Raw genomic sequence first — 105,670 nt, forward strand, 5'->3', positions numbered from 1 at the left:
CTGCAGTGCTACAGTTAAACCCCACTTTACAAATGACCGCTTAATACGGACACCTTGAGCCTTATGGAAATTGATTTTAGTTCCCAGCTCCAACATTTTCTGTTAGCTTGACCAGCTTAAGACAGACACCTGGATTATAGCAACACTTAGTGTGCTTCTGACGGTGTTTGAGAAAACGGGGTTCGACTGTATCTGTAGGTTAAAATATATGTTTTTAAACTTTGTATTTTTAGCTTTAGTTTATTGGAACTTTAAAGTTAACTGCTTTAATGATGAAAGGTTTTGTAGAAAGAGCTGTTTGCAGTGATTAAGAGCAGTAAATAGCTTGATATGAAATAATTGTAAAATCGTCATTTTCTTTGATAATGTAAATAAACAAAGTGTGAGTTCAAGAAAGTTGCTCTTTGCTTTGAGTTTACTTTTTAGTTTCTTATGTGAAAAAAGAAATTGCTAGAGATCGTAAAGAGAGGTTCATAAATTCTCCAGTACAATGGGCCGAATAAGCTTGTTTAATAAGGTTTTATCGTATTTAACTCTGTTCTTTTGTGACTACGTTATAAATTGAAAAAACTTGAGTTTGTTTTGGAGCCATGAAAACGAAATACATGATAAGTTACGTGGTTATTTGATACATGATTAAGTTTCAGCTTCCTGTTAACACGAGCCCAGGTCGAACCATATCTTTATCTCTTTGTTGCGTTCAGATACAGAAGATACACTTGAAAGCGGTTACGTTAACTTTTCCCTCCCTACAGAGCTCTTGCACACTACTCTTAGCTAGCGGGTCGGCTAGGCGACTAAGCGAGCACTATTTTCATATTCTGCAGGGTTTCTTTTTTCCTGGTAGCGCTAAATTCATACGTATAGAACTGAGCTCACAAAAGTGGCAATAGGTTAGATAAACAAGCGCCGTTTTTAAAGCGTTTTATGTTTCTTTCTCTGTAGCTGGGTATTGTGCTTCGCCAAGTTTTCTTTTTGGAAGCAATGCTACAATACAATATTGTGCCGGAATACAACGTCCGTAGATACTTTTTAGATAAAAGTTAGTTAACAGTTTTTAATATTCCATTGTATTAATTTTATTCATTAGAGTTTTTATTTTTTATTTTTTATTTTTTTTTTTGCTATTTCATTGTATTATTTTTATTTAGATTGTTTTATTTTTCACTTTTTTTTTTATATTCCATTGTATTATTTTTATTTAGATTTTTACAGTTGGTGTGATATCTCACGGTTTTTACCGACTTACTTAACTAAGTATAGATGTAGATGTAACATGCGTTCTCCAGCTTTCGGCTTGTCTGTTCTCTCTTCAGTGTTTCGATCAGAATGTACACAGTTAAACTTTGCCCTTGTTTTCCCGCCGAAGAATAGAATCGCTTGAACAGTGACGTACGACATTTTACTGTTGTAGTGCCTCTCGCCACACAGGAGTGTACCATCATGTTAGAAGAACCTAATAAAAGGTTAAGAGGGAAGTAATCTGTGTTGGAGTAGCATCCAATCCGAGGGGAGCCACAATGCTCTTGGCTGTTTTATACCACGCAAGCCAGGATAATTTCCAGCAGTGTTGGTCAGTTTGGCTAAAGTGTGAGCAGTGAGGTCAGCTGTTACAAATCACAGCAGCTCTTAGTTCAAACTTGCCAGTGATTTTCACCGTCTAAAGAAAAAGATCCATATCAAATTTCTCCTTACTTAGTCACAATATTTTTGTAAATAATTTTGAGAGAATTTGGGTTTTAGTCAAACGTTTTCAACTATGATGGTTGCGTCTTGCATTTTCATAACGTGTCTTCTTACATTTGTCATAAGATGGTAAGGAGAAATGAGGCTTTCATCACAGGAGCAGGTGAAAGAGAAAGATTTTAGAGGATGGATAAGATGCCATTGCCATATGAAAATTACAGTCCACCACGTTGCTCGCAGATAATCGCGAGTCTTCGCGAGTCCGTAGAGATTGTAAGTTCAGACCATTGCTTGGAGTTTTGCCTGACCAACGCACCCCAACAAAATGAGCTGTCCATCTTTTGCGCGAGAACAAAGCAAATGAAGTCAACTCAGACAGAAAGGAATCGAAATACAGACTCCAAAACAGTAATGTTTTAGTGACATCTGATCAACGAGCCCTAATGGTCACATTAAGAATCAGTATCCAAAACAAAATGACAAAGGCTCTTAAAGCAACGTTCAATGATTGGTTTCAACAAGGGAAAAGATTAGCATAATTCGGTTTCAAGAAAGGAAACGATTAGCATAATAAACAGCCACGATTCAGAGAAGAGTGAAAAGAAAGTCACAAGACTTCATTGTTTCGAGTTGAGTTCCGTCGAAACCTTGCTTTACTCGCTTGTTTCTGAACACGACATGGATATCAAAACGTTGCTCCATAATCTCCGCGAAGAAGTGTCTTGCTCGGTGTGTTCCGACATATTTACCGATCCAAAACATCTGCCATGCTTACACAGTTTCTGTCTGCACTGCTTGAAACAATGGCCTAGGACGAGCCATGGCTGCGACACCATCAGATGCCCAAATTGTCAAGCCGTTAGCAGAGTACCTGAAAGTGGCGATCTGAAAGATCTTCCAACCAGTTTTTATCTCAATGGCTTGATTGATGTGTGGCAATAAGAGAGTGCAGAAGTAGTCAAGTAAGATGTGGGAACTGCGAGAAGAAAAGCTCTGAGACTTCTTATTGTTTCCAGTGTTGCATATTTCACTGTCAAGAGCGCGTCACTGCACACAACATCATGCGAAGCAATAAAGATCACCGTGTTCTGGCGCTGAAAGACTTTCAAGAGAAGGACTATGAGGATCTGCTCAAGCGACCTGTGTTCTGTACAAAGCAACGGCACGAGAAAGAAGAGTTAAAGTACTTTTGTAAGAACTGTGAAGCGGCCGTTTGCCAATCTTGTGTTTTGATGGATCATCCTGGTCATTCTTTGGAGCCATAGAAGACGAAGCTGAAAGACAAAAGATTGAAATGAAATCAATGATTGAAACACAGAAGCGTAATTTACAAGCAAAGCTGACTGCTGTTAGTAAACTTGATGAAGACTACGCGAAGATCATACAACGAGGCGAAGAGGTGAAGAGAGACGTTCAGAGGACTGTTGACAATTTAATTGCTAATATTGAAGCGAAGAAGCAAACTATTTTTGCAGCGGTGGAAGACCAAAAAGAGAAATCACTCGAAAGTCTAACAACGCAAAAGACTGAGATCGAGCATCAAATAGAGATGATCAAATCATCGTTGGATAAAGCTGATAAAGTTTTGACTCGAAGTGCAAACGCTGAAGTCGTTCAAGTGAAAAAGTCATTACAAACAATCTTGGAGGGAGTTGATCAAACTACTAAGCCAAGTGAACGTGACCTGAAAGATCTTCCCGCGTTGGTTTTCGTGCCAAATCAAAAGATGTTGAAAACTGTCAACACCGAAGAAATCGGAACACTGAAAATACTGCAGCAAACTGAAGCTAGTCAATCTGTCGCTGAGGGCAAAGGACTCCAAGAAGGAACTGTTGGAGTTGAAGCACAGTTTGTTCTGGCCACAAGAAACGTAGAGGGAGAGCAGTGTTACAATAAACATGACCGTGTATCGGCAGAGATCAGGGATGAACAAGAACGAGAATGCGCGACGGAAGTGCGAATAAATGACAATAACGATGGAAGCTACAAAATCTGCTATTCACCGAAAGATCAAGGCAAATACAAAGTGACAGTAAAGGTAAACGGCAAACAGGTTTTTAATAGTCCTTTTTCTATTGATGTGAAATTATTTCAGGCCAGACCTGTTTTTTCTTTTGGAAAACAAGGTTCCTCTGTTGGAATGTTTAACCATCCCAGGGGGGTGGCAGTGAATGCCAGGGACGAGATAGTTTTAACTGATTGCTGGAACCACAGAGTTCAAATCTTCACGAGTGATGGAAAGTACTTAAGATCTTTTGGTCGGGAAGGTAACAAAGCGGGCGAATTTAAGTATCCAACTGGAATAACTTGTCATACAAACAGAAATATTTTCGTAGCAGACAACATGTACAATAACTATAGGATCAAGATTTTCAGTGGGGAGGGTGAGTACGTGGGTATGTTTGGTATGGAAGGAAGCCTTGACAATCAGCTCTCTAATTTTTCTGGTTTATCTGTAGACAGTGATGGTAATATCATTGTTGCTGATGCAGGAAACAAATTGATTAAGATCTTTTCTCCTGATGGCAAGTTTTTAATGAAGATGGGTGGGCAGGGTTCTTTTATTTATCCTATCCACTGTGTTCAGTGTGACAGATATCTCATAGTGTCAGACTGTTTTGAACACTGTCTGAAAGTTTGCGACAGGAATGGAAACTTTCAGTACAAGTTTGGAAAGTAGGGTGGGGGAACGGGGAGTTTTTTTTTATCCCCATTGCTTGTCAGTGAGCAAGTGAGGACATCTGATGGTCTGTGATTCAGGTAATAATAGAACACAATTGTTTGAACTTAATGGAAAGTTTGTTGGCAAGTTTGGAACAAAGGGCTGTAATTCAGGAGAATTCAATTATCCACGGTCTGTAGCAAATCTCAGTAATGGCCGAATTGTTCTTTGTGACGAGTATAACCATCGCATCCAAATATTGGAGTGAACATTGTCATTTACAAACAAAACGAAAACCGGTAATTATCGAGTTATTTTTCAGGGATTCAAAATCCATTTTAGTTTTCAGTTAGTTTAATTTGTGGAATTCTTTTCTGTGGTAAAACGTTAGAGATGCAGTATTCACGTAATTGCTGGTGGTTTGGTTCTGTATCGGTTGAACTGTTCAATAATTGTTCTGGGAGTAGGGCGGACGGGTGGGTGGGTGGGTGACAAAAACAAATTTGTGTCTCTGGCATGTGGATGGGATAAATAGCCACATCTCTTGAGTTGTATTGTATGAATTATTTTGAAGGAAAAAAAAACATTTGTTTGTTTGCTGCACCAGTGGTTATATTGATTAATAGAGCGGTGACTAGCAATACTAAATAAGAAAGTAATAAAACCACTTAATGGATTAATTGCTGAAATAAGAACCTCAACTATAGAAGAAAAGGCTGTTTAGAGGATTTACGTTTTCTTAATTTAGAGAAGAAACGTATTGTTTCTAAAATGATTACTATACTCTTTGACATTTCATTATCTTTATGATGTTTTCATAGCAAGTTTGTTTTAGGGATTAGCAGGTTATTGACAGTCAGTTATGTACTGGAAAATATGTAGTACAATGAACATTGCTTCAATGAACTTACTTGACCAGCTTAAGATTATATCAACACTGGTGTCTGAGAAAACGGGGTTCGACTGTATCTGTAGGTTAATATATATGTTTTTAAAGTTTGTATTTCAAGCTTTATTTTATTGGACCTTTAAAGTTAGCTACTTTAATGATGAAACGTTTTGTAGAAAGAGCTGTTAGCAATGATGACTAGTAGTGAATAGCTTTTGATATGAAATAATTGTAAAATCTTCATTTACTTTGATAATGCAAATAAACAAAGTGTGAGTTAAGCAAAGTTGCTTTTTTCTTTGAGTTTACTTTTGAGTTTCTTACGTGAAAAAAAAAAAAGAAAAAATGTTAGAGATCGAAAAGAGAGGTTCATAAATTCAGAATAAAAAGGTTGAGATTATTATTTGCCCAGTACGGGCCGAATAAGCTTGCTTAATAAGGTTTTATCCGTTTCCAAGTCTGTTCTTTTGTGACTTGGCGTTATAAATCGAACAAAGCCGTGTCTTGAAAGTTCCAATTTAAATTTGTGACAGTTTATCCTATTTTTAAGTTGCGTGATTCAGGGAATCTAGGAATAGAAATCGGAAGCACGAGCCTGACAGTCTCAATTATTGCAGTTGATGATTACCAGTTAATTAGTACCAGATGGTAAACGTGTTTCATCTTATCAACAAAACAAGCTTGCGAGTCAGGTAATATTCCGTCATCAATCAAACTGTTTTCTTTTTTAGGGGGGGGGGAGGGGGGTCAAAGGCTGGTAAAAGGTCCCGGTGAGAGCTACTGTTGCCACTAGGTAGCTCTTGTAAGTGCCGAGAAATGCCTACCGTCTCAAAAAGGCTCTGCCAGCAAGTCATATGTCACACCTCCACGTTTGGTGACCCTGGTAATACGATGTAGCTGAGTGACAATGGCGAAAGGCGAGCTTCCAGCGCCTTTAAATATCTGGTACCCGTGGCTAGGGGAAGGACACCCCGACAGAAAATCCCTGGTCCTCCAGGTTGGGGGTTGGGCATGGGGCCAATCAACCCATCCCGTAAAAGCAAGGTGATTACGGAAACCGGAAATTGATGTCAAGGCCACTCTTTTGAGTGTACCGATAACCACCAAGGAGCGAGATCAGCGGCCTGCTATCTTACGGGAGACGACTCCGTCATCCTGATGGACAGCAGTATGAGGAATGCAGGTGAAAGCCGAAAGGAAACTTGCATGCGGATAAGGGCGTTGACTCACCCTAAGAAGACAATGAGAGTGGGATGTTGGAACGTGCGTACCATGTACAGCACCGGAAAGACTGCTCAGGTTTGTAGAGAGATGGCAAAGTACAAGGTGGAGATCCTAGGGATCAGCGAGTGTCGATGGACAGGGTCTGGGCAGGTTAGGACACAAAGAGGAGTGAATATAATATTCGCTGCAGAAACGATAACCAACACCAAAGCGGTGTGGCCATTATGATGAGCAAGGAGGCATCTAGGGCTCTGGAGAGCTGGAACCCTGTGAGCGACAGAATAATAACAGCTAGGTTCAAATCCAAGCACATAAAAACAACCATTATTCAAGTCTATGCACCGACCAATGACGCTGACACCAATGAAAAAGACGGGTTCTATGAACTACTGCAACAGGTGTATGACAGGACACCTCGACATGACATCATAATAACTATGGGCGACTGGAATGCAAAGTTAGGGCACCAAATGGAGGGCGAAAACGGAGTGGTTGGTAAGCATTGTTTAGGAAGCGACAGATCTGATAATGGTGAAAGGTTCATAGAGTTCTGTGCGGCCAACAACATGGCCATCATAACGACCATGTTCCCCCACAAAGACATCCATAAGTACACCTGGACCTCTCCAGATGGAAGAACAAGGAATCAAATCGACCACATAGCTGGTAATGGAATATTTAAGAGATCGGTACAGGACGCCAGGGCTTTCAGGGGAGCCGACGTTGGAAGTGATTACAACCTGGTTGTTGGAAATATTCGATTGAAGCTAAGTGGGGTGGTTAGAAAGCAAGGCGAAACGACTGCACGGAAATATGAGCTGAGCAAGCTAAAGGTGCCTGAGATTAAACAAAGATTTGTCTTAGAGCTTAAGACCAGATTTAGCTGCTTGACAGAAACTGAGTCTGATGAAACAGGAAATGATGACACCCAGAATGCCGAAAGCGTCGAGGAGAAATGGTCGAACATCAAGAAGGCCTACTGCGAAACGGCAAAGTCAGTTCTTGGTCATAGACAAAGGAAGAGCAAGACTTCCATAAGTACAACAAGTTGGAGAAAAATTGACGAAAGAAGGAAATTGAAGAAGAAGATGGAAGAGACAAGATCAGAAAGGATAAGAGAAAGAAGGAGAATAGAATAGGCAGCAAAACGGAATAGATGTCAGCGACGAATGTATCACCCGACAGGAAATAAAGCAGGCTCTGAAGAACATGAAGAATGGCAAAGCAGCTGGAATGGATTCAATCACAACAGAGCTACTGAAGGCTGACATAGAGGCAACTGCGTGCCTGCTAGAAGACCTATTTCGCACGGTGTGGGAGACAGAGGAAATCCCGGAGGACTGGAATTGTGGTCTGATCGTTAAGCTTCCCAAGAAGGGGAACCTTACTGACTGTGGCAACTGGCGTGGAATAACGTTGTTATCAGTACCAGCGAAAGTTATGGGAAGAGTAATTATTACTAGACTGCATGATGCAGTGGATGGGATGCTAAGGGAAGAACAGGCAGGTTTCAGAACTGGGCGAAGCACGACTGAGCACATCTTTGTGCTGCGAAATGTCATCGAACAATCGCTGGAATGGAATGCAAGTCTGTATACTTGTTTTGTAGATTACGAGAAAGCATTTGATAGTGTCCACCGTAAAACACTGTGGAGGATAATGCAGTCTTATGGAATACCATCAAAATTCATAAGAATTGTCAAATTGTTTTACAGTAACACCAAGTGTGCAGCGATCGATGGAGCAGGCAAATCGGATTGGTTTACCGTGAAATCAGGAGTGAAACAAGGTTGTGTAATGTCAGGGTTTCTCTTCCTGCTGATAATAGATTGGATTATGTGTAGGACTACAGAGCAAGGTAATACAGGGATTCGATGGAAGATGATGAGACAGCTTGAAGACCTAGACTATGCCGATGACATTGCGCTCATTTCCAGCACATGGACGCAAGCACAAACGAAGTTAGAAAGACTGGGGAGCAACAGTGAAGGTACGGGTTTGAAGATAAACGTCAACAAAACGAAGATGCTCAGACTCAATGCTAGGAGACAAGATCCTATAAAGATAAACGGCACTGATGTAGAGGATACAGACAGCTTTGTCTATCTAGGGCCACTGTTAACAACTTGGGTGGTGCCGAACAGGACATTCGGAGTAGGTTATTTAAAGCTAGGAGTGTTTTTCATCGACTTTCAAAGGTGTGGAGAAAAGGTGAATTCCGCCGAGAAACTAAGATGAGGATCTTCAAGTCAAACATCATTGCTGTCCTGTTGTATGGATGCGAGACTTGGAGAATGACAAAAGCGGATGAAAAAAGGCTTGACACCTTTCTTCACAAATGCCTAAGGAGAATCTTGAAAGTCCATTGGCCCATGCGTGTGCCCTATGATGAAATTCGGAGAAGAGCGGGAATCGAAAAGATCAGTACACAAGTGCGACGCAGGCGATTTAAGTGGATAGGTCATGTTCTGCGTATGGCACCAAACCGAAACCCACACGTGGCATTATCCTGGGCACCAAGTGGAAAAAGTAGTAGAGGACGGCCAAGGGAAACATGGCGGAGAACTGTGGAGAAGGAACGCGCTGAGCTGGGACTTACATCGTGGGCCGCAGCAGCAGCTGTGGCCAAGAATAGGGACAGATGGCGAGAATTGATCTCCGGCCCTATCCCCCACTCGGGGGCAAGGAACTAAGCAATCAAACTGTTTAGAAGAGGTTGTAAGCCAATCAAATTAGGTTTCGCTAAGCTTTAAGGACCGCCGTGCGATGATGCATTTTTAGTATAAGTACACAGTCAAAGCGAGAGAGAAAAACAAACCTTGTGATCTTAAATGAACTTGTGAAGTTTGCGAAAAACGGCCTGTTGAGTCTTGGCATTCCCAACACTTGAGTTTGAAAAACGGAATACAGTCGAACCACTTGTAACCGACCGCCTAAAATGTCAAGCCCAGGTGGTCGCTTACGCGGAGAGCTTAGACCATACTTGGTCAAAAGTTTGCCTTAGTAGCATATTTGGTAACTGTTTAGACCCCATGTTTTAAATGTTTTATTCAGGTGAAAAGTCAATATCGAGAACAAATCCTGTACTTCCCATCGAGAAAATTCCGTGTCATGTGCTACCCAGGAATGCATGCGATGATGTTACAACACCTTGTTATCAAATCTCCACTCTATTATCTGTCCAGTGGTCGCTTACGGGAGGTTAAAGAGAAAAGAAAATTTCAAACTTTTCGTTCCAGAAGTTTTCGCGGTCGCTTACGAGAGGTGGTCGTTTACAAGAGGTCCTAAATATAATGAGTTGACTTGAAAACTTTTAGTATTTTAGAAAACTGGTCGCTTACGAGAGATGGTCGCAACCGGAGGTTCGAGTTTATCTGATAAGTCACTTGATCATTTGATTCATGATTACTTTTCAGCTTCCTGTTAACTACACAAGACACACTTCAAAGCAGTTACGTTTCCATCCAAATAAGATTTCTACAGATCTCTTGAACGCTACTCTTAGCTGGGTCTTCCAGGCGAGCGCGCCAAATTTTCATATTCTGCAGGGTTTCTGTTTTTCAGGTTGCGTTAAATTTATCTGTGGAGAACTAGACTCGCAAATGGGTCAAATGGAAATTACCAATTGGTCAGATGAACTGGCGTAGTTCTTGAAGCGTTTTATGTTCCTCTCTTTGTGGCTGGGTGAGGTGCTCTGCTAGCTTTTCTTTTAGCTGGTAATGTCATTGGTCGAGGACCATAGATGATGAGGGTCCGTGAGAGTATGAGGCCCTTTAAAATAACGTAACTCCCAACCCATGCTAAGGTAATAGGTCACTTTCGATATATTAAATTTCAGTTTGATAGTGAGGCCTAGAAAACACAAACAAAAGAAATGAATAAACATTGTCATTCAATTTCCTTTTTTGTGTCCTTTAAGCCTCACTGCCAAGCTGAATTTTAATCTAAGAAGTAGTTCCTCTCGAACTCATCAACTCAAATAGGGATGATGCTATTCGCATGGCAAGAGAAGCATTTCTGATCTTCAAGGGCAAAACCCCTGAACCTTCTGGATTAAACAGGCGTGACGAAATTTAATGTATTTATTTTTTTATGTATTCGCTTTAGTGCACGTTTCATTTTCCCCCATTTTTGTCAACCTATCATGTCACATATTTCCTTGAGGCGGGGGTAAACGTGAAAATAGACACTTTTTTTCAAACACTGAAGTGTTACTTCATAACCATGGTTCAGAACCATATGAACCTATATATCCGAAGAAAGCGTAGGAACTAAACTAATTTTTAATTACATGGAATCAAGTGATTTTAACGTCAAAACAAAGTACTAAGTTCACTCTGTTGGAGGAGCAAAGGAAATTTGGGAACCACTAAAATTATGGACACAGTGCTGGTTCAAACTTCAACAAGATTTTATATGGGAGATACTGTATTTGTTAATAACTTGGCTAAAATTCAACTTATGGAGAAACTGTCAGCTCATTCTACTCAATTCAATGAGAGGAAACAGCCCTGAAAATTTCAGATTAATTGAACTTATACATCCTGATATCTCCTTTCTCAAAGGTATAAAATGTGTGTTTTCGGAAATTCACACATAAATTTCCAAGAGAGTTTCTTAACTCAGTCACACAGAAACAAGAGGATAATAGTCCATCATTTGACCAAATGCAACATTAAAATTTTGTAACCGTGTTATTTATATCTACTTAGCTTCAGTGTAGCCCCTGAAGAAGGTTAGTCTTGCCTAACCGAAGTATTGGGCATTAAATTTACCCTTCTCAGCCGTCCGGTCAGACTTTCAATTAGCTTTATGCTATATTTTAAGGAATCCTGACAAATTGTCTCGAACTTTCAATAAAACAGAAATCTAAGAGTTCTGAAATGTTAATCAGAAAAACTGAAGCAAAATTCCCGACTAACTCATCGTCTTTAACAACTGATCTCAAGAGCTGTCACCCGTCAGAGTAAAAAAAAAACAAAAAAAAAAAAACAAATCGACCACAGCTTTCCATGATCTAAACTGTTATATCTAAGCTTTCTCCAGGTTATACCTTCTGGGTCTTGCTCACTTGAGCAGAAAGCCCGTGAAAAGTGCAAAGATACACGACGAAAATTACGGTGGGACAAACTGTAAGCCAAAAGAGAGGGGATGAGGCTATCAGGGGAAGGAGTGGCTGAGGGAATGGGGGCGAGACAGTAAAAAAGCCAAGAGAATGGGACGAGACTATAAGGAGGAAGAGAGGGCGAGGGAATTGAGGCGACACAGAAAGGAAGCCAGGAGAATGGGGCGAGACTATAATCTGACGAGAGGGCGAGGGAATTGGGGCGAGACAAAAAGGAAGCAAAAAGTATGATGCGAGACTACAATGGGACGAAAGGGCGAGAGAATTGGGACGAGGAAAAAAGGAAGCCAATAGAATTAAGTAACAAAAGAAGGGGGAGCAGAAGGTGGGAAGGGAAGTGGGACGAGACAAACAGTAAGCTAAGAGAATGGGACGAGACTACACCGGAGGAAGGGCGAGCGAACCTAGGGCGAGACAATTCGACTTGGCGAAGAGCTGGGGTGAGACAAGAAGAAACCCAGGGGAATTGGGTAGGTGCTGTTAAGAGAGGAGGGGGTGAGGGCAATACTGTACCAGTGAGACAAAAAAGAAACCAAGGGAGTAGGAGTTAAGCTAACAGAGGGAGGGGAAGGTGAGGGCTGTAAGAGTGAGACATTAAGAAAGCGGTGGGACTGGAAATGAAGCTAACTGAGAGAGAGGAACAGAGTAAATCGCGTATTAATCGCCTGAAAATAGACTTTTGCAAAGTCCTTTCTATATTAGTGTTTCTAGGGTTCTTTTCGTTGCCCACCGTCGCTGAAGTAGCTCGACTTTACAACTTCTTCCCTTAGTAGCAAGTCTCGTGACTCAGCGACTAAATATTAACGGTCGACTGGCTTGTGCACAGTTATCACAAGACTGCATTTTCGATTAAAAATTTAAACTGATCTAGATATTGATGTCCTTTACTGACTGAAGGTGGAGTTTTGTTTATCTTGATCATTAAAAACAACTCAAAAGCGCGTATGATACCAAACGAATGTATTAAAGGACTTTAACATTGAAATAATTACTGTTGAATTAGTAAACGACAAGGAAATGATCGAGTGCAGTAAACTAACTTCATTGTTAACCGTTGGCTGGATTTATACTAGAGACGGATCATCCGTTTGGGATGAACTTGGGCAAAGAAGGATAGCACTAGCTCATCCAATAATTCGTCTGTGTATAAATACGGGCAAACAGACGGACCATCCATCTAGACGGTTATCCACGAAAGTTCGTGGGTCAAGACGAACTATCACGATAATGCGTCTGGACGGATGATCCGTCTGTTTGCGCGTATTTATACACAGACGAATTATCGACGAACTATCGTTCTTTGCCCAAGTTCATCCCAGACGGATGATCCGTCTGTAGTATAAATCCGGCCATTGAATCAGTAATTTTGATTTGAACATAACTTGACGTTTAGAGTTGAGAAAACACATAGAAACGAAACCAACCTATTTCATTGGATATAAAGAGGAACTTTCATAGACATAATTGGCAGAAATGTCAGTAACGAACTGTTAAAAACAATGGACAATGGTAAATGACGAACTGGAAGGAACATGAACGTTGCGTCATAAAAATTTTGCAAACCGAACAATTTTTAGGGCAACATTTTCCTCCTTTTTTTTCAAAAATTATAACTGATTTTTCACTGCGTTATACTTAATGAATCTTTCCATGTTAACGTTGGCAATCGACCAAGAAGACATCCGGAAAGAGAAGGAAAAGTTGTTATGGCGCGTGGACTGTATTTGCTTTTCTAGGAATGAGAAATGAACCTGACAAAGATTTGGTTCGCGAACGACAAGTTTTAAAACCAACCAAAATGAAACAACCCAGAGGATCACTAATGAACCAATCGCTAGCAGTTCTTGTCAGGATATGACCCCAAGCCGATCGAACGTTTATTTTGCAGGTAAGAACATCTGCTTATACAACATTCACGAAGCGCCTGTTCATCGATGGAAACAAAAATTGAACCAGCAGGAAGAAGAATGAATTTAGATCGAACTCTAAAGTTGGCCCGCCTAAATTTCTCCAATCCAAACAGATTGTGTGTATGTTCTTGATATTCAGCAGCAAGTCAACCTACTGATGTGAGCGTTAGATAAAACATAGTAGAGCAATGAAATCTTCTGTTGAGTCCGTAAAATTTTAATATCAAACACATCATGATGCAGTTTTTAATCCCGCACTTTCTAGACGTGTAGACAAGCTTTATTTTAGTGCTGTCGCTAGACACTCTTCAATTATTTCGATATCTTTGACGAAATTGCACATTTGAAAACTGTAATTGAAAATATTCAGGGTCATACGCTTTCATGTTAAATTTGCTTTTTCCTTTTCAGTAGGTCCTCATACAGGTTTTAGCGTTCTTTCTTTAGATTCAGTCGCGTCTTGTTTGTTTCAGTAAGTGAAATGTGACTTAAGAAAAAAATCTGACCAATATTATTAATAAGTAGTGAATAATTATGCACAATCAAAGTTTTAATCTTTATTACTGTTTTCTGCTTGATACTGGTGATTAACCTGCAGCCCTCTTAAGAATTTATCACGTTGCTTATCACTGGAAAAACCTTTCATCTGAAAAACATTTTTATCGTAAAATTAATTTTTGTAAGTCAAAGATAGAAAGTTGTAGCCGGTAGAATTTGTTCTGTGGACAATAAATTAAATATTCAGATTTTTGCACACAAGGTGGTGACCTTTCCTTATTTTGATAACAATAATTTCGATTTAAAAATCAAGCTTTCTTTTAGAAAGAGGTCTTATTTTTCACGAGAGTTTGTTTCCGCCTTTACTAGAAAAAGTCGCTGTGTGGCTGTATTAAGTAGACTGTCCATTCTCCGTAATTCTGCTCTGGCGTTTTAGCAAATCTAAATTAAACAATGCAAACAGTAACGCGAACTGTTTACCATTTACATGGCCTCAAAACACCAATATAAATCGAAACAATCACGCTGACTTGAAAGAATTTACTCAGTGACTAGTGAGGTCGAAAACGTTGAAGTTATTCCATTCCACATTACGAAGCAGCTGACGAAGTGATCAGGCTATAGCTACACTTGATCGAGATTTGCATGAAAATGACATTTTCGCAATTGAAAAACAAAGAAGTTTGCTAGGTTTGCTGCCACAAATAGATAAATCAATATATAATGATCCAAGGCTTGGCGATTTCGATTTACATGCACTGATTGGCCGCCATTACCATTATATCATTAAGAAATATTCCTGCTATTTGGTAAGAGATGTAAGAGTTTGAAAAGCATAACATTACATATAGTTTTTTATCTTTAAGTCAAACGTCTGCCGTCATGGTGTATTTTATATTTGTATATTGAAGTATAATTACTTATAACTTACTCATTACTGACGTATAATACTAACTCAAGCAACAGTGTTTTAGTTACTGAATACCATTTCTAAGTTCAAGTTTTGAAGACAAATTTTTTTTTAAATCGTCTAAACTCGAGGGCAATGATTTGCACTGTTTTTCGCCCCAGGAAAACAGAACATTGCACGTGGACCTTCGCTAACAAAGCAAAATGTCATCAAAAAATATCAAAAATAGACGGCATCATCCCATTGGAGCTTATAAAACTAAACATGATGTTTCAACGAATAACACTGCGCGTAAGAAGAAACCTTGAATTTTTAAATATTTTCTACATTGCGTCACAAACTTGTTCTAACGAGAACTTCTTTAAATAAAGAAGAGAGAAAGAGTTTTGCATTTAGCTCCACTTTTGGAGAGAGACATAGTTCAAGAAGCTGACGATGTAAGCTTTCATTCGGTTCTGGTTATCTTTTTCAGACCTTAATTTGCTCGTTTTGTTGTTAAACTTCACTTTATCTATTCTCTACATTTCAGTTTTTTGCTGTTTCTGCCCATACAACCAAGTGAAACGTTGTGTTACTTCAGAGGTAATTGATTTAGATATGTTTACATGCGTTTAATGTTCAAATGCTGCGATTTAAATGCCTCTTTAGTTTTAGTGAAGATAGGAATTGTTTAAAACTGTTCCGCTGGTCTAAAACCAATGGAAAGAAACTAAATAATTGGTCATTTGTTCACATTAAATAAATTCTTGTTATAAAGAATGAAATGTTTTCACGAACATGAAAACTAGATCACTTAAAATACAAGACTACATTATTTAATTCAAGATGGGAAACTGTCGAAAATGAACTGCTCAGTTGTTTGGTGCCCTGAGAATTAATTTACGCCCAAAATGTAGCTTTATTTTGAGTATTTTGAATAACAAACTGAATAAACTAAATTCGAAACTCGAAAAATAAAAGAACACAACCCTCTCGGCTTAGTTTTCCTTTCTTTACAAAACAGTAAAATCCACTGGGAATGATTTCTACAGAATGAGATCATGCAGTGGATAGATAATGGCTCCGTTTCCTGAGTCATGACATTCTTTAATTTTGTTATGCTTTTGCTCTTGATAGTTCTAGTTTTACAATCATTTCTCTTTGGTTATATCAAAAATCTTAAAAAAAATGCCCGAAGCATATTGTAAGGAATTGAACGAAGGCTGAACCTTGTTTTTTTAGCTGGGTCTTATTCTCAACTAGTTTTCAGGCCTAGTTTTTATAGACTGACCCCTTTTTTTTGAACAAAAGAGGCAGTGATATATTTTATTGCAAGGGACCTAAAGACCACGACTTTGTTTCGCGTATGATATTATCATGTCATCAGCAGTAAGGAAACTAAAGGTGAAAAAATACAAGAACGGAAGGCTTCATTCTATTCAACAAATCCGTGTCTAAACAAAAAACAAAGCGTCCTGACTAATAGCATTATACGTGTCAGAATTTACCTTGTCTCAAAAAACTTGTTCTGACGAGTAACTCATTAAACAAACATAGAAAAACGAGTCTGCAGCTTAGTCTGAAATAAGACGATACAAGAAACTGCGGCAATGTAAGTTTTCATTTGAGTTCGACATATTTTTATTAATTGTTTCCTCATTTTTAAATTACATCTTACAAACTCTTTTCTTTTCGTTTCTTCCTTTTAGTCTTTGCTGTTACGCTTTGTTACTTCAGAGGTAAAAAGTTCAGTTTTTTCATTTGACTGAGTTCAGAGTTTAGTAGTTTGATCGCTAAAAATGCGTCTGCAGTTCAATTAATCAACGAAATACTTTTCTCAATTTTGAAAAACACTTAAGAACGGTAACTTAAATCCATTTTACAGTAAAAGTTCCTTGTGTGTAAATCACTTTTGGTGTATAGTTTAACAACTTAGGTTTTAACCATTTCAAGAACATTTAAGCGTACTGTATTTCTTTTCTGAGTCAAGCTAAGAACTTCTCGTTTCCATGAAGATACTATTTTTAAAATGAAAAGTTCCTCTTGTGTGTTAATGATTTGTCACCAACATAAGTTTCAATTGCTAAAGTCCAATTTTCGTCTAGCCATGGGAACCTGAGACATGAAACAATTAAGTCCAAAAGTTTTCTATCTATACTTATTAAATTAAGAGTTTCATTAAATTGAACGTCTGGCATTGAACGTAGTTTCGAAAATTTGTTTTTATTTTCAGTAGATTGTATCCAAAAACTGTGGCGAAATATTGCTGAATTCGTTAGGATAGAATTAAATTAAATAGAGAAAAATTAAGATGATAAGCGTGAACTTCCAGGAAAATCGAACGATAAATTCAGGATGTTAAAGGGAGGCCCAACAAAACTACGAGAATTCGAAATTTATGAAAACTTAAGATATTTGCAAGAACGTCGATAAAAAACGAAAAAGACTTTGTCCACACTAATTAACATTGTTGTTTTACAAGGAGTGTTTTTCCATCGAAGTATGTTTGAAAGTGGATTCCAACGAGTAAATTGTCTTTCCTTCCTTTTCTTGCTAATGCTAAATTTGCAAATTATCATACCACGTGCTTAACTACCTCAAAGGAAAGTAAATTTAAAATAAGAATCCATTTCATTGGTCGATTGAGAATAAATATAACCAATGAGACAGCACGTCTTTTTAATTATACTTCGAACGTGTATCAACCCGTTTATGATGATAACAAAGAAAAGAGTCCACGCCATTGGTCGATTTAAACTTTATCCAGCCAATAAGGCTGTTGGTCTTATTTTTGCATTTTACAAGTAAACATAGGCAAACATGTTTTCACGTGAAACTCGCTCACTGTATAGAGATAAAAAGTTCTGTTACATCGCTGATGCGTCATCATCCTTCAGTTGACAGCAACGGGAATAAGGTAGGAACTGTATCAAATATGCTTATTTAACCTTAAGAGGATTCCATTTAACAGGCAACAATGTTCAAAACGTGTTCTCAAACGTTTTACTGGAAACTCGTTTACTAGAGAGAGAACTAGAGAGAACGTTTTGTTACATTTTCGGAGTGTCATTTTCCTTTAAATGATACCATCTGGAACAACGTAGGAACGTTTATTTATAAAAAAGCTTATTTAACTGTGCAAGTAAATTTTGTTATCAAGAGAAAATGATCTCGATCTTTCTCAGTTTATACATTAACTTGCAAAATGTCAAGCAAAAAATTGAGCTGAGAATTGTAACCTATCTTTTGATATCGCACTGGGCAAGAAATCATCAAAATTATCTCATCCTGCCGGTTTCTATCGTCAATATTTATTGCCTTGATGTTCATATTCCTTACAGATCACAAAATATCTAACGATGTCACAATCCCATACGAAAATTTCGCCGATCATCATGTTGTGTTTACTGATTTTAACTCTGAGCGCCTTGTGCTATGCAGCTAACAACAACAGCAGTGGTAAAACAACTCCAAACATGGTAAGTTCATTTGCGCCTTCTTCTCTATTTTTCCCCGTCAATAAATGTTTATGGCAAAATGCAAATAAGAACATGAAATTAGAGGAAAGTTTGATGAATTAAATCGCCCGACAACTACTATAGAATTGTCGGTTAAGTCAACATATCAATAGATCAGGATAAAATAAAAGCTTTGTTTCCTCTGCACATGTAGGGCACTCACCAGTTTCCACCTCATGGACCTTGTGGTTATGGTGCCTGTTTTTGCGCGCCGGGAATCCCAGGTATGTCGGGAAACCCTGGACCCTCAGGACCAGCAGGCATTGCTGGTTCACCCGGTCCACAAGGATCCACGGGACCACGTGGAGACAAAGGCGACGCAGGGAAACCAGGAAGTGAAGGCCTCCAGGGCCTCAAGGGACCACGAGGAACCAAAGGTGACGCAGGCAATAAAGGAAGTCAGGGCCCTCCAGGCCCGAAGGGCCTTCCAGGCACGTTGGGAAGTAACTGGAAACAATGCGTTTGGAAAAATATAAACGACGGCAAGGATACTGGATTGATCAAGGTAAATATTGCAGAAGAATAATCGGAATTTTACTCCTAGGCGTCTCATTAGACATGGTTAGTAGGTTAACCCAGTAGCTATCCAAAGCAAAAAAAAGACGTTGTTGCAACTTGATTAATCCTGCGACAAAACAAGAGAAACCAACGAATGGAATTTTAAAGCAATAACCTACGTAATCTGTAACATTGAAGTCTAAAATAGTAATGCCGTACAATTTGAGTGATCATCTAGTTTCTAGGCTCACATCTTTACATTTCTAGTTGACCTTGTTTTTTATTTTATTTCTGTAGGAATGCGTTTTCAAGAAAAAGTCAGACAACTCAGGCCTGAGGGTGTTTTGGAATGGCAATCTTCGCCTCTATAACTGCCATGGTTGCTGCAGACGATGGTACTTCACTTTCAACGGTACCGAGTGCTCTGCTCCAGCAGCGATTGATGGTGTGGTCTACATGGTACATGGAAATGGCGCCAAAAAGAACTTGCACCGTCCACGACAAATCGAAGGAGTATGTGAAAAAGTCCACAAGGGTGTTGTGCGCGTGGGATTCTGGGTCGGTAACTGTGCTGGTTACGGATCTGCTGACGCCTACACAGGATGGAATTCAGTGTCCCGGATCTATGTGGAAGAAGTACCACCCCCACAGGCCTGAAAAACCAGATTCTGAAGCTTTGTTCGTGGGAGGGTTAGAACGTAGATTGAGGCGCGTCAGAGTTAAGAGTAATAAGTGTGAAGTCTAAGAAACAGATTTAAAAAACAGTTTTGTGGTTGAAATTGATAAACGATCAAGTCAATCAAAGTTTTAATGAATTGTGATAATCTAAAGAGATAAGGGCATTTTTAAATACTAAGCAACCTTCTTGAGCCATGTAGAGCACAAAGCTTGTGTTTCAGTTTGTTGGTGAAGGGATATGGAAATAAACAAGAGGTAGTTGAATACCCAAGAGCCGAAGTTGCAGTCACCAGTTTTGTTTGTTTTGTTATTAAATTATCTACATTTTAAAGGAACAGAAAATAAATCTCCTTTATAGCGGTGCTCAGTTACATTGACGAAAGAAGGAAAGTCGCTCAAATTAGGAACCTTAGCTTTCGTGTTTCATGATAAAAACCAAGAACCTATCTCTTAGCAAAAGAGCCCTAGTCAGCCACACCTTTGTTTTTTGTTGACTATTATATTTTATTCAGAGTATGTCGAAAAGAGGGAAATGACAAGGAAACTACTGAAGATAATTAAACATACTTTCAGGAACTCAACTTACTATAAAGCATTAAACCTTAAGAGCATTGTAACGGTTACAGTGCTTTTCGTCATCACTATACTCTCCCATTAGATGCATACGCTAAAGAGAGCCATATCAGTATGGGAAAGGCTAGATGATGTATACAGCAAGCGAGCAAGAAGCTTGTGGCGCTTGGATTTTCAGCCGAAGCACAAAATAACAAAAAGCGAGCTAGAACGCTTTCCCCGGCTTCAGGTTGAAACATTTGCTTTAGACTAAGGTATTTATGATATGTTGTTGAGAATTGTTCTTGAATTCAAATTTTGAGTTGGATCGCCGTTTTTCCGCAACATTCTCCATTTTATGTGCTACTTATGTGGTCTATGTATTCAATACATGGTACATGCACTCCAGTCTCTCCAACACTCTGTAGTCTTACAGTTGTTACTTTCTCTCCTTTCTACCAATAGCACCTGTTATTTTTACCAGTAAAATAGGGGTTGACATCGTGTTTCCTTTGACTGGTTCTTCTAGCCAGGGAGGGGAGGTTGTTACACCAAAACTGAGTGGCAACTTAGCTTGTTGTGCTGGGAGTTGTTTGTCGCAATGTCCTTGGTGTCTAAGCACTCAAGTAAGCAGGTAATCAAATTACAGTTTATTACCGTACGAGGAGCCATGTCTGTTTCGGTTTTCTCTGTCTTCTATTTAGTGTTTCAATCAGAATGTATACAGGTAGACATTTCCCTTGTTTTCCCGCCAAAGAATAGAATCGCTTGAACAGTGACGTATGACGGCGCTAGTGTCCCTGCTTTAGTAAGGTATTGTTGGGACGCCCCCTAAGTTGTGTTTATGAGATACAGCGCTCTCGTTTGAACGCCTTCGAATGAAGGATTAATAAAGCTAACCGGATCGTTTGATGCGAGGCTGTTTAATTTTTCGCGAAATAAGTTTACTTTTTTTCTAAATATCCTGGGAGAGTATTTGTCCTCTCATCATAGCAACAAGAGGGAAAAAGAAACGGTTGAACGTATCTAGATAATTGCTAGAAGGAGGCAGTGAGAAACACTCCATTGAAAACATTTGTTTCTTCCTCGATCTTTAACTGAAAAGTTCTTCACTGTTGATCAGTTGACCGGTACACAAGATCCTTGTCAGACCAAAAAACACTTTCATCCTACCAATAGAGTAACTACACGTCACATGTATATAACCACGAGCCACAGACGGCCAGATGTCCCCGGTACAAAGGACCGGGGGGGGGGGGTAGTTAGAGGAGTCCCAAACAAAAATGTCGAGGATGCTCGTCGGAAAATTTGAATTCAACTCCTAGAGGAGACCAATCTGGGTGCAACTCTAGCTTTATTTTCAATCCCTACAAGATACCACTTAAAACGAAAATGACAGCGTTAACGTCATCAGCGTCTTCAAATGCACACTTTGACAGCTAAAAATAGTGGTGTCTTTGTCCTGAACACTCTGTAAGTGAGACCAGAATCATGGATTTACAACTGGCCCTTAGCGAGACCACGAACATCCATCCCCGACTATTTCATTTGGGCAAGTCCCCCTCCCCTACCCCTCTTACATTTTACTGTTGTAGTTCCCCTCGTCACACAGGAGTGTATCACTATGCACCAAACTATTAGAACAAACTAAGAAAATGTTAGGGGGGAAGTAACCTGTGTCGAACTAGCATCCAATCCGGGAGGAGCCGCAATGCTATTGACTGCTTTATAACACGCAAGTCAGGATAAGTTCCAGCAGTGTTGGTCAGTTTGGCTAAAGTGTGACATCACTTCATTATTAACTAAAAATAGTTCACTATTTCAATGAAGTCAGCTGTTACAAATCACAACAGCTCTTAATTCAAACTAGACTACGAGTAGTCCCTCTTTCGCTTAGTCCGTCGTGCGTGACGCGAAAGAAAACCGCGAGAAAAAAATGGTCGCGCGATCGCAAAATCCACGAGGCGAGGAGCGCACGAAAGGAGGGACTACCGCCTAAGCCCAAGAGTTTGAATTATGCGTTGCTCTCACAACGAAAAAATATGATTGGCTTATGTTAGGAGCGTTGACAACGTCTTGTCAACATTCGAGATACCTGAGACGTCTTGCAGGAATGTTTTGGAACCGGAGCAAATCGAAGCGGTACCAGAGCAAATCGAAGCGTTGGAATCGAGCTTCGCAAGCCGTGATGTTCTTGCGAATCTGCCAACAGGCTTTGGAAAGATTTAAATTCATCTAGTGTTTTGTTTGTTAAAGCTTTCTGCCTCCAACCCGACTGCGAGCGTGTTAGTGATTTCGCTGCTCAACAACATCGTCTAAGTCAGGGACTATAAATTCACTGAGCTTGGCCTTTTTCTGCCGTCCATTTGAAAGATTGAACCGGACTCTCACTTGAAACCGGACATTTACCTGAAATTTTCCGCTGCTATCGGGAAACATTTCACCGCAGTTGGATGATCTCCTATGTGTAATGTATAATGTATCATGTAAATTCTAGGTTGAAACTCTGTTGAAATTTTCGCAATAACTTTTAGACGCAGGGAAAATCGTTACAAAAGGCCTCTTTCGCCGTCATCTTTTTAAAACTTCTTTGGCAGTTTCGCTGAACGAACACTGACGGCATATGTTTTTGCCTGGCTACTTGAAGAGTAGAGTAGAGCAATTTTATTCAGATCTCCTGGGGCTATTGATAACAGGCGATGATAAAAGGACGTCAAGATGAGAAATCCCACACCGAGAAATCACTCGGCCGTGCAAGGGCAAACTCTTGGGCTTAGGCGGTAGTCCCTCCTTTCGAGCGCTCCTAGCCCCCAGGATTTCGCGCGGCCATTTTTTTCTAGCGAATTTCTTTCGCGTCACGCACGACGGACTAAGCGAAAGAGGGACTACTCGTAGTCTAAATTCAAACTGGCCAGTGATTTTCACCGTTCAAAGAAAAAAATCGATATCAAATTTCTTCTTAATGAGTCACAATATTTCATTAAGTACTTTTGAGATAATTTGGGTTTTAGTCAAACGTTTTCAACTGTCATGATTGCGTCTTGTATTCCCATTACGTGTCTTCTTACATTTGCCATAAGTTGGTAAGGAGAAATGAGGCTTTCATCACAGGCGCAGATAAAAAGGAAAGATTTTAGAGGATGGATAAGATGTCATTGCCATGTAAAAATTACAGTCCATAATGACATAAGTAGTTTTGATCATAACAGACTGCCAAGAAGCATTTTTCCTGCCGTGGGAGATCGACACGTGGCGCGCGAACTGGCTCACGAGGGACGCGCTACTCGCAGATAATCGCGAGTCTTCGCGAGTCCGTAAGTTGAAACCATCGCTTGAAGTTCTGACCAACACACCCTAACAAAATGAGCTGTCCATCGTTTGCGCGTGAACAAAACAAATGAAGTCTATTCAGAGAGAAAGGAATTGATATACAAACTCCAAAGCAGAAGTCTTTATTTCTGATCAATGTTTTACCGACATCTGATCAACAAGCTTAAGGCGGAGTGCCTCAGGGTCACCTTCTTAGGAATCAGTATGCAAGACAAAATGACAAAGGCTCTTAAAGAAACGTTCCATGATTGGTTTGAACAAGCGAAAAGATTAGCATAATAAACAGCCACGATTCCAAGAAGAGCTAAAAAAAGACAGTAACAAGACTTCATTGTTTCGAGTTGCGTTTCGCGGAAACCTTGCTTTACTCGCTTGTTTCTGAACACGACATGGATATCAAAACGTTGCTCCATAATCTCCGTGAAGAAGTGTCTTGCTCGGTGTGTTCCGACATATTTACCGATCCAAAAAATTTGCCATGCTTACACAGTTTCTGTCTGCACTGCTCGAAACAACGGCATAGCACGAGCCATGGCCGCGACACCATCAGATGCCCGAATTGTCGAGCCGTTAGCAGAGTACCTGAAAGTGGCGATCTGAAAGATCTTCCAACCAGTCTTTATCTGAATGGCTTGATTGATGTGCTGGCAATCAAAGAGTGCAGAAGTAGTCAAGTAAGATGTGGGAACTGCGAGAAGAAAAGCTTCGAGACTTCTTATTTCACTGTCAAGAGTGCGTAACTGCACACAACATCATGCGAAGCAATAAAGATCACCGTGTTCTGGCGCTGAAAGACTCTCAAGACAAGGACTATGAGGATGTGCTAAAGCGACCTGTGTTCTGTACAAAGCAACGGCACGAGAACGAAGAGCTAAAGTACTTTTGTAAGAACTGTGAAATGGCAGTTTGCCAATCTTGTGTTTTGATAGATCATCCTGGTCATGCTTTGGAGCTCATAGAAGACGAAGCTCAAAGACGGAAGATTGAAATCAAATCAATGATTGAAACACAGAAGCGTAATTTACAAGCAAAGCTGACTGCTGTTGGTAAACTTGATGAAGACTATGCGAAGATCATATAACGAGGCTAAGAGGTGAAGAGGGACGTGTAGAGAACTGGAACTAGTTATTATAGAACGATAGGGGACTGGCACTAGAAAAAGAAGAATGTAATCCAAGATGGCGTGAAACGCTACGAGTGCGTATTAAAAAGTTAGATGCTCTGTTGTAATTTGTCGTTTGTTGGGCGTGTGGACTAACAAAATTGGCGACCCTGCCAGGACCTAAAACTCAAGGACAATGAAGGACAGTAGGAACCGCTCGTTTCGAACGATTTTGGTATGTTTTTGAGCTTATCTGTGTTTTCTTGGCGACCACGTGCTTTGTAAGTTGCCCGCCATATTTGTCAACCCGTGTGGAGAAGAGCGAAGGACACACTATGGCCGAAGACCTTCAACTTGAAATACAGTCTAACATTTATGCCGCGGATTGGAGTTCACTCGAGCGAATTGCAGAGTTCTTAAAAGTCGGAATTGAAGGGAAAAGCAAACTATTCGTGGCGAAACTTATCGTTCAGCAACTCGAGGAAGGAATTGGCAAGTTAAAAGAAGCCGAAGTTGTTCCTTACCTTGAAAGTGTGAAAAAGTTGTTGACAGAAAAACCATCTTCTGGCATCAAGGAAGAAGGTAAGAGTGGAAAGATTGTTCAAAGTGATTCCAAACCTCCCACTGTAGCGAAGGAAGACTCGGTCCAAAAACTCTTGGCAGCCAGCGCTTTACGTAGACAATTTAAGATCAGTGGTCAAATCGGGGAGCCTGAGCAGAAAGATAAAATTAGCTTCTCCTCACTGGCGCGTCAAATTCAAACGGGGTTGGCCCAGGGTTATGCTGAAAATGAAATTGTTGATGGTGTTATTCGTTCGATCACACCTGGTATGGTGTTTAGAAGTTACCTGGAAACTTACAAAGACCTAACATTGGATCGGTTAAAGAAAATTCTCCGTAGCCACTATGGTGCGAAGAATACATCAGAACTCTATCAAACACTAGCATCATTATGTCAGAGCCCAAAAGAATCACCTCAGGTGTTTTTGATGAATGCCCTAGATCTGAGGCAGCAGAGATCTGTTTGCATGTAGTGAAGAAGATGATGACACATCCCTACATTATGATTCTGGGCACATACAGCGTCTGTTTCTTCGACCAGTAGAAACTGGTTTGCAGGATGAAAGTATTCGTGGTAAGATTCACCCATTCCTGAAGGACCCCAATGTATCAGATGAAGTGTTAATGCAACAGATGAGTATGGCAGCCTCAGCAGAAAAGGAGAGGGACAAAAAGCTAAGGAACAATAGCAAGACCAAACCACCAGCGTTATCAGTATCTGCAGTATCTTCTGATGACTCACCTAACGGAAAGGAAGAAAACAAGAAAAACACCCCTCAGAATGATCTTCTAACAGCTATCAGTGCAATCAGGTCAGAAGTTGAGGCATTGAAAAGTGAGGTCAGAAAGAAGAGCACCGACCAAAGTGTACCCCATGGGAAGTGGCCGGAGAGAAGAAGACCACCTTTGTGTTCAAGCTGCCTTGAAAACAAGAAGGAGTATTGCAATCACTGTTTTAAGTGTGGGAGCGACTCTCATTTTGCAACAGGGTGTAGGAAGCAGTTAAACAGGAATCGACTGCTTCCGCGAGACGGGAAACAGTCGTAAATCCACCCAAGTCTCACCAATGTAACAACTGCTGTAAAACTGGAGTTGAGCATGGACAGTTTAAGAGATGTAGTCAGTGTCGAAGTGTATGGTATTGTTCCGCAGAATGTCAGAAAGGACACTGGTCTGAACACAAGGTGTTGTGCCAAGCAATAAGTCATCTCTCTGAGGCAAGTACGAGTAAGTCTAAAGATTTTGTAGACCCAGCCTGTGTTAGCCATTTAACTCCAAGTGAACATGCCAAAGTTATTGGCCTTGTTGGTAAGAAGTGTATGGTAAAGTGCTTCCTCAATGACTGTGAATGTGACTTGCTATGGGACACTGGTGCCCAGGTATCCATAATATCAGTCGAATTGCTTCAGCAACACCTAGGACAAGTAGCTATTAGACAGTTGTCAGAGCTCCTGGATGCGAATCTAAATTTAACAGCAGTAAATGGGACTAAGGTACCCTACGTTGGGTGGGTGGAAGTCAGAGTGAAGTTAACCTCTCTCAGCAGTGATAGTAGTCAAGAAGAAATGTTAGTGCCTTTCCTTGTAACATCAGAAATGTTAGACTGTCCTATTCTGGGATACAATGTCATTGAACAGCTGGTAAGCCAGGACCAGAATCCCAGGCCAATTATTTACAAGAGTTTCCCTGGAAAAGATAAGGCAAAATTAGATGCCTTGGTAAACTTTATTCAGAGTTCAAGTTCAGATGCCATTTGTAAACTGAGAACTGGAAGAAAAAATGTGGTCATACCTAAGGATAGCACAGTTGCTGTCAGTTGTCGTGCAAATGCAGGACCTGTGTACAAGCAAACACCAGTGTTGTTTGAGCCAGACAAACTAGTACAGTTATTGCCAGAGGGCTTGGAAGTTAATGAGACTTTGTTGAACATCAAACCAGGAAAATCATCCCGTGTACAAGTTGCTGTGTACAATGGTACAGATCATGTCATCATGCTTAAGAGCCGCACCTCGTTAGGAGTTCTTCAGACAGTGAAATCAGTGACTGCGGCAGACGTGAGGCCGAGTGAATGCAGTATCCGGACCGACCAACAACATCTAAGGGAGCACGAGCCTCAAGGGCCGACAAGACCAACTCCTTCTGGGCAACAAGATGGAGAAAGCAAAAACCATCTCCCGGCAGTTAACCTTAGTGGCTTAAACCAAGATCAGGGAATTGTAGCTGAGACAATGCTGAGGGAAGAGTATGAGTCATTCTCATCCAGTGAAGAAGATATTGGTTGCATCCCTGATCTGGAAATGGAGATTAACTTGAAGGATAGCCAGCCAGTGCAGAGAGGTGAAACAGTACATTGAAGACCTTCTGAACCAGAATTTCGTCACTGAATCTAAGTCTCCATATTCCTCTCCAGTTGTCTGTGTCCGAAAGAAAGATGGGTCTCTGAGACTATGCATCGACTACCGAGAACTTAACCGCAGGACTATTGCTGACAGACATATTATCCCTAGAGTCCAAGAAACCCTGGATAGTCTTGATGGAAATAGTTGGTTCAGTGTTCTCGATCAGGGTAAGGCATACCACCAGGGTTTTGTAAGCAAGGAGAGCAGAGCAGCCACAGCATTCATTACACCATGGGGGCTGTACGAATGGATAAGGATCCCATTTGGATTGATGAATGCGCCTGCCAATTTCCAGTGGTGTATGGAACGGTGCTTGGGTGAACTGAGGGACAAAGTGGCCATACCATACCTTGATGACATCATAGTATTTAGCAGGACATTTGAAGAACATGTCGAGCACCTGCGAACCGTGTTAAGAAAGTTGCGTGAACATGGAGTGAAGTTGAAGCCGCGTAAATGTAGTTTGTTTGAACCTGAGGTCCAGTTTCTAGGAAGAGTTGTGTCAGGTGATGGTTACCGGATGGACCCAGGGTGTGTTAAGGCTATCGAGAAGTTAAAGGAAGTGTCACCTAGAACTGTTGGTGAAGTCAGACAGCTTGCCGGAATATTAAGTTACTACCGAAGGTACATTAAGAACTTTGCCAGAATTGCAAAACCAATTTATGATCTCTTAACTAGCACTGGGTAGGATGGTCAACCACCCTCAAAGAGACCAACCTGTTGGGGTAGGGAACAGCAACTCGCCCTTCAAGAGTTAGTGAGACACCTCAGTCATTCACCTGTTATGGCTTACCCAGATTTCTCAAAACCATTCACTCTACACACTGATGCAAGTAAAGACGGTCTTGGGGCAGTGTTGTACCAAAACCATGATGGGGTCATGAGAGTAATTGCTTATGGTTCACGAGCACTGTCACCAGCTGAAAAGAAGTACCACCTTCATGCAGGCAAGCTTGAGTTTCTGGCTCTAAAATGGGCAGTGGCTGACCATTTCCGTGATTACCTTTATTACTCTCCAAAGTTTACTGTTTTCACGGATAACAACCCCTTTACATACATTCTAACATCAGCAAAGCTCAATGCCACAGGTTTGCGGTGGATTAATGAATTGGCCGATTTCCTGTTTGAAATCAAGTATCGACCAGGAAAAGCCAATGCGGATGCTGACACCCCGTCCCGAATGCCAGTCAGCTTTGAGAACTATATGGAAAGTTGTTCAGAAGTAGCTAGTCAAGATGTTCTGGATGCTGTCACTTCCTCAATCCATGAAACTAACACTGTTCAGACCGCTTGGTTGTCATCACTTACAGCAGTGCCTGATATCTTAAAGGAAGAGTGTGTTAACATTCCAACTATGCTACCTAGTGAACTTATCGCAGCTCAACAAGAAGATCCCACAATCGGTCGTGTTTTGCACTTTATGCAAGTCGGAAGCCGTCCGACCTATCAGGAGAGACAGGAAGAGTCAGCTATTGTACGACAGCTCTTACATGAATGGAACAAACTGCTCATTGCTGAAGATGGAATTCTTTGCCACAAATCTGGATCTAGAGACCGAATGGTCTTACCCAAGAAATACCACAGAAGGGTGTATGAAGAACTACACGAAAACATGGGGCACCTGGGTGCAGACAGAGTAGTGGAACTAGCTAGAGAACGTTTCTATTGGCCGTTTATGAGGGCAGACATTACCCATTATGTCACGAAAGTGCGCCATTGCCTAAAGCGACGAAAACCTGCGACTCACGTTAATGCACCACTTCAACCTATTGTTTCTACAGCACCTTTCCAATTTGTTTCCATGGATTTTGTTCATCTCGAACCAAGCTCGGGCGGAAACCAGTACATATTGGTGATCATGGATCACTACACCAGATTTGCTCAAGCGTATGCTACCCGTGATAAGTCTGCGAAGACTGCTGCTGATAAATTATATAATGACTTTATCATGAGATTTGGATTCCCAGAAACCATCCATCATGACCAGGGTGGAGAATTCGAAAACAAGCTCTTCTACAACCTTGAGAAACTCAGTGAGATTAAACATTCACGGACAACACCGTATCACCCGCAGGGTAATGGGCAGGTCGAAAGGTTCAACCGGACGCTTTTATCCATGCTGAGAGCCTTACCGGAGAAACAGAAATCCCGCTGGCGTGACCATCTCAATAAGGTAGTTCATGCATACAACTGTACCCGGCATGACTCTACTGGATTTTCACCTTTCTATCTACTGTTTGGAAGAAACCCGAGACTACCTATTGACTTAATGTTTGGCTTGAAACCTCCAGAGGGATTTTCTACATATCCTGAATATGTCAGAAATTGGCGACGAGCAATGAAGGAAGCTTATGATTTGGCCTCTGCCCATGCAAAGAAAAGTGCAGACGTGGGGAAACAACGGTATGACAAGAAAGTCAGACACACTGTGCTGTGTGAAGGAGATCGTGTTCTTGTACGAAACATGACTGAGCGTGGTGGCCCGGGAAAGTTACGACCTTACTGGGAGCAAGAAATCTATCTGGTAACTCAGAAGTGGAAGGATATGCCAGTTTATGATGTAAAGCCAGAGAGTGGAAATGGAAGGTCAAAAGTTCTCCATCGCAACATGCTATTACCATGTTCTTACTTGCCAGTTGAGACCCCACTTAAGTCATCAAAGAGTCGCCGTACAGTATCTAGGAGGGCCAACAGACAGCAGGCTTCACAAGAGGAGACAACCGGAACTACTGATGAGGACATTCTTAGCCTCACACCTGATAAGCTCCAAGAACTTTACCAGTCTACAAGAAATCAATGTAAGGATCATTGTGGCATTGTTCCAGAGTCACATGTAGTTGAAGAGGACATTGACCCTTGTCAGGTTGATAGCCCAGACTAAGAGGGAGAAGAAGAAGACCCAGAGCAACCAGTTGGTACAGTAGATGATGAGGCTGCAGATAGCTTACCCCTTAGACAGTCACAACGTATGAGCAGACCACCTCTTAGGATGACCCTCCTTTCAAACCAGTTCTACAGCAGGAGTTCAAGGCGTCAGAGTATCGTACCCACAGCAGTTGTGGCAACCTGCCACAGTATCATGGATGCTACAACCTGTTCTGCAGCCCTATAGATATTTTGCACCTTTTCCAGTATCATCACAGCCGATGTACCCTGTGCATATGTGGTGTTATTAGCAGACCCTTAGAAATTAACATGAGAAGAAAGGAACTGATTTGCACCTATTGAAGCTACGTTCATCCTAGATAAGACTGTTAAATGTTTCCTTTTGGTATTGTATAATTTCGTACAATGTTTTGTTTGTGTGTAGAGGTTCAATCTCCTTTCATTAACAGAATTTTTTTTTTCTCTATCTTGGAATATTCTTTGTATAAGGAAGTCAAATCGTGTTATAGATAAAGGCGTTAGGCATTGGAAAGTAATATTGCCGCAAAGATAGAACAGTGACACCTGAGTGCAACCTACGCGGTTTTTCTGGCCTGATCAACCAGAATACTTTTGTTCACCCCAGGATGAGATACAAGTGTACAAAGAACTGTTATATGAGATAACCTAGAAGAGACTATTGTCTATTCGTTCATGTTGAGGACAACATCTTTTTCCAGAGAGGGCAAAATGTAGAGAACTGGAGCTAGTTATTATAGAACGATAGGGGACTGGCACTAGAAAAAGAAGAATGTAATCCAAGATGGCGAGAAACGCTACGAGTGCTTATTAAAAAGTTAGATGCTCTGTTGTAATTTGTCGTTGTTGGGCGTGTGGACTAACAGACGTTCAGAGGACTGTTGGCAATTTAATTGCCAATATTGAAGCGAAGAAGCAAACTATTTTTGCAGCAGTGGAAGACCAAACAAAGAAACCACTCGAAAGTCTAACAACGCAAAAGACCGAGATTGAGCATCAAATAGAGGTGATCAAATCATCGTTGGATAAAGCTGATAAAGTTTTGACACGAAGCGCAAACGCTGAAGTCGTTCAAGTGAAAAAGTCATTACAAACAATCTTAGAAGTAGTTGATCAAACTACTAAGCCAACTGAGCGTGACCTGAAAGATCTTCCGACGTTGGATTTCGTGCCAAATCCAAAGGTGTTGAAAACTGTCAACACCGAAGAAATTGGAACACTGAAAATACTGCAGCAAACTGAAGCGAGTCAATCTGTCGCTGAGGGCAAAGGACTTGAAGAAGGAACTGTTGGAGTTGAAGCACAGTTTGTTCTGACCACAAGATCGCAGAGGGAGAGCAGTGTTACAATAAACATGACCGTGTAACGGTAGAGATCTGGGACGAAGAAGGACGAGAATGCGCAACGGAAGTGCGAATAAATGACAACAAGAAGATCTGTTAGATCTTATAACCGCGCTTTTAAAATTTAAGTGTTTGCTTAGCACTACAGTCAAAACGCACTGCACATTCCAAAGCAGTTCTTGATGATTCTTTTGTTACTGTAGACATCACATCACTTGATCAACAGACTCTATCACTGCATTGTCAGTCGTAGCCGTTGTGAAATCTCCGATGAAGTAATGATCTTAATCTGGAACTTTCTTTGGGATATGTATAGACATGAACGATATAAACGATACGATAATAACACTATTAACAACAGCTTTCTTCCTTAAAAGTCACGATTAAATTTAATTGGTGTTTTCCACAAGTAAAGGGCTCGCAAAGTAGACACACGAGTCACATAATTCAAGACTTCCGTTATCCTTGGCTATCTTTAGTACGGTGGTTATTTCCCTACCAATGACGTAATCGTTGCATGTTCTGCCATTGTCTTTGCTTGGCTTGTAAATATTTAATTTTCCTTCCGATCTATGAGCTCGCTGCGATGAAACAGCCAAAGAATTTACTTCATTTGCCTAATCCACAAGAAATACTAGCAAAACTACAAATAAATTAATGACCGTCGCTTCTGCCGAAATAACCTTGCAAAGTAAACGCGATCTTATTTGTCACCTAAGGAAAGTGAAAGCTGCAACGTTAACGCATTCGATGGCTGACGTAATACTTTTTTTAGCGTGTTTATTATTTTTTTAATCCAACGCTTCGATAAAACCAAAAGAAAATATATTTTAACCAAAGTAAAGAAAACAATATCCGTAACATTGTCCTTGTATTAATGTTTCAACAGCTTTTGGCGAGTAAACATCACAGGTTGCGTCATTCAAAATTTGGCCGAGTGGAAGTTTGGGTCTGGTCACCGACAAAACTAAAAAAAAACAAATATAAAAAAAATAATAAACCACGGGTAAACCATGAACCGCGCTCGGCCCATGGCCGCGCGGTTAAAAAAATAAAGCACGGGTAGAACATGAACCGCGCTCGGCCCATGGCCGCGCGGTTAAAAAAATAAACCACGGGTAGAACATGAACTGCGCTCGGCCCATGGCCGCGCGGTTAAAAAATAAACCACGGGTAAACCATGAACCGCGCTCGGCCCATGGCCGCGCGGTTAATAAGGATGGAAGCTACAAAATCACCTATTCACCCAAAGATCAAGGCAGATACAGAGTGACCGTGAAGGTAAACGGGAAACACGTTCTTGATAGTCCTTTTTCTATTGATGTGAAATTATCTCATTCAAGACTTGCTTTTTCTTTTGGAAAAGAAGGTTCGTCTGTCGGAATGTTTAAGCATCCCTGGGGGGTGGCAGTGAATGCCAGGGACGAGATAGCTGTAACTGATAGTTTGAACCAGAGTTCAAGCCTTTGATAGTGATGGGAAATACTTAAGATCTTTTTTTCGGGAAGGTAAGAAAGTGGGCGAATTTAAGGATCCAGCGGGAATAACTTTTCATAAAAATGGAAATATTTTCGTAGTAGACCAGAGTAACCATGGGATCCAGATTTTCAGTGGGAAGGGTAAATACATGGGTATGTTTGGTGGAAAAGGAAGCCTTGATAGTCAGCTTTCGGATCCTTGAGGTTTATCTGTAGACAGAGATGGAAATATCATTGTTGCTGATACAGGCAACAAACTGATTAAGATCTTTTCTCCTGATGGCAAGTTTCTAACGAAGATAGGTGGGCAGGGTTCTTTTACTTTTCCTATCCACTGTGTTCAGTGTGATAGATATCTCATAGTGTCAGACCGAGACGAACATTGTCTTGAAGTTTACGACAGGAATGGAAACTTTCAGTACAAGTTTGGAAAGCAGGGTGGAGGGGACGGGGAGTTAACTTAGCCCCGTTGTTTGATTAAAAATTCATTTTAACGGGTGGAACGGGTGGGTGGGTGACAAAAACAAATGCGTCTCTTGCAGATGGATGGGATGAATAACTACATCTATTAAGTTGTATTGTCTGAATTATTTTTTAGGAAAAGAAACCGTTTATTTGTTTGCTCTACAACTGCGTACATTAATTAGTAGAGTCACTAGCAATTCAAAATAAGAAAGTAATAAAACCACTTTTTTAATTAATTGCTTAATTCTTAATTTAAAGAAACATATCGTTTCTAAAATGATTCCTATATTCTGACATTTAATTATCTTTATGATGTTTTTATAGCAAGTTTGTTTTAGGGATTAGCAGGTTATTGACGGTCAGTCATGTACTGGAAAATATGTAGTATAATGAAAATTGCTTCAATGAACTTACTGAGTTACTATTTGCCTTGAAGTTTGTATTTTCCTAATACTCAATAACAGTATTTGTTAGCTACAGTGCTACAGTTAAACCACGCTTTACGAATGACTGCTTAATACGGACACCTGGAGATGAAGGAAATTGATTTTAGCTCTTAGCTCCAACATCTTCTGTTAACTTGACCAGCTTAAGAGAGACGCCTGGATTATATCAACACTTAGCGTGCTCCCGACGGTGTCTGAGAAAACGGGGTTCGACTTTATCTGTAGGTTAATATATATTTTTAAAGTTTACATCTCTAGCTTTGGTTTATTGGAACTTTAGAGTTAGCTGCTTTAATGGTAAAACGTTTTATAGAAAGAGCTGTTAGCAATGATGAACAATGGTGAATAGCTTTGGACATAAAATAATTGTAAAATATTCATTTACTTTCACGATGTGAGAAACTGAAATAAAGTGTAAGTTAAGTGAAACTGTAATATGCCTTCAGTTATCACTGTTGCTCGAGGAGCGAATTGTTTTGTTTACTTTTAAGAGAAATTTGCGAGCCAAAGGTGAAATCCATCAACTAATAACAACAGAACGAAAGCAATGTTTCCTTTGTACTGAGCAAACAATAATCTTTGTTGTATTTGTTCCTTTACAACTTCGCTCATAGATCTTACAAACATGGTTTTTATTTTCGGCTCATGAACTCGAGTAATGACCGGAAGGAGTGCACCAAAGCGAGAACACGCTCGCGGGTTACTACAAGCGAGGAAAAGGAAAGAGCGCCTGCAAGAGAGGGACAGGGAAATTCATTTCCTTCCCCGAACATCGCTCAAACTCGCGCCATATTATTCCTCAAGCGCTTGCTATGCAGATAATGAAAACGGAGAAACTAACAAACTGTTAATTAACGAATGGAGACCTTATCGATGAGCATAACATGAAACTTGGTTTGATTTCTCTCGTTCTTCTGTTTACTTGCGTTTCCGGGATGGAAACGTGTATCGTTGTAAGAATTGTAGACGAGTATAGCTTACTACTAAAGTAACCTATAAATAACAAGCCACAAGGCAAGACACAAAAAGTATATTTGACGGCTAGCGGCTAAAAATAGTGAGGTTTTGTCCCTTAGTGAGACCAGACGCATGGATTTACGCCCCTTAGCGAGCCGACGAACATCCATCCCCGACTATTTCACATGAAAGCCCCCTCCGATCCACCACGCGGAAAGCGAGCCAAACTCCAGATTAAGCAGTCCGGGTATAAGCAGTGGGCAGTGACAGTGTGGACAATTGATGGGGAAGCCCCCCCCCCCCCCCGACATTTTACTGTTGTAGTGCCTCTCGTCACACAGGAGTGTACCACCATGCACCAAACTGTTGGGACAAACTAAGAAAATGTTGGGAGGAAAGTAACCTGTGTTGGACTAGCATCCAATCCGGGGGAAGCCGCAATACTCCGGACTGCTTTATACCACGCAAGTCAGGATAAGTTCCAGCAGTGTTGGTCAGTTTGGCTAAAGTGTGACATCACTCCATTATTAACTGAAAATAGCTCACTATTTCAGTGAGGTCAGCTGTTACAAATCACAACAGCTCTTAATTCAAACTTGCTACTGATTTTTACCGTCCAAAGAAAGAGATCGATATCAAATTTCTTCTTAATGAGTCACGATATTTCTTTAAATAATTTTGAGAGAATCTGGGTTTTAGTCAAACGCTTTTAACTGTGATGATTGAGTCTTGTATTCCCATAACGTGTCTTCTTACATTTGCCATAAGATGGTAAGGAGAAATGAGGCTTTCATCACAGGCAGAGATAAAACGGAAAGATTTTAGAGGATGGATAACATGCCATTGCCATATGAAAATTACAGTCCATAATGACATAAGTTGTTTTGATCATAACAGACTGCCAAGAAGCATTTTTCCTCTCGTGAGAGATCGACCCGCGGCGTGCGAACCAGCTCACGAGGGACGCGTGACTCGCAGATAATCGCGAGTCTTCGCGAGTCCGTAGAGATTGTAAGTTCAAACCATTGCTTGAAGTTCTGTCTGACCAACAGACCCTAACAAAATGAGCTGTCCATCTTTTGCGCGTGATCAAAACAAATGAAGCCTATTCGGACAGAAAGGAATTGAAATACAGACTCCAAAGAATTTCTCTTTTGTTCTGATCAATGTTTTAGTGACATCTGATCAACGAGCTTAAACGATGTACCTCGGGGTCACATTCTTAGGAATCAGTATCCAAGACAAAATGACAAAGGCTCTTTAAAGCAACGTTCCATGATTGGCTTGAACAAGCGAAAAGATTAGCATAATAAACAGCCACGATTCCAAGAAGAGCTAAAAAAAGAAAGTCACAAGACTTCATTGTTTCGGGTTGAGTTCCGCGAAAACCTTGCTTTACTCGCTTGTTGCTGAACACGACATGGATATCAAAACGTTGCTCCATAATCTCCGTGAAGAAGTGTCTTGCTCGGTGTGTTCCGACATATTTACCGATCCAAAACATCTGCCATGTTTACACAGTTTCTGTCTGCACTGCTTGAAACAATGGCATAGGACGAGTCATGGCCGCGAAACCATCAGATGCCCGAATTGTCAAGCCGTTAGCAGAGTACCTGAAAGTGGGGATCTGAAAGATCTTCCAACCAGTTTTTATCTGAATGGCTTGATTGATGTGCTGGCAATCAAAGAGTGTAGAAGTACTCAAGTAAGATGTGGGAACTGCGAGAAGAAAAGCTCTGCCACTTCTTATTGTTTCCAGTGTTGCATATTTCACTGTCAAGAGTGCGTCACTGCACACAACATCATGCGAAGCAATAAAGATCATCGTGTTCTGGCGCTGAAAGACTTTGAAGACAAGGACTATGAGGATGTGCTAAAGCGACCTGTGTTCTGTACAAAGCAACGGCACGAGAAAGAAGAGCTAAAGTACTTTTGTAAGAACTGTGAAATGGCCGTTTGCCAATCTTGTGTTTTGATGGATCATCCTGGTCATTCTTTGGAGCATATAGAAGACGAAGCTGAAAGACAAAAGATTGAAATGAAATCAATGATTGAAACACAGAAGCGTAATTTGCAAGCAAAGCTGACTGCTGTTAGTAAACTTGATGAAGACTACGCGAAGATCATACAACGAGGCGAAGAGGTAAAGAGGGACGTTCAGAGGACTGTTGACGATTTAATTGCCAATATTGAAGCGAAGAAACAGACTATTTTTGCAGCGGTGGAAGACCAAACAAAGAAATCACTCGAAAGTCTAACAACCCAGAAGACCGAGATCGAGAATCAAATAGAGGTGATCAAATCATCGTTGGATAAAGCTGATAAAGTTTTGACACGAAGTGCAAACGCTGAAGTCGTTCAAGTAAAAAAGTCATTACAAACAATCTTGGAGGGAGTTGATCAAACTACTAAGCCAACTGAGCGTGACCTGAAAGATCTTCCGATTTTAGTTTTCGTGCCAAATCTAAAGATGTTGAAGACTGTCAACACCGAAGAAATTGGAACACTGAAAATACTGCAGCAAACTGAAGCTAGTCAATCTGTCGCTGAGGGCAAAGGACTCGAAGAAGGAACTGTTGAAGTTGAAGCACAGTTTGTTCTGACCACTAGAAACGCAGAGGGAGAGCAGTGTTACAATAAACATGATCGTGTAACGGTAGAGATCAGCGACGAAGAAGGACGAGAATGCGCGACGGAAGTGCGAATAAATGACAATAAGGATGGAAGCTACAAAATCAGCTATTCACCCAAAGATCAAGGCAAATACAAAGTGACAGTAAAGGTAAACGGAGGACATGTTCTTGATAGTCCTTTTTCCATTGATGTGAAATTATTTCAGTTAAGACATGCTTTTTCTTTTGGAAAAGTAGGTTCGTCTGTCGGAATGTTTAAGTATCCCTGGGGGGTGGCAGTGAATGCCAGGGACGAGATAGCTGTAACTGATCATTTGAACCACAGAGTTCAAATCTTCAGCTGTGATGGAAATTGCTTAAGATCCTTTGGTCGAGAAGGTAACAAAAACGGAGAATTTAATTGTCCGAGGGGAATAGCATTTCATAAAAATGGAAATATTTTCGTGGCTGACAGCGGCAATGCTAGGATCCAGATTTTCAGTGGGGAGGGTGAGTACGTAAGTTCGTTTGGTGGGAAGGGAAGCCTTGATAGTCAGCTTTCTAATCCTTGTGGTTTATCTGTAGACAGTGATGGAAACATCATTGTTGCTGATGCAGGTAACATCATGATTAAGATCTTTTCTCCTGATGGCAAGTTTCTAATGAAGATAGGTGAGCAGGGTTCTTTTACTTTTCCTGTCCACTGTGTTCAGTGTGATAGATATCTCATAGTGTCAGACTGCAATGAACACTGTATAAAGGTTTTTAATTGTAATGGAGACTTTCAGTACAAGTTTGGAAAGGAGGGTGGAGGGGACGGCGAGTTTAAGTATCCTTGTTGTTTGTCAGTGAACAAGTCAGGACACCTGATGGTCTGTGATTCACGTAATAATAGAATACAAGTATTTGAACTCAGTGGAAAGTTTGTTGGCAAGTTTGGAAGAAAGGGCAGTAATTTAGGAGAATTCATTAACCCAAGGTCTGTAGCAGTTCTCAGTAATGGCCGAATTGTTGTGAGCGACCTGGAGAACCATCGCATCCAGATACTGGAGTGAGCAATGTACTTTATGAAAAAAGAGAAACTCTAGGACATCAATTCAAAATTCAAAATTCAAAATTTATTTTAGTTTTCAGTTTGTTTAATATGTGGAATTATTTTCTGTGATAAAACGTTAGAGATGCAGTGTTCACCCAATTGCTTGTGGTGTGGCTCTGTATCGGTTGAACTGTTCTATAATTGTTTTGGGGTTAGGTGGAACGGGTGGGTGGGTGACGAAAACAAATTTGTGTGTCTTGCAGTTGGATGGGAATAATACGTACATCTCTTAAGTTGTATTGTATGAATTATTTTGAAGGACAAGAAAAAAAACTTTTTTTTTTTTGTTTACTTTACCAGTGGTTATATTATATAATAGAGTGACTAGCAAAATAAGAAAGTTATAAAACCACTTTATGGATTAATTGTTGTAATAAGAACCTCCACTATAGGGGAAAAGGCTGTTTAGAGGATTTGCCTTTTCTTAATTTAAAGAAGAAACATTTTGTTTCTCAAATAATTACTATACTCTTTGACATTTAATTATCTTTATGATGTTTTTATAGCAAGTTTGTTTTAGGGATTAGCAGGTTATTGACAGTCAGTTATGTACTGGAAAATATGTAGTACAATGAACATTGCTTCAATGAACTTACCGAGTTACTAATTGCCTTGAAGTTTGTATTTTCCTTATACTCAATAGCAGTATTTGTTAGCTGCAGTGCTACAGTTAAACCCCACTTTACGAATGACCGCTTAATACGGACACCTTGAGCCTTATGGAAATTGATTTTAGTTTCTAGCTCCAAGATTTTCTGTTAGCTTGACCAGCTTAAGACTGACACCTGGATTATAGCAACACTTAGTGTACTTCTGACGATGTTTGAGAAAACGGGGTTCGACTGTATCTGTAGGTTAAAATATATATTTTTAAAGTTTGTATTTTTAGCTTTAGTTTATTGCAACTTTAAGATTAGCTGCTTTAATGAAGATACGTTTTGTAGAAAGAGCTGTTAGGAATGATGAACAGTAGTGAACAGCTTTTTGTATGAGATTATTGTTAAATCATCATTAACTTGATGTGAGAAACTGAAATAAAGTGTAAGTTAAGTGAAGTTGTTATATGCATCCAGTTTTAACTGTTTCTTGAGAAGGGAATTGTTTGGTTTACTTTTGAGAAAAGTTAGCAAACCAAGGGTGAGAACCTGTAACAACAGAACGAGAGTAATATTTCCTCTTTATAAAATAACTGAGATACTACGCGCGCTCTTATTGGTCGATAGGTGTGTTTAGATGAGAGTATGTAAACTGGGTTGTGACGTTTTAGATTCGCGCTATTTTTGAGAATTATTTTATAAAGCGAAAGAACGCTTTTTCCTTGTTTACATAACCTCATCTAAACACTCGGGGGGTGAGAGAATTCTCGAAAGTTACACAAACCCGAGACGTAGTCGAGGGCTTGCATAACTGTCTCGAATTCTCCGAACCCTCCTCATGTTAAGATGAGGCTATGTAAACACGGAAAAAGTGTTCTATTGCTTAGGTACTGAGCAAACGATTATTCAAACAAAGTTGCTCTTTTACAACTTCGCTTATGAATCTTACAAACATGGTTTTCATTTCGGGCCCATGAACTCGAGTAATAACAGGAAGCGACGCACAAAAGCGAGAACACGCGCACGGGTCGCCACACGCCAGGAAACGAAAAGAGCGCTGCAAGCCGAAGGCAATTCAATTCCTTCCCCGAACACCCCTCACACTCGCCCCATATTATTCCTCAAACGCGTGCTATGCAGGTAATGATTATTAACTGCGTGTATGGTCTGAAGAAGTAAATCTCGAGTATAATCCGCCGCTTTTCTTTGTGCTAGAAGGGTTTTGGTCTTCGTGTAAAGATTGAAAGTCACACATGGAGTCTTCCACACAGTACACGTTCCATCTCTCGAAAGCTACTCTGATTCACTGTGGAAGATAAAATTAAGCGTAGCAGGTAAGAACAATGAGGAATAACACAATACAGTTTATAAATGCTAGCTTGCTGATAATTGGTTCTGAATATTGTATTGTTACCGCCGCCTGGTTAGCTCAATTGGGAGAGCGCCGGACTGCTGTGCGGGAGGTCGAAGGTTCGAGCCCCAGACCGGACCAACACTCAGGGTCTTAAAATAACTGAGGAGAATGTGCTGCCTTTGTAATTACATCTACAAATGGTTAGACATTCAAGTCTTCTCGGATAAGGACGATAAACCGTAGGCCCCGTCTCACAGCACTCCACTGATCTGGTTCTTGTGGGACGTTAAAGAACGCATGACACTGTTCGAAAAGAGTAGGGGACGTAGAACCCGGTGTCATGGTCTATCTGACTTGTGCCGGTCATTGGTCTGGGGTGGGTAAGGTGAGATCATACATGGACTGAAGTGGCTGCAAAGTGCGCCTTCATATACTGACGTCCGATCTCACCTCTCTGGTTCCTCCGCAATTCAGCCTCTTGCTGCAAGGGAGGAAATTGGCACCAACTATCTATCTGTTAAAGCGACGTGTGTTAAATTGTGTTTGTGTTGTTAAAGCGACGTGGTCTTCTTTTGTCATGTATAAGAACTTTCGTCTTCTAAAAAGTTTTCGATTTCTGTCAAGGCTGAATTGATGATTAAAGAATGAATATCGTTTCATCTGATCAGAACCGTACGAGGAGCCATGTCTGTTTCGGTTTTTTTGTCTTGTCTTCAGTGTTTCAATCAGAATGTATACAGGTTGACATTTCCCTTGCTTTCCCGCGAAAAAATAGAATCGCTTGAACAGTGACGTATGACGGCGCTAGTGTCCCTGCTTTAGTAAGGTATTGTTGGGACGCCCCTAAGGTGTGTGTATGATATACAGCGCTCTCGTTTGAACGCCTTCGAATGAAGGATTAATAAAGCTAACCGGATCGTTTTATGCGAGGCTGCTTAATTTTACGTGACATGAGTTAACGTTCTTACTAATTGTCATGGGAGGGTATCTGTCTTCTCCTCATAGCAACAAGACAGAAAAAAGGTTGAACGTATCTAGATAATTGCTAGTAGGAGGCAATGAGAAACACTACATTGAAAACATTTGTTCCTTCCTCAATCTTTAATTAAAAATTCTTCACTGCTGATAAGTTGACCGGTACACAAGATCCTTGTCAGACTAAAAAACGCTTTTCTTTCCACCAATAGAATAACTACACGTCTCATGTATATAAGCATGAGGCAGCAGACGGCCAGGGGGGTTACGGGAGTCCCATACAAAAATGTCGGGGATGCTCGTCGAAAAATTTGAATAAAAGTTCTAGAGGAGACCACTCTGGGCGTAACTCCAGCTCTATTTTCAATCCCGACAAAATACCAATTAAAACGAAAATGACAGCGTTAACGTCTTCAGGGTCTTCAAATGTACACTTAGACAACTAAAATTAGTAGCGTTTTAGTCCTGAACACTCTATAAGTAAGACCAGAATCATTGATTTACAGCCGGCCCTTAGCCAGACGACAGCGTCCATCCCCGACTATTTCATTTGGTCGCCTCCTCTCAAGTAGTGAGCTAAATTCCACATTAAACAGTTCCGGAATAAGCAGTGGGCAGTCACTTTTCCAAAAATTGATGGGCAAGCACCTCTCCTCACACAGAAACTGTTAGAACAAACTAAGAAAATGAGCGGGGGGGGGGGGGGGAGGGGGGAGTAACCTGTGTTGGATTAGCATCCAAGCCGGGGGAGCCGCAATGCTCTTGACTGCTTTATGCCATGCAAGTCAGGATAAGCTTAAGATTTTAGAAAATAGATAACTGATGCCATTGCCATATATGAAAATTACAGTCCATAATGACATAGGTAGTTTTGATCATAACAGACTGCCAAGAAGCATTTTTCCTCTCGTGAGAGATCGACACGCGGCCCGCGAACCAGCTCACGAGGGACGCGTGACTCGCAGATAACCGCAAGTCTTCGCGAGTCAGTAGAGATTCTAAGTTCAACCATTGCTTGAAGTTCTGTCTGACCAACAAATCATAACAAAATCAGTTGTCCATCGTTTGCGCGTGAACAAAACAAATGAAGTCTATTCAGGCAGAAAGGAATTCAAATACAGACTCCAAAGAATTTCTCTTGTTCTGATCAGTGTTTTAGTGACATATCTGATCAACGAGCTTAAACGGAGTGCCTCGGGGTCACATTCATAGGAATCAGTATCCAAGACAAAATGACAAAGGCTCTTTAAGGCAACGTTCCATGATTGGTTTGAACAAGCGAAAAGATTAGCATGACAAACAGCCACGATTCCAAGAAGAGCTAAAAAAAGAAAGTCACAAGACTTCATTGTTTCGAGTTGAGTTCCGCGAAAACCTTGCTTTACTTGCTTGTTGCTGAACACGACATGGATATCAAAACGTTGCTCCATAATCTCCGTGAAGAAGTGTCTTGCTCGGTGTGTTCCGACATATTTACTGATCCAAAACATCTGCCATGCTTACACAGTTTCTGTCTGCACTGCTTGAAACAATGGCATAGGACGAGTCCTGGCCGCGACACCATCAGATGCCCAAATTGTCAAGCCGTTAGCAGAGTACCTGAAAGTGGGGATCTGAAAGATCTTCCAACCAGTTTTTATCTGAATGGCTTGATTGATGTGCTGGCAATCAAAGAGTGCAGAAGTAGTCAAGTAAGATGTGGGAACTGCGAAAAGAAAAGCTCTGTCACTTCTTATTGTTTCCAGTGTTGCATATTTCACTGTCAAGAGTGCGTAACTGCACACAACATCATGCGAAGCAATAAAGATCATCGCGTTCTGGCGCTGAAAGACTTTGAAGACAAGGACTATGAGGATGTGCTAAAGCGACCTGTATTCTGTACAAAGCAACGGCACGAGAACGAAGCGCTAAAGTACTTTTGTAAGAACTGTGAAATGGCGGTCTGCCAAACTTGTGTCACTCTAAGCCACAGTGGTCATGCTTTGGAACACATAGAAGACGAAGCTGAAAGACAAAAGATTGAAATGAAATCAATGATTGAAACACAGAAGAGTAATTTACAAGCAAAGCTGACTGCTGTTAGTAAACTTGATGAAGACTACGCGAAGATCATACAACGAGGCGAAGAGGTGAAGAGGGACGTTCAGAGGACTGTTGACGATTTAATTGCCAATATTGAAGCGAAGAAACAGACTATTCTTGCAGCGGTGGAAGACCAAACAAAGAAATCACTTGAAAGTCTAACAACCCAAAAGACCGAGATCGAGAATCAAATAGAGGTGATCAAATCATCGTTGGATAAAGCTGATAAAGTTTTGACACGAAGTACAAACGCTGAAGTCGTTCAAGTGAAAAAGTCATTACAAACAATCTTGGAGGAAGTTGATCAAACTACTAAGCCAACTGAGCGTGACCTGAAAGATCTTCCGACGTTGGTTTTCGTGCCAAATCTAAAGATGTTGAAGACTGTCAACACCGAAGAAATTGGAACACTGAAAATACTGCAGCAAACTGAAGCTAGTCAATCTGTCGCTGAGGGCAAAGGACTCCAAGAAGGAACTGTTGGAGTTGAAGCACAGTTTGTTCTGACCACTAGAAACGCAGAGGGAGAGCAGTGTTACAATAAACATGACCGTGTAACGGTAGAGATCAGGGACGAAGAAGGACGACAATGCGCGACGGAAGTGCGAATAAATGACAATAAGGATGGAAGCTACAAAATCTGCTATTCACCCAAAGATCAAGGCAAATACAAAGTGACAGTAAAGGTAAACGGCGAACACGTTTTTAATAGTCCTTTTTCTATTGATGTAAAATTATTTCAGGCCAGACCTGTTTTTTGTTTTGGAAAACAAGGTTCCTCTGTTGGAATGTTTAACCATCCCTGGGGGGTGGCAGTGAATGCCAGGGACGAGATAGCTGTAACTGATTGTGGGAACCACAGAGTTCAAATCTTCAAGAGAGATGGAAAATACTTAAGATCTTTTGGTCGGGAAGGTAACAAAGCGGTCGAATTTAAGTGTCCTAGGGGAATAACCTGTCATACAAACGGAAATATTTTCGTAGCAGACAACAATAACTATAGGATCAAGATTTTCAGGGGGGAGGGTGAGTACGTGGGTATGTTTGGTATGAAAGGAAGCCTTGACAGTCAGCTCTCTAGTTTTTGTGGTTTATCTGTAGACAGTGATGGTAATATCATTGTTGCTGATGCAGGAAACAAATTGGTTAAGATCTTTTCTCCTGATGGCAAGTTTTTAATGAAGATAGGTGGGCAGGGTTCTTTTTTTTATCCTATCCACTGTGTTCAGTGTGACAGATATCTCATAGTGTCAGACTGTTTTCAGTTAGTTTAATTTGTGGAATTCTTTTCTGTGGTAAAACGTTAGAGATGCAGTATTCACGTAATTGCTGGTGGTTTGGTTCTGTATCGGTTGAACTGTTCAATAATTGTTCTGGGAGTAGGGGAGACGGGTGGGTGGGTGGGTGGGTGACAAAAACAAATTTGTGTCTCTGGCATGTGGATGGGATAAATAGCCACATCTCTTGAGTTGTATTGTATGAATTATTTTGAAGGAAAAAAAAAACATTTGTTTGTTTGCTGCACCAGTGGTTATATTGATTAATAGAGCGGTGACTAGCAATACTAAATAAGAAAGTAATAAAACCACTTAATGGATTAATTGCTGAAATAAGAACCTCAACTATAGAAGAAAAGGCTGTTTGGAGGATTTACGTTTTCTTAATTTAGAGAAGAAACGTATTGTTTCTAAAATGATTACTATACTCTTTGACATTTCATTATCTTTATGATGTTTTCATAGCAAGTTTGTTTTAGGGATTAGCAGGTTATTGACAGTCAGTTATGTACTGGAAAATATGTAGTACAATGAACATTGCTTCAATGAACTTACTTGACCAGCTTAAGATTATATCAACACTGGTGTCTGAGAAAACGGGGCTCGACTGTATCTGTAGGTTAATATATATATTTTTAAAGTTTGTATTTCAAGCTTTATTTTATTGGACCTTTAAAGTTAGCTACTTTAATAATGAAACGTTTTGTAGAAAGAGCTGTTAGCGATGATGACTGGTATTGAATAGCTTTTGATATGAAATAATTGTAAAATCTTCATTTACTTTGATAATGCAAATAAACAAAGTGTGAGTTAAGTAAAGTTGCTTTTTTCTTTGAGTTTCCTTTTGAGTTTCTTACGTGAAAAAAAAAAAAAAAAAGAAAAAATGTTAGAGATCGAAAAGAGAGGTTCATAAATTCAGAATAAAAAGGTTGAAATTATTATTTACCCAGTACGGGCCGAATAAGCTTGCTTAATAAGGTTTTATCCGTTTCCAAGTCTGTTCTTTTGTGACTTGGCGTTATAAATCGAACAAAGCCGTGTCTTGAAAGTTCCAATTTAAATTTGTGACAGTTTATCCTATTTTTAAGTTGCGTGATTCAGGGAATCTAGGAATAGAAATCGGAAGCACGAGCCTGACAGTCTCAATTATTGCAGTTGATGATTACCAGTTAATTAGTACCAGATGGTAAACGTGTTTCATCTTATCAACAAAACAAGCTTGCGAGTCAGGTAATATTCCGTCATCAACCAAACTGTTTTCTTTTTTAGAGGGGGGGGGAGGGGGGTCAAAGGCTGGTAAAAGGTCCCGGTGAGAGCTACTGTTGCCACTAGGTAGCTCTCGTAAGTGCCGAGAAATGCCTACCGTCTCAAAAAGGCTCGGCCAGCAAGTCATATGTCACACCTCCACGTTTGGTGACCCTGGTAATACGATGTAGCTGAGTGACAATGGCGAAAGGCGAGCTTCCAGCGCCTTTAAATATCTGGTACCCGTGGCTAGGGGAAGGACACCCCGACAGAAAATCCCTGGTCCTCCAGGTTGGGGGTTGGGCATGGGGCCAATCAACCCATCCCGTAAAAGCAAGGTGATTACGGAAACCGGAAATTGATGTCAAGGCCACTCTTTTGCGTGTACCGATAACTACCAAGGAGCGAGATCAGCGGCCTGCTATCTTACGGGAGACGACTCCGTCCTCCTGATGGACAGCAGTATGAGGAATGCAGGTGAAAGCCGAAAGGAAGCTTGCATGCGGATAAGGGCGTTGACTCACCCTAAGAAGACAATGAGAGTGGGATGTTGGAACGTGCGTAACATGTACAGCACCGGAAAGACTGCTCAGGTTTGTAGAGAGATGGCAAAGTACAAGGTGGAGATCCTAGGGATCAGCGAGTGTCGATGGACAGGGTCTGGGCAGGTTAGGACACAAAGAGGAGTGAATATAATATTCGCTGCAGAAACGATAACCAACACCAAAGCGGTGTGGCCATTATGATGAGCAAGGAGGCATCTAGGGCTCTGGAGAGCTGGAACCCTGTGAGCGACAGAATAATAACAGCCAGGTTCAAATCCAAGCACATAAAAACAACCATTATTCAAGTCTATGCACCGACCAATGACGCTGACACCAATGAAAAAGACGGGTTCTATGAACTACTGCAACAGGTGTATGACAGGACACCTCGACATGACATCATAATAACTATGGGCGACTGGAATGCAAAGTTAGGGCACCAAATGGAAGGCGAAAACGGAGTGGTTGGTAAGCATTGTTTAGGAAGCGACAGATCTGATAATGGTGAAAGGTTCATAGAGTTCTGTGCGGCCAACAAAATGGCCATCATAACGACCATGTTCCCCCACAAAGACATCCATAAGTACACCTGGACCTCTCCAGATGGAAGAACAAGGAATCAAATCGACCACATAGCTAGTAATGGAATATTTAAGAGATCGGTACAGGACGCCAGGGCTTTCAGGGGAGCCGACGTTGGAAGTGATCACAACCTGGTTGTTGGAAATATTCGATTGAAGCTAAGTGGGGTGGTTAGAAAGCAAGGCAAAACGACTGCACGGAAATATGAGCTGAGCAAGCTAAAGGTGCCTGAGATTAAACAAAGGTTTGTCTTAGAGCTTAAGACCAGATTTAGCTGCTTGACAGAAACTGAGTCTGATGAAACAGGAAATGATGACACCCAGAATGCCGAAAGCGTCGAGGAGAAATGGTCGAACATCAAGAAGGCCTACTGTGAAACGGCAAAGTCAGTTCTTGGTCATAGACAAAGGAAGAGCAAGACTTGCATAAGTACAACAAGTTGGAGAAAAATTGACGAAAGAAGGAAATTGAAGAAGAAGATGGAAGAGACAAGATCAGAAAGGATAAGAAAAAGAAGGAGAATAGAATAGGCAGCAAAACGGAATAGATGTCAGCGACGAATGTATCACCCGACAGGAAACAAAGCAGGCTCTGAAGAACATGAAGAATGGCAAAGCAGCTGGAATGGATTCAATCACAACAGAGCTACTGAAGGCTGACATAGAGACAACTGCGTGCCTGCTAGAAGACCTATTTCGCACGGTGTGGGAGACAGAGGAAATCCCGGAGGACTGGAATTGTGGTCTGATCGTTAAGCTTCCCAAGAAGGGGAACCTTACTGACTGTGGCAACTGGCGTGGAATAACGTTGTTATCAGTACCAGCGAAAGTTATGGGAAGAGTAATTATTACTAGACTGCATGATGCAGTGGATGGGATGCTAAGGGAAGAACAGGCAGGTTTCAGAACTGGGCGAAGCACGACTGAGCACATCTTTGTGCTGCGAAATGTCATCGAACAATCGCTGGAATGGAATGCAAGTCTGTATACTTGTTTTGTAGATTACGAGAAAGCATTTGATAGTGTCCACCGTGAAACACTGTGGAGGATAATGCAGTCTTATGGAATACCATCAAAATTCATAAGAATTGTCAAATTGTTTTACAGTAACACCAAGTGTGCAGCGATCGATGGAGCAGGCAAATCGGATTGGTTTACCGTGAAATCAGGAGTGAAACAAGGTTGTGTAATGTCAGGGTTTCTCTTCCTGCTGATAATAGATTGGATTATGTGTAGGACTACAGAGCAAGGTATTACAGGGATTCGATGGAAGATGATGAGACAGCTTGAAGACCTAGACTATGCCGATGACATTGCGCTCATTTCCAGCACATGGACGCAAGCACAAACGAAGTTAGAAAGACTGGGGAGCAACAGTGAAGGTACGGGTTTGAAGATAAACGTCAACAAAACGAAGATGCTCAGACTCAATGCTAGGAGACAAGATCCTATAAAGATAAACGGCACTGATGTAGAGGATACAGACAGCTTTGTCTATCTAGGGCCACTGTTAACAACTTGGGTGGTGCCGAACAGGACATTCGGAGTAGGTTATTTAAAGCTAGGAGTGTTTTTCATCGACTTTCAAAGGTGTGGAGAACAGGTGAATTCCGCCGAGAAACTAAGATGAGGATCTTCAAGTCAAACATCATTGCTGTCTTGTTGTATGGATGCGAGACTTGGAGAATGACAAAAGCGGATGAAAAAAGGCTTGACACCTTTCTTCACAAATGCCTAAGGAGAATCTTGAAAGTCCATTGGCCCATGCGTGTGCCCAATGATGAAATTCGGAGAAGAGCGGGAATCGAAAAGATCAGTACACAAGTGCGACGCAGGCGATGGAAGTGGATAGGTCATGCTCTGCGTATGGCACCAAACCGAAACCCACACGTGGCATTATCCTGGGCACCAAGTGGAAAAAGTAGTAGAGGACGGCCAAGGGAAACATGGCGGAGAACTGTGGAGAAGGAACGCGCTGAGCTGGGACTTACATCGTGGGCCGCAGCAGCAGCTGTGGCCAAGAATAGGGACAGATGGCGAGAATTGATCTCCGGCCCTATCCCCCACTCGGGGGCAAGGAACTAAGCAATCAAACTGTTTAGAAGAGGTTGTAAGCCAATCAAATTAGGTTTCGCTAAGCTTTAAGGACCGCCGCGCGTTGATTCATTTTTAGTATAAGTACACAGTCAAAGCGAGAGAGAAAAACAAACCTTGTGATCTTAAATGAACTTGTGAAGTTTGCGAAAAACGGCTTGTTGAGTCTTGGCATTCCCAACACTTGAGTTTGAAAAACGGAATACAGTCGAACCACTTGTAACCGACCGCCTAAAATGTCAAGCCCAGGTGGTCGCTTACGCGGAGAGCTTAGACCATACTTGGTCAAAAGTTTGCCTTAGTAACATATTTGGTAACTGTTTAGACCCCATGTTTTAAATGTTTTATTCAGGTGAAAAGTCAATATCGAGAACAAATCCTGTACTTCCCATCGAGAAAATTCCGTGTCATGTGCTACCCAGGAATGCATGCGATGATGTTACAACACCTTGTTATCAAATCTCCACTCTATTATCTGTCCAATGGTCGCTTACGGGAGGTTAAAGAGAAAAGAAAATTTCAAACTTTTCGTTCCAGAAGTTTTCGCGGTCGCTTACGAGAGGTGGTCGTTTACAAGAGGTCCTAAATATAATGAGTTGACTTGAAAACTTTTAGTATTTTAGAAAACTGGTCGCTTACGAGAGATGGTCGCAACCGGAGGTTCGAGTTTATCTGATAAGTCACTTGATCATTTGATTCATGATTACTTTTCAGCTTCCTGTTAACTACACAAGACACACTTCAAAGCAGTTACGTTTCCATCCAAATAAGATTTCTACAGATCTCTTGAACGCTACTCTTAGCTGGGTCTTCCAGGCGAGCGCGCCAAATTTTCATATTCTGCAGGGTTTCTGTTTTTCAGGTTGCGTTAAATTTATCTGTGGAGAACTAGACTCGCAAATGGGTCAAATGGAAATTACCAATTGGTCAGATGAACTGGCGTAGTTCTTGAAGCGTTTTATGTTCCTCTCTTTGTGGCTGGGTGAGGTGCTCTGCTAGCTTTTCTTTTAGCTGGTAATGTCATTGGTCGAGGACCATAGATGATGAGGGTCCGTGAGGGTATGAGGCCCTTTAAAATAACGTAACTCCCAACCCATGCTAAGGTAATAGGTCACTTTCGATATATTAAATTTCAGTTTGATAGTGAGGCCTAGAAAACACAAACAAAAGAAATGAATAAACATTGTCATTTAATTTCCTTTTTTTGTGTCCTTTAAGCCTCACTGCCAAGCTGAATTTTAATCTAAGAAGTAGTTCCTCTCGAACTCATCAACTCAAATAGGGATGATGCTATTCGCATGGCAAGAGAAGCATTTCTGATCTTCAAGGGCAAAACCCCTGAACCTTCTGGATTAAACAGGCGTGACGAAATTTAATGTATTTATTTTTTTATGTATTCGCTTTAGTGCACGTTTCATTTTCCCCCATTTTTGTCAACCTATCATGTCACATATTTCCTTGAGGCGGGGGTAAACGTGAAAATAGACACTTTTTTTCAAACACTGAAGTGTTACTTCATAATCATGGTTCAGAACCCTATGAACCTATATATCCGAAGAAAGCGTAGGAACTAAACTAATTTTTAACTACATGGAATCAAGTGATTTTAACGTCAAAACAAAGTACTAAGTTCACTCTGTTGGAGGAGCAAAGGAAATTTGGGAGCCACTAAAATTATGGACACAGTGCTGGTTCAAACTTCAACAAGATTTTATATGGGAGATACTGTATTTGTTAATAACTTGGCTAAAATTCAACTTATGGAGAAACTGTCAGCTCATTCTACTCAATTCAATGAGAGGAAACAGCCCTGAAAATTTCAGATTAATTGAACTTATACATCCTGATATCTCCTTTCTCAAAGGTATAAAATGTGTGTTTTCGGAAATTCACACATAAATTTCCAAGAGAGTTTCTTAACTCAGTCACACAGAAACAAGAGGATAATAGTCCATAATTTGACCAAATGCAACATTAAAATTTTTTAACCGTGTTATTTATATCTACTTAGCTCCAGTGTAGCCCCTGAAGAAGGTTAGTCCTGCCTAACCGAAATATTGGGCATTAAATTTACCCTTCTCAGCCGTCCGGTCGGACTTTCAATTAGCTTTATGCTATATTTTAAGGAATCCTGACAAATTGTCTCGAACTTTCAATAAAACAGAAATCTAAGAGTTCTGAAATGTTAATCAGAAAAACTGAAGCAAAATTCCCGACTAACTCATCGTCTTTAACAACTGATCTCAAGAGCTGTCACCCGTCAGAGTTAAAAAAAAAAACAAAAAAAAAAAACAAATCGACCACAGCTTTCCATGATCTAAACTGTTATATCTAAGCTTTCTCCAGGTTATACCTTCTGGGTCTTGCTCACTTGAGCAGAAAGCCCGTGAAAAGTGCAAAGATACACGACGAAAATTACGGTGGGACAAACTGTAAGCCAAAAGAGAGGGGATGAGGCTATCAGGGGAAGGAGTGGCTGAGGGAATGGGGGCGAGACAGTAAAAAAGCCAAGAGAATGGGACGAGACTATAAGGAGGAAGAGAGGGCGAGGGAATTGAGGCGACACAGAAAGGAAGCCAGGAGAATGGGGCGAGACTATAATCTGACGAGAGGGCGAGGGAATTGGGGCGAGACAAAAAGGAAGCAAAAAGTATGATGCGAGACTACAATGGGACGAAAGGGCGAGAGAATTGGGACGAGGAAAAAAGGAAGCCAATAGAATTAAGTAACAAAAGAAGGGGGAGCAGAAGGTGGGAAGGGAAGTGGGACGAGACAAACAGTAAGCTAAGAGAATGGGACGAGACTACACCGGAGGAAGGGCGAGCGAACCTAGGGCGAGACAATTCGACTTGGCGAAGAGCTGGGGTGAGACAAGAAGAAACCCAGGGGAATTGGGTAGGTGCTGTTAAGAGAGGAGGGGGTGAGGGCAATACTGTACCAGTGAGACAAAAAAGAAACCAAGGGAGTAGGAGTTAAGCTAACAGAGGGAGGGGAAGGTGAGGGCTGTAAGAGTGAGACATTAAGAAAGCGGTGGGACTGGAAATGAAGCTAACTGAGAGAGAGGAACAGAGTAAATCGCGTATTAATCGCCTGAAAATAGACTTTTGCAAAGTCCTTTCTATATTAGTGTTTCTAGGGTTCTTTTCGTTGCCCACCGTCGCTGAAGTAGCTCGACTTTACAACTTCTTCCCTTAGTAGCAAGTCTCGTGACTCAGCGACTAAATATTAACGGTCGACTGGCTTGTGCACAGTTATCACAAGACTGCATTTTCGATTAAAAATTCAAACTGATCTAGATATTGATGTCCTTTACTGACTGAAGGTGGAGTTTTGTTTATCTTGATCATTAAAAACAACTCAAAAGCGCGTATGATACCAAACGAATGTATTAAAGGACTTTAACATTGAAATAATTACTGTTGAATTAGTAAACGACAAGGAAATGATCGAGTGCAGTAAACTAACTTCATTGTTAACCGTTGGCTGGATTTATACTAGAGACGGATCATCCGTTTGGGATGAACTTGGGCAAAGAAGGATAGCACTAGCTCATCCAATAATTCGTCTGTGTATAAATACGGGCAAACAGACGGACCATCCATCTAGACGGTTATCCACTAAAGTTCGTGGGTCAAGACGAACTATCACGATAATGCGTCTGGACGGATGATCCGTCTGTTTGCGCGTATTTATACACAAACGAATTATCGACGAACTATCGTTCTTTGCCCAAGTTCATCCCAGACGGATGATCCGTCTGTAGTATAAATCCGGCCATTGAATCAGTAATTTTGATTTGAACATAACTTGACGTTTAGAGTTGAGAAAACACATAGAAACGAAACCAACCTATTTCATTGGATATAAAGAGGAACTTTCATAGACATAATTGGCAGAAATGTCAGTAACGAACTGTTAAAAACAATGGACAATGGTAAATGACGAACCGGAAGGAACATGAACGTTGCGTCATAAAAATTTTGCAAACCGAACAATTTTTAGGGCAACATTTTCCTCCTTTTTTTTCAAAAATTATAACTGATTTTTCACTGCGTTATACTTAATGAATCTTTCCATGTTAACGTTGGCAATCGACCAAGAAGACATCCGGAAAGAGAAGGAAAAGTTATTATGGCGCGTGGACTGTATTTGCTTTTCTAGGAATGAGAAATGAACCTGACAAAGATTTGGTTCGCGAACGACAAGTTTTAAAACCAACCAAAATGAAACAACCCAGAGGATCACTAATGAACCAATCGCTAGCAGTTCTTGTCAGGATATGACCCCAAGCCGATCGAACGTTTATTTTGCAGGTAAGAACATCTGCTTATACAACATTCACGAAGCGCCTGTTCATCGATGGAAACAAAAATTGAACCAGCAGGAAGAAGAATGAATTTAGATCGAACTCTAAAGTTGGCCCGCCTAAATTTCTCCAATCCAAACAGATTGTGTGTATGTTCTTGATATTCAGCAGCAAGTCAACCTACTGATGTGAGCGTTAGATAAAACATAGTAGAGCAATGAAATCTTCTGTTGAGTCTGTAAAATTTTAATATCAAACACATCATGATGCAGTTTTTAATCCCGCACTTTCTAGACGTGTAGACAAGCTTTATTTTAGTGCTGTCGCTAGACACTCTTCAATTATCTCTATATCTTTGACGAAATTGCACATTTGAAAACTGTAATTGAAAATATTCAGGGTCATACGCTTTCATGTTAAATTTGCTTTTTCCTTTTCAGTAGGTCCTCATACAGGTTTTAGCGTTCTTTCTTTAGATTCAGTCGCGTCTTGTTTGTTTCAGTAAGTGAAATGTGACTTAAGAAAAAAATCTGACCAATATTATTAATAAGTAGTGAATAATTATGCACAATCAAAGTTTAATCTTTATTACTGTTTTCTGCTTGATACTGGTGATTAACCTGCAGCCCTCTTAAGAATTTATCACGTTGCTTATCACTGGAAAAACCTTTCATCTGAAAAACATTTTTATCGTAAAATTAATTTTTGTAAGTCAAAGATAGAAAGTTGTAGCCGGTAGAATTTGTTCTGTGGACAATAAATTAAATATTCAGATTTTTGCACACAAGGTGGTGACCTTTCCTTATTTTGATAACAATAATTTCGATTTAAAAATCAAGCTTTCTTTTAGAAAGAGGTCTTATTTTTCACGAGAGTTTGTTTCCGCCTATACTAGAAAAAGTCGCTGTGTGGCTGTATTAAGTAGACTGTCCATTCTCCGTAATTCTGCTCTGGCGTTTTAGCAAATCTAAATTAAACAATGCAAACAGTAACGCGAACTGTTTACCATTTACATGGCCTCAAAACACCAATATAAATCGAAACAATCACGCTGACTTGAAAGAATTTACTCAGTGACTAGTGAGGTCGAAAACGTTGAAGTTATTCCATTCCACATTACGAAGCAGCTGACGAAGTGATCAGGCTATAGCTACACTTGATCGAGATTTGCATGAAAATGACATTTTCGCAATTGAAAAACAAAGAAGTTTGCTAGGTTTGCTGCCACAAATAGATAAATCAATATAAAATGATCCAAGGCTTGGCGATTTCGATGTACATGCACTGATTGGTCGCCATTACCATTATATCATTAAGAAATATTCCCGCTATTTCGTAAGAGATGTAAGAGTTTGAAAAGCATAACATTACATATAGTTTTTTTTTTATCTTTAAGCCAAACGTCTGCCGTCATGGCGTATTTTATATTTGTATATTGAAGTATAATTACTTACGTATAGTACTAACTCAAGCAACAGTGTTTTAGTTACTGAATACCATTTCTAAGTTCAAGTTTTGAAGACAACTTTTTTTTTTTAAATCATCTAAACTCGAGGGCAATGATTTGCACTGTTTTTCGCCCCAGGAAAACAGAACATTGCACGTGGACCTTCGCTAACAAAGCAAAATGTCATCAAAAAATATCAAAAATAGACGGCATCATCCCATTGGAGCTTATAAAACTAAACATGATGTTTCAACGAATAACACTGCGCGTAAGAAGAAACCTTGAATTTTTAAATATTTTCTACATTGCGTCACAAACTTGTTCTAACGAGAACTTCTTTAAATAAAGAAGAGAGAAAGAGTTTTGCATTTAGCTCCACTTTTGGAGAGAGACATAGTTCAAGAAGCTGACGATGTAAGCTTTCATTCGGTTCTGGTTATCTTTTTCAGACCTTAATTTGCTCGTTTTGTTGTTAAACTTCACTTTATTTATTCTCTACATTTCAGTTTTTTGCTGTTTCTGCCCATACAACCAAGTGAAACGTTGTGTTACTTCAGAGGTAATTGATTTAGATATGTTTACATGCGTTTAATGTTCAAATGCTGCGATTTAAATGCCTCTTTAGTTTTAGTGAAGATAGGAATTGTTTAAAACTGTTCCGCTGGTCTAAAACCAATGGAAAGAAACTAAATAATTGGTCATTTGTTCACATTAAATAAATTCTTGTTATAAAGAATGAAATGTTTTCACGAACATGAAAACTAGATCACTTAAAATACAAGACTACATTATTTAATTCAAGATGGGAAACTGTCTAAAATGAACTGCTCAGTTGTTTGGTGCCCTGAAAATTAATTTACGCCCAAAATGTAGCTTTATTTTGAGTATTTTGAATAACAAACTGAATAAACTAAATTCGAAACTCGAAAAATAAAAGAACACAACCCTCTCGGCTTAGTTTTCCTTTCTTTACAAAACAGTAAAATCCACTGGGAATGATTTCTACAGAATGAGATCATGCAGTGGATAGATAATGGCTCCGTTTCCTGAGTCACGACATTCTTTAATTTTGTTATGCTTTTGCTCTTGATAGTTCTAGTTTTACAATCATTTCTCTTTGGTTATATCAAAAATCTTAAAAAAAATGCCCGAAGCATATTATAAGGAATTGAACGAAGGCTGAACCTTGTTTTTTTAGCTGGGTCTTATTCTCAACTAGTTTTCAGGCCTAGTTTTTATAGACTGACCCCTTTTTTTTGAACAAAAGAGGCAGTGATATATTTTATTGCAAGGGACCTAAAGACCACGACTTTGTTTCGCGTATGATATTATCATGTCATCAGCAGTAAGGAAACTAAAGGTGAAAAAATACAAGAACGGAAGGCTTCATTCTATTCAACAAATCCGTGTCTAAACAAAAAACAAAGCGTCCTGACTAATAGCATTATACGTGTCAGAATTTACCTTGTCTCAAAAAACTTGTTCTGACGAGTAACTCATTAAACAAACATAGAAAAACGAGTCTGCAGCTTAGTCTGAAATAAGACGATACAAGAAACTGCGGCAATGTAAGTTTTCATTTGAGTTCGACATATTTTTATTAATTGTTTCCTCATTTTTAAATTACATCTTACAAACTCTTTTCTTTTCGTTTCTTCCTTTTAGTCTTTGCTGTTACGCTTTGTTACTTCAGAGGTAAAAAGTTCAGTTTTTTCATTTGACTGAGTTCAGAGTTTAGTAGTTTGATCGCTAAAAATGCGTCTGCAGCTCAATTAATCAACGAAATACTTTTCTCAATTTTGAAAAACACTTAAGAACGGTAACTTAAATCCATTTTACAGTAAAAGTTCCTTGTGTGTAAATCACTTTTGGTGTATAGTTTAACAACTTAGGTTTTAACCATTTCAAGAACATTTAAGCGTACTGTATTTCTTTTCTGAGTCAAGCTAAGAACTTCTCGTTTCCATGAAGATACTATTTTTAAAATGAAAAGTTCCTCTTGTGTGTTAATGATTTGTCACCAACATAAGTTTCAATTGCTAAAGTCCAATTTTCGTCTAGCCATGGGAACCTGAGACATGAAACAATTAAGTCCAAAAGTTTTCTATCTATACTTATTAAATTAAGAGTTTCATTAAATTGAACGTCTGGCATTGAACGTAGTTTCGAAAATTTGTTTTTATTTTCAGTAGATTGTATCCAAAAACTGTGGCGAAATATTGCTGAATTCGTTAGGATAGAATTAATTTAAATAGAGAAAAATTAAGATGATAAGCGTGAACTTCCAGGAAAATCGAACGATAAATTTAGGATGTTAAAGGAAGGCCCAACAAAACTACGAGAATTCGAAATTTATGAAAACTTAAGATATTTGCAAGAACGTCGATAAAAAACGAAAAAGACTTTGTCCACACTAATTAACATTGTTGTTTTACAAGGAGTGTTTTTCCATCGAAGTATGTTTGAAAGTGGATTCCAACGAGTAAATTGTCTTTCCTTCCTTTTCTTGCTAATGCTAAATTTGCAAATTATCATACCACGTGCTTAACTACCTCAAAGGAAAGTAAATTTAAAATAAGAATCCATTTCATTGGTCGATTGAGAATAAATATAACCAATGAGACAGCACGTCTTTTTAATTATACTTCGAACGTGTATCAACCCGTTTATGATGATAACAAAGAAAAGAGTCCACGCCATTGGTCGATTTAAACTTTATCCAGCCAATAAGGCTGTTGGTCTTATTTTTGCATTTTACAAGTAAACATAGGCAAACATGTTTTCACGTGAAACTCGCTCACTGTATAGAGATAAAAAGTTCTGTTACATCGCTGATGCGTCATCATCCTTCAGTTGACAGCAACGGGAATAAGGTAGGAACTGTATCAAATATGCTTATTTAACCTTAAGAGGATTCCATTTAACAGGCAACAATGTTCAAAACGTGTTCTCAAACGTTTTACTGGAAACTCGTTTACTAGAGAGAGAACTAGAGAGAACGTTTTGTTACATTTTCGGAGTGTCATTTTCCTTTAAATGATACCATCTGGAACAACGTAGGAACGTTTATTTATAAAAAAGCTTATTTAACTGTGCAAGTAAATTTTGTTATCAAGAGAAAATGATCTCGATCTTTCTCAGTTTATATATTAACTTGCAAAATGTCAAGCAAAAAATTGAGCTGAGAATTGTAACCTATCTTTTGATATCGCACTGGGCAAGAAATCATCAAAATTATCTCATCCTGCCGGTTTCTATCGTCAATATTTATTGCCTTGATGTTCATATTCCTTACAGATCACAAAATATCTAACGATGTCACAATCCCATACGAAAATTTCGCCGATCATCATGTTGTGTTTACTGATTTTAACTCTGAGCGCCTTGTGCTATGCAGCTAACAACAACAGCAGTGGTAAAACAACTCCAAACATGGTAAGTTCATTTGCGCCTTCTTCTCTATTTTTCCCCGTCAATAAATGTTTATGGCAGAATGCAAATAAGAACATGAAATTAGAGGAAAGTTTGATGAATTAAATCGCCCGACAACTACTATAGAATTGTCGGTTAAGTCAACATATCAATAGATCAGGATAAAATAAAAGCTTTGTTTCCTCTGCACATGTAGGGCACTCACCAGTTTCCACCTCATGGACCTTGTGGTTATGGTGCCTGTTTTTGCGCGCCGGGAATCCCAGGTATGCCGGGAAACCCTGGACCCTCAGGACCAACAGGCATTGCTGGTTCACCCGGTCCACAAGGATCCACGGGACCACGTGGAGACAAAGGCGACGCAGGGAAACCAGGAAGTGAAGGCCTCCAGGGCCCCAAGGGACCACGAGGAACCAAAGGTGACGCAGGCAATAAAGGAAGTCAGGGCCCTCCAGGCCCGAAGGGCCTTCCAGGCACGTTGGGAAGTAACTGGAAACAATGCGTTTGGAAAAATATAAACGACGGCAAGGATACTGGATTGATCAAGGTAAATATTGCAGAAGAATAATCGGAATTTTACTCCTAGGCGTCTCATTAGACATGGTTAGTAGGTTAACCCAGTAGCTATCCAAAGCAAAAAAAAGACGTTGTTGCAACTTGATTAATCCTGCGACAAAACAAGAGAAACCAACGAATGGAATTTTAAAGCAATAACCTACGTAATCTGTAACATTGAAGTCTAAAATAGTAATGCCGTACAATTTGAGTGATCATCTAGTTTCTAGGCTCACATCTTTACATTTCTAGTTGACCTTGTTTTTTATTTTATTTCTGTAGGAATGCGTTTTCAAGAAAAAGTCAGACAACTCAGGCCTGAGGGTGTTTTGGAATGGCAATCTTCGCCTCTATAACTGCCATGGTTGCTGCAGACGATGGTACTTCACTTTCAACGGTACCGAGTGCTCTGCTCCAGCAGCGATTGATGGTGTGGTCTACATGGTACATGGAAATGGCTACAAAAAGAACTTGCACCGTCCACGACAAATCGAAGGAGTATGTGAAAAAGTCCACAAGGGTGTTGTGCGCGTGGGATTCTGGGTCGGTAACTGTGCTGGTTACGGATCTGCTGACGCCTACACAGGATGGAATTCAGTGTCCCGGATCTATGTGGAAGAAGTACCACCCCCACAGGCCTGAAAAACCAGATTCTGAAGCTTTGTTCGTGAGAGGGTTAGAACGTAGATTGAGGCGCGTCAGAGTTAAGAGTAATAAGTGTGAAGTCTAAGAAACAGATTTAAAAAGCAGTTTTGTCGTTGAAATTGATAAACGATCAAGTCGATCAAAGTTTTAATGAATTGTGATAATCTCAAGAGATAAGGGCATTTTTAAATACTAAGTAACCTTCTTGAGCCATGTAGAGCACAAAGCTTGTGTTTCAGTTTGCTGGTGAAGGGATATGGAAATAAACAAGAGGTAGTTGAATACCCAAGAGCCGAAGTTGCAGTCACCAGTTTTGTTTGTTTTGTTATTAAATTATCTACATTTTAAAGGAACAGAAAATAAATCTCCTTTATAGCGGTGCTCAGTTACATTGACGAAAGAAGGAAAGTCGCTCAAATTAGGAACCTTAGCTTTCGTGTTTCATGATAAAAACCAAGAACCTATCTCTTAGCAAAAGAGCCCTAGTCAGCCACACCTTTGTTTTTTGTTGACTATTATGTTTTATTCAGAATATGTCGAAAAGAGGGAAATGACAAGGAAACTACTGAAGATAATTAAACATACTTTCAGGAACTCAACTTACTATAAAGCATTAAACCTTAAGAGCATTGTAACGGTTACAGTGCTTTTCGTCATCACTATACTCTCGCATTAGATGCATAAGCTAAAGAGAACCATATCAGTATGGGAAAGGCTAGATGATGTATACAGCAAGCGAGCAAGAAGCTTGTGGCGCTTGGATTTTCAGCCGAAGCACAAAATAACAAAAAGCGAGCTAGAACGCTTTCCCCGGCTTCAGGTTGAAACATTTGCTTTAGACTAAGGTATTTATGATATGTTGTTGAGAATTGTTCTTGAATTCAAATTTTGAGTTGGATCGCCGTTTTTCCGCAACATTCTCCATTTTATGTGCTACTTATGTGGTCTATGTATTCAATACATGGTACATGCACTCCAGTCTCTCCAACACTCTGTAGTCTTGCCGTTGTTACTTTCTCTCCTTTCTACCAATAGCACCTGTTATTTTTACCAGTAAAATAGGGGTTGACATCGTGTTTCCTTTGACTGGTTCTTCTAGCCAGGGAGGGGAGGTTGTTATACCAAAACTGAGTGGCAACTTAGCTTGTTGTGCTGGGAGTTGTTTGTCGCAATGTCCTTGGTGTCTAAGCACTCAAGTAAGCAGGTAATCAAATTACAGTTTATTACCGTACGAGGAGCCATGTCTGTTTCGGTTTTCTCTGTCTTCTATTTAGTGTTTCAATCAGAATGTATACAGGTAGACATTTCCCTTGTTTTCCCGCCAAAGAATAGAATCGCTTGAACAGTGACGTATGACGGCGCTAGTGTCCCTGCTTTAGTAAGGTATTGTTGGGACGCCCCCTAAGTTGTGTTTATGAGATACAGCGCTCTCGTTTGAACGCCTTCGAATGAAGGATTAATAAAGCTAACCGGATCGTTTGATGCGAGGCTGTTTAATTTTTCGCGAAATAAGTTTACTTTTTTTCTAAATATCCTGGGAGAGTATTTGTCCTCTCATCATAGCAACAAGAGGGAAAAAGAAACGGTTGAACGTATCTAGATAATTGCTAGAAGGAGGCAGTGAGAAACACTCCATTGAAAACATTTGTTTCTTCCTCGATCTTTAACTGAAAAGTTCTTTACTGTTGATCAGTTGACCGGTACACAAGATCCTTGTCAGACCAAAAAACACTTTCATCCTACCAATAGAGTAACTACACGTCACATATATATAACCACGAGCCACAGACGGCCAGATGTCCCCGGTGCAAAGGACCGGGGGGGGGGGGGTAGTTAGAGGAGTCCCAAACAAAAATGTCGAGGATGCTCGTCGGAAAATTTGAATTCAACTCCTAGAGGAGACCAATCTGGGTGTAACTCTAGCTTTATTTTCAATCCCTACAAGATACCACTTAAAACGAAAATGACAGCGTTAACGTCATCAGCGTCTTCAAATGCACACTTTGACAGCTAAAAATAGTGGTGTCTTTGTCCTGAACACACTGTAAGTGAGACCAGAATCATGGATTTACAACTGGCCCTTAGCGAGACCACGAACATCCATCCCCGACTATTTCATTTGGGCAAGTCCCCCTCCCCTACCCCTCTTACATTTTACTGTTGTAGTTCCCCTCGTCACACAGGAGTGTATCACTATGCACCAAACTGTTAGAACAAACTAAGAAAATGTTAGGGGGGAAGTAACCTGTGTCGAACTAGCATCCAATCCGGGAGGAGCCGCAATGCTATTGACTGCTTTATAACACGCAAGTCAGGATAAGTTCCAGCAGTGTTGGTCAGTTTGGCTGAAGTGTGACATCACTTCATTATTAACTAAAAATAGTTCACTATTTCAATGAAGTCAGCTGTTACAAATCACAACAGCTCTTAATTCAAACTAGACTACGAGTAGTCCCTCTTTCGCTTAGTCCGTCGTGCGTGACGCGAAAGAAAACCGCGAGAAAAAAATGGTCGCGCGATCGCGAAATCCTGGAGGCGAGGAGCGCACGAAAGGAGGGACTACCGCCTAAGCCCAAGAGTTTGAATTATGCGTTGCTCTCACAACGAAAAAATATGATTGGCTTATGTTAGGAGCGTTGACAACGTCTTGTCAACATTCGAGATACCTGAGACGTCTTGCAGGAATGTTTTGGAACCGGAGCAAATCGAAGCGGTACCAGAGCAAATCGAAGGGTTGGAATCGAGCTTCGCAAGCCGTGATGTTCTTGCGAATCTGCCAACAGGCTTTGGAAAGATTTAAATTCATCTAGTGTTTTGTTTGTTAAAGCTTTCTGCCTCCAACCCGACTGCGAGCGTGTTAGTGATTTCGCTGCTCAACAACATCGTCTAAGTCAGGGACTATAAATTCACTGAGCTTGGCCTTTTTCTGCCGTCCATTTGAAAGATTGAACCGGACTCTCACTTGGAACCGGACATTTACCTGAAATTTTCCGCTGCTATCGGGAAACATTTCACCGCAGTTGGATGATCTCCTATGTGTAATGTATAATGTATCATGTAAATTCTAGGTTGAAACTCTGTTGAAATTTTCGCAATAACTTTTAGACGCAGCGAAAATCGTTACAAAAGGCCTCTTTCGCCGTCATCTTTTTAAAACTTCTTTGGCAGTTTCGCTGAACGAACACTGACGGCATATGTTTTTGCCTGGCTACTTGAAGAGTAGAGTAGAGCAATTTTATTCAGATCTCCTGGGGCTATTGATAACAGGCGATAATAAAAGGACGTCAAGATGAGAAATCCTACACCGGGAAATCACTCGGCCGTGAAAGGGCAAACTCTTGGGCTTAGGCGGTAGTCCCTCCTTTCGAGCGCTCCTAGCTCCCAGGACTTCGCGCGGCCATTTTTTTCTAGCGAATTTCTTTCGCGTCACGCACGACGGACTAAGCGAAAGAGGGACTACTCATAGTCTAAATTCAATCTGGCCAGTGATCTTCACCGTTCAAAGAAAAAAATCGATATCAAATTTCTTCTTAATGAGTCACAATATTTCATTAAGTACTTTTGAGATAATTTGGGTTTTAGTCAAACGTTTTCAACTGTCATGATTGGGTCTTGTATTTCCATTACGTGTCTTCTTACATTTGCCATAAGATGGTAAGGAGAAATGAGGCTTTCATCACAGGCGCAGATAAAAAGGAAAGATTTTAGAGGATGGATAAGATGTCATTGCCATGTAAAAATTACAGTCCATAATGACATAAGTAAGTTTGATCATAACAGACTGCCAAGAAGCATTTTTCCTGCCGTGGGAGATCGACACGTGGCGCGCGAACTGGCTCACGAGGGACGCGCGACTCGCAGATAATCGCGAGTCTTCGCGAGTCCGTAAGTTGAAACCATTGCTTGAAGTTCTGACCAACACACCCTAACAAAATGAGCTGTCCATCGTTTGCGCGTGAACAAAACAAATGAAGTCTATTCAGAGAGAAAGGAATTGATATACAAACTCCAAAGCAGAAGTCTTTATTTCTGATCAATGTTTTACCGACATCTGATCAACAAGCTTAAGGCGGAGTGCCTCAGGGTCACCTTCTTAGGAATCAGTATGCAAGACAAAATGACCAAGGCTCTTAAAGAAACGTTCCATGATTGGTTTGAACAAGGGAAAAGATTAGCATAATAAACAGCCACGATTCCAAGAAGAGCTAAAAAAAGACAGTAACAAGACTTCATTGTTTCGAGTTGAGTTCCGCGGAAACCTTGCTTTACTCGCTTGTTTCTGAATACGACATGGATGTCAAAACGTTGCTCCGTAATCTTCGTGAAGAAGTGTCTTGCTCGGTGTGTTCCGACATATTTACCGATCCAAAAAATTTGCCATGCTTACACAGTTTCTGTCTGCACTGCTCGAAACAACGGCATAGCACGAGCCATGGCCGCGACACCATCAGATGCCCGAATTGTCAAGCCGTTAGCAGAGTACCTGAAAGTGGCGATCTGAAAGATCTTCCAACCAGTCTTTATCTGAATGGCTTGATTGATGTGCTGGCAATCAAAGAGTGCAGAAGTAGTCAAGTAAGATGTGGGAACTGCGAGAAGAAAAGCTTCGAGACTTCTTATTTCACTGTCAAGAGTGCGTAACTGCACACAACATCATGCGAAGCAATAAAGATCACCGTGTTCTGGCGCTGAAAGACTCTCAAGACAAGGACTATGAGGATGTGCTAAAGCGACCTGTGTTCTGTACAAAGCAACGGCACGAGAACGAAGAGCTAAAGTACTTTTGTAAGAACTGTGAAATGGCAGTTTGCCAATCTTGTGTTTTGATAGATCATCCTGGTCATGCTTTGGAGCACATAGAAGACGAAGCTCAAAGACGGAAGATTGAAATCAAATCAATGATTGAAACACAGAAGCGTAATTTACAAGCAAAGCTGACTGCTGTTAGTAAACTTGATGAAGACTATGCGAAGATCATATAACGAGGCTAAGAGGTGAAGAGGGACGTGTAGAGAACTGGAACTAGTTATTATAGAACGATAGGGGACTGGCACTAGAAAAAGAAGAATGTAATCCAAGAAACACCGCGGTAAAACGCACTGCGCATGAGTACAAATTTGAGTTTCCGGTAAATTACGCATTTCCGGTTACGTATTAAAATCCAATGTAAACAAGATAAAATCTCGTACCGCGAAGTTTGAAAACAAAAAGTAAGAGATAGCAAAAGAAAGTAGGGGAAAGGTTTGTCTCGTTGAAAAGTTTATTTTTCATTTAAGTTTCAAGCGCTTGCACCCAGGGGTTTGGTGTTTGCACCAACAACAAAATATGAGAGAATTTCGGGCGCGTTCGTGCTCGACAAGAGCATTTTTTTTTTTTTACGTAGTTCTCCTTGTTGCGTTGGTTTGGTTGTGCGGTTCCTTCGCAGAAAAATGTGGGAAAGCCAACAAAAGCAGCCGTAAATGTGCCGGCAAAAAATATTTTCTGTCTGAAGATTTAACCAGAGCTGCCGAACTCAAGTGGGCTCAACAGTTTGCCGTGTTCACTGGGACGAAATACGGACGAGCAACAACAGATGTTTGGTTCCTAGAGAAAACCATTCGCGAGGCGTTAGGAAACAGCGGATTCCTGCGAGACTTTTTGCAGTCCTGGATGCCATAGGAGCAACATGTCATGGGTACAAGCCAGGTGCAAGGTGGTGCTACAAATACTGTACCAGAGTGGACGAAGAAACAAGGTTTACCTCGCATCCTGACTAGAAGCCGCCGGTGTTACGAACTACTGGCAGGTCAGTTAATTAGACATCGGTTAATTATAATAGACACGCAGGTTCGCACTGCCTTGGATTGCTGCAAGGATTTTCGGAATCTCCTTACCAGCAAATTAAATGAAATTAAGGAAAAGGAAAGCATACTCTTTCAAAGATTTTTGTTGCAACAATAAACAAGTTGTTTGTATCAAATTTTGTAAAATTTGGGGCAAAATAGACATGATACCAAAAAAATTCATTATAAATTTAATTATATTTCGTGTTAAATGATCCAAGTCTTACGCATGTATGGTTCTCCACTAAGATGGAAATAAACAGACCTCAGATGACAAACTTCAAAAGGTACCTATAAAATTATCTCGCAGTACTGATGTTGGAGTGTTATTTGCATTTAATGTACCTCACATTTTTATTTTACTCTTCTTGACTACAGTACAGTACGGTCAATTGCTTCACTAAAATTAATTGTTGGGGTGCAGGTAGCAAAAAGCCACCTCAGGCAGTTCAGTCTAAAATTGGTATATTGTGTAAAGAAAAAGGTAGCACAGAAGCTGGGAAATATTATTTTGAAAAATTAATTGCCAAACGAATTTAAAGAAAAATAATAATTTTAAAGACAGCAAAACAAGAACTTTATGCCACTTGACAAACCTATTTTTCCTAAGACCAAACCCATAAAATTGCACCAATAATATCGTCTAAAATTAATGTCAGTTTCACATATACTTATTGAAATTCAGTAGTACTGCAATGTTATCTCCACACCGAGGATTCAGTTATAGGGGTGTCCAGGAACCCTATGAGCACCCACTTCATGAAAAATTTCACTAAAAATTTACCTACTCCATTTTTCATTAGTGGGGGGATATGCTTTTTGGACATCCATTTTCAGTATCTGGATACAAACAAACTCATCACTAATATGTTTATTTCTTTTTTTTTTAAAAAAATTTTTTATTTAGATCTTGCAATTTACCAATTTTAGGACTACACAAGAACTTAAAGCAGCAACATAGCAGTAGTGAACGCCTCCAAATAGTTCAGAACCATTTCCAATTGCTGTTCTAAAGACTTAAATTTCTAGAAGAGGCTTGTGGAATAGACCTGCAGTACCCAAAAAGCCAGCAAACGTCCATGGCAGAAATACAAATACAAACATCATTTGGGGTGGTAAAAATAAATTGCTATTGTGAATTTACAATGGATAAAACAGTTTGTAACAAGATGACAACAGCAATCCATGACTTAACTCAACTATCAGGTTAGTATCACTTACCTGAAATGTAAAGATACAAGACATACAAGATACAAGTATTTTGAAGGATAATTGTTTGACATCATGATAATCCATGGGACACTATAATAACACCATCTGATCAAAACTCATTCAAACAGATTATCATTATTTACATGTATTGCACATGGTCAATGACAATATCATAAATTTTATCATTCAGTTGAAGTCATAAGCACTAATGAGAAGGATTTAGAGGACTTCTCAATTATTATGGCAATTATTTGGAAGAGTTATCTGAGGAGTCTCTTGGCCAAGAAAAAAATGCTGCGTCAGAGTTGCCACAAACTATTCAAGTCTCATCCTTTCAATGATTTGGAAAACTGCTAATTATTTTTGTTTGAATATTGACTAGTGACTTAGGTAACAATCAAAATAACATGTTGTTTAGGTGACCGGTAAGGGTAACAGATACCATTTCAAGATTATATTTCTGATAAAGGTATTGCATTTGTGCAATCCAATAAGTAAGAGGATGTGTTAAGACCAGCACATGACAGTGATTGACACAAGCAGAGAATCAAATATTTAAATTTAATAAATAAAATTATTTCAATAATTTATTTAAATAAGTAAAATAGATATTTACCTTTTGTATTAATTTCAGAAAATTCATTTGAACAGCTGATCGGAAAATTTTAAATATCATTGTAACATCATTATGAAAGCAGTGATGCTGTGCCACTGTATGCTCCTGGACAGATGAAAGAGTTTGCTGACAAAACTGCAACTGGTCTTTTCAATGTCATTTTGCAGTCTATTCTCTGGGAAGATCCAAGATTGAGTGAAGAACACCGTGTATTTGAGGAAAAAAGAACTCTTGTTTTGTTGTGCACAATAGCATATTTCACGTACTTTGCCCTGTTTTATTCTTATCTGTATTTAAAATACAGGTCTCCTTGGAAGACCATAAGGCCACTCAGTTTAAAAAGTCTGTTTAATTAATTATTGCATGTTTCTTAACGAGAACAGCAGACACAGCTTTACCCCAATATAAATGTCAGTTCTGTTATATAATGAAGTAAAATTACTGGATGTTTTACCTTTCTTCACATTTAACCCCTTGAAAGGTAAGGACATAAAAGTAGTTCCAGTGAACTAACTTGCAACAATGCCATTCTTTTTATAGATCTCAGAAAACAAATACACGTCAAAGAGAAGAGGGATTATTTATCCAGCAACATGGGGCATTCTGAGATGTTATCAATTCTGGAAGAATTTGAGGTTTCGGCACAAGCCGAAGGGATGTGGATGGTCAAAAAAGCAGGCTCCTCAGGGAGCCGCCAATGTTTGTAAACCTTCAGATTTCAAATGTACTTCAAGTGAGTTTAAAGTAAGGTAGTTTAAAATCTGAAAGCTATAACTTTAAAATACTGTGAATTAAAAACTTGTCCGGTTAGTTGAACAGTCTTTTTGTGTACATATGGATAGGCTAGCAAAACAGTGGCACATAAAGGAAACATGTTATTGTAACATAGAAAATCATATAAGTCACTGAAATGATTTTAAATTTTAATAAATTTATTGTTTCAAATGATTGAGTTACTACACAGTTCTGTAATGGTGTTCTGCCTCTTATTACTGGTAATGTACAACTTGAAGACTCCTTTGACCTATCCATCCTGAATGAAAATCTTATGGTACCTCAATGTTCTCTGGCATTTTATTTAGAATGGCTCACCAATCTTGCTGCTGTTGTAATCATGAAATTCTGAAAGTAAAATTGAAATTTATTTCCAAACCGAAAATTTGTATTTTCATGCAGGTGCTTGACTATTACATGTAGCCTGAGTTTTAAGTGAGCTTCTCATGATCGGCTCAACAAGTTGAAATCGTGAGATCACTTCCATTATGAAATTCGTAGTATTATAGGCTAAATAAAATCGATAAACAACGAATAGACTTACGAACCTTCTCTGTCACCATGAAAAAAATTTTCAACGGAAATAATCTTGTAGCAGTCCAAGCAACAAATTGAAAAAAAAAAAAAAAAAAAAAAAAACCAGGCATAAATAAGAAGAAGAACCCTAACTTTAGATATTTTAAAATTATTTGATCCCTCTTTTTAACCATTATTGTACACTATTTTTAGTATTATGACGATTGCATTGTAAATTTCTGTTTTCCTTATCCAGACTTAGTAGTAGTAGGTCCACATCAGCGGTACAGTTGCATACTTTTAAAACCTACTTATCAAATAAATGTATGTATCTACAACACGAACTGACAAAAAGCTTACTAATCAGTAATGACGGCCACTGCGGAGCATTTCCTAAAGGGTCCAACGAACATTTCCAGGACCAGTAATTGTAACAAGTTATTGTCTACATACCTTTTTGGTATTTGTGGTCCTTTCTTCTTTCATCTGTGGCTGCTGATTCACAACAACAAGCTTAAACACCGCGAGGCGAACAGCAAAATTAATCTGAACCACCGAACAACACGGGCAAACCGGTGTCACAGTGATATGTGTATCCCCGTGATATGTGTATCCCCGCACACATATCACTAGTGATATGTGTATCCCCTGTGGGGATACACAAAACACTGATACGCGCCTGGGCATTCAACGAACAAAATGGCGACTCGGTTGCGAGGTTCCGACGAGCGCTGTAAAGAGTAGAAGAAACCAGAAATGAATTCGCGCCCAACGGAGCAGATTAGGATTTCTTGAGTTTGGTTGAGTTCCAACCGACTCGATTGTATATCTGACTAAAACTTCGAACAGCGGATACGGATATCACTAATTATTTCATGGCGCAGTGATCTCAGTGTGTATCCCCTAAACACAGCCGTTAGATTGGCTATCTACCTGATCGAAGAAAATGGCCAATTATTGCCGAAACGTGCTGGCTGCTTACTCGCTACGACGTTTATACCCAGGTTGAGGTTTGCGGAGTTTGCAACTCGAATGTCTAAATATCTAAACTGAAATCACGTGCAGGGGATACACATATCACTAATTATTTCATGGCGCAGTGATATGTGTATCCCCAGAAACACAACTGTTATAATATAGCGCATCAACCTTGTCAAAACTGCAGGCAATATTAGCACCCGACGTTTTTACACGGCTTGGGTTCACTGAAGTTTGGAACTCGATAATTCCACTAAAAACGCGTGCACGCGTGCACGGGATAATAAGGGATACACATATCACTGATTATTTCATGAACTAGTGATATGTGTATCCCCATGGACACCGCTGTTATATTGGCTTTCTACCCAAGAAGAAAAATGCCCATGACATTTGCATTGTCAAAACTGGCTCGCTAGAAATATTCACACCCGGCATTTATTCATAGCTTGGGATTTCTGGAGTTTCACTGACCTCGGTTGTACACCGTCGCCGACCGCATGCAGGGGATACACATATCACTAATTATTACATGGCGCAGTGATATGTGTATCCCCTGAAGACAGCCGTAATCTAGGCTAACTGCCGAAGAATAAACGTCGAATATTACGAAACGTGCTAGCACTATTCACAGTATAGCAATGTATACAGCTTGAGACTTAACATATCTTACAAAAAGTCGAACTGAAAAGCGGGTGCAGGGGATACACGAGTGCCACTAATCATTTTATGGCGATCGGGTCGAAGCCGTGATATGTGTTTCACTCCACGAATAATTCAGATGCAAGCAAGGCGATGAACAGTGGAGAATATGCGTTACTCGAGGGGTGAGAATGCATCGCGCAATTAATATTGTCCTAGAAATCCGGTACCGTGAAACTCAAATTGAAATATATCTAGATCCATTTGGTGTTCAACTTTAAATTCATTATATCCTGCTCGCAGAAAACCAGTTAGGATCAAGAACACAATTCCAGCAGCAGATACGTAAACTTTTTCAACTACAAAAATTGAGATTTGTGTTTTAAGCCTGTTTGGGTTAGTCGTTCGTCCAGTAAGCGACCGGACGACGAGAGCGCTTTCAAGGAGGATATTGCTTTTTAAAGTAGAGGGGAGGGGGGTGGGGTATACACATATCACTGGTCGCCATTTTTGAGGGGATACACATATCACTAGTGATATGTGTGTGGGGATACACATATCACGGGGATACACATATCACTGTGACACCGGAAATGCTGAAGTTAACGCATGCGCATACGTTTTGCCGCGGTGTTAATCTAAGATGGCGTGAAACGCTACGAGTGCGTATTAAAAAGTTAGATGCTCTGTTGTAATTTGTCGTTTGTTGGGCGTGTGGACTAACAAAATTGGCGACCCTGCCAGGACCTAAAACTCAAGGACAATGAAGGACAGTAGGAACCGCTCGTTTCGAACGATTTTGGTATGTTTTTGAGCTTATCTGTGTTTTCTTGGCGACCACGTGCTTTGTAAGTTGCCCGCCATATTTGTCAACCCGTGTGGAGAAGAGCGAAGGACACACTATGGCCGAAGACCTTCAACTTGAAATACAGTCTAACATTTATGCCGCGGATTGGAGTTCACTCGAGCGAATTGCAGAGTTCTTAAAAGTCGGAATTGAAGGGAAAAGCAAACTATTCGTGGCGAAACTTATCGTTCAGCAACTCGAGGAAGGAATTGGCAAGTTAAAAGAAGCCGAAGTTGTTCCTTACCTTGAAGGTGTGAAAAAGTTGTTGACAGAAAAACCATCTTCTGGCATCAAGGAAGAAGGTAAGAGTGGAAAGATTGTTCAAAGTGATTCCAAACCTCCCACTGTAGCGAAGGAAGACTCGGTCCAAAAACTCTTGGCAACCAGCGCTTTACGTAGACAATTTAAGATCAGTGGTCAAATCGGGGAGCCTGAGCAGAAAGATAAAATTAGCTTCTCCTCACTGGCGCGTCAAATTCAAACGGGGTTGGCCCAGGGTTATGCTGAAAATGAAATTGTTGATGGTGTTATTCGTTCGATCACACCTGGTATGGTGCTTAGAAGTTACCTGGAAACTTACAAAGACCTAACATTGGATCGGTTAAAGAAAATTCTCCGTAGCCACTATGGTGCGAAGAATACATCAGAACTCTATCAAACACTAGCATCATTATGTCAGAGCCCAAAAGAATCACCTCAGGTGTTTTTGATGAATGCCCTAGATCTGAGGCAGCAGATTCTGTTTGCATGTAGTGAAGAAGATGATGACACATCCCTACAGTATGACTCTGGGCACGTACAGCGTCTGTTTCTTCGAACAGTAGAAACTGGTTTGCAGGATGAAAGTATTCGTGCTAAGATTCACCCATTCCTGAAGGACCCCAATGTATCAGATGAAGTGTTAATGCAACAGATGAGTATGGCAGCCTCAGCAGAAAAGGAGAGGGACAAAAAGCTAAGGAACAATAGCAAGACCAAACCACCAGCGTTATCAGTATCTGCAGTATCTTCTGATGACTCACCTAACGGAAAGGAAGAAAACAAGAAAAACACCCCTCAGAATGATCTTCTAACAGCTATTAGTGCAATCAGGTCAGAAGTTGAGGCATTGAAAAGTGAGGTCAGAAAGAAGAGCACCGACCAAAGTATACCCCATGGGAAGTGGCCGGAGAGAAGAAGACCACCTTTGTGCTCAAGCTGCCTTGAAAACAAGAAGGAGTATTGCAATCACTGTTTTAAGTGTGGGAGCGACTCTCATTTTGCAACAGGGTGTAGGAAGCAGTTAAACAGGAATCGACTGCTTCCGCGAGACGGGAAACAGTCGTAAATCCACTCAAGTCTCACCAGTGTAACAACTGCTGTAAAACTGGAGTTGAGCATGGACAGTTTAAGAGATGTAGTCAGTGTCGAAGTGTATGGTATTGTTCCGCAGAATGTCAGAAAGGACACTGGTCTGAACACAAGGTGTTGTGCCAAACAATAAGTCATCTCTCTGAGGCAAGTACGAGTAAGTCTAAAGATTTTGTAGACCCAGCCTGTGTTAGCCATTTAACTCCAAGTGAACATGCCAAAGTTATTGGCCTTGTTGGTAAGAAGTGTATGGTAAAGTGCTTCCTCAATGACTGTGAATGTGACTTGCTATGGGACACTGGTGCCCAGGTATCCATAATATCAGTCGAATTGCTTCAGCAACACCTAGGACAAGTAGCTATTAGACAGTTGTCAGAGCTCCTGGATGCGAATCTAAATTTAACAGCAGTAAATGGGACTAAGGTACCCTACGTTGGGTGGGTGGAAGTCAGAGTGAAGTTAACCTCTCTCAGCAGTGATAGTAGTCAAGAAGAAATGTTAGTGCCTTTCCTTGTAACATCAGAAATGTTAGACTGTCCTATTCTGGGATACAATGTCATTGAACAGCTGGTAAGCCAGGACCAGAATCCCAGGCCAATTATTTACAAGAGTTTCCCTGGAAAAGATAAGGCAAAATTAGATGCCTTGGTAAACTTCATTCAGAGTTCAAGTTCAGATGCCATTTGTAAACTGAGAACTGGAAGAAAAAATGTGGTCATACCTAAGGATAGCACAGTTGCTGTCAGTTGTCGTGCAAATGCAGGACCTGTGTACAAGCAAACACCAGTGTTGTTTGAGCCAAACTAGTACAATTATTGCCAGAGGGCTTGGAAGTTAATGAGACTTTGTTCAACATCAAACCAGGAAAATCATCCCGTGTACAAGTTGCTGTGTACAATGGTACAGATCATGTCATCACGCTTAAGAGCCGCACCTCGTTAGGAGTTCTTCAGACAGTGAAATCGGTGACTGCGGCAGACGTGAGGCCGCGTGAATGCAGTATCCGGACCGACCAACAACATCTAAGGGAGCACGAGCCTCAAGGGCCGACAAGACCAACTCCTTCTGGGCAACAAGATGGAGAAAGCAAAAACCATCTCCCGGCAGTTAACCTTAGTGGCTTAAACCAAGATCAGCGAATTGTAGCTGAGACAATGCTGAGGGAAGAGTATGAGTCATTCTCATCCAGTGAAGAAGATATTGGTTGCATCTCTGATCTGGAAATGGAGATTAACTTGAAGGATAGCCAGCCAGTGCAGAAGAAGTACACGTCAATCCCTCGACCGTTGTACCCAGAGGTGAAACAGTACATTGAAGACCTTCTGAACCAGAATTTCATCACTGAATCTAAGTCTCCATATTCCTCTCCAGTTGTCTGTGTCCGAAAGAAAGATGGGTCTCTGAGACTATGCATCGACTACCGAGAACTTAACCGCAGGACTATTGCTGACAGACATCCTATCCCTAGAGTCCAAGAAACCCTGGATAGTCTTGATGGAAATAGTTGGTTCAGTGTTCTCGATCAGGGTAAGGCATACCACCAGGGGTTTGTGAGCAAGGAGAGCAGAGCAGCCACAGCATTCATTACACCATGGGGGCTGTACGAATGGATAAGGATCCCATTTGGATTGATGAATGCGCCTGCCAATTTCCAGTGGTGTATGGAACGGTGCTTGGGTGAACTGAGGGACAAAGTGGCCATACCATACCTTGATGACATCATAGTATTTAGCAGGACATTTGAAGAACATGTCGAGCACCTGAGAACCGTGTTAAGAAAGTTGCGTGAACATGGAGTGAAGTTGAAGCCGCGTAAATGTAGTTTGTTTGAACGTAAGGTCCAGTTTCTAGGAAGAGTTGTGTCAGGTGATGGTTACCGGATGGACCCAGGGTGTGTTAAGGCTATCGAGAAGTTAAAGGAAGTGTCACCTAGAACTGTTGGTGAAGTCAGACAGCTTGCCGGAATATTAAGTTACTACCGAAGGTACATTAAGAACTTTGCCAGAATTGCAAAACCAATTTATGATCTCTTAACTAGCACTGGGTAGGATGGTCAACCACCCTCAAAGACACCAGCCTGTTGGGGTAGGGAACAGCAACTCGTCCCTCAAGAGTTAGTGAGACACCTCAGTCATTCACCTGTTATGGCTTATCCAGATTTCTCAAAACCATTCACTCTACACACTGATGCAAGTAAAGACGATCTTGGGGCAGTGTTGTACCAAAACCATGATGGGGTCATGAGAGTAATTGCTTATGGTTCACGAGCACTGTCACCAGCTGAAAAGAAGTACCACCTTCATGCAGGCAAGCTTGAGTTTCTGGCTCTAAAATGGGCAGTGGCTGACCATTTCCGTGATTCCCTTTATTACTCTCCAAAGTTTACTGTTTTCACGGATAACAACCCCTTTACATACATTCTAACATCAGCAAAGCTCAATGCCACAGGTTTGCGGTGGATTAATGAATTGGCCGATTTCCTCTTTGAAATCAAGTATCGACCAGGAAAAGCCAATGCGGATGCTGACACCCTGTCCCGAATGCCAGTCAGCTTTGAGAACTATATGGAAAGTTCAGAAGTAGCTAGTCAAGATGTTCTGGATGCTGTCACTTCCTCAATCCATGAAACTAACACTGTTCAGACCGCTTGGTTGTCATCACTTACAGCAGTGCCTGATATCTTAAAGGAAGAGTGTGTTAACATTCCAACTATGCTACCTAGTGAACTTATCGCAGCTCAACAAGAAGATCCCACAATCGGTCGTGTTTTGCACTTTATGCAAGTCGGAAGCCGTCCGACCTATCAGGAGAGACAGGAAGAGTCAGCTATTGTACGACAGCTCTTACATGAGTGGAACAAACTGTTCATTGCTGAAGATGGAATTCTTTGCCACAAATCTGGATCTAGAGACCGAATGGTCTTACCCAAGAAATACCACAGAAGGGTGTATGAAGAACTACACGAAAACATGGGGCACCTGGGTACAGACAGAGTAGTGGAACTAGCTAGAGAACGTTTCTATTGGCCGTTTATGAGGGCAGACATTACCCATTATGTCACGAAAGTGCGCCATTGCCTAAAGCGACGAAAACCTGCGACTCACGTTAATGCACCACTTCAACCCATTGTTTCTACAGCACCTTTCCAACTTGTTTCCATGGATTTTGTTCATCTCGAACCAAGCTCGGGCGGAAACCAGTACATATTGGTGATCATGGATCACTACACCAGATTTGCTCAAGCGTATGCTACCCGTGATAAGTCTGCGAAGACTGCTGCTGATAAATTATATAATGACTTTATCATGAGATTTGGATTCCCAGAAACCATCCATCATGACCAGGGTGGAGAATTCGAAAACAAGCTCTTCTACAACCTTGAGAAACTCAGTGAGATTAAACATTCACGGACAACACCGTATCACCCGCAGGGTAATGGGCGGGTCGAAAGGTTCAACCGGTCGCTTTTATCCATGCTGAGAGCCTTACCGGAGAAACAGAAATCCCGCTGGCGTGACCATCTCAATAAGGTAGTTCATGCATACAACTGTACCCGGCATGACTCTACTGGATTTTCACCTTTCTATCTACTGTTTGGTAGAAACCCGAGACTACCTATTGACTTAATGTTTGGCTTGAAACCTCCAGAGGGATTTTCTACATATCCTGAATATGTCAGAAATTGGCGACGAGCAATGAAAGAAGCTTATGATTTGGCCTCTGCCCATGCAAAGAAAAGTGCAGACGTGGGGAAACAACGGTATGACAAGAAAGTCAGACACACTGCGCTGTGTGAAGGAGATCGTGTTCTTGTACGAAACATGACTGAGCGTGGTGGCCCGGGAAAGTTACGACCTTACTGGGAGCAAGAAATCTATCTGGTAACTCAGAAGTGGAAGGATATGCCAGTTTATGAAGTAAAGCCAGAGAGTGGAAATGGAAGGTCAAAAGTTCTCCATCGCAACATGCTATTACCATGTTCTTACTTGCCAGTTGAGACCCCACTTAAGTCATCAAAGAGTCGCCGTACAGTATCTAGGAGGGCCAACAGACAGCAGGCTTCACAAGAGGAGACAACCGGAACTACTGATGAGGACATTCTTAGCCTCACACCTGATAAGCTCCAAGAACTTTACCAGTCTACAAGAAATCAATGTGAGGATCATTGTGGCATTGTTCCAGAGTCACATGTAGTTGAAGAGGACATTGACCCTTGTCAGGTTGATAGCCCAGACTAAGAGGGAGAAGAAGAAGACCCAGAGCAACCAGTTGGTACAGGAGATGATGAGGCTGCAGATAGCTTACCCCTTAGACAGTCACAACGTATGAGCAGACCACCTCTTAGGATGACCCTCCTTTCAAACCAGTTCTACAGCAGGAGTTCAAGGCGTCAGAGTATCGTACCCACAGCAGTTGTGGCAACCTGCCACAGTATCATGGATGCTACAACCTGTTCTGCAGCCCTATAGCTATTTTGCACCTTTTCCAGTATCATCACAGCCGATGTACCCTGTGCATATGTGGTGTTATTAGCAGACCCTTAGAAATTAACGTGAGAAGAAAGGAACTGATTTGCACCTATTGAAGCTACGTTCATCCTAGATAAGACTGTTAAATGTTTCCTTTTGGTATTGTATAATTTCGTACAATGTTTTGTTTGTGTGTAGAGGTTCAATCTCCTTTCATTGAGAGAATTTTTTTTTCTCTATCTCGGAATATTCTTTGTACAAGGAAGTCAAATCGTGTTATAGATAAAGGCGTTAGGCATTGGAAAGTAATATTGCCGCAAAGATAGAACAGTGACACCTGAGTGCAACCTACGCTGTTTTTCTGGCCTGATCAACCAGAATACTTTTGTTCACCCCAGGATGAGATACAAGTGTACAAAGAACTGTTATATGAGATAACCTAGAAGAGACTATTGTCTATTCGTTCATGTTGAGGACAACATCTTTTTCCAGAGAGGGCAAAATGTAGAGAACTGGAACTAGTTATTATAGAACGATAGGGGACTGGCACTAGAAAAAGAAGAATGTAATCCAAGATGGCGAGAAACGCTACGAGTGCGTATTAAAAAGTTAGATGCTCTGTTGTAATTTGTCGTTGTTGGGCGTGTGGACTAAAGACGTTCAGAGGACTGTTGGCAATTTAATTGCCAATATTGAAGCGAAGAAGCAAACTATTTTTGCAGCAGTGGAAGACCAAACAAAGAAATCACTCGAAAGTCTAACAACGCAAAAGACCGAGATTGAGCATCAAATAGAGGTGATCAAATCATCGTTGGATAAAGCTGAGAAAGTTTTGACACGAAGAGCAAACGCTGAAGTCGCTCAAGTGAAAAAGTCATTACAAACAATCTTAGAAGGAGTTGATCAAACTACTAAGCCAACTGAGCGTGACCTGAAAGATCTTCCGACGTTGGATTTCGTGCCAAATCCAAAGGTGTTGAAAACTGTCAACACCAAAGAAATTGGAACACTGAAAATACTGCAGCAAACTGAAGCTAGTCAATCTGTCGCTGAGGGCAAAGGACTTGAAGAAGGAACTGTTGGAGTTGAAGCACAGTTTGTTCTGACCACTAGAAACGCAGAGGGAGAGCAGTGTTACAATAAACATGACCGTGTATCGGCAGAGATCAGGGACGAACAAGGACGAGAATGCGCAACGAAAGTGCGTATAAATGACAACAAGAAGATCTGTTAGATCTTATAACCGCGCTTTTAAAATTTAAGTGTTTGCTTAGCACTACAGTCAAAACGCACTGCACATTCCAAAGCAGTTCTTGATGATTCTTTTGTTACTGTAGACATCACATCACTTGATCAACAGATTCTATCACTGCATTGTCAGTCGTAGCCGTTGTGAAATCTCCGATGAAGTAATGATCTTAATCTGGAACTTTCTTTGGGATATGTATGGACATGAACGATATAAACGATACGATAATAACACTATTAACAACAGCTTTCTTTCTTAAAAGTCACGATTAAATTTAATTGGTGTTTTCCACAAGTAAAGGGCTAGCAAAGTAGTCACACGAGTCACATAATTCAAAACTTCCGTTATCCTTGGCTATCTTTAGTACGGTGGTTATTTCCCTACCAATGACGTAATCGTTGCATGTTCTGCCATGGTCTTTGCTTGGCTTGCAAATATTTAATTTTCCTTCCGATCTATGAGCTCGCTGCGATGAAACAGCCAAAGAATTTACTTCATTTGCCTAATCCACAAGAAATACTAGCAAAACTACAAATAAATTAATGACCGTCGCTTCTGCCGAAATAACCTTGCAAAGTAAACGCGATCTTATTTGTCACCTACGGAAAGTGAAAGTGACTTCCATTATCCATTATTATCCATATTCCATTATCCACGGCTACCTTTACGGTGGTTATTTCCCTACCAATGACGTAATCCTTGTATGTTGTGACATGTTCTTTGCTTGGCTTGCAAATATTTAATTTTCCTCCTGATCACCGAACTCGCTGCGATGAAACAGCCAAAGAATTTGCTTCATTTGCCTAAAACCACAAGAAATACTCGGAAAATTGCAACTAAATTGATGACCGTCGCTTCTGCCGAAATAAACTTGCAATATAAACACGATCTTATTCGTCAGGTAGCGAAAGTGAAAGCTGCAACATCAGCGCATTCCATGGCTGACGTAACGCCTTTTTTTAGCGTATTTATTATTTCCCTTCGAATCCAACGCTTCGATAAAACCAAAAGAAAATATATTTTAACCAAAGTAAAGAAAACAATATCCGTAACATTGTCCTTGTATTAATGTTTCAACAGCTTTTGGCGAGTAAACATCACAGGTTGCGTCATTCAAAATTTGGCCGAGTGGAAGTTTGGGTCTGGTCACCGACAAAACTAAAAAAAAACAAATATAAAAAAAAATAAACCACGGGTAAACCATGAACCGCGCTCGGCCCATGGCCGCGCGGTTAAAAAAATAAAGCACGGGTAGAACATGAACTGCGTTCGGCCCATGGCCGCGCGGTTAAAAAATAAACCACGGGTAAACCATGAACCGCGCTCGGCCCATGGTCGCGCGGTTAATAAGGATGGAAGCTACAAAATCACCTATTCACCCAAAGATCAAGGCAGATACAGAGTGACCGTGAAGGTAAACGGGAAACACGTTCTTGATAGTCCTTTTTCTATTGATGTGAAATTATCTCATTCAAGACTTGCTTTTTCTTTTGGAAAAGAAGGTTCGTCTGTCGGAATGTTTAACCATCCCTAGGGGGTGGCAGTGAATGCCAGGGACGAGATAGCTGTAACTGATAGTTTGAACCAGAGTTCAAGCCTTTGATAGTGATGGGAAATACTTAAGATCTTTTTTTCGGGAAGGTAAGAAAGTGGGCGAATTTAAGGATCCAGCAGGAATAACTTTTCATAAAAATGGAAATATTTTCGTAGTAGACCAGAGTAACCATAGGATCCAGATTTTCAGTGGGAAGGGTGAATACGTGGGTATGTTTGGTGGAAAAGGAAGCCTTGATAGTCAGCTTTCGGATCCTTGAGGTTTATCTGTAGACAGAGATGGAAATATCATTCTTGCTGATACAGGCAACAAACTGATTAAGATCTTTTCTCCTGATGGCAAGTTTCTAACGAAGATAGGTGGGCAGGGTTCTTTTACTTTTCCTATCCACTGTGTTCAGTGTGATAGATATCTCATAGTGTCAGACCGAGACGAACATTGTCTTGAAGTTTACGACAGGAATGGAAACTTTCACTACAAGTTTGGAAAGCAGGGTGGAGGGGACGGAGAGTTAACTTAGCCCCGTTGTTTGATTAAAAATTCATTTTAACGGGTGGAACGGGTGGGTGGGTGACAAAAACAAATGCGTCTCTTGCAGATGGATGGGATGAATAACTACATCTATTAAGTTGTATTGTCTGAATTATTTTTTAGGAAAAGAAACCGTTTATTTGTTTGCTCTACAACTGCGTACATTAATTAGTAGAGTCACTAGCAATTCAAAATAAGAAAGTAATAAAACCACTTTTTTAATTAATTGCTTAATTCTTAATTTAAAGAAACATATCGTTTCTAAAATGATTCCTATATTTTGACATTTAATTATCTTTATGATGTTTTTATAGCAAGTTTGTTTTAGGGATTAGCAGGTTATTGACGGTCAGTCATGTACTGCAAAATATGTAGTATAATGAAAATTGCTTCAATGAACTTACTGAGTTACTATTTGCCTTGAAGTTTGTATTTTCCTAATACTCAATAACAGTATTTGTTAGCTACAGTGCTACAGTTAAACCACGCTTTACGAATGACTGCTTAATACGGACACCTGGAGATGAAGGAAATTGATTTTAGCTCTTAGCTCCAACATCTTCTGTTAACTTGACCAGCTTAAGAGAGACGCCTGGATTATATCAACACTTAGCGTGCTCCCGACGGTGTCTGAGAAAACGGAGTTCGACTTTATCTGTAGGTTAATATATATTTTTAAAGTTTACATCTCTAGCTTTGGTTTATTGGAACTTTAGAGTTAGCTGCTTTAATGGTAAAACGTTTTATAGAAAGAGCTGTTAGCAATGATGAACAATGGTGAATAGCTTTGGACATAAAATAATTGTAAAATATTCATTCACTTTCACGATGTGAGAAACTGAAATAAAGTGTAAGTTAAGTGAAACTGTAATATGCCTTCAGTTATCACGGTTGCTCGAGGAGCGAATTGTTTTGTTTACTTTAAAGAGAAATTTGCGAGCCAAAGGTGAAATCCATAAACTAATAACAACAGAACGAAAGCAATGTTTCCTTTGTACTAAGCAAACAATAATCTTTGTTGTATTTGTTCCTTTACAACTTCGCTCATAGATCTTACAAACATGGTTTTTATTTTCGGCTCATGAACTCGAGTAATGACCGGAAGGAGTGCACCAAAGCGAGAACACCCTCGCGGGTTACTACAAGCGAGAAAAAGGAAAGAGCGCCTGCAAGAGAGGGACAGGGAAATTCATTTCCTTCCCCGAACATCGCTCAAACTCGCGCCATATTATTCCTCAAGCGCTTGCTATGCAAATAATGAAAACGGAGAAACTAACAAACTGTTAATTAACGAATGGAGACCTTATCGATGAGCATAACATGAACCTTGGTTTGATTTCTCTCGTTCTTCTGTTTACTTGCCTTTCCGGGATGGAAACGTGTATCGTTGTAAGAATTGTAGACGAGTATAGCTTACTACTAAAGTAACCTATAAATAACAAGCCACAAGGCAAGACACAAAAAGTATATTTGACGGCTAGCGGCTAAAACTAGTGAGGTTTTGTCCCTTCGTGAGACCAGAAGCATGGATTTACGCCCCTTAGCAAGCCGACGAGCATCCATCCCCGACTATTTCACATGAGAGGCCCCTCCGATCCACCACGCGGAAAGCGAGCCAAACTCCAGATTAAGCAGTCCGGGTATAAGCAGTGGGCAGTGACAGTGTGGACAATTGATGGGGAAGCTCCCCCCCCCCCCGACATTTTACTGTTGTAGTGCCTCTCGTCACACAGGAGTGTACCACCATGCACCAAACTGTTGGGACAAGCTAAGAAAATGTTGGGAGGAAAGTAACCTGTGTTGGACTAGCATCCAATCCGGGGAAAGCCGCAATACTCTGGACTGCTTTATACCACGCAAGTCAGGATAAGTTCCAGCAGTGTTGGTCAGTTTGGCTAAAGTTTGACATCACTCCATTATTAACTGAAAATAGCTCACTATTTCAGTGTGGTCAGCTGTTACAAATCACAACAGCTCTTAATTCAAACTTGCTACTGATTTTCACCGTCCAAAGAAAAAGATCGATATCAAATTTCTTCTTAATGAGTCACAATATTTCTTTAAATAATTTTGAGAGAATCTGGGTTTTAGTCAAACGTTTTTAACTCTGATGATTGAGTCTTGTATTCCCATAACGTGTCTTCTTACATTTGCCATAAGATGGTAAGGAGAAATGAGGCTTTCATCACAGGCAGAGATAAAACGGAAAGATTTTAGAGGATGGATAACATGCCATTGCCATATGAAAATTACAGTCCATAATGACATCAGTTGTTTTGATCATAACAGACTGCCAAGAAGCATTTTTCCTCTCGTGAGAAATCGACGCGCGGCGTGCGAACCAGCTCACGAGGAACGCGTGACTCGCAGATAATCGCGACTCTTCGCGACTCCGTAGAGATTGTAAGTTCAAACCATTGCTTGAAGTTCTGTCTGACCAACAGACCCTAACAAAATGAGCTGTCCATCTTTTGCGCGTGATCAAAACAAATGAAGCCTATTCGGACAGAAAGGAATTGAAATACAGACTCCAAAGAATTTCTCTTTTGTTCTGATCAATGTTTTAGTGACATCTGATCAACGAGCTTAAACGATGTACCTCGGGGTCACATTCATAGGAATCAGTATCCAAGACAAAATGACAAAGGCTCTTTAGAGCAACGTTCCATGATTGGCTTGAACAAGCGAAAAGATTAGCATAATAAACAGCCACGATTCCAAGAAAAGCTAAAAAAAGAAAGTCACAAGACTTCATTGTTTCGGGTTGAGTTCCGCGAAAACCTTGCTTTACTCGCTTGTTGCTGAACACGACATGGATATCAAAACGTTGCTCCATAATCTCCGTGAAGAAGTGTCTTGCTCGGTGTGTTCCGACATATTTACCGATCCAAAACATCTGCCATGTTTACACAGTTTCTGTCTGCACTGCTTGAAACAATGGCATAGGACGAGTCATGGCCGCGACACCATCAGATGCCCAAATTGTCAAGCCGTTAGCAGAGTACCTGAAAGTGGCGATCTGAAAGATCTTCCAACCAGTTTTTATCTGAATGGCTCGATTGATGTGCTGGCAATCAAAGAGTGTAGAAGTAGTCAAGTAAGATGTGGGAACTGCGAGAAGAAAAGCTCTGCCACTTCTTATTGTTTCCAGTGTTGCATATTTCACTGTCAAGAGTGCGTAACTGCACACAACATAATGCGAAGCAATAAAGATCATCGTGTTCTGGCGCTGAAAGACTTTGAAGACAAGGACTATGAGGATGTGCTAAAGCGACCTGTGTTCTGTACAAAGCAACGGCACGAGAAAGAAGAGCTAAAGTACTTTTGTAAGAACTGTGAAGCGGCCGTTTCCCAATCTTGTGTTTTGATGGATCATCCTGGTCATTCTTTGGAGCACATAGAAGACAAAGCTGAAAGACAAAAGATTGAAATGAAATCAATGATTGAAACACAGAAGCGTAATTTACAAGCAAAGCTGACTGCTGTTAGTAAACTTGATGAAGACTACGCGAAGATTATACAACGAGGCGAAGAGGTAAAGAGGGACGTTCAGAGGACTGTTGACAATTTAATTGCCAATATTGAAGCGAAGAAACAGACTATTTTTGCAGCGGTGGAAGACCAAACAAAGAAATCACTGGAAAGTCTAACAACCCAGAAGACCGAGATCGAGAATCAAATAGAGGTGATCAAATCAACGTTGGATAAAGCTGATAAAGTTTTGACACGAAGTGCAAACGCTGAAGTCGTTCAAGTAAAAAAGTCATTACAAACAATCTTGGAGGGAGTTGATCAAACTACTAAGCCAACTGAGCGTGACCTGAAAGATCTTCCGATTTTAGTTTTCGTGCCAAATCTAAAGATGTTGAAGACTGTCAACACCGAAGAAATTGGAACACTGAAAATACTGCAGCAAACTGAAGCTAGTCAATCCGTCGCTGAGGGCAAAGGACTCGAAAAAGGAACTGTTGGAGTTGAAGCACAGTTTGTTCTGACCACTAGAAACGCAGAGGGAGAGCAGTGTTACAATAAACATGATCGTGTAACGGTAGAGATCAGCGACGAAGAAGGACGAGAATGCGCGACGGAAGTGCGAATAAATGACAATAAGGATGGAAGCTACAAAATCAGCTATTCACCCAAAGATCAAGGCAAATACAAAGTGACAGTAAAGGTAAACGGAGGACATGTTCTTGATAGTCCTTTTTCCACTGATGTGAAATTATTTCAGTTAAGACCTGCTTTTTCTTTCGGAATAGCAGGTTCGTCTGTCGGAATGTTTAAGTATCCCTGGGGGGTGGCAGTGAATGCCAGGGACGAGATAGCTGTAACTGATTGTTGGAACCACAGAGTTCAAATCTTCAAGAGTGATGGGAAATTCTTAAGATCGTTTGGTCTGCAAGGTAACAAAGCGGGCGAATTTAAGTATCCTATGGGAATAACGTTTCATACAAATGGCAATATTTTCGTAGCAGACTGGGATAACCATAGGATCCAGATTTTCAGTGGGGAGGGTGAGTACGTGGGTGTGTTTGGTGGGCAAGGAAGCCTTGATAGTCATCTCTCTTATCCTTGTGGTTTATCTGTAGACAGTGATGGAAACATCATTGTTGCTGATAAAGGTAACAACATGATTAAGATCTTTTCTCCTGATGGCAAGTTTCTAATGAAGATAGGTGGGCGGGGTTCTTTTACTTCTCCTATCCACTGTGTTCAGTGTGATAGATATCTCATAGTGTCAGACCACACGGAACACTGTATTAAGGTTTTTAATTGTAATGGAGACTTTCAGTACAAGTTTGGAAAGAAGGGTGGAGGGGACGGGGAGTTAACTTATCCCTGTTGTTTGTCAGTGAACAAGTCAGGACACCTGATGGTCTGTGACTTTGGTAATAATAGAATACAAGTATTTGAACTCAGTGGAAAGTTTGTTGGCAAGTTTGGAAGAAAGGGCAGTAATTTAGGAGAATTCACTGGTCCAACGTCTGTAGTAGTTCTCAGTAATGGCCGAATTGTTGTGTGTGAGCAGGGTAACAATCGCATCCAGATACTGGAGTGAGCACTGTACTTTATGAAAAAAGAGAAACTCCAGGATATTAATTCAAAATTCAAAATTCAAAATTTATTTTAGTTTTCAGTTTGTTTAATATGTGGAATTATTTTCTGTGATAAAACGTTAGAGATGCAGTGTTCACCCAATTGCTTGTGGTGTGGCTCTGTATCGGTTGAACTGTTCTATAATTGTTTTGGGGTTAGGTGGGACGGGTGGGTGGGTGACAAAAACAAATTTGTGTGGCTTGCAGTTGGATGGGAATAATACGTACATCTCTTAAGTTGTATTGTATGAATTATTTTGAAGGACAAGAAAAAACGTTTTTTTTTTGTTTACTTTACCAGTGGTTATATTATATAATAGAGTGACTAGCAAAATAAGAAAGTTATAAAACCACTTTATGGATTAATTGTTGTAATATGAACCTCCACAATAGGAGAAAAGGCTGTTTAGAGGATTTGCCTTTTCTTAATTTAAAGAAGAAACATTTTGTTTCTCAAATGATTACTATACTCTTTGACATTTAATTATCTTTATGATGTTTTTATAGCAAGTTTGTTTTAGGGATTAGCAGGTTATTGACAGTCAGGTATGTACTGGAAAATATGTAGTACAATGAACATTGCTTCAATGAACTTACCGAGTTACTAATTGCCTTGAAGTTTGTAGTTTCCTTATACTCAATAGCAGTATTTGTTAGCTGCAGTGCTACAGTTAAACCCCACTTTACGAATGACCGCTTAATACGGACACCTTGAGCCTTATGGAAATTGATTTTAGTTCCTAGCTCCAAGATTTTCTGTTAGCTTGACCAGCTTAAGACTGACACCTGGATTATAGCAACACTTAGTGTACTTCTGACGGTGTTTGAGAAAACGGAGTTCGACTGTATCTGTAGGTTAATATATATATTTTTAAAGTTTGTATTTTTAGCTTTAGTTTATTGGAACTTTAAGGTTAGCTGCTTTAATGAAGATACGTTTTGTAGAAAGAGCTGTTAGCAATGATGAACAGTAGTGAACAGCTTTTTGTATGATATTATTGTTAAATCATCATTTACTCGATGTGAGAAACTGAAATAAAGTGTAAGTTAAGTGAAGTTGTAATATGCATCCAGTTTTAACTGTTTCTTGAGAAGCGAATTGTTTGGTTTACGTTTGAGAAAAGTTAGCGAGCCAAAGGTGAGAACCTGTAACAACAGAACGAGAGCAATATTTCCTCGTTATAAAATAACTGAGATACTACGCGCGCTCTTATTGGTCGATAGGTGTGTTTAGATGAGAGTATGTAAACTGGGTTGTGACGTTTTAGATTCGCGCTATTTTTGAGAATTCTTTTATAAAGCGAAAGAACGCTTTTTCCGTGTTTACATAGCCTTATCTAAACACTCGGGGGTTAGGAGAATTCTCGAAAGTTACGCAAACCCGAGACGTAGTCGAGGGCTTGCATAACTGTCTCGAATTCTCCGAACCCTCCTCGTGTTAAGATGAGGCTATGTAAACACGGAAAAAGTGTTCTATTGCTTAGGTACTGAGCAAACAATTATTCAAACAAAGTTGCTCTTTTACAACTTCGCTTATGAATCTTACAAACATGGTTTTCATTTCGGGCCCATGAACTCGAGTAATAACAGGAAGCGACGCACAAAAGCGAGAACACGCGCACGGGTCGCCACACGCCAGGAAACGAAAAGAGCGCTGCAAACCGAAGGCAATTCATTTCCTTCCCCTCACACCCCTCACACTCGCCCCATATTATTCCTCAAACGCGTGCTATGCAGATAATGATTATTAACTGCGTGTATGGTCTGAAGAAGTAAATCTCGAGTATAATCCGCCGCTTTCCTTTGTGCTAGAAGGGTTTTGGTCTTCGTGTAAAGATTGAAAGTCACACATGGAGTCTTCCACACAGTACACGTTCCATCTCTGGAAAGCTACTCTGATTCACTGTGGAAGATAAAATTAAGCGTAGCAGGTAAGAACAATGAGGAATAACACAATACAGTTTATAAATGCTAGCTTGCTGATAATTGGTTCTGAATATTGTATTGTTACCGCCGCCTGGTTAGCTCAATTGGGAGAGCGCCGGACTGCTGTGCGGGAGGTCGAAGGTTCGAGCCCCAACCGGACCAACACTCAGGGTCTTAAAATAACTGAGGAGAATGTGCTGCCTTTGTAATTACATCCACAAATGGTTAAACATTCAAGTCTTCTCGGATAAGGACGATAAACCGTAGGCCCCGTCTCACAGCACTACACTGATCTGGTTCTTGTGGGACGTTAAAGAACGCATGACACTGTTCGAAAAGAGTAGGGGACGTAGAACCCGATGTCATGGTCTATCTGACTTGTGCCGGTCATTGGTCTGGGGTGGGTAAGGTGAGATCATACATGGACTGAAGTGGCTGCAAAGTGCGCCTTCATATACTGACGTCCGATCTCACCTCTCTGGTTCCTCCGCAATTCAGCCTCTTGCTGCAAGGGAGGAAATTGGCACCAACTATCTATCTGTTAAAGCGACGTGTGTTAAATTGTGTTTGTGTTGTTAAAGCGACGTGGTCTTCTTTTGTCATGTATAAGAACTTTCGTCTTCTAAAAAGTTTTCGATTTCTGTCAAGGCTGAATTGATGATTAAAGAATGAATATCGTTTCATCTGATCAGAACCGTACGAGGAGCCATGTCTGTTTCGGTTTTTTTGTCTTGTCTTCAGTGTTTCAATCAGAATGTATACAGGTTGACATTTCCCTTGCTTTCCCGCGAAAAAATAGAATCGCTTGAACAGTGACGTATGACGGCGCTAGTGTCCCTGCTTTAGTAAGGTATTGTTGGGACGCCCCTAAGGTGTGTGTATGATATACAGCGCTCTCGTTTGAACGCCTTCGAATGAAGGATTAATAAAGCTAACCGGATCGTTTGATGCGAGGCTGCTTAATTTAACGTGACATGAGTTAACGTTCTTACTAATTGTCATGGGAGAGTATCTGTCTTCTCCTCATAGCAACAAGACAGAAAAAAGGTTGAACGTATCTAGATAATTGCTAGTAGGAGGCAATGAGAAACACTACATTGAAAACATTTGTTCCTTCCTCAATCTTTAATTAAAAATTCTTCACTGCTGATGAGTTGACCGGTACACAAGATCCTTGTCAGACCAAAAAACGCTTTTCTTTCCACCAATAGAATAACTACACGTCTCATGTATATAAGCATGAGGCAGCAGACGGCCAGGGGGGTTACGGGAGTCCCATACAAAAATGTCGGGTATGCTCGTCGAAAAATTTGAATAAAAGTTCTAGAGGAGACCACTCTGGGCGTAACTCCAGCTCTATTTTCAATCCCGACAAAATACCAATTAAAACGAAAATGACAGCGTTAACGTCTTCAGGGTCTTCAAATGTACACTTAGACAGCTAAAACTAGTAGCGTTTTATTCCTGAACACTCTATAAGTAAGACCAGAATCATTGATTTACAGCCGGCCCTTAGCGAGACGACAGCGTCCATCCCCGACTATTTCATTTGGTCGCCTCCTCTCAAGTAGTGAGCTAAATTCCAGATTAAACAGTTCCGGAATAAGCAGTGGGCAGTCACTTTTCCAAAAATTGATGGGCAAGCACCCCCTGACATTTTACTGTTGTAGCACCTCTCCTCACACAGAAACTGTTAGAACAAAATAAGAAAATGAGCGGGGGGGGGGGGAGTAACCTGTGTTGGATTAGCATCCAATCCGGGGGAGCCGCAATGCTCTTGACTCCTTTATGCCATGCAAGTCAGGATAAGCTTAAGATTTTAGAAAATAGATAACTGATGCCATTGCCATATATGAAAATTACAGTCCATAATGACATAGGTAGTTTTGATCATAACAGACTGCCAAGAAGCATTTTTCCTCTCGTGAGAGATCGACCCGCGGCCCGCGAACCAGCTCACGAGGGACGCGTGACTCGCAGATAACCGCAAGTCTTCGCGCGTCAGTAGAGATTGTAAGTTCAAACCATTGCTTGAAGTTCTGTCTGACCAACAAACCATAACAAAATCAGCTGTCCATCGTTTGCGCGTGAACAAAACAAATGAAGTCTATTCAGGCAGAAAGGAATTCAAATACAGACTCCAAAGAATTTCTCTTGTTCTGATCAGTGTTTTAGTGACATATCTGATCAACGAGCTTAAACGGAGTGCCTCGGGGTCACATTCATAGGAATCAGTATCCAAGACAAAATGACAAAGGCTCTTTAAAGCAACGTTCCATGATTGGTTTGAACAAGCGAAAAGATTAGCATGACAAACAGCCAGACTTCATTGTTTCGAGTTGAGTTCCGCGAAAACCTTGCTTTACTCGCTTGTTGCTGAACACGACATGGATATCAAAACGTTGCTCCATAATCTCCGTGAAGAAGTGTCTTGCTCGGTGTGTTCCGACATATTTACCGATCCAAAACACCTGCCATGTTTACACAGTTTCTGTCTGCACTGCTTGAAACAATGGCATAGGACGAGTCATGGCTGCGACACCATCAGATGCCCGAATTGTCAAGCCGTTAGCAGAGTACCTGAAAGTGGGGATCTGAAAGATCTTCCAAGCAGTTTTTATCTGAATGGCTTGATTGATGTGCTGGCAATCAAAGAGTGCAGAAATAGTCAAGTAAGATGTGGGAACTGCGAGAAGAAAAGCTCTGCCACTTCTTATTGTTTCCGGTGTTGCATATTTCACTGTCAAGAGTGCGTAACTGCACACAACATAATGCGAAGCAATAAAGATCATCGTGTTCTGGCGCTGAAAGACTTTGAAGACAAGGACTATGAGGATGTGCTAAAGCGACCTGTGTTCTGTACAAAGCAACGGAACGAGAAAGAAGAGCTAAAGTACTTTTGTAAGTGTGAAATGGCGGTCTGCCAAACTTGTGTCACTCTAAGCCACAGTGGTCATGCTTTGGAGCACATAGAAGACGAAACTGAAAGACAAAAGATTGAAATGAAATCAATGATTGAAACACAGAAGCGTAATTTACAAGCAAAGCTGACTGCTGTTAGTAAACTTGATGAAGACTACGCGAAGATCATACAACGAGGCGAAGAGGTGAAGAGGGACGTTCAGAGGACTGTTGACAATTTAATTGTCAATATTGAAGCGAAGAAACAGACTATTTTTGCAGCGGTGGAAGACCAAACAAAGAAATCACTGGAAAGTCTAACAACCCAGAAGACCGAGATCGAGAATCAAATAGAGGTGATCAAATCAACGTTGGATAAAGCTGATAAAGTTTTGACACGAAGTGCAAACGCTGAAGTCGTTCAAGTGAAAAAGTCATTACAAACAATCTTGGAGGGAGTTGATCAAACTACTAAGCCAACTGAGCGTGACCTGAAAGATCCTCCGACGTTGGTTTTCGTGCCAAATCTAAAGATGTTGAAGACTGTAAGCACCGAAGAAATTGGAACACTGAAAATAGTGCAGCAAACTGAAGCTAGTCAATCTGTCGCTGAGGGCAAAGGACTCCAAGAAGGAACTGTTGGAGTTGAAGCACAGTTTGTTCTGACCACTAGAAACGCAGAGGGAGAGCAGTGTTACAATAAACATGACCGTGTAACGGTAGAGATGAGGGACGAACAAGGACGAGAATGCGCGACGGAAGTGCGAATAAATGACAATAAAGATGGAAGCTACAAAATCAGCTATTCACCCAAAGATCAAGGCAAATACAAAGTGACAGTAAAGGTAAACGGAGGACACGTTCTTGATAGTCCTTTTTCCATTGATGTGAAATTATTTCAGTTAAAACCTGCTTTTTCTTTTGGAAAAGAAGGTTCGTCTGTCGGAATGTTTAAGTATCCCTTTGGGGTGGCAGTGAATGCCAGGGACGAGATAGCTGTAACTGATTGTGGGAACTACAGAGTTCAAATCTTCAAGAGTGATGGAAAATACTTAAGATCGTTTGGTCGGGAAGGTAACAAAGTGGGCGAATTTAAGTATCCTTTGGGAATAACGTTTCATACAAATGGAAATATTTTCGTAGCAGACAGGGATAACCATAGTATCCAGATTTTCAGTGGGGAGGGTGAGTACGTGGGTATGTTTGGTGGGAAAGGAATCCTTGATAGTCAGCTCTCTTATCCTTGGGGTTTATCTGTAGACAGTAATGGAAACATCATTGTTGCTGATGTAGGTAACATCATGATTAAGATCTTTTCTCCTGAAGGCAAGTTTCTAACAAAGATAGGTGGGCAGGGCTCTTTTACTTGTCCTATCCACTGTGTTCAGTGTGATAGATATCTCATAGTGTCAGACTACAGTAAACACTGTATAAAGGTTTTTAATTGTAATGGAGACTTTCAGTACAAGTTTGGAAAACAGGGTAGCGGGGACGGGGAGTTTAATTATCCCCATTGTTTGTCAGTGACCAAGTCAGGACACCTGATGGTCTGTGATTCAGGTAATAATAGAATACAAGTATTTGAACTCAGTGGAAAGTTTGTTGGCAAGTTTGGAAGAAAGAGTAGTAATTTAGGAGAATTCAATTTCCCATCGTCTGTAGCAGTTCTCAGTAATGGCCGAATTGTTGTGTCTGACAAGAATAACCATCGCATCCAGATACTGGAGTGAGCACTGTACTTTATGAAAAAAGAGAAACTCTAGGACATTAATTCAAAATTCAAAATTTATTTTAGTTTTCAGTTTGTTTAATATGTGGAATTATTTTCTGTGATAAAACGTTAGAGATGCAGTGTTCACCCAATTGCTTGTGGTGTGGCTCTGTATCGGTTGAACTGTTCTATAATTGTTTTGGGGTTAGGTGGGACGGGTGGGTGGGTGACAAAAACAAATTTGTGTGGCTTGCAGTTGGATGGGAATAATACGTACATCTCTTAAGTTGTATTGTATGAATTATTTTGAAGGACAAGAAAAAACGTTTTTTTTTTGTTTACTTTACCAGTGGTTATATTATATAATAGAGTGACTAGCAAAATAAGAAAGTTATAAAACCACTTTATGGATTAATTGTTGTAATAAGAACCTCCACTATAGGAGAAAAGGCTGTTTAGGGGATTTGCCTTTTCTTAATTTAAAGAAGAAACATTTTGTTTCTCAAATTATTACTATACTCTTTGACATTTAATTGTCGTTATGATGTTTTTATAGCAAGTTTGTTTTAGGGATTAGCAGGTTATTGACAGTCAGGTATATACTGGAAAATATGTAGTACAAAGAACATTGCTTCAATGAATTTATCAAGTTACTAATTGCCTTGACGTTTGTATTTTCCTTATACTCAATAGCAGACGGTATTTGTTAGCTGCAGTGCTACAGTTAAACCCCACTTTACGAATGACCGCTTAATACGGACACCTTGAGCCTTAGTTCCTAGCTCCAAGATTTTCTGTTAGCTTGACCAGCTTAAGACAGACACCTGGATTATAGCAACACTTAGTGTACTTCTGACGGTGTTTGAGAAAACGGGGTTCGACTGTATCTGTAGGTTAAAATATATGTTTTTAAAGTGTGTATTTTTAGCTTTAGTTTATTGGAACTTTAAAGTTAACTGCTTTAATGATGAAACGTTTTGTAGAAAGAGCTGTTTGCAATGATTAAGAGCAGTAAATAGCTTGATATGAAATAATTGTAAAATCATCATTTTCTTTGATAATGTAAATAAACAAAGTGTGAGTTCAAGAAAGTTGCTCTTTGCTTTGAGTTTACTTTTTAGTTTCTTGTGTGAAAAAAGAAATTGCTAGAGATCGTAAAGAGAGGTTCATAAATTCTCCAGTACAATGGGCCGAATAAGCCTGTTTAATAAGGTTTTATCGTATTTAACTCTGTTCTTTTGTGACTACGTTATAAATTGAAAAAACTTGAGTTTGTTTTGGAGCTATGAAAACGAAATACATGATAAGTTACGAGGTCATTTGATACATGACTACGTTTCAGCTTCCTGTTAACACGAACCGTGGTCGAACAATAACTTTACCTCTTTGACTGTGTTGAGATACAGAAGAAACACTTCAAAGCAGTTACGTTAACCTTCCCCTCCCTACAAATCTCTTGCACGCTACTCTTGGCGGGTCGGCAAGGCGAGCGAGCACTAGTTTCATATTCTGCAGGGTTTCTTTTTTTCTGGTAGCGCTAAATTCATTGCGTGGAGAACTGGACTCGAGAAAGGAAATCAATGGCAATAGGTTAGATAAACTAGCGCCGTTCTTAAAGCGTTTTATGTTTCTTTCTCCGTACCTCGGTTGTGTGCTCCGCCAAGGTTTGTTTTTGGAAGCAATGCTACAATGCCTTTCGTTGTCACGATACTGTCCCACAGGAAGTTAACGCCGAAGAGCCATTTAGGGAAAGGCTAGATACAACAAGCAAGCACCGAGGAAGCGTATGATACTTGTCCAAACGAAAGAGCAATCTGACGGATTTTTCAGTAGAAGCCAACTTAAAACCAAATATTGAAAAAAGAACCCCTGGGAGTCACGCTTCAGTTTAAGTTTGTAGTTTCTAGAGCAAAGAAATATATTTTTAAGTTTTCTTTCTTGCCACGAACAATCAATGAATAGAACTCTCTTCCTGAGGATATTGTCCCGGAATGCATTGTCCGTAGATAGTTTTAAATCAAAGTGAGTTTTTAATATTCGAATGTATTAGTTTTATTTGGATTTTTTTAATTTTTTGGATATTTTATTATATTATTTTTATTTAGAGAGTTTTATTTTTATTTTTTTTTATTTTTTTAATATCCCAGTGTATTATTTTTATTTAGATTTTTAAAGCTGGTGTGATATCTCAAGCATTTTACCAAATTAACTAAGTAGAGATATAGATGTAAAGTGCGTTCCTCAGCTTTCGGCTTCTCTGTCTTCTCTTCAGTGTTTCAATCAGAATGTATACAAGTAAACATTTCCCTTGTTTTACCGCCAAAGAATAGAATCGCTTGAACAGTGACGTATGACGGCGCTAGTGTCCCTGCTCTAGTATGGTATTGTTGGGACGCCCCTAAGTTGTGTGTATGATATACAGCGCGCTCGTTTGTAAAGCCTTGGAATGAAGGATTATTAAAGCTGACCGGATCGTTTGACTGCTTGGGAGTTTTTCGCGAAATAAGTTTACTTTCTCACTAAATATCCTGGGAAAGTATTTGTCTTCTCCTCATAGCCACAAGACTGAAAAAAAAGGGTTGAACGTATCTAGATAATTGCTAGAAGGAGGAAATGAGAAACACTCCATTGAAATCATTTAATTTGTTTTTTTCTCAATCTTTAACTGAAAAGTTCTTTACTGTTGATGAGTTGACCGATACACAAGATCCTTGTCAGACCAAAAAACGCTTTTCATTCCTCCAATAGAATAACTACACGTCACATGTATATAACCATGAGGCACTGACGGTTACCGAGCCCCGAGTTAGGGGGGAGGGGTAGAGGGGAGGCCCATACGAAAAGGTCGGGGATGCTCGTCGGAAAATTTAAATTAAAGTCCAAGAGGAGATCAATCTGGGTGAAACTCTAACTTTATTGTCAGTCCCTACAAGATACCACTTAAAACGAAAGTGACAGCGTTGACGTCTTGAGGGTCTTCAAGTGCACACTTAGAAAGCTAAAAATAGCTCACTATTTCAGTGAGGTCAGCTGTTACAAACCACAACAGCTCTTAATTCAAACTTGCCACTGATTTTCAACGTCCAAAGAAAACGATTGATATCAAATTTCTCCTGACTGAGCCGCAGTATTTCTTTAAATATTTTTGAGAGAATTTGGGTTTTGGTCAAACCTTTTGAACTGTGATGATTGGGTCTAGTATTTCCATAACGTGTCTTCTTACATTAAGGAGAAATTAGGCTTTTATCACAGGCGCAGATGAAACGGAAAGATTTTAGAAGATGGATAAGATGCCATTGCCACATAAAAATTACAGTCCATAGTGACATAAGTACTTTTGATCATAACAGACTGCCAAGAAGCATTTTTCCTGTCGTGAAACATCGACGCCTTATGCCCAACCCTCCTCTTTTACCCGGGCTTGGGATCGGCTGGATGTACCCAGATTAGACTGGATATACCCAGGCACAGTCAAAAAAAAAAAATTACCAAACTAGACAAGAGAAAACTTGTAGAGAGACTCGCGGTTGAGGCAGAAGAGGCTGCTGGTAGACAAGATCTGAAGACCCTATATAGAATTAACAAAATGTTAAATAATGGTTTTAAAAACAACGATGTCCCTGTAAAAGACACAGATGGTAATGTTTTTTCGAAAGAAGCAGAAAAGCTGGCATGCTGGAAGGAACATTTTGAAAGCATTCTAAATAGGCCAGAACCTGAACAGGTAGCTGAGATTCCACCGGCAGTAGAGGACTTGGATATCTGCATAGATCCACCTACCATGGAAGAGGTGAAAGCTGCCATCAAAGTGATGAAGAGCGGGAAGGCAGGTGGAGCAGATGGAGTGACTGCAGAAATGCTCAAGGTTGAAGAAACTGAAACACCAGGCCTTTTGACGTGCATATTCAGAGAGATATGGGAGAGCGAGACGATTCCTGAAGCGTGGAAGACCGTACTCTTTGTCAAATTACCCAAAAAGGGTGATTTGGGTGACTGCAACAACTGGAGAGGTGTCACTCTACTCCCCATTACCAGCAAGGTCTTCAGCAAGATCATCCATACAAGACTGGCTGAAACACTGGATGAGTACATCAGGCAGGAACAGGCAGGTTTCCGCCCTGGACGCTCGTGCTCTGACCACATTTTCACCCTAAGGCAAATTCTAGAGCAGAGGAAAGAATGGAATGCTCCCCTGTATGCCAACTTTATTGACTTTGAGAAGGCGTTTGACGGCATTTACCGAGATTCCCTATGGAAGATATTAAGGCACTACGGGATTCCATCAAAGCTGGTAAATGTCATCAACATGCTTTGCAGTGACTTCAAGTCCCAGGTTATTTGCAACGCAGCGCTTACAGACGCCTTCAGCGTGACCACGGGTGTGAAAAAAGGGTGTATTTTCTCCCCCTTTCTATTATTCTTGGGGATCGACTGGGTTTTGAAACAAGTGACTAGTGGTGGAAGGAGAGGGATTAGATGGACATTGACCAGTGTCTTGGAATACCTTGATTATGCAGATGATATTGCGCTGCTCGCCCATCGACACCAGGACATGGAGGCAAAGACCAATGCAACTACAGCAGGGAAATTAGGCCTGAAGATCACCATTAAGAAGACAAGGCATTTGAGGATGAGTGGCAGGACCAATGAATCCATCATGGTGTATGGGGAAGTGGTAGAAGAGGTTGATCACTTTACCTACCTGGGATCTAAGGTGTCCACCAGCGGAGATGGAGAAGAAGAGATCCTAGTCCGGATTTCAAAGGCAAGCCAGGCCTTTGCCTCGCTTCGAGGCACTTGGAGATCCAAGAACATCAGCCAGAACACAAAGATCCGATTTTTCAAAAGCAATGTCTTAAGCATTCTACTTTATGGCGCAGAATCCTGGAAGATGACCAAAACCATCAGCCACAAGCTAGAAGTCTTCCAGAACAAGAGCCTTCGCACGATTCTCCGTATATACTGGCCCCAGACAATCTCAAACTGTGAGTTGCGCAGAAGAACAGGAACAGAACCAATCAAACAACAAGTCCGGCGAAAGAGATTGAAATGGATTGGTCATGTGCTGCGCATGCCACCACCAGCACTACCACGAGTTGCCCTCAGGTGGACCCCTGATGGCCGTAGAAAGAGAGACAGACCGAAAGAAACATGGGGGAGGACAGTGGAGAAAGAGATGAAGGAGAACAGCTGGACATGGGGTCACCTGGAACGACGAGCACCCGACAGAGGCCAATGGCGCACTTTGGCCGAGGCCTTATGTGTTTCAAAACACGAAGAGGATTAAGTAAGTAAGTAAGTAAGTAAGTAAGTAAGTAGGAAAGATCGACGCGTGGCGCGCGAACTAGCTCACGAGGGACGCGCGACTCGCAGATAGTCCATAGAGATTGTAAGTTCAGTTCCTCCTGACCAACGCACCCCAACAAAATGAGCTGTCCATCTTTTGCAAGTGAGAAAAACAAATGACGTCTATTCAGACAGGAAGGAATTGAAATACAGACTCCAAAGTACTAATGTTTTGTTCTGATCAATGTTTTAATGACATCTGATCAACCAGCCACATGTGTCACATTCTTAGGAATCAGTATCAGGCAAAATGACAAAGGCTCTTAAAACAACGTTCCATGATTGGTTTGAACAAGGGAAAAGATTATCATAATAAACAGCCACGATTTCAAGAAGAACTAAAAAAGAAAGTCACCAGACTTCATTGTTTCGAGCTGAGTTCCGCGAAAACCTTGCTTTACCCCCTTGTTTGTGAACACGACATGGATATCAAAACGTTGCTCCATAATCTCCGTGAAGAAGTGTCTTGCTCGGTGTGTTCCGACATATTTACAGATCCAAAACATCTGCCATGCTTACACAGTTTCTGTCTGCACTGCTTGAAACAACGGCATAGGACAAGTCATGGCTGCGACACCATTAGATGTTTAAATTGTCAAGCCCTTAGCAGAGTACCTGAAAGTGGCGATCTGAAAGATCTTCCAACCAGCTTTTATCTGAATGGCTTGATTGATGTGCTGGCAATAAAAGAGTGCAGAAGTAGTCAAGTAAGATGTGGGAACTGCGAGAAGAAAAGCTCCGAAACTTTTTATTGTTTCCATTGCTGCATATTTCACTGTCAAGAGTGCGTCACGGCACACAACATCATGCGAAGCAATAAAGATCACCGTGTTCTGGCGCTGAAAGACTTTCAAGACAAGGACTATGAGGATGTGCTAAAGCGACCTGTGTTCTGTGCAAAGCAACGGCACGAGAAAGAAGAGCTGAAGTACTTTTGTAAGAACTGTGAAACGGCCGTTTGCCAAACTTGTGTTTTGATGGATCATCCTGGTCATGCTTTGGAGCACATAGATGACGAAGCTGAAAGAGAAAAGATTGAAATCAAATCAATGATTGAAACACAGAAGCATAATTTACAAGCAAAGCTGATTGCTGTTAGTAAACTTGATGAAGACTACGCGAAGATCATACAAAGAGGCGAAGGGGTGAAGAGGGACGTTCAAAGGACTGTTGACAATTTAATTGCCAATATTGAAGCGAAGAAGCAAACTATTTTTGCAGCGGTGGAAGACCAAACAGAGAAATCACTCGAAAGTCTAACAACGCAAAAGACCGAGATCAAAAATCAAATAGAGGTGATCAAATCAATGTTGGATAAAGCTGATAAAGTTTTGACACGATGTGCAAACGCTGAAGTCGTTCAAGTGAAAAAGTCATTACAAACAATCTTGGAGGGAGTTGATCAAACTACTAAGCCAACTGAGCGTGACCTGAAAGATCTTCCGATTTTAGTTTTCGTGCCAAATCTAAAGATGTTGAAGACTGTCAAGACCGAAGAAATTGGAACACTGAAAATACTGCAGCAAACTGAAGCTAGGGACGAAGAAGGACGAGAATGCGCGACGGAGGTGGGAATAAATGACAATAAGGATGGAAGCTACAAAATCTCCTATTCACCGAAAGATCAAGGCAAATACAAAGTGACAGTAAAGGTAAACGGCAAACACGTTCTTGATAGTCCTTTTTCTATTGAGGTGAAATCATTTCAGTTAAGACCTGCTTTTTCTTTTGGAAAACGAGGTTCGTCTGTTGGAATGGTTAATTATCCCTGGGGGGTGGCAGTGAATGCCAGGGACGAGATAGCTGTAACTAATTGGGGGAACCACAGAGTTCAAATCTTCAAGAGTGATGGAAAATACTTAAGATCTTTTGGTCGGGAAGGTAACAAAGCGGGCGAATTTAAGTATCCAGCGGGAATAACTTTTCATACAAATGGAAATATTTTCGTAGCAGAGCAGGATAACCATAGGATCCAGATTTTCATTGGGGAGGGTAAGTACGCGGGTATGTTTGGTGGGAAAGGAAGCCGTGATAGTCAGTTCTCTAATCCTTGTGGTTTATCTGTAGACAGTGATGGAAATATCATTGTTGCTGATACAGGTAACAAATTAACTAAGATCTTTTCTCCTGATGGCAAGTTTCTAATGAAGGTAGGTGGGCACGGCTCTTTTACTTTTCCTTTCCACTGTGTTTAGTGTGATAGATATCTCATAGTGTCAGACTACAGTACAGATTGTATGAAAGTTTACGACAGGAATGGAAACTTTCAGTACAAGTTTGGAAAGCAGGGTGGAGGGGACGGGGAGTTTAAGTATCCCTGTTGTTTTTCAGTGAACAAGTCAGGAGACCTGATGGTCTGTGATTTAGGTAATGATAGAATACAAGTTTTTGAACTGAATGGAAATTTTGTTAGCAAGTGTGGAAGAAAGGGCAGTAATTTAGGAGAATTCAATTTCCCATCGTGTTTAGCAGTTCTCAGTAATGGCCGGATTGTTGTGTCTGACAAGAATAACCATCGCATCCAGATACTGGAGTGAACATTGTCCTTTACAAACAAAAAGAAAACCGGTTATTGTCGAGTTATTTTAACGGATTCAAAATTCATTTTAGTTTTCAGTTTGTGTAATTTGTGGAATTCTTTTCTGTGATCAGTAAAACGTTAGAGGTGCAGTATTCACGTAATTGCTGGTGATTTGGTTCTGTATCGATTGAACTGTTCAATAATTGTTTTGAGGGTAGGGGGAGGGTGGGTGAGTGGGTGACAAACACAAATTTGTGTCTCTTGCAGATGGATGGGATTAATAACTACATCTCTTGAGTTGTATTGTATGAATTATTTTGAAGGACAAAAAAACCTTTTAGTGGTTAATGGTTATATTAAATAATAGAGTGACTAAATAAGAAAGCAGTAAAACCCCTTTATGTATTAATTGTTGTAATAAAAACCTCTACTATAGGAGAAAAGGCTCTTTAGAGGATTTACGTTTTCTTAATTTAAAGGGGAGACGGGTGGGTTGGTGACAAAAACAAATTTGTGTCGCTTGCATATGGATGGGATAAATAGCAACGTCTCTTAGATTGTATTGTATGAATTGTTGTATGTTTACTTTACCAGTGGTTATATCAAACAATAGACTTACTAGCAAAATAAGAAAGTAATAAAACCACTTTATAGATCAATTGTTGAAATAAGAACCTCCACTATAGGAGAAAAGGCTGTTTAGAGGATTTGCGTTTTCTTAATTTAAAGAACAAATGTTTTGTTTCTAAAATGATCACTATACTCTTTGACATTTAATTATCTTATGATGTTTTTATAGCAAGTTTGTTTTAGGGATTAGCAGGTTATTGACAGTCAGTTATGTACTGGAAAATATGTAGTACAATGAACATTGCTTCAATGGACTTACTGAGTTACTATTTGCCTTGAAGTTTGTATTTTCCTTATACTCAATAGCAGTATTTGTTAGCTACAGTGCTACAGTTAAACCTCGCTTTACGAATGACTTCTTAATACGGACACCTCGAGATTACGGAAAGTGATTTTAGTTCCTACCTCCAACACATTCTGTTAATTAAGACAGTCACCTGGATTATATCAACACTTAGTGTGGTCCTAATGGTGTGTGAGAAAACGGGGTTCGACTGTATCTGTAGGTTAATATATATATATTTTAAAGTTTGTATTTGTAGCTTTAGTTTATTGGAACTTTAAAGTTAGCTGCTTTAATGAAGAAACGTTTTGTAGAAAGAGGTGTTAGCAATGATGAACAAGTAGTGAACAGCTTTTCATATGAGATTATTGTTAAATCATCATTTACTCGATGTGAGAAACTGAAATAAAGTGTAAGTTAAGTGAAGTTGTAATATGCATCCAGTTTTAACTGTTTCGTGAGAAGCGAATTGTTTGGTTTACTTTTGAGAAAAGTTAGCCGGCCAAATGTGAGAACCTGTAACAACAGAACGAGAGCAATATTTCCTCTTTATAAAATAACTGAGATACTACGCGCGCTCTTATTGGTCGATAGGTGTGTTTAGATGAGAGTATGTAAACTGGGTTGTGACGTTTTACATTCGCGCTATTTTTGAGAATTATTTTATAAAGCAAAAGAACGCTTTTTCCGTGTTTACATAGCCTCATCTAAACACTCGGGGATTGGGAGAATTCTCGAAAGTTATGCAAACCCGAGACGTAGTCGAGGGCTTGCATAACTGTCTCGAATTCTCCGAACCCTCCTCGTGTTAAGATGAGGCCATGTAAACACGGAAAAATTGTTCTATATCTTAAGTACTGAGCAAACAATTATTTAAACAAAGTTGCTCTTTTACAACTTCGCTTATGAATCTTACAAACATGGTTTTTATTTCCGGCCCATGAACTCGAGTAATAACAGGAAGCGACGTACAAAAGCGAGAACACGCGCACGGGTCGCCACACGCCAGGAAACGAGAAGAGCGCTGCAAGCCGAAGGCAATTCAATTCCTTCCCCGAACACCCCTCACACTCGCCCCATATTATTCCTCAAACGCGTGCTATGCAGATAATGAAAACGGAGAAACTAACAACATGCATAAAATCTTAAAAGTTGTTGTCACTGACTTACAAATCTTAAAATAGACGTTTCGGCTAAAATACTATAACCTTCTTCAGTGATGAAATGAATGTTAATGGCGTCTAAATGTAAATGAGATGTTTATAAGAATGTGAGGAACTCGCTAGGGATTAATTTAGCATTTTGTAAATGTCTGGAATATGCGCGTGGTCATTAATTGAGTTCGGTTCGCGAATGGAATGCCACGCTTCCAAGAACAATCTACGCGACCACAAGGGACAGCGGTCTATGACCTTGACATTATCAAAATCAAATTCGTGGTTGTTTTTCATACAGTGTTGCGCCAAAAGAGAGTTCTTGTCACATGTGAGGACGGCTCTTTTATGTTCTTTTGTTCTAGATCTCAGTGCTCTGGATGTTTGACCGATGTTAAGTTTTTCACAGTTTTTACAATTGATTTTATACACGACACCAGTTGACAGGTCTTGATCGAATTTATCCTTCGGTTTCTTCAGGATCGAACCAACCGTCTTGACGGGTTTATGAGCGACATTTACGTCGAATTGTCCTAAAGTTCTTGCAATTTTTTCAGAGATTCCTTGAAAATATGGCAAAGTAACAAAGCCTCTGTGGCTTTGAAGCTGATTATTTTGGGGCTGATTTGATGCTTTAGGTGGTTTGGTTCTTTGGCAGCTTTTTAACAAGATGCATGTTCATTGATGAACGGGTCCCTTATCAATGAGCATAACATGAGCCTTGGTTTAATTTCTCCCGTTCTTCTGTTCAGTGGCCTTTCCGAGATGGAAAAGTGTATCGTTATAAGAATTGCAGACAAACAGCTTACTACTAGTAAGCTATAATTAACAGGCCACACGACAAGACACAGAAAGTATATTTGACGGCTAGTGGCTAAAAATAGTGAGGTTTTTGTTTTGAACACCGTAAGCGAGACCAGAAGCATGGATTTACACCCCTTTGCGAGACGACAAGCATCCATCCCACGCAGATAGGGAGCTAAACTCCAGATTAAACAGTCCTGGAATAAGCAGTGGGCAGTGACTGTGTGGACAATTGATGGGAAAGCTCCCCCTCTGACATTTTAATGTTGTAGTGCCTCTCGTCACACAGAAGTGTACCACCATGCACCAAACTGTTGGGACAAACTAAGAAACCTGTGTTGGACTAGCAGCCCATCCGGGGGAGGCAGCAATTCCCTTGACTGCTTTATACCACGCAATTCAGGATAAGTTCTGCTGGGCACGCTTCGACCGAACGGACTGAATATTAACTTCAATTTCTTGTGACTGTGGGTCTAGCGCGTATTACACTTACGCGCACTAAAACAATGGTTTTCCCCTTTGTTTACTTTGTACTTCATGCGCGCGCTTTTCGTGCGTGCTTACGCGTACAGTTTTTTTGTATGGCGTGGCTAAATCCACCTAGTGAAGAAGGGCTAAGCCCGAAACGTTTAGTTTCTCAGAACAAATTCGACAATTTTCAGAGCATTTCAGCTTTAAATACAACTCATATGAGTGTTTTGCTCATTCCTACTGAATTTAAGTTTTCGCGGTCCTGCTTGTTGATGTACTCCGCCCGTTGTATATTCGATGGCGAGGTGAATGTTGTTTGTTTCGTCTGGTGACCCTGCAGAATTTTGATTATTTTAAAACTGCTTAGATGGTCTGAAGAAGTAAATCTCGAGTATAATCCGCCGCTTTTCTTTGTGCTAGAAGGGTTTTGGTCTTCGTGTAAAGATTGAAAGTCACACATGGAGTCTTCCACACAGTACACGCTCCATTGCTAGCCTTCGTTACGTCGTCTGCTGATAAACCAAGTTTTTGATGTAGAAATGACTCAAAACGTTCAACCGAGCCATTCCATTTAAACTGAATTTTAGCATTAACAAATACCGTAAATCCTCGAATTAGCACCCCGGGCGCTTATTTCAAATTAGGAGAAGACGGGGGGGCGCTTATTTAATTTTTATGTTCTTTCGTGACTTGGCGATATAAATCGAACAAAGTTGACTTTGTTTTGGAGCCAAGAAAACGGAATACAGTCGAACCACTCGTAACCAACTATCCAAAATGTCAAGCGTACGTGTCCTAGGTGGTCGGTTTCGGCAGAATGCCGCTTACGAGAGCTTAGACCATACTTGGTCAAAAGTTTGCCTCAGTAGCATATCTGGTAACTGTATAGACGACATGTTTTAAATGTTTTATTCATGTCATCAAAAACTCAATATCGAGAAAAAATCCTGTACTTCCCATTGAAAAAAAAAATCAGTCTCTTGTGCTACCTAGGAATTTGCGATAATGTCTTGTTACCAAATCTCCACTCTATTATCTGTCCAATGGTCGATTACGGGAGGCTAAAAAAGAAAAGAAAATTTCAAACTTTGAGCGTCAAAAGTTGTCGCGATCGCTTACGAGAGGTGGTCGCTTACAAGGGGTTCTAAATATAATGATTTGACTTCAAAACTTTTAGTATTTTAGAAAACTGGTCGCTTACGAGAGGCGGTCGCAACCGGAGATTCGAGTATATCTGATAAGTCACTTGATCATTTGATTCATGATTACTTTTCAGCTTCCTGTTAACTACAGAAGACACACTTCAAAGCAGTTACGTTTCCCTCCAAATAACATTTCTACAGATCTCTTGCACGCTACTCTTAGCTGGGTCGGCAAGGCGAGTGAGCCTTATTTTCATATTCTGCCGGAGGGTTTCTTTTTTTCCGGTTGCGTTAAATTCATAATTGGAGAACTAAACTCTCAAATGGGTCAAATGGAAATTGCCAATTGGTAAGATGAACTGGCGTAGTTCTTGAAGCGTTTTATGTTCCTCTCTGTTTGGCTGGGTGAGGTGCTCTGTTAGGTTTTCCTTTAGCTAGTAATGTTTCAATGCTTTTCGTCATCACTATACTCTTCCATTAGACGTAAACGCTAAAAAGAGCCACATATGGGAAAGGCTATATGATGTATACAGCAAGCGAGCAAAAAGCGTGTGTTGCTTGGATTTTCAACTGAAACACAGAATAACAAAACGCGAGCGAGAACGTTTTTCTCCGGCTTCATGTCGAAACGTTTGCTTTAGACTAAGGTATTTATGATCTGAATTCTTCTTGAATTCAAATTTTGAGTTGGATCGCCGTTTTTCCGCAATATTTTCCATTTTATGTTGTACTTTTTTGGTCTGCGTATAGACAATACATAACTTCACGGCCTCTCGGAGCACAATGTACTCCAGTCTCTCCAACCCTCTGTGGTCTTGCAGTTGTTAATTTCTCTCCCTTCGACCAATAGCACGTGTTATTATTTCTACCGATAAATTAGGGGTTGACATCGTGTTTCCTTTGACTGGTTCTTCTAGCCAGGGAGGGGAGGTTGTTATGCCGAAACTGAGTTTGATGTGCTGGGAGCTGTTTGTCGCAATGTCCTTGGTTTCTAAGCACTCAAGTAAGCAGGTAACCAAATTACAGGTCATGTTATACAAAAACTACAAAACTCAAAACCACTTCCATCTCTCGATAGCTACTCGAATTCACTGTGGAAGATAAACTTAAGCGTAGCAGGTTAAGAACAATGAGAAATAACACAATACAGTGTATAAATGTTAGCTTG

At 40.4% G+C, this 105,670-nt stretch overlaps 8 protein-coding genes and 2 pseudogenes across 13 annotated transcripts; all 10 read left to right on the forward strand.

Annotated features, from left to right (window-relative positions):
• Positions 1 to 2,364: 2,364 nt before the first annotated feature.
• On the forward strand, positions 2,365 to 3,624 carry LOC145469284 (E3 ubiquitin-protein ligase TRIM56-like; annotated as a pseudogene).
• A 9,059-nt stretch (positions 3,625 to 12,683) lies between these two features.
• LOC145470100 (uncharacterized) lies at positions 12,684 to 20,659 on the forward strand. 3 transcript variants are annotated; one of them, XM_081453928.1, is made up of 6 exons: positions 12,684 to 13,474; positions 15,434 to 15,486; positions 16,593 to 16,622; positions 18,225 to 18,362; positions 18,556 to 18,906; positions 19,197 to 20,659. In XM_081453928.1, exons 1-6 carry the CDS (start codon positions 13,441 to 13,443, stop codon positions 19,554 to 19,556), a joined length of 966 nt encoding a protein of 321 aa, XP_081310054.1. In that variant the 5' UTR covers positions 12,684 to 13,440; the 3' UTR covers positions 19,557 to 20,659. The 3 variants fall into 3 exon arrangements, with proteins under 3 accessions (XP_081310054.1, XP_081310056.1, XP_081310055.1); XM_081453930.1 differs by lacking the exon at positions 12,684 to 13,474 and adding an exon at positions 17,736 to 17,800 and having other exon boundaries at positions 15,466 to 15,486; XM_081453929.1 differs by lacking the exons at positions 12,684 to 13,474; positions 15,434 to 15,486; positions 16,593 to 16,622 and adding an exon at positions 17,207 to 17,800.
• Positions 20,660 to 36,093: 15,434 nt separating this feature from the next.
• On the forward strand, positions 36,094 to 39,877 carry LOC145469341 (E3 ubiquitin-protein ligase TRIM45-like). Its single transcript, XM_081453023.1, has one exon. The coding sequence runs from the start codon at positions 36,535 to 36,537 to the stop codon at positions 38,779 to 38,781; it is 2,247 nt and encodes a 748-aa protein (XP_081309149.1). The 5' UTR covers positions 36,094 to 36,534; the 3' UTR covers positions 38,782 to 39,877.
• Positions 39,878 to 41,466: 1,589 nt separating this feature from the next.
• Positions 41,467 to 45,199, forward strand: LOC145469285 (E3 ubiquitin-protein ligase TRIM71-like). Its single transcript, XM_081452966.1, has one exon. It carries the CDS (start codon positions 43,154 to 43,156, stop codon positions 45,101 to 45,103), a length of 1,950 nt encoding a protein of 649 aa, XP_081309092.1. The 5' UTR covers positions 41,467 to 43,153; the 3' UTR covers positions 45,104 to 45,199.
• Positions 45,200 to 47,096: 1,897 nt separating this feature from the next.
• On the forward strand, positions 47,097 to 48,008 carry LOC145469286 (protein CFDP2-like). Its single transcript, XM_081452968.1, has one exon. The coding sequence runs from the start codon at positions 47,097 to 47,099 to the stop codon at positions 48,006 to 48,008; it is 912 nt and encodes a 303-aa protein (XP_081309094.1).
• Positions 48,009 to 53,562: 5,554 nt separating this feature from the next.
• Positions 53,563 to 60,434, forward strand: LOC145470174 (uncharacterized). Of its 3 annotated transcripts, none has more exons than XM_081454005.1 (6): positions 53,563 to 53,884; positions 55,831 to 55,883; positions 56,990 to 57,019; positions 58,622 to 58,759; positions 58,953 to 59,303; positions 59,594 to 60,434. In XM_081454005.1, exons 1-6 carry the CDS (start codon positions 53,851 to 53,853, stop codon positions 59,951 to 59,953), a joined length of 966 nt encoding a protein of 321 aa, XP_081310131.1. In that variant the 5' UTR covers positions 53,563 to 53,850; the 3' UTR covers positions 59,954 to 60,434. The 3 variants fall into 3 exon arrangements, with proteins under 3 accessions (XP_081310131.1, XP_081310132.1, XP_081310133.1); XM_081454006.1 differs by lacking the exon at positions 53,563 to 53,884 and adding an exon at positions 58,133 to 58,197 and having other exon boundaries at positions 55,337 to 55,883; XM_081454007.1 differs by lacking the exons at positions 53,563 to 53,884; positions 55,831 to 55,883; positions 56,990 to 57,019 and adding an exon at positions 57,134 to 58,197.
• A 4,610-nt stretch (positions 60,435 to 65,044) lies between these two features.
• LOC145469353 (uncharacterized) lies at positions 65,045 to 68,635 on the forward strand (annotated as a pseudogene). The gene is made up of 4 exons (XR_014042299.1): positions 65,045 to 65,741; positions 66,686 to 66,984; positions 67,625 to 67,868; positions 68,147 to 68,635. The product of XR_014042299.1 is annotated as an uncharacterized LOC145469353 (transcript).
• Positions 68,636 to 82,353: 13,718 nt separating this feature from the next.
• Positions 82,354 to 85,576, forward strand: LOC145469340 (E3 ubiquitin-protein ligase TRIM45-like). Its single transcript, XM_081453022.1, has one exon. The coding sequence runs from the start codon at positions 83,330 to 83,332 to the stop codon at positions 85,574 to 85,576; it is 2,247 nt and encodes a 748-aa protein (XP_081309148.1). The 5' UTR covers positions 82,354 to 83,329.
• A 4,320-nt stretch (positions 85,577 to 89,896) lies between these two features.
• On the forward strand, positions 89,897 to 92,743 carry LOC145470088 (E3 ubiquitin-protein ligase TRIM45-like). Its single transcript, XM_081453914.1, has one exon. It carries the CDS (start codon positions 89,927 to 89,929, stop codon positions 92,168 to 92,170), a length of 2,244 nt encoding a protein of 747 aa, XP_081310040.1. The 5' UTR covers positions 89,897 to 89,926; the 3' UTR covers positions 92,171 to 92,743.
• Positions 92,744 to 97,919: 5,176 nt separating this feature from the next.
• On the forward strand, positions 97,920 to 100,059 carry LOC145470626 (E3 ubiquitin-protein ligase TRIM71-like). Its single transcript, XM_081454430.1, has one exon. The coding sequence runs from the start codon at positions 97,920 to 97,922 to the stop codon at positions 99,690 to 99,692; it is 1,773 nt and encodes a 590-aa protein (XP_081310556.1). The 3' UTR covers positions 99,693 to 100,059.
• Positions 100,060 to 105,670: the final 5,611 nt, after the last annotated feature.

This window comes from Orbicella franksi, chromosome 15 (assembly GCF_964199315.1).
Source record: "Orbicella franksi chromosome 15, jaOrbFran1.1, whole genome shotgun sequence".
NCBI lineage: Eukaryota > Metazoa > Cnidaria > Anthozoa > Scleractinia > Merulinidae > Orbicella > Orbicella franksi.

Excerpts from the sequence above, each read along its gene's own strand:
- LOC145470100 (XM_081453928.1), top strand. The coding sequence starts at position 13,441 with ATGACCCCAAGCCGATCGAACGTTTATTTTGCAG. Across the intron at positions 13,475-15,433 it reads ATCGAACGTTTATTTTGCAG|TTTTTTGCTGTTTCTGCCCA; the intron begins GTAAGAACATCT and ends TCTACATTTCAG. Across the intron at positions 18,363-18,555 it reads GTAAAACAACTCCAAACATG|GGCACTCACCAGTTTCCACC; the intron begins GTAAGTTCATTT and ends CTGCACATGTAG.
- LOC145469341 (XM_081453023.1), top strand. The coding sequence starts at position 36,535 with ATGGATATCAAAACGTTGCTCCATAATCTCCGTGAAGAAGTGTCTTGC.
- LOC145469285 (XM_081452966.1), top strand. The coding sequence starts at position 43,154 with ATGGATATCAAAACGTTGCTCCATAATCTCCGTGAAGAAGTGTCTTGC.
- LOC145469286 (XM_081452968.1), top strand. The coding sequence starts at position 47,097 with ATGAGCAAGGAGGCATCTAGGGCTCTGGAGAGCTGGAACCCTGTGAGC.
- LOC145470174 (XM_081454005.1), top strand. The coding sequence starts at position 53,851 with ATGACCCCAAGCCGATCGAACGTTTATTTTGCAG. Across the intron at positions 57,020-58,621 it reads TACGCTTTGTTACTTCAGAG|ATCACAAAATATCTAACGAT; the intron begins GTAAAAAGTTCA and ends TATTCCTTACAG. Across the intron at positions 59,304-59,593 it reads AGGATACTGGATTGATCAAG|GAATGCGTTTTCAAGAAAAA; the intron begins GTAAATATTGCA and ends TTATTTCTGTAG.
- LOC145469340 (XM_081453022.1), top strand. The coding sequence starts at position 83,330 with ATGGATATCAAAACGTTGCTCCATAATCTCCGTGAAGAAGTGTCTTGC.
- LOC145470088 (XM_081453914.1), top strand. The coding sequence starts at position 89,927 with ATGGATATCAAAACGTTGCTCCATAATCTCCGTGAAGAAGTGTCTTGC.
- LOC145470626 (XM_081454430.1), top strand. The coding sequence starts at position 97,920 with ATGGATATCAAAACGTTGCTCCATAATCTCCGTGAAGAAGTGTCTTGC.